General features: G+C 42.1%; 4 protein-coding genes and 1 long non-coding RNA gene across 9 annotated transcripts; 3 read left to right on the top strand and 2 right to left on the bottom strand.

Annotated features, from left to right (window-relative positions):
* Positions 1-6,648: 6,648 nt before the first annotated feature.
* On the bottom strand, positions 6,649-11,242 carry TATDN3 (TatD DNase domain containing 3). 2 transcript variants are annotated; one of them, XM_030235868.2, is made up of 10 exons: positions 11,174-11,242; positions 11,069-11,101; positions 10,915-10,988; positions 10,654-10,738; positions 9,866-9,928; positions 8,756-8,865; positions 8,315-8,370; positions 7,988-8,100; positions 7,148-7,225; positions 6,649-6,875 (listed from the first exon to the last, which is right to left on the bottom strand). In XM_030235868.2, the coding sequence occupies exons 1-10, from the start codon at positions 11,225-11,227 to the stop codon at positions 6,732-6,734; spliced, it is 810 nt and encodes a 269-aa protein (XP_030091728.1). In that variant the 5' UTR covers positions 11,228-11,242; the 3' UTR covers positions 6,649-6,731. The 2 variants fall into 2 exon arrangements, with proteins under 2 accessions (XP_030091728.1, XP_030091726.1); XM_030235866.2 differs by having other exon boundaries at positions 7,148-7,228.
* Positions 11,226-22,775, top strand: NSL1 (NSL1 component of MIS12 kinetochore complex). Its single transcript, XM_030235463.2, has 6 exons — positions 11,226-11,528; positions 11,737-11,821; positions 13,503-13,633; positions 15,998-16,052; positions 18,718-18,785; positions 19,358-22,775. The coding sequence occupies exons 1-6, from the start codon at positions 11,226-11,228 to the stop codon at positions 19,634-19,636; spliced, it is 921 nt and encodes a 306-aa protein (XP_030091323.2). The 3' UTR covers positions 19,637-22,775.
* Positions 22,776-24,257: 1,482 nt separating this feature from the next.
* BATF3 (basic leucine zipper ATF-like transcription factor 3) lies at positions 24,258-29,450 on the top strand. Of its 2 annotated transcripts, none has more exons than XM_009096416.4 (3): positions 24,258-24,378; positions 25,601-25,705; positions 28,148-29,450. In XM_009096416.4, the coding sequence occupies exons 1-3, from the start codon at positions 24,265-24,267 to the stop codon at positions 28,331-28,333; spliced, it is 405 nt and encodes a 134-aa protein (XP_009094664.2). In that variant the 5' UTR covers positions 24,258-24,264; the 3' UTR covers positions 28,334-29,450. The 2 variants fall into 2 exon arrangements, with proteins under 2 accessions (XP_009094664.2, XP_050829016.1); XM_050973059.1 differs by lacking the exon at positions 24,258-24,378 and adding an exon at positions 24,849-24,968.
* Positions 29,451-57,101: 27,651 nt separating this feature from the next.
* Positions 57,102-66,712, bottom strand: ATF3 (activating transcription factor 3). Of its 3 annotated transcripts, XM_030236493.2 has the most exons (5): positions 66,547-66,712; positions 64,802-64,977; positions 62,055-62,298; positions 61,033-61,140; positions 57,102-60,089 (listed from the first exon to the last, which is right to left on the bottom strand). In XM_030236493.2, the coding sequence occupies exons 3-5, from the start codon at positions 62,292-62,294 to the stop codon at positions 59,892-59,894; spliced, it is 546 nt and encodes a 181-aa protein (XP_030092353.1). In that variant the 5' UTR covers positions 62,295-62,298; positions 64,802-64,977; positions 66,547-66,712; the 3' UTR covers positions 57,102-59,891. The 3 variants fall into 3 exon arrangements, with proteins under 3 accessions (XP_030092353.1, XP_030092351.1, XP_050828905.1); XM_030236491.2 differs by lacking the exon at positions 64,802-64,977 and having other exon boundaries at positions 66,547-66,710; XM_050972948.1 differs by lacking the exon at positions 64,802-64,977 and having other exon boundaries at positions 62,055-62,215; positions 66,547-66,709.
* Positions 66,713-83,322: 16,610 nt separating this feature from the next.
* On the top strand, positions 83,323-133,527 carry LOC115484962 (uncharacterized). Its single transcript, XR_003945690.2, has 4 exons — positions 83,323-83,489; positions 119,254-124,592; positions 129,837-130,040; positions 130,578-133,527. It is a non-coding gene; the product is annotated as an uncharacterized LOC115484962 (long non-coding RNA).
* The last annotated feature ends 2,652 nt before the right edge of the window (positions 133,528-136,179 follow it).

Consider the following 136,179-nt stretch of genomic DNA (forward strand, 5'->3'; position numbering starts at 1 on the left):
TCTTGAAGAGCAGGACAGATTCCATGGCCTGTAATAAACCAGCTGAGCCATGGCAAACAAAGCCACAACACAAAACTGTATTATGGTACAACTTGAAAAGCAGACCATGAAAGTGACTGTCCAGGACAGAGGCCACCAGTCTCCTGTGCTGCTGACAGCTTCTAAATAACCTAATTACTCAGCCCTTTGAGGATAACATTAAAAGATAGATTCAAAGGAGGCTGGAGGGATGTTAGTCCAGGTAACTGCTAGTGAGCAAAGAAAGGCCCCATTGTTCATCATTTGGCTGAACTGAGCCTCATCTTTTAAGTGCTGAGAAACCTCTGAGAAACCTTTAAAAGGTCTCTGGCAGCTGGTCCCATGTCCTCTCCAGAGTTGTCAGAGCCAGGGAGCAGGTCTTGCTGAGCCACCCTTCCAGACCATTCCCACAAATCACTGCCTTTTCAGCCAAGCCCTTCATCACTGTGGGCTGTTGTGCTGGTTTGGGCTGGGGTTGAGTTAACTTTCCTCAAAGGGCCTGGTACAGGGCTGTGGTTTGGGTTTGCTTTCTGCACAGAACTGTAAGTAAATCAAATACCTTGACTCTGTGTGTGGATTGGCCTCTTGCACACCGGGTGAAATGAAGTGTTAGAAACCATTTTAGAACAACAACAGCAAGAAATGCCATCTTTGAACAAATGTCACACATGTGGATGGTCAATGGATGTGCTGCACTCACCAGGAGCACAGGAGAGATTATTTTGGACAGTGCTGACATCTGCTTGTGCACATTATACACCACGTTAGCCCACTGCACGTGCACCCACCATTGCTTCAACCCAGCACAGAAGTCCTGTGCAGTACAGAGCTGACTTCCCACCCTGACTTTTCCAGGCAGGAATAATGACCCCTAGAGAAATGGGAAGTTACCTGGTGATGTTGTGATTGGAACTCCCCACATGGTGCTCCATTTAACTTGTTCCCCCATTTGTTTGCTTCCCCACCCTTTGTTGTGTGTCCAGAAATGATCTGAGCACAAAAACAGTCTCTCTATATGGTTTTAACAATAAAGCCAGTGCCAAGCAGCACTTCAAAGCTGCCCTCCCCAGGCAGTGCACTTCACAAAGACAGACCTTCCTGCTAGATAACCCCTGGTCCATTTCACAAGTTCACCAGTGCTCATAGGCTGAGCAGACCTTGGAGGCTCCAAGCAACAGGTCCAATTCTACCCAGGAGATGCAGCATCCCATGCACACACATTTCTATGGAATTCATTTAACATGGTGACCCGTAGTCCACATCCACAACTCAGAGGTTTTTTACAATGGCCAACAAAATCTGGCAAAGAGACAAACATCTTGGAGGTACAAAGTCCCTAGAAGGTTTGTGGCAGTTTGTGGACAGGTAGATGACACTGTCTCCATTCCCTCTTGTGGCCACCAAGAGGAGTCACACACCCAGCTGCTGAGTCTGATGCCAGCAGCTATCCAAGCATGACTAATACCCAGACTAATCTTGCCTAAATGACAATCCAACTCAGGGTGGGCACCATGGAAGAGACATGGGAATTACAGGGAGATGACAGGGACACAGAAGAAAGCCAAGGTGATGTCACCATCAGAGTCCAGAGGGTACATGGAGGAGCTGGTTGTACCATGGGACCTGGAAATGCAGCCCTGGGATTACTGGGCTGTAATGGGAGCATCTAACAGGACATGGGTAGGAGATTGGGATCGCTGTGGTGAGGAGATCATAAATCCCTGGGGGAAAACAGCATTATTGGTTGTGCTGCTTGTGAAACAACTTCTGTCAGTGTTGCATCATGTACTTTAAGGTTTGATTGGGCACCAAAAAGGAACCCAGCACCCATTTGCACTCTCGGGTGACAAAGCACACAGTCCTGGCACAGCCAAAAGAGCAGAGGCAAAGTCCATATGGGAACACGAAACAAGTTAAACCCAGTGTCCACGCTCTGCCACAGAAATACAAAATATCTGTGGGCACCTCACCTGGACTGTGGCGCTGCCCATCTGCTCTGCTCCGAATGGGATGAACCCCACCCCACACGGGATGGAGTCAGGATGCCCTTGGGGGGCTGAGGAGGCAGGGACACGTCAGCTGCTATTCCCTGCAGCCAGGGCAGCCCAGGTGCAGTACATGCAGGCAGCCACGGGCACCTCGCAGCAGATGGAGAGGAGACAGGACCGCGGCCACGGGGAGGGCTCTGCTGCCGCTCAGCACCACGGGCTCGGTGAGAGCGACTGAACAGGGTGGGGAGCACAAAGAGCTCTCCCTGCACTGCAGGCAGGCTTTAACAGCCAGCCCAGGCACAGACCCAGCCCGTCTGCCCTGAGATATCTGGGGCAGCAGGGCCTCAGTCACACTGCCCATACTGTCACTTCTCCATGTCCCACCCACTGCACTTCCAGACCAGGGGCATGTGGCCCTGCTTCCCCACATGTCGCTGCTGCTTCCCGGTCGTTCAGGCAGCTGCACTCGCCCTTGTACGGGCAGCTGAAGGTTTGCTCAGCCTCAGCACAGCCAGGGCTCTGCTGTGGCAGGCTGGCCTCACGTGAGTCACTGCCCACGGACACCACACTGCCACCCCACCTGCCCTCAGAGCCAGGGTACAAGGCATATTACCTCACCCACACACTGCAGACAAAATCCATGTATACTGATTCTGCCACTTTGGGAGGACACCAGATACGCTCCTCCAGACTCCTTGTCCTCAGTGCCATGGCTCAGGTGTCCTCCAGTGCCTCACCATTTCTGCTTCCTCAGGGGAGCCCCACCCCTCTTTGCATCAGCAGACCTGAGCAGGGGAGTGGCTCTGATCTCCTGTGCTTGCACCAAGCAGCATCTCTCTGAGCACAGCACCAAGCATTTGGGGAGATGGGCTGAGATGGGCATTAGCCCCCGCCCCAGGGTTCAGCAGCACCTTGATCCTCACTATGGTTTCTCATTGTTTTGTCCTTCACAGCAGCTCAAAGGGGCTTAAAAATCCACCAGCTCCTGGAGGAGGCACTTGGCACTCACTGCATGCTGGGGCCACCACCCACTGCACTCAGGGTTTACATGCCCATGCCCCAAGAGATTCACACTGATAAAAAAGCCAACCCCAGCAGGGAAAATGAACAGATGGATAACCACCTGCTGAAGAGGAAAATGTTGAGACAACTGGGTAATATGGCAATTCATACCCTTTCTTTGATCTCAGCAGTGTCTTTGTACTGCATATAGAAAGCAAAGAGGAGAACAATAAAGCTTTAAGCTAAGCCAGTGACTTTCTCAAATTCACTTTCCTGCTCTGTAATGGGAACAGAGGATTGAACCCCAGCCTGCATTAATGAAAAAACAAACAAAAGCAGAACTTGATAAGTAATGAAAGTTGCACTTCCAGCCATTCATTTATTTGCTTTTGCCTCTTAAGAGCCTATCTATGCATTGCATAGGAGTCTGTTGGAAGCACCTCAGTAAAAGTCTTTAGTCCATTTGTCTAAACTCTTATCATGATAAACAGCAGGAAGAAGCAGCATTTCATCAGCCTGGCCTCATTACCATCTCCTCACTTGCTCCCATGTCATATTCTGGAAAAACTCAGAGCACTTTGGCCCAGAGTTCAGGAGATTCAGGCCCTGTTAATCCATGGCTAAAAACAAATTTCAGAAGAAAGGCCCTGGGAGGGTGATCCATCTGCAGCCCTCCAAAGACTATTTCAGTGAGCACAGATAGAGCCCTTCCTTGTTTTTTTATCACACCATGTACATCCTGCAAAATAAAATGACATGGGGAGTCTTGCAAACTGCAACCAGATCCACTGTTTGTAGCATCCCAAGGAAAGCTGATGGCTGAATATATGATGGAGATTGAGATGTACCACTTCCCACACTGCTGCAGACAATCTGTGCCATTCTCCTCTCTGAGACAGAGGTCACCTATACTGTGTGTGACCTCCAAAAGTGGTGGCATGGCTGAAAAGAAAACTTGGGTCACCAGTAACTTTCCCAAAACTAAATTTGCAGTGTCCTTCCTCCAATGCATCCTTGGCCATTTCAGTCTCCTGTGTTACGTAGGGGAAGGCATGGTTTATCCAGGCACCCTGAGAGGCTTGCAACAGGGTTCAGGACACACAATGATGTTGCTAAGGCCAATCTTTGTGAGGATGAAGGGCTTCACAGTGTGTAGCCATGCAGCTTCCCCAAAGCCATCCTGCCTTCCACAGCCTCTCCAGGCCAGGTGTTAGCATGGGAATGCAGGCAGAAATCCAAGCTCTCTGTTAACCCCCCCTTTTGAGGTAAAGTTACAGAATGACTGCTGAGGATCAGCGATGTTTTCCAGCTCAGAAACCACACTTCCTTCTCACTGCACAGCAGTACCCCCAGTCCTGAGTGAGCACCCTAAAGAGTTTCCTATGCAGCACAACAACTTTATTTCCAGTGCCTGCTGCCCACCCCCAGCACTGACTGCGGGCACTGGGGCACAACTTGCACAGGCAAACCAGCAGCACTGGGAAAAGGGTGCTGCTTCTGACCCTTGTTATGTCAGGGATGCCAAGGCACGGTGGGAGTGCCACTGAGTTTTCCTTTTCTGGGACTCCAGGTCACCTATTCCATGACTTAGCTCTGGCGCCGCAGGTCTAAGGAGAGCACAAAGCTGGTTTGTTTTGCCATGGCCCCCTGCCAGGCCTACCCTGCCCATGGCCGTTGCAATGCCAGCCCTCCCTGGCCCGAGGGAAACAACTTTGTGCCCCCTTCACCAGCCTCAGCCAAGTTCCTGCACCACCAAAAGCAGCTCCAGGCCTGCTGCTGCAGGGCCCAGGGACATGGGCTGTCCCAGAGCCCCATGGCCCCCGGGGGCTGCCCACCCTCGGCAGTGCCCTGCCCACACAGGAGCTCCAGGATGGGAGTGTGCTGGAGGTTTCTGCCACAGCAAAACACACTCAGGAATCATCCTACTGCAAGGCTAAGGCTGAACCAGAGCAATGCCACTCCCCTGCAGAGAGAGGGATTTTGAGGAGACTACTTAATATTCCCCCTTCTTGCAAAACCAGTGTTTTCATCCAGTGCTAAGGATTCCATAGAGAAAAATAATTAGGTCAAAACTTTGCAAAGAGTTGGATGCTGCCTGACTTCTTACCCAGAGCACCTCCTCACATAATTGCATTTCCAAGCAACACTGGGAGACTTCCCAACACATAGGCAGCAGGAAGCTCATGTAAGGCTGCCTGAACATGTCTATCACACGTTCAGCATCTCCAGTGACATGATCATTAGCTGAGTGACTCACGCTAATATTCTGACTATTGCACACCTGTTCCATAGCACCACCTGCAGGCAAACTCCGTCCTTCGCCCCGTTTGGTGGAAACCCTTCCTGCAGATCCAGGATAAGGAACGGCTCCAACTCCCCTGGATCAAACACTCAGCAGAGATCCAGGTGTTTGCTGCTCTAAATACACCTAGTGGTAGAGTCAAATTGTGCAAGTTTGGTTGTTTGCTGCAGGCTGAAAACTGTTTAGGAACACATGTTTAAACTTAATAAGCTTCTTCTAGTCAGAAGCCAGAACAGCTGTTCTGATAAAAGCAGCAAAAAAACCTCTTGACAACATGGTTTTAAGAAACTGAGGAAGATGAGGTGAAGGAAAACAAAATTTTAGGATAGGGCATGACTTACACTGCAAGCTTTGGCCCCTTGTCCCCTCTGAGGTGGTCATGATCTAAGTTAATGCTTGTGTATTTTCTTCATTGACCTGGTTTAACTCCCCATAGTGAGAGAAAAACTCCACTTCCTTAGTGGCCCTCAGAACAGTTGGGTGCCATATAAAACCCACCTCATTCAATTGTTGGTTTATAATCGACAAAGTTTTGATCAGTATTTCACAGGCCTACAACCACACAGGCGCAGTGAGGGAGCACCAGATTCAGCTTTTTGTTTACTGAACAACATAGCTGAATCCACAGAGACCACCTCTAAGATATCACAAAACTGAGCTTGTCTCCCTTTTACATCCTGTGTCTCCTGATCCTGAGCAGTCAGAAGAGTGAGTCCTTGAACTAAGACCAAACCCAGGCTTTTTGCTTTGAACACAATTAAGAAAATAAAGTATTTTAAAAATCCAAGAAAATCCATCTTAAAGCAGCCAAGATCTTAGCAACTATTACTTTATACATGGGAAAAGGAGAGAAACAGAAGGGCTGTAATTCTTTCCTTCCAACTGTATTTTGAAAAGACGTTGCTTCTGCAGCACTCAGAGTCCAGCCAGCACAGAATACAGAGAATGTCCATCCAGCTGGGGTTTTTAAGGACTCAGAAAGGGACGTGCAGTCTGCCAGTTGTAACAGGAGCTTTCTTATGATGACTGGGTCCACAACTTGTGACTTTCAGTCAGCAGAAACAAGGAGTGAAGGGGACATCAAACACTGTACAGTGGCCATCTCCCACACCAGGAGCAGCTGGCAAGCAGTCTGAGAAACTAAACTGACAATTTTATGGTGCTCTCCTTTACAAATTACTTGTTCAGAGACATGAGAGATGCAAAGGAACAACGTGTCTTAATCACATTCATGAGACTATTACAGTGCACATCAAAGGCCTTTGAGAAATTCTCTATTTTCATCCTATCCAGCTATATAACACTCCTTGCTTCTCAAGCTTCCAACTGTGAAACTCCATTTTAACACAAGATGTTGGTTTTATTAATTACACCACAAGTAATACTTTCTGCAACATCATATATTTCAGTTTCTGAATCTACAGCCGAATAAAGTGCTGAAGTTTAGGGAATACTTTTAGTGCATTTCGTGTAGTCACTTCTATAACTTCTCCAACTGGAATTCCTTTAATTTTGGCAATGTATTCAGCAGCAATGTAAATATTCTTGGGTTCATTTCTCACCTGAAAAACAAATAAAACCAACCAAATTACAGACCCCTGGAGATCACAAGTGTTTCAGATTCCCTACTTTCTGACACAACTTCAGTCACATTGCGGCACGTGTGGCAGAAAAATGACATGTATCCATTTCTCTTGGATTAAGTTCCCTTGGTAGCCATTTTCCTCTCTTAACCACACTTAAGACTACTTCACTATGCTGTGCCAGTAGCTGACCTCCACAAGGTGTGGGTTTGGATACAAATACACAGAAGTCCCTCCCTCCCATCACCTACCTGTTTTTCAGGCCCCAGTGCAGGAGAATCAGTTTCCAAGCACATATTTTCCAGTGGCAGCTGTTTCACAAGTTTCTGCTTCTTGAAGAAAATAAGACAGCCATTAAATGCTTTATGCACTTAAAAATGTGGGGAAAAAAACATGAAGGGAGAATATTCTCTACATTTAGAGGCAACACCAAAAGACTTTGGTGCCACTGTTTACATTTTGTCAATGATTTCTGAATGGAAGCAAGAATACCAGGAGCTGCTCAAGAAGTCCCTTCAAATTAGGGTTCTCCTGTTCCCTAAATATCCAAAGTACTATTATCTCAAAGCTGAATTCATTGTTATTTATTAAATCATGCAGCTATATTGCAGTTATAGATCTCCCAGTGCAATTCTAATTTGCTGTTTTCTGTGCATATATTTGTGTACCTTTTCCTCCTCTCTGCTTTACCTCTCAACCCCAGTTGTTTTCCTTCCTCCTAAGTACCTACCCTCATCCCCATTTATATCCACCCCTTATGCTCCCTCCACTTGAATCAAACTTTTTCCTCTCTTACATTTCCTGAGCTTATCACAGAAAGCAGTCCTATCACAAAAACTACTCCTTCTCTACAAGTCATGTCCCTGCTGTAGAACAGTACAGTGACAGAATCTTCTGAAGAAGAGTTCACTGGAAACCACAATAAAATGAGAAAAAAAACCCCCTTGTTTCTCAGGAATAGCTGAGCTGTTTTAGCCAGAATTCCCCCTCCAAAGTCCAGCTAAGGCAAAAGCCCCAGGCAGCAGTTCAGCCAAAGTAAAAATGTGCAATGCATGGAGAAGGAACAGACCCCAGCCAGAACAAAATGTTACCTGTTCACTCCTTACAATGGAAGGAGGAATGGAGAAGTAGTATCCAGCTCTCACCCCTTCCATGGCTACAGATGGCTTCCCATCAAAGGCATGGAGCAACACCTTGGTAGCACCTTGGAGAAACAAGGCAAACCACATCACCAGCAGGGTTACAGCAGGGCTGACATGTCAGCTTCCAAAGGGACCTTGGTCCCATACAGAATTAGCACAGAAACTCTGCACTATTGCACCTGAGTTAAACACACACAAACTGATGTGAGGACATGGCACAACTGGAGAAATCCTGTTGGCAAAAGCCATGGCAGAGGAAATGCATTAAGAGCATACCTTGTTCCTTCAAGAGATTAATGGTTGGTCTTCCAGCTGAGCGGGAATGAACATTTCTGCACAGCAAGGAGAGGCCAATAATTAGGAAATTTAGCCAAATACCCTTTTCTTGCAAATACAAACAAACTAACAGTATCTTGGTATGAAAATAATTAATTTATACTACAACTTTTATCAAGAAAAAAACCCAGGGATGTATATATTAATCCTTTCAGCTGTGGTGAAGATATAGGGACAACATAGCATGAACAGGGAACATAAGATGTCTGTACAGAAGTGCAAACATAAGGAAAATTCTACAATGAAATCTCAAACTGGAGACTGATAGGACACTTCCATCTAAGGAAGGTTCTGTGGGCACCTAATAATGTTATATCCTGGGAAGTATTTTGATGTTACTGACAGCTGGCAAATCCTCCTTCTGGTATAAACAAAACCTACAATGGCAAATCCAGTCTTCTTGCCAGCTCAATCTGCTTGATCAAAACCTGTCTTTGTCCTTCCTTCTGTTCATCGGTGCTGGCAAATCTGGGAGTGAAATCTAGTCCAACCTACAGCACAAGAAGAGAATGAAAAATTTTACAGACCTAACATTTAACAAAACCATAATTAGACATACAATGGCATACCATGCTTCAAAACTGCAAAGCATTTCAAAAGCAGCCTAACTCGAAAAAAGAATGCATTCTCAACTACAAGCTTTTCAACTATGAAAGCATTTGTGGGCAGACAGCTACTAATACTAAAAAGGATATTTAACATTTTAGTCTGTAACTGGTTTTATGGGGGTTTACATTCTATTGAATATTATGTCAGATTAAGTCTCAAATACGGATCTCCAGTATAAGCAAAATTTCTGACCTGAACCTATAGCTTTAGTCCAATCTCTAGCAAAAATTACCCATTAATACTTTTTTGATCTAAACACGTTCAGGCAAAATGTTATGTTTGTCAAAGCAGTCCCATTCACAGTTAGGTGAAGAGAAGTTATTCACACACAGTACAACTTGGCAAATTTAGCTACAAAGCTCTGCCAAAACCCACTTTTCCTGTAGCCAATGCAGAACCAGATGTAAGTCCCTCTGGTACTAACACACAAATCGAGGCAGACTCAATCCTAAAGCCTCAATTCGTTTATAAACAAATGTAAGACAGGAGACAACAGATGGATACAGACAGATGAAGGATTAAAAAAAAGAACTGTACAAGTCACTGTGGTGTACTGAAATCACAGCTTAGCCTAACTTGGTCAGAGAAAGCAGGAAGGACCTGCCTTGGGTATAACATGAGAAAGCATAAGTATGTAATCTTCCAACAACTCCAGCAGCATAAATTCCATCTATTTTCTAATAGCAATAACACAGGAAAAGAAGGAATCAAGCAAAGCTATAAAGGAAAGCACATTAAGAGAACTACCAATCAGACTTAGTGCTTGTTCAGGCTGATAGCAACTCTTATCACATACAGAAAAAAAAGCATTGACTCAGTTTTTGCAATTCCAGTGACAGCTGCTGTTGGAGAGATTTAAACAAGTTCTAGAATTCCACTCACTTCTCCAATCCCCACCAATTTGTCTTTGTAAAGTTCTATAAGAGGCAGCGCAGCGTCCAGATCCTGCAAGAATAAAAGATGCAACTCTCACTGCCCTGCTGGGTTATGAACCCAGCATTATGATTAAATTGGCATTTCCTTCACTGTTCTGAAACAGTACACTGTTCTGTACTTCACAACTTGACATTACTGTGAGCTGTGCAGATTTTAGAAGTCTGAAGGATTTATCTTCTTTACTTAATAACCATTTCATGGCATATATTCATTACACATTATTATTACATTCTATATCTATATCTATATGTTTCTCTCTCTATATATATATATGTATATCTTGAAACCTTATTCTAAATTCTCCTGAGCTAACTTTTCACAGTAGCAGCAGAAGTAATTAAAACAAGGCCTAAAAATAACTTGGTAACATTAAATAGCTGCAGACAGCTCCCTGAGATTCTAAGGATAAGGCCACAAACAGTTGTTTTCCAGTTCCCATGTTAACAAAGGAACATCTGCATATGTTGTTTGCTGTAAGCAAAGCATCATTGGGATTTCTAAAACCATTTCACTGCAGTAACACAGCCAGATGACTCCAGAGAACAATTCTGCTTTAAGGGCTAACAGGGACAAATGGATATGCTGAGAGAGCCTGGGATTTGGTCCACTGGGTCTCCTTGCATGACAGAAGGCAGAAAAACCACTGGGCAGACCTGAAGGTAAATCAGGCAGACAGAAGCATCCTGTCGTCTGTCCTGAAAAGTCCCAGTAATATTTCAGAGGCCGCGTTTTACCTTCAAAGTAACACTGCGCTGCTCCTCTGGAGAAATCTCTTGAACGGGGTGAACTCCCAGGCATGGCAAGACAAACCCTGGGAATCTGAGCACGAAACAGATAGAGAGAGTGTGAAAGACCACAGAGAACTTAAACTGAACGCCAAGAGCCCACAGAGAGCGCAGGTTTAAAGACAAGAAGGGCCTGACTGAGGAGGGCAGCGCATCCCCCGTCAAACCCCGGGACACGGGTGGGCGCCAGGATCCCCGCCGCCCTCGCACCTCTCGGACAGCTCCACGACGCTCCGGAACTCGCCCGCCTGCTCCGACACCACCACCAGCGCCGACACGGCCGCCTGCGGCACACAGAGACCCCCGGCCCGCTGAGACCGGCGGGGCCGTGGGCAGAGGGTCCCCTCAGGCCGCCCCGCCTCACCTGCTCCGCCGCCCGCACCACGGCCGCCACGTCCTGCAAGAGACACGCACCGCCTCAGCGCCGGGGCCGCGCCCGGCACTCCCCCGCCAGCCCGCCGCGCCTCACCGGCTGGAAGCAGGCCGCGGCCAGGTGGCAGTGACAGTCCACGGGCCCCGCCATGCCGCGCCCGGCGGGAAGGCACCGGGCGGTCGCGGGTTCCGCTTCCGGGTCGGCATTTTCCCCGCGTCCCGGGCGGGAAATGGAGGCGCCGCCGGAGCCGGAGCCGGCGGGCGCGGGGCCGGGGGAGGCGGGCGCGGGGCCGGCGGACCCGGGGCCGGCGGACGCGGCGCGGCGGGACCCGCGGGTGCGCTGCTGCTCGCGGCGCCGGCTGGGCGCCTTGCTGGAGCTGTGCGCGCCCTTCGTGCGGGCCCTGGCGCAGGGACAGCCCGGCGGGGCCGCCGCCGAGGCAGACGTGCTCTGGGTGAGCGGGGAGAGGGAACGACCCGTGGCGGCACAGGGCCCGGCGGGCCCCTTTGGCAGCGCTCGGCAGCCGGGCTGAGTGGGCGGCCTGCCCCGGGGTGACCCCCGGGCTGGGCAGGGCGGTGACGCGGGATGGGCTCTTCTTGCGGGAGGGATGGATGGATTCACGGATGGAGCGATGGATTCTCAGTCTGCTCCGTGCCTTGCAGAACTTCGAGACAGCGGTGCGGGAGAACGTCACCATTAACGGGCAGCCCTGGGAGGAGGCCTCGGATGACTCCCGGCTGCAGAGCGGTAGGCGTCGGTTTCCATTCGCTTCCCGCCGGCTGGGTTTGTTTTGGTTTGGTTTGTCCAGAGGTAGAAGGGGTCCGATTGAAAGGAGAGCTTCTGACTTGATTTATGGAAGTAAAAACTCATTCTTAGGATAACAGAGCACTGGAAAAGGCTGCCCAGAGCTTGTCTCCAGCACCGGAGGCTTCCAAAAACCCTCTAGACAAAAGTGCTCTGAGCAACCTGTTTTGAAATGGGCTTTGACACTGCTGTGACCAGGAGGCTCTGGAGGGCCCCTCCGGCCTGGGTGTTGGGGGCAGTGACCAGGATCTATCAAAATACCCTAGGAGACTCTCTGTTGCTGCTATTGAATATACAGATCAAGTGTGGAAAATTATTGCTATATAAGTATATGTAATAGAAGCAATGTATTTATAATTACTGTCTTTTGAATAGTAGTGGAGATTCTTGGTACTCTGGTGTCCAAAGAAAATTTCAGTGTGGTTCATTCAGTCACCTGTGTTGGCTTTAGGTGGTCTTTGCCTACCGTTTAATGCTTTTTGCAGTTACTTAGAGCTGAAAAATACATTGAGCTAACTATGGAGCTGTTGAGCCAAAAACATTGAACTGTTTTTTGGTCGGGTTGTTCTGTGCACACATGGGCTCTGAGCAGTGTGTTCTAGTTGAAGATGTACCTGCTCATTGCTGGGGGCTTGGACTAGATCACTTTTAAAGGCCCTTCCAACCCAGGCTATTCTCTGATTCTGTGAAGTGTCTGCAGTTGTAGTTCTAGAATGATACAACTCCAGCTCCTTTGACTACAGGGTCAAAAATTCACGGAACTCATGATGCAAAATGCAAAACTGAGACACTGTCATCTGCTCGCAGCTGCATAAAGCAGGTTTAAGGACTGTATTGTGCTTTTTAATTTGATATAGATTTACTTATGTGCCTATCGCTGATCCAGTTTGAGTCACCAAGAGATCTGTCAGTTTGTGCCTTCCATATTTATGTTGATCAGTGGTCAAGTCTTTCCTGTCTGTATTTAAATGGTTTCATGGTAATCTTATAACAAACAACCAAAACAAACTCACAGACTCCTAAAACCTTGGCTTTTCCTTTCTGAGTTTTGCAGTCACTTGATTCTGCACGGAGTGACCCAGAGAGGGTGCTCAAAATCCATTATTTACCACTAGATTGAAAACATTGCATGGCTTGCAAGTTATACTCAGCACATTAGTGGGAACAGTGAATTCAAATGTTAAACTACTTATTTTTGCACTGTGTGATGTAAAATCAGTTAGGCTTCCAATTACTGTTTGTACAGTTGGAGTTTGTTTAGTGTTTGTAAATCACACAGATAAAACCGTTTTTCTCCCTAAAAGATAGCTATTGCTTCATAAGAGTTTCTTCACAGATTCAGCATTCATAGGGAAATACATTTTTTATTTTTTTCCCCGGATGGTTCTCTGCCTCTCCCCACCCCAGATCATTTAATTCAGAATAACTGGCCAACATCAAGGTATGCTCCAATCTCTATACTCTCTTAGCAAGGAGATTCCAGACATACATTTATTTCTATGTTGATAATCGTGCATGATTTTTTTTTTTTTGAGATCTAAAACTTCTTTTTCTTGATAAGTTTGTCTCAAAAAAGAGGAGGCCTGAAAATTCCATAGTAACTATGTGTGTTTGTCACTTTCAGATTCCAATATTCAAATTCTGGAGGATGAATTTGATGAATTAATAGTAGAGACAGCAACTAGGCGTAAACAGTGGCCTAAAAAGATCCTGGTGCATGCTATCCAAACCATGAAAGCAGAGCAAGAGATGTTGGTGAGTAACCTAAGTCTTCCAGAAAACCTTTGCATTAAGAAATCAATCATCCAGTGTTGACCTTTAAGCTCCTTCCCATGGTTGCTTTTGATTCTTTATCATAAACTGAAATGGCTTTTTTTCATTAACTGGTTCTGCAGTAGCTAAGGGTTAAACTTAGTAAGTTTACTAAGGATTGCTACAGAGCATTGTGACTGTGTCTGACTTGGGTCTGTGGCACAAAGGAACTGGAGCAGATTGCCTCAGCCTGGTGACTCAAGATTTACAAAGCAGTAGGCACCTATTTATCTTCCCAGTTGCTGAAGTCCTTGCCCAAGGGCTGGACTGGTTGAGGTGCTAAATGTTACACTACATACAGATAGATAATATCACATGCAGTGTTCCACTTAAAAAATGTCAGTGGCTTCCTAAGCCCTTTTTTGGAGCTAGTAACTACATTGAATAATGACTTTCAGTAAAGCATAGGAAAAAGGGCAGTGTGAATCAAGGAATCAGCACAGTCAATTCTGTGGGATTTTTGACACACAGTGTGAAGTAATTACTGGCATTAAACAACCCAGTCGTGTCCTCAGCTGATGGATTTATTCCCTGAAGTTATGTTAGGCCTCCCTTTTGCTTACCTCCTGATTAATTAGGATTCCTTTGGCAAAAAACAAGAGGCTGAGGCAGAGTCAAACACTGGCACAAACTGCCCAGTAAAACTGTGCAGTCTTCAATCCTTGGAGAGATTAATGGAGATGCTCAGAAGTTGACTGGATGAGGTTCTGAGCAACCTGCCCTAGTTGCCCCAACTTTCAGGAGGGTGTTTAGAGGTCCTTTCCAACTTCAGCTACTCTATACTACTTCAGCAGACTGCGAATTTATTTTAGGAAGTTGTGTAAGAGCCTGCAATGTATTTCTGAGGACTAAAATTGACAAATGTTAACTCTCTAGGTTAGCCAGGCAGAGATGATTTACAGCAAGGAAAAGTGCACGTGTGCACTTTTGTCTTACACCTGAGATATTTTCTGATATATATTGCCTTTTGTGATCTCTCTGTTTTGTCAGTACATTAAATATTTAAAACAAACAAAATCAACTTAAATGAAATATGCTATTGAATAACACCAAGATTTAACAAGACCTTTTAATGTTTCTGCTACCTGAGTGCCACAGTGGATTAGTTATTTGGAATGCCTCTCATGCTATTCTTGCTGATCTCTTCAAAGTTTACACCACCACAGCTAGATGATTATTTTAATTAAAATTGTCTGCAAAAGTTTAGTTTGTCCCTGTAAGAATATGTAGAAATATATGTAAGAAATATGGAAAGCTTAGTTTATCTCTGTAAATGGTCCTTTTTTTTTTCTCTCTCAGCTATATCTGCAGAGGTACCAGTGGTTTCTTTGGTTTTGGTTGAGGATTTCTTGTGTTCTTTCATCATCATAACTAAATGAGTGATGCTTTCTGAGGCATTAAAGAGCAGCCATGAAGATGTGATTTATCTGGAGAGAACCAGTCATTTATTGTGGTGATTTCCTTGTAATTGCCAAAGCAGGAGATTGTCCTGTGGGTTTTCAGTCAATATGGTCTGTAGAGTTTGAGGCTAATGCAAGCCACGTTTGTTCTCCTGCTTGGAGGTGTTACTGCAAACTTGCTGAGTTGTGTGAACTGTGAAAAAATTTCTCCCAAAACTACAGCAAGGAATAATTAGCTTTCCCCTACTTGCTTTTGCTTGAAGAAGGTTGAGGGACAGCTCCTGAAGTGGCGAACACTAACTTGCAGATGATCTAACTTCTGTTCCCTTGGCCCTGCTTTGTTTCCTTCTTCCCTGTTAGCTGCTTCTAATTCCACCTTTAATGGAACTGAGTATGGGTTATATTCAGTTATTACTATTTTACTTCATGTCTCAGTTAAATAATGTAAGGTTACAAGACTCACAGTTTGTGAAGCAGAGTGTTCTTAGTTCTGTATAAGTAATTGCAGGGCTAGAGTTGTTTAAGTACTTCTCTTTTTCTTAGCTTTTTGTCTTAATGTACCTTTTGTTGGAGTTTATGGCTCTGTGAAAGCATGCTGGTTCTGTGAATGGATCTTGAGGAGCTAGAGCAGTTCTTTTTCCTCAGTCATGCAGCAGGTGGCAATGCTTCTTCCAAAATGCCTGGATGTCAGTTCTCATGCTTTAATAATTAGAATTCTGCAAACTAAAACAGATTTTTGGAGATGTCTTTGCAGTGAGTGTAACCATGTTAACCAGAATGCTGTTTTCAGTAACTAAGTATCTATAATCTATGCTTCTAATACATTCTTGATCTCAATAATTTCACCACAATCTCCATTGTTCTGACCAAGGGGGTATTTAACTTTTTTTTTTTTTTAAATATGCAGAAGCTCTACCAGCCTGTGGTAAAACCAGCAGACATAAGACCTCAGCCTTCTCAAGGTAAAGATTTTGTGGGGAGGGCAGCTGTACTGAGGAAACACTGCCTCACTTACTGGCTAACTGTAAATGTTTAAAAAGTTTTCTTTAAACTTTTAAACAGCCAGTTTAAAATTGGCTGTTTATAGATTAACTAAAAAGCTAGAAGTTTGTCATAAGGGAATGTATTGCTGCCTGAGTTTTACTATGTTCATTTCTCTCATTCTGATTGCTGCCTGCAGTTAGGTGCTGTTCTTGAAGGCAAAAAGCTCTGTGTGTGTGTGTTGGGGAGAAATTGTCACACAGCTACCCTCTAGAAGGCTTCCTTACTTCTTTCTTTCATCACTGGTGGAGGCCATGTGGGGAAGGGGATGGATCACTGGCATTGTACTTCTTCTGTTCTTGTGTTCATTTTATACAAGTACTAGAAATGCTTCAGCCTCTCTTCCTAATCAGTCATTTCCTTCAGGGAGTTGAAAGCTGTTGTGTAGGACTCAGTGGTGGCAGTGTTGACTCTCTTAACTTGCTAAGTAGGACACAGATTTCATCCTGCCTATGTCACTTGTGAGGGTTGATGAAGGAACAGAGCTGTAAACAAAGTTGTAAGTTTGCTGCGTGGTTTGGAAAAATGCCTTGTAGACTCCTTGGAACAAGGTGTTGGATTTTGCAGTGGATGATTGGGATGTCCTCTTTTGAGGTTGGCTTTAATAAAGTGAATAAAGTGAAGTTAACTTCACTTTAATAAAGTGAAGTTTTGTGTTGCCTGTTGTTAAATATTGAAAAATTACAGAATTCAGCAGTGCAGTTCTAATTTGAAAAGTGAGCACCCTCACCATGAATTACTGCACATGATGTAACAAGCAGTGGTGCTCAGAGTTTGAGGAGCTGAGCTGAATCTTCCAGTTCTCACCCTGCTGATCTGACTTCATTCTAAACATAATTTCCTCTTTGTAGATGTAAGACATAGCTTTTAGCAGTGCCAGCCTGTGCAGCAAAGCAGCCAGTAGGAGCAGTACAGTGGTCACTTTGTATCCGAGTTCCTTTTGGTTTCTAGTGTCCAAATCGAGGCTTTTCTCACGTCAGTCAACTACTTGCAAGTTAGTAGCAGCTTGCACTATGATATTGTGGTTTTGGGTTTGGTAACAGCAAAGTTGTAGCAAAGATACCATGGAGTTTATGGAGCATTTTGGTATTATGTAGTCTTTGGGAAGTTTATGTATCCCAGTTTAGCAAGTACAGTGGCCAGAAACCAAAAATGTTTAGATTACTCAATACCTTTCATTTCCTTGTTTCATTTCCCTATGTTTTGGAAAGCCTTGAACACTGAGGAATCTAATGCCATCTATGTCAAGCCAAACTCTTGCAGGCAAATTTCATTTAACTGTGTGTCAGTCTTTCTGTACAATAATTCAAATAATTATTTCTTCTTTCACTTAACTCCATCCTTACAATTTCATAAGGTCACCGGCCTCCTCGTCCCAATACTTTATTGTAAGAATGCTTCATTGTAGAGATATCCTTCTTTTAGAGAATGCCCTTCCATAGGGCTCTGAGAGGATTTTAAAGAGTTTGCTTCTGGACTGCTGGTTCTTCCAAACTGAATGATGGTGCATTTTAGTGTCCATGTAGGGATCATGTGTTCCTAAAGCAGCTCTGACCAGCACACTGGGTACATGGACAGTTCAACAAGCACCATTCCTTGATGGTTACCACGTTTCAGCAGGGAATCACTGTAACCCTGAGCTAGAATGCAGTGACTGACTTCTAAGTACCTTCAGCAGCACTAATAAGATTGACTTAAGAACAGAATGCTGTGTTGAACCCTGACAGGGTTTAGGGGTGTGTGCACCACCTGACACTGTGTCCTACTGCAGGCACTGGTGAAACCCTACAGAAAACTAATAGTAGTGAGGCTCTTTGCTTCCCAGAAGCATGCTTGTCTGCTCATTTTAAGTTTTGTGGATGGAGAACATGCAAAACAGTTTCATAATAGGCTAGAGTTTAACTCTTGAATACAGAATTAAAGTATTGGTGATCTTATCATATTGCTGTAACAGTCAAATATATGCTGGTGTTCTGCACCTGCTGCCTGCTTCAGTGTCCCTGAAAGCTGGGGTGTTTTTTTCTTATTAGCACAGCAGAATTAATATACTTCATGTTATTTATGCTTTGTTCTTTTTGGTGTTGATGCTTGATAAGTTAAGCCAGAAGAAAAAAAAAAAAAACAGCCTTTATTGTAAAAGCCAACTTGTTGGAGACATGGGAAGATTTATTTGCCCTCCTGAAAATGGGTTTTCCAAATCTCATGTTCCCCACAGTGGTTTCTATTCTCTGTGTTCTGTGTTGGTTTTTATCAAATATAATATGAGCTTAAAAGTTTTAAAAACAAATGTTTCTGTGTAATTATTTCTTTACAACTGTTTTCTTATTTCAAATACTGGCTTTGTGTTTTTTGGGTAAGAACTTTGGGGCTTTCTGTAGTTGGGACTGCTAGCCTCTACTGCAATATGAGTGATACAGAGTGAGACATACCATGCCAACTGTTGTTCTCAGTGTTACAGTGAAAGGGATGTGCTGCAGGTTTAGGCTCTATACGTGACTTTACTGGTTTTCTGTCCATTTTCTGATAGTGAGTAGTGGGGGAAAGAGTTCTGTTTCAGAAGTTGATTTGGGCTGTGTTTGTCTGTAGATGCTTACATCGCAGATCTGAAGCAGGCGACGGAGGTGGCATCCAAACAGATCAGCGAAGCAATGCAGGTGAGACCTTCATGTGCTCCAGGAGAAATGTGTTTTATCTTCTTGATCTGGTAATATGTCACAAAACAGGAGTTCTAACTCATCTTCCTTATAGTTTGGTAGAAAAAAGCCTGTGTATGTACCTAGGAAGCAGGTAAAGCATTGTGTTTGTAAAGCATTTCCCCTCATGTGGTAGTAAGGGAGATTACCCAGGAAATATTTCTACTGAGATTTTGGAACCTGCAGCATCTGAAAAACAGAAAGCTTTTGAAGATTTGCATGACTTCATGTGGAGTGTGACTTTTGTTACTTCAGTGCTTGCTTAGGCATCAGCTGTGGTGTTCCTGTGATATTGCCTGAGCTTAGTGATGTCATGAGGGAACACTTCAACTTGGCACATTCATGGTTTCTGAGTGCACACACCTCACTAGTGGGGTGGTAGCTCTGTGTTCACAACCCTCACCCACCATCCTGAGCATCATCTCTGCAGGCACTGAAGCTTTTGTGCCTGTCAAAATCTCATTAGCATATTGCATGCCTTATAACCATTGTTTTTCCCATGTAACTTCAGATGCTGGGGTTTGTTTTTGCAGTCTATTCCAGCACTCATAGAAAAAGCAGAAGGTTTTTCCCAAGCATTGACTTTGCAACCAGCCTTGGAACTCTGCAAGCTGCGGCAAGAAGTCTTTTCTGGTTTCAAGGTGAAGGAGGAAAACGATGTCCAAAATTCAGTACCACCAGGAGAAGTCACACCAACAGGAACTGTTTGCAGTAAAAATCCTTATGTTTTGCTGAAAAGAAGAAAAGCTGCAGGTTCCCCTGAGAGAAAGCGCTACCCACTGCGGCGGAGGAAGATCACTCTCAGTGCTTGAATTTCTCATTTTGTGTTTTCACATTGGAATCTCAGTTGTACTTTTGTTCCATGTGTTCCATCTTTTTTCTTAGAACTCATCTCCCCTCAGTACTATACATGGGAGCATCTTTAATTTAATTAGTCTTTGACCTCTTAAATGTTTCTATTTTTGCTGACATGCTGATGGTGTATGGTGCATGTACCAGTAGCATCCAATATCCAGCAAGTATATTTGCCATTTAACTCATTTTTTGCTCTTATATTGCAGTTTTTAGCTTGAGTCCTTGTGCTTCTCAGAGTTTGTGTGCATGCTTTATGTATGTGGGCAGTCTTTCAGGAAACCACTAACTGCTCATTTATATTCAGCATGTCTCTAAAGAGGTTGGAGAATGTCTAGTTCTCCTAATGCACCTTCATTAATTACTGAGGCATGTGGCTTTTATGTTAATTAATTAATTTACACTGCAGCATATTGAAATCACCAAATTTGATGCAATGTTGGAGTTTTAAGGAAGTCCATGCACACATGTGACATTAATCCTTGCTATTCTACCTTTCCTGAATGTAGGTCATTTAGGCTTATTTATAGTCATGTTTGTTGAAATTTGGATTTTTAGTAATTGTATGTATTTAATTGCAGTGTGCTCTTCTGAACACAAATTCAACCATCAACATCTTAGGGTCTGATATATCATTTAATGTAATCCAGTTATGCACCTGGGGTTTTCCTGAGCAATATGTCTGCCCAAGAAAGGATCTGGACTTGGGTTATGTTTGCATTTTGTTGTTTGACTAAGCTTTAAAGATCAGTAGAGGCTACCAGTTAATGGTATTCACTTGAGCTAGCTTACTTTTGTTTTCTTCACTCATGAGTGCCTAGAATATTGGAAATTAGTACTAAATTGAGTATTGTGCCTTAACCATTTATAACTTTTTCTAGTTTATGGTTGCATGTGCCTGCAGTAAATACTACTGTCTAGTATGTAACATATTTGTTACACAGTAAATAGAGGGGGGGTTTTAGAAGCTTTATTAATGACATGTTTGGTGCTAAGAAAACAGATTTTAGCATCATTTATTTTGTAAAAGTGAGCATCTGTACTGAGACTTTGTATATGTAATCATATGTAAATATTTTTCCTGACCTTGTATATAGAAATGTGTGTTTTTATATGAAGTAAATTAAATCAATTAAGGAAGATCAAAGCTTCAGATAATATTGTCAGTTCTAATCCTGGAATAGATGGTGGCTGAGCAGTGAGCGTACTTCAGAGGACATCTGTGTTAAATTCTGGCTTGAGTAACTGAAGTAGTTCCATTTACTGCCTTTGAACTCACAAGTGTTATTAATCTCGGGGCTGCAAAGCTTCTCGTGTGAGAGAGGACAGGATGTGAGGGACTGGAGCTGCAGGGCTGTGGAGCGTGTGGCTCAGACAGCTTCTCACACAGCCACTTGCTATTTTGAGTGCCCGCGCTCTGTGCGGCGTTGGAAATCCCTGCTGCAGCTTTCTTCACACAGATCCTGGGTGATGCTGGGCTAAGGTGAGCCCTGCAAGATTCTGCATGGCAACTATTACAGTATTTGGCCATTTCCTCTGTTAATAGGAAGATTCCCTGCTCTTTGCAAATGATAGGCAAGTACAGAATAGGTATCTCTTTGAAGAAATTCTGTCAGAAATAGCTGGGGTAGGACAAAAGCCATAAGAAATAAAAAGGGAAAGCACTGTGGTTTAAGACTTGATAAATAAATTCATAGATTCACATTACTTTGCATGTTTCTGTTTAGAGATCAGGGGATAGTTGGCCTGCACAGGATTTCAAGTAAGTGGAAATGGATGCCCTGAGTTAGAGCAGTTGGTCTTCTGTTCCATAGCCTGTGTTGCAACTGCAGCTGAGTGGAAGAAGAAAAATGCATCCAGAAATGCTGGCCAAGTAGACTGTGTAAGAAAAAAAGAAAGCAATCAAAATTCCAAGTGCAGTGTATAAACTAGGAATTTAAAAATGTGATGGCTACTTTTGGCCAAGCATCACTGGAAAGAGAACCTTCCTTTAAATGCAGGTTCTGTGATGAGTTGAACTTAACATGAATGTTCAGTAATTTTTCCAATGGTTATTAAAAATTCTACAGCCAGTGATACCTGCAACTAGCTGTTCTTCCCACTGGCAGAAATGTATAAAACACTTCATTTTTCCCCAGTCCAGTAGCCTTTTGTCCTTCAGTTAACTTTTCGTAGGAATTGGCAGTGTTGTGCAAGACATGTCTAATCAGGCTTCTACTGAAATGTCACAACAGCCAAGCTTCTTATTTTTAACTTGGGGCGAATTGGTATTGCATCAAGAAATGTCTGGTAGTTTTTCTTTATATAGCCTCTGAATTTTGTAAGACAGCTCAACAGTGATGGATGCTTGGGTTCATTTGCAAACTGAATGTTTGAATTTCTTGGCTTTTGGGGGTGAGACAGAACATCTCACTGTTAGTGTGTCCTGTCTGCAGTGTGCTTTTTGCTCATGAGGCTAGGCCATCCCCAACCAAGAAAAACTTGCAAATTGGAGCAGCATCCATGCGTGCTTTTGCGGTGTGTACTTTCTGAACAAAGGGGATTACGAACTCTAAAGGGGAAGCTCCTCTTCCAGAAATCTTCACATGGACCCTGACATCTGTTTGGAAGTCTGGGTGCTCTGAGACCCAGTTCTGACACGTGCCATTCTCCAGAAGAGCCATGCTGTGCTAAGCTGTGATCAGAAACTAGTCTGCATGTGTGTAGGCTGCTTCAGTGCACAAAAAAATCACTGATAAACTGCCATTATAAAATGTAAGCTAAGCTGACTAAGCTGCTTTCTGGGCTGGTTTTCTCTCCTGCACAGACACACTCTGCCTTTACTGCACTACCTGGAATTACTGTGTAGGCATTTCTACAGATGTACCAGAGATAGCTTTAATACGAAGTAGAAACTTGTTCCCACAAGCGAATTTTGACTTGTCATTTCCTTTGTCATTTGTTCTGAACAAGAACAGACTATTCAGGCTCAAGGGGACTGTCCCCTGGCTTGTCGCATGCTCGTGTTATCCTGGAAACCTTATTCTGCAGCTGCTGGGAATTACTCAGTGAAGTGGATATTTACTCAGGACTAATAAATTCTTGGTGAGCTGCTCATGATTTGATGCTGTTGGGTAGCTGGTGCAGGTGCCATTTGCAGCAGCATTGCTCCTGGAGCATGGAGTTCAAAGTCCCTCTGTGGAAGGGGACTTTCTTTCCCACAGATCACTCCAGAGGCTGTTGAGGTGTTTTATCCACATGGTTCATAGCAAGAAAACATCCCTGTTCCCTGAGCTTGTGAAAATACTTGCTTCTAGTCCTGTTTATTTCAACTGAGCTTAAGCTCCAAAGGCAGCAAGATCCCAGTGCTCTCTTTTTTAAGCAACTAAGTGTCTGTGCCCTCGTGTACTGCTTCCCTTTAAGTGCATGAGGTGTAGTCAATGCAAGCTTAGGCTGAAATCCTTAGATTTCAAAGGAGCAGTTGAGAGCAATTCTCCCTCTAATAGCTCTCTGTCTGGTGGCCAGGGCTCCTTTCCAGGAGGTGCTGGTTTGGATCCCCTCAGTTGGAGAATGGCACTGAACCTACACCTTACTGCTGCCTCCATGAGCAGTCCTTGGAGAACATCCTGTTCTTGGCACATTAGATGACAAAGGGAGACAGAAGCAAGACTGCTTTTGAAGAAACCAGGGAATGCCCTGTGAGATGCTTGGGAGACCCAGCACAGTCTGGGGCTGCAGGTTGGGTCAGGGTATATTGGCAAGAGTGTGCTTCCCAGCTGTGGTCACCAGCCACCTTCCCAGGGCTGTTAGCGTGGCAAGACTCACAGGGACTCAAGTCCTCCAGGGTTGGAGAAGCTCTTTGAAAAGGGCAAAATCAAATAAATTCATGGATAGCCTGGAGGGTTGAGACACAAGCTGCTTTGAGGTGGAACAGCTGGGGAGAAGCACTTCAAACGAAGGAAGTCAAGCTCAAGTCTTTTAGTCACAGTCCCAGAGCCTACCAGGAAACGTTGCAGAGCACAGGTTTGACTCTTGGACTCCAGGGAACATGGTTCCCGCACCTTTAGCATGAACTGTTAGCCAGATCTTCCTGGAAGGATAGTCTATATTTACTCAGTTTGTCAACTCTATAACCTCATCTAAACTGGATGACTCAATCTGCTGAGGAAACCAGAAAAATAGGGAAGTATCTGATTTATGGAGATACCTGGGGATTTGTGACCGACTGCCCTGCAATTTGGGGGCACGTACCCTCCTCTCATGGACATGTGTTCACCTCTGTGAGTTCAGCACAGCCAGGAGGGTACAAATCCTTTTGCAGAAGAGCACGGATGTTGAAGTAGCTGTCAGTACAAACACTCCCTATCAGAGCCCAAGGCCAAGGTAACTGCAATTAAAATGCAGGAAGGTGTTCGGAGAGGTAAAAGAAACAGCGTTCTATTAAAATACTCTGGACAGAATAATGGAAAAGAAAGATTTTTGTCTGCAGCAACTGTATTTCCAGCATTCTTTGTCTGGCTTTGCCTTTACAAGAAGTCTGTCGCATTTCCTTATTATTTAAAGGAACAGAGTAAGTAGCGAAAGTGAAAATCGCTTTATCCCAGCACGGATGCCGCGTCCTCACACCCACGATCCCGGGCTGAGCTGGCTGTCCCCCATGTGGAGCTGCCGCCGCTTCAGAGAGCCGATGTCGCAGGAGAGCGACGTGCAGGAGCGGCCGGAGGTGAGCGGCGGGAGACACACGGGGCGAGGCCGACTCCCGGAGCAGCCAGGAGAGGAAAGAAGCTGCGGGGAGTTTATTTCTGCAGGCGAAAGAGCGAGTCGGGCCGCCCGGGGGGGGCGTCGAACCCAGCCGGCCCCCGGGGCTGGGGCTCTCCGGGGGGATTTTCAGGCAGCTCCTGCCCGGCAGCGCCGTGACCCGGACTTTCCCCCGGCTCCCGGCGGCTGACGAGAGCCGGCTGTCCCGGGAGGCGGTCCCCGCGGGGAAGAAGCGCGGCCCGGAGCGGCCGGGTGGTCCCGGGTTCCCGGTGCAGGCGGGCGCCATGTGACGGCCATGTGGGCGGCGGCTCCGCCCGGGGCCGCTCCGGCACCTGGCGGTGGCACCCCCGGCCCGGGGCGGCGCGTCCCCTGCCCCGGCCCGCCCCGGCCCGCCCTGCCCTTGTAGTCCCTTCCCTCTGCTCCCCGGCAGTCGCACCCCGCGGGCCGGGGGAGCCCTGCGGGCGGCTCGGCGGCGCCGGGATGTCGTGCGCCGTCCCGGCGGCGGCGGGGGCCAGCGCACTGTCGCGGGGCGCGGCGGCCGAGGGCGGCCAGCAGGTAGGACCGGGCGGCGGTGGGCGCTGCGGGCGGGCACATGGGGCTGAGTCACGCCGGGCAGCGCCGCGGCGGGGGTGTCCGCTGCCCCTTCTTTTCCCGGGAGTCGGCCGCCGTGCTGGCTCTTCCCAGGTGGGAGCGCGGGCCAACCGCCGGCGGTGCGCGGAAAGCGCCGGGGCACGGCGCGGGCAGCGGCTTTTCCCCAGCCGCGGACAGCCCGGCGTGACTTCCCTCCGGGAAGGGAGCAGGGCTTTCCTCCCCGCTACTCGCATCTCCGCCCCGTCGGCCGCGCTGAAGCGAGGCAGGTGTAAAGTGCTGCCCGCCGGGCAGAGCGGGAGCGCCGGTCCCCGCTCGGGTACCCAGCTCCCCGCATCAGCAGCAATGCCCCCGCCCGCGGGGCTCTGCGGCATCCCCCGGGCAGCCTGCCGGCTTCCACCCCTCCGCTTCGTGTCCGCCTGTGCAGCGGGGCCGAGGGATGCGCTGCTCTTTGCAGGGACCATGCGGTCTCTGGGAGACCGAGGATCAGCGCTGTAAAATTGGAAGTGTTGGTTCTCAGAAAGTTACACACCCGACTTCGGGCATCTTCTGTGTGCACCTTGCAAACTAGCGAAGTGTTTCTGGCTGATGTCTTCCAGAGTCGTGAAGAAGATGACAGAAAAGTAAGAAGGAGAGAAAAGAATCGAGTTGCTGCACAGAGGAGCCGGAAGAAGCAAACTCAGAAAGCAGATAAACTTCACGAGGTGAATGGGTACTTGGTGCTTTGCAGGCATGGCTTGGGTACCAAGCACGGGACTTTACAATAAACAGGATTTTTTAAGCAGGCGTGGGCCTGTCTTCACATAATCCTGCTCAGAGAGCTGTGGGTGTGAGGCACAGAAGGTGTGCTGTGGGATGCCTGGTCCCGAATTCCTGACACTGATGCTGCTCTTGGACAGTGCAGCTCTGCCTTCAGTGACACTGCTAGCAAGTGAGAGACGTGGTCTAGCCCTTGCCTCATCCTCCCTCTTTTGCTCTTCCTGTGACCACCTAAAGAATGGGATCACAGGGCTCCTTTGGGCTAAATCAGAACCATATTCTTCTGTTATAGTGTTAAGCTTGTCACGTTTGCAGTGACAGTGGATGAATTCTTGCTGTCTTACAAGGTAGAAGGTGATGGAAGAGGAGGGGACCATGCAGTGGCAATGCTGGCTTAAATAAATTCTAGAACTGTGGTGACAGCACTGCCACTCAGCAATGGGGTTCCCTGACATACCCAGTTGAAAAGGCTTCTGAGAAACTTGGGGACCTGCAAGTGTGAAAGCTCAGCTTGGCTAGCTGGTTACACTTTTATGCTTTGAAAAGTAACAGTGAGTGTTCAAACAGATGAAATGAAAGTAATTGATTCTTCCAGAAGCTCTTAATAGCACAATGTGCTGTGCTTTCCTTGTGTCCCCAGTGCAAACACTGGAGGACAGGGATCCCTTTTCTCTGGTTTTGGATGCTACCTCACACCACAGTGCTCTTGTATCCAGGAGTCAGCTTTTGGGGTAAGTGTCAGTTTTGCAGCACACTGCCACTGTGGCTGAGTCAGTTGCTCAGCTCTGAAGGTTCATCACAGGCTTTTTTCTTTCTCACTGTGGAAGGATTTGCCAGCAGTTAGCAGAGACTAAGAGGGACAGTGTGGGGAGTTTTGGGCTTGGTTTTTCCCAGATCTCCTCTGAGTCAGCACCTGAGAAAGCCAGGTGCAGGGTAATTCTGAAAAGGGGTAAGCCCTGGCTTTTGTGGAATCACTTTTGGGCCCTGTGCCATCCTGCAGCCTCTCTGATGTTCCTCCTGAACTTGAGGATCTTCCTCGTGCTGGGAATCTTCATTTTGAGGCACACAGGTTTTGCCAGCTGTAGGCAGATCTGGTTGAATAGACATTCGTTCTTAGCAAGAACAACGTGACAGTTTCACCCCTGAAAATGAGACTGAGCAAAGGGACAGCAACATTTATTCCAAAACCCAGGACCATGGAGTTTGGGGCAACAAGAGATGAGCAGAATGACAGTGGGGGGGTCAGACAGCTTGGCTGGAGTTTGGTTCCATTGCTGTGTTAGGAGGACTGTGCCTGTTTTACTCTGTGAGAGGTGGCTCAAGGGTGTGAGGGGGGGCCAGGAGCCCAAAGTTCTGCAGCAAAGGGGAGCAGAGGCAGTACCAGGCTGCCCAGAAGAACATTGCATGAGAGGCTCTCCCTGCTGCCTTTTCAGGCACGTGTAGGCTTTGAAGCTTGCTCTGAAGCTTTCCCAGGGAGGTGAGATTGAGTGGGTGGATGTTGAGCCTTGAGCCAGCAGCGAGACATCCATCTGCAGGTTTTCAGTGGGCTGGCTCTCACCCTCTAGCTCTCTGCTCTTTGGGATGGGAAGGCTAATCAGCAGGGACACTTGAGACACGCAGTTATCAAAAAATGTGACACAGGAGTCTTGCATCCATCACATGCATGCTGCAGAGCAACTCAAAATTCCTCTGCAGTTAACAGCAGCTGATTTATTGCCAGAGAAGCCTTAGCTCAAAGGCAGCCAGGTCAGGGATAACCAAAGGCAGTGGTCTGGCCTTCTGGTGACAAAATGAGTCTGGCCTCGAGCTGGCATGATGCTTCCCTCCTACTGAGTTCTTGAGCTTCTGAGAAGGTGGCTACAAGCTCTGGCAGGCCTGGAGGAGAGCACTGGACATGCTGTGCTAGCCTGGATAAATGGCTTTTCCCTGCACTGCCCTGGGGCAGGGGCTGCCCTTCTCTCACCAGCAGTGCCAGGCACCGGGTTTTCCCAGCACCTCTCGGCAGTCTGTGCTTTCATTTTCTCTGATCTCACCGTGCAGAGTCCATTTTGGCCCTTCCCATCAGAGGCAGCCCAGGGTGGAAGAGGCCACCAGGGGACACAGCAATCCATGCCTGCAGCCCTGGGCTCCTGGGGGACTCTGAGGGCAAGTGGCTCCTCCTGGTCTTAGGGCCGTGAAAGGAATCCCAGTGTGGTCAGGGCACAGGTTGGAAGCACTTGCCCTGTTCCAGCACCCAGGCTGGGTCTGTCTTTCCTCTTAGCACTTTGTAAGTTGTAGTAAGAAACCACACTGCTTTTCTACTGTTATGTGAATGTACCAAAGGTGGAAGCACTGAAAGGAATGTTTTGACTGTAAGTTGTTGGATTTTTTCTTTTCCCTCCTTCCAGGAATATGAGTCTCTTGAGCAAGAAAATACCTCCCTAAAAAGAGAAATTGGAAAGCTAACAGATGAAATGAAACACTTGAGTGAAGTGTTGAAGGATCATGAAAAGATCTGTCCACTATTGCACTGCACCATGAACTTTGTGACCATACCAAGGCCTGATGCACTTGCCAGCTGCCTACCAAGATGAGTGCTCTCCTCAATCACCTCTCAATGTGATGTGTGAAAGTGCCATTAACAGGAGGTTTCAAGAACTGCCTGGTTCTTTCATTGAAGAGGGCTGGACTCTACCATGCAGTTACAGTCTTCTGAATCTCAGGAAAACACCAGTATGGAAAAAAAAGACAATTTGAACAGCAGCTTCTAACTTGGTAGACTCTTCAAGCCATGGTTTTGCCTTTGGAAATGTCAAAGTGCGGTGCAGCCCACTATGGAGCGATGGAGTGTAGACAGGGAAAAGTACCGACCTCAGCCTGGGATGCCTTTCTCCCACACATCCACTGCCAGTAGCCCTTTGTCACTTGTCACCCATGCATGTCATGATCTGGCTGATGGGTTTTATCTCTCTAAACAGTTTTGGTTAATAAAAGTGGTGTCTCATCTCTATAATGTTCTCCACCTTCTTCAGTAATTGTTGTCCTTGTAGCATCTCTGCTTTTCATTTGCTGGTCAATGCCAAAATCTAATGCTAATCTTCCTGTTAGTTCTATTGTTTGCTTATTGCCTCTTCATTGCTTCCTCTTTTGAAGTGTGTGTAACAAAAGAGTTTTCATAGTCTTTGATATTCCAAATCATCAGCCCTGCTAGCATTAGTCCTTGGAGTGTTTTATATCCTAAAATACGGCTTGGTCATTTTCTGATGGTGATTGTCTGTTCTGTGTGGAAGAAACAGAGTTTGATGGTTTTAAACATTGTTTTAAAAAACAGATTTTAAAATTTACTCTTTTAATGCACCCACTGGAAATGAACAAGTTTCTTCATCCTTCCTTCATCTTGCTTATTACCTCTGGAAGATTAGGTCTGTGGATTGAGTTTTTGCTAAGCATTTTGTTCTATGTCCACACTGAAGGTGTTTGATAATTGCTTGAAAGAAAACATTCTGTTTTCTTTTTTAGTTACAAAAAGGAAGCACGATTGCAATATTATTGAGAAATACACAGAAAAATGTGTTTACTTTCTCTGAAGATTCCTAATAGTGTCAACCTCTTGAAATGTGGATGCTGTAGCTTGGGAACCAGCAAAGAGTCTTTTTCTCACAGTATTTCACAGTTAAAGAGCACCTTTGGATAATAAAAATCTCCTCCCCATTGCCAACTCTCTCACTTCAGCATTTGGATTTTTTTTCAGGTAAACTCATGGGATTAATTTCTCCCCTCATCAGGATCACAGTATTTATCAGCAGAATATGATCTGAAATATCTGGATTTTAATTTTTTTTCCAACTTTTTTTTTTTATTTTTAGTTTCTTTAGGAGAATGGTGCATTGCTGATCACTGCCAAGACAGAATTTGGGAAACCATGTAGTCAGCTCTGCCTTCTAAAGGGCTCTCTTGTACCACTGTCTTAGGCTAGAAACTCCAGATGAGCTGTTGGCTTCTTTAAGTTATGTGTTAGGTTGTTCCCAAGAGAATTTCCAGAATTTGCATCTGCAGCCTAAATGCTGTCTTCAAAGTTCCTTATGGTCCCATAAGAACTTGGTCATCCCACAGAGAGAATCTGCTGCAGTCCCTCCCCAGGAAAACAAAAGTCTCAGTAGAGTTCAGGATTCGCATTTTGGGAAATGTCCTTGAAACTGTTCTGTGTGTCACCCTTAAGAATGGAAGTTATCCTATGAATATTCATCCACACATCTACATTCCCTCAGGCACTGGATGCTACTGTGTAATTTGGGCAGAGTAGAGATGTAATGGAGAAGGAGCAGCATGGTGGAAATGAACAACATTCACTCTGGGGAAGCCATGTCACAATTTAGGATGAAGGGAGGGAGGGAATGTTTCATATCTCTTAACTAGGGATGTGCAGCTGACTGGAAAGTATCTAATTGAGGTCAGGACTGTACAAAGCTGGTCTCACATATGGAGCCCTGTGGACCCTCAAAAATGGGAGGAAAGATCAACTAGTCCAAGACAGTGCCTCCCACAGAATCCTAAAGAGTTTTGTTCCACAGATGCTCTCTTCTAGAAGGAGAAATCTAGTTCCCTGTGTGAAATCCTCCTCCCTACACAAGTATTCTTCTAAACATCTCTCTAGAAACTGACTCCAGTTTATCACTTGGTGTCACATCCAAGTTCTGTGGTAGACTCCCCATCAGTAAGCACTGTTCTTGTTCTGCAGTTAAAGTTTTAATCCATGGTGTCTGCACTGGAGTTCATTGCTTTATTAATTGTATAATGTCTATGCAGAGTGTACTGGGGAAGACAGCAGAATTCTCAGCAATGTTGTGTGATGGAGACAACAGTCTAAGTCCAAGAATATGTTGCTGTTCCTTGGAAGGGCTGGGAGCCCTCTGGGAGCCCTCACTGTCCCCACGTTTTTCCCACAACCTCAGGGTACAGCTCCAACTCTTCCTGTGCATCATGTCCATTAGTAACAGTAGGGCATGGGTTGCTTCTTCCTCCATCTCTTGCATCACTTTTTTTCCCAGGAATATTTCCAAAGGGCCTTTTGCATCATTCTTCTATTTGATAGAGGCACTAAGGCACCGATCAGTATGTTGTGTGACTAATGTTCAAAGGCAGCTGGGAGCCTCAAGTAAAAGAAGTGAGCAAAATTAGTATCCCAAGCCACTTAAGTCCAGCATTCTGATATATTTATAGAATTAATGTGATAGCTGAATCAGGAGTTGACAAAGACCATGAGCTGTTAAAGCAGAGGCTTCTGTGTCCCTACACATGCAGCAATTGCGCTTCTTGCACGAGCTGTTCGTAAGGATATTGATTTACAGGAACCTTCAGAACAGAAAGTATGTCCTGGAGCCTGGGATAATTTTTACATGAATGGGGAACCAGAAAGGAGAACAGAAAGGAAAAAGCCCATTTGTTAAGGAAGCAACAGAAAATTCTTTTTCAGATCCAAACCTCTCCTTTTGCAGCAGTGCTGCACCATGAAAAAAAAAGGTTTCACATCTATATATGGCTAAAATCCCATTTGATGTACTGTAGCTTCAAAAAGCTTCAGTAAAAGGTTTGACTTGTTCCCCACAAAAATGTGGTCTGTATCACATCCACATGATTTTCAGATGCAGGTAAATAGGGAAGATCTTTTCTATATTCAGATCAGGGTTCATGTGAAGTGCACTGTGAACTGCAGTCTTATTTGTGGATGTGTCATGTAGATGAGGGCTGCTAACAAAGCTGGATTTTGCCTCTTAGATTCACAATGAAGGTTACAGTTTGTCTAGATTCAGTGATTCAGTGTGGATTTCTTTTTTTTTTTTTTTTTGCATTTTCTCAGAATCTAATGAAGAAGCAAAGTGCTTACTGCAAACTTACAGACAAAAGTATTTTAGGAGCAGACTGGGTCCAATTCAGCTATTTATCAATTTTTTTCTTTTGGGTTTAGTTGGGTCAGATTGAAAATTATTATATTTTAAAAAGTTAATTTTAGCCTTCAAAGCTAAAAAAAATCAACAGAAAGGCAAGGTCAAGCTTCCCATTACTGCTCATGTAACAGAGATCAATTGTTATACCTCAAGAGAGCTTATTAGAAAGTCTTGCTCCTTCCCACTGGTATTTTACATTCCTGCCTGTGAACATTTATAAGTGCTTTCATGTACTTATCCAGTCTCACTGAAAGTACATCTTAAAAATAAATAAATAAACCGGCCTGTTCAACAGACTTTGTGTTCTTTGCCCTGGTACCAGTTACTGTAATTTGGTGCTCCTTCTGCAATGCCTCCTGATCTCATCTGCATTTGGTACTTTCACTAGCCTTTGTAGTCTCATTATTTCAAATGCCATCTTTTTTTTTTCTTCTTCTTCTTCCTGTGTCCTTCTGTTTCTACATAGCTTGGTGAAACATGCCTTGATGGAATCAGTTTTAGAGGACCAAGGCTAATCTGTAGGGCCATATAGAAATTGCACTTCATTTGTATACCCTGCATGTGCTTAAAGGCTCAGATGTGAGCCTTGTTTTGTCACTCAAGTATTCAGGAAGGTGTCTGTGCAATCTTTTAAAAAAGTACTTAAAGGTGGCATAACCTTTACTGTAGCCTATCAAACCCATACTGTTTCCTGTCCATAGATGAATGCTTTGCTGCATGGCATTTGGGGTTTCCATCTGTGAATCAGTCTTGAAATTCTGTCTCAGTGAAAGTGATAGATAAAACAACCATTAAAAAAATCCCTTTTCTCTTCTTCCCATCAGTGCAGTGATATAATTCCTGTCACAGGAAGGAAGCATGGCTGATTAGCAGGAGAAGTGGGGGGTTTATCTTCTGTCACAAAGACTAAATGTTATTCTCTTTACAGGAGGGTAGGAATTTTCTGTTTGTAAACCCTGGGTTACTGTCAAGTGGTCATTGGAGAAACATCTTACATGTACATAGAGGACATGGTATGGGCACACATCCAAATGGGAGTGAAAGAATTTGGATTCATTCTTTGCAGAAATGTGGGATTTACATTGATTTCACTGGAGGTGGAAAGGGCCCTACAGCTACCTCAGAGGACATGCAGTCCTTTGCTTACCCACTTGGGTAATATATAACTCAAGAATAGCTACAGGCTCACTGGAAGTGAGTACTTCTTAATAAAGAAACTGTAGTAACAATCATCCCTGGGATTGCATACTCCATTTCTGGCATTCATTCAGGTATTTTTTCCCTACATAGCTCCTATGGAAAAAAAACTGTTATGGTAGAGTAGAAATCTTTTCTCACTGTAGAATTTTGAAATCATGACATCACGTGTATTGTGAAAATAGCTGGCATAGCTTTTGCAAATAACCTTTTTCCTGCTAATTATGAGTTTGGTCTGCTGTAAGGGAATCATTACTGTTCTCTTTAGAAGTGGAAAAACTCAACCACAAAGGTCTTGATGTAGAATATAAACATTGGTTTGTGGAGTCAGTGCTGAATGGCTACCATGCTCCAGTGTCACAGCTTATCTCCTCCTTAAGCAGCTTCTTCATGGAGCCAAAGAGAAAATGACATCTGTAAAACCTGTGTTTGCTTTAAATTTGCAGTGGGAGAGCTTTAATTGTATGTGTTTAGAAAGTTCTACAGCCTGCTGGTAGAGGGTAGAGCTGGCTACACCCATCTGGCTGCAGGCCAATGAAGCCTGCCCAGACCATTCCACTGGAACACAGCGTGGGTACATCTCCATCCAGGTGGAAAAGCTTTCTCCTTTAACTGTCACAGCAGGAGCTGATTGCCATGTTTTTATTATTCTTAATTATTAAAATATCAAAGCTCTTGACATTCTCAGCAAGGGTTGTAAGTAGTCTCTCTTGGAAAAAGCAGATTATTAAAATTTGTCTTCCCATTGTAAACTGAATCTTGAGAGTACTAATGTATTGTCTGTCTCAGGTAAATAATTGACAAGAAGGAATAAGCAGCAAGACACTGCTTCAATATTTGATGCAATGCCATATAAGATACAATTGCTTCAGCTGGAGAAGTCGTGCAAGAATTGAAAAATAGGACTAGCTATTGACAAAGTAGAATTAGCTGAAGGAAAATGGCAAAAGTTATTTTTGAAGAGCGAGCTATTAGGCTAAGAAATAGTTTATAAGTGGAGGTTCTCAAGGACTGAGCACAGACCTCTCTTGTTTAGTATCTTTGGTAAAGACTCTGGATACAAAGGGACCATTACTACAGAAGAAGACTGAAATATCCTGCAAAAGAGACTGCAGGACCTTGCAGAAGGGAATAGAAATGCCATTATTCATAGAATCATGGGACAGCCCATGTTGGAAGGAACCCTGAAAGATCATCTGCTCCAGCCTTCTGGGGACAAGGGAACCTAGATGAGATTATCTAGTGTCATGCCACAATGCCAAGTGTATAGTCACACACTTGAAGAACAATTCACAAGAATTTCTGTCACAAGGTGGAGACTCCTGAGTTGGAAATGCCAACAGAAGGAATGAGCAAAAAAGCACATTAGCAACTGATGCTGAGGCAGCAGTGCAGTGGAGCAAAAAGAATGAAAAACAGGCACTCATATCATAGTGATGAGGTTATTTCTTTATTTGTGTATCTGTGTTCTTAAAGAGAGAAATATCAATGTAATTATGTGAGACCCTGGCCAGACCTCATCTGAAATACTGCATACATTTCTGCTCAACCATGATAAAGAAAGCTGAACCAAAATGAGTACAGATACAGAGAAGGGCTACTGGGAGGGTTAGGGGAATAAAGAATATTTATTTTTTCAGAGACAAAGTCTGAGAAGTGGTGGGATCATTGTCTATGTAATAACATCAGAGTAAAGATCATGTAAGGGCTGTCATAGAGAAGTAGTAGTGCTAGTAGAGGAATACATAGGTCTAACCTGTTCTGGTTTTTGAGCTTTATATATGAAGAAGTTTCTACCTGTCAGAAGAAAGACATCAGAAAGTCCTCCAGCAGAAATTATGCACATGAGCAATTTTGTGGGTTGGCATGTGTGTGTGCAGCCCACTGAGTTATCCCACTTAGTTTTGGGATGAAGGTCATGTATTTCATGTGGGATGAGTTGAGTACACTGCTGATCCTAAATAATTCCTCTTTCCCCATGTCCTTATTCTCTTTGGACAAGGCTTGCAATTCAACTTTAAAAGAAAGCAGATCTTAAAACAAACAAAGCAATCCTGTAAGATTTCTTTATCCAGAAACTCATTTTCACAGGAGGTCAGATGTAAGGTTTTGTCAGAGGCAGAGTCTCATACCAAATTGAATTCTTTGATTAGATCCATATAAGGAAAGAGCAGAAAAAAAGGGAGTTTTCTAAATACCTACCATTGAACCATGATATGTTCCCAGAAAAAAGAAAAAAAAATAGAACACTGTTCACAGAGAAGAGAAACAAAATCTACCAGGAATTTGGGGAATTTCCCAAGCTGTTTAGCTGTTTACTTTAAAAGCTGAGTTACTCCATCTCTGCAAATAAGCATTTCACAGAAGATTGCAAGACATTTTTGTTTGTCTTACATCCAGTTCATTGATTAAATATATAAACAGGATGTCTTTAAGAGCAGAAAGTTTTAAAACAGGATTTGATACTAAGCAAGAGCTTTTTTAGTTCCCTTTTAGCTATTTGAGTTTCATCTTTGCTTATCAGAGCTGTTTTAGGGCACAGTAATTTCCAAGTGCACTACTGGGCGCGAGGTAAATAATCTCTAGAGAGGAATTTTTTTTTTCTTTAATTTCTTACAGTAAATGACAATAGTACATAAGCTAGAAATTTCCCTTGTAAATTCTGGGCATCCCATTTGTTTGCTAAGTTCCAGTATGGAACCCAGGACCTATTCTGTCAGTGCACTGAGAGGTTAAGCACCCTTGCTCATCCCTCTCTAGGGGTAGCTGATTCATCAGCTCTGTTTAAGGACTTGATTAATAGCCAAGAGCAATCAAATCTGAAAGAGTCCTTTTAATCATACAGGTGAGGAAATTACTGACCACAACTTAGGTATTGTCCTGTTTTCCAGGTGAAGAAATTGTTGAGGGAGCCTTCCTGTGTGTGAACCTTTGTCCTGCTGGTACTTCCACCCTGCTTCCGTCTGGAGTTTCAGATCAAAGTCACTGCAGTCAGCCCACGCAGAGCAGCTTGCAGCAAGAACAGGATCTTCCTGTGGACACAGCTCAAGTAGAGGAGCAGAAATGGGGATATGGGTGATTGAGGGCTGTAAAATAAAGGTACATCACCAGTGAGGCTTTTTATGAGAAATGCTGAATGGCACTCACATCCCAACACAACTGTATTTTTACCATCTTGTTAAGAGACTGTGTCATCAAATATTTTCACTCTAAATTATTAGAGTATCAGCTTTTTATATAATTTTTATTGATATTTAACAAAACTCCATATATTCCACTTAATTCATATGAAAAACAATTCTCACAGTTTCCACTGATTGGTTCTCCATCATTATTTTTCGGGGTTTTCTTCCGTACACCTCCAACTACAAATTCACAAAACAACATACATTTGTTGATAATTACTCTGATACCAACTTATAAATTTTATAATGTTCAGGAAAATTAATTTATTTTACTTTTTAAGTACGTAGTGTATATATTCAAAAGAAAAACCAGATTATGTGTTTTCAATTTCACTTTTATCTCAATATCTGCTATCAGATGCATATGCAGAGACTCTTAGCTGTCATTTTCCTGGTTTGCTCTTAAAAATTTGAGGTATATACTATCACAAATGGTAGCACAAGGATATTAAATTGTTGCATAAATAAATTAGTATTTGTTAATCATTAATAAGCAATATTTCTTAATAAAAATCTCATTGCACATCTGCTGCTTGTTTTATACTGAAATAGTGTTTTATATGAAACAGTAACATTTCAAGAGCAGTGATTCAGTTACTGAATGTAAATTAAAAATAGTAGTGAGTAAGAAAGCAAAAATCTATCCTAAGTAGATATGCAGAGTCTTTACTTTCTGTGCACAGGAACATTCCAATTTCCCTAACAATACTGACTTTTCTTTTCTTTTATGCTATGTATTTTCAACTCCTGTTTAATAAACAAATGTTCTTCATTTAAGCCCACTGTGCATTTCTGTTTGTCATTTATCAGGTTAGATATATCTCTTCCCAGCACCATCTGCCCATTTTGCCTAGCAATACAAGATCTTCAAGGCAGGAGGTTTGTTGCACTGAGTAGCAATTCAGGGAAATGCTCCTGTACTTTCCTGGTTTTTCCATGCCCTGATACACCTGAACAAAACTCCTCTGCTTTTACTCACGCTTTCTCATGCAATAAGGATGATTGTGGGAACATCACGCTGTATCATGTAACCTGGACAGGTTGGTTCTGTGTTTCATGGGCTGAGGCTTCCTAATAATTCACTGATGCCTTCCAAAGCCTCTTATCTTTTTATCAGCCATATGCCCTGCCTGTAACAGCTGATCCCGTCTATGAGTGTGCTTTGATTTATTTTTCCTTACTATCCCTTAAGAATACATAATGTCTGTTCATGCTTGGCTCAGGTTGAGATATTTCAGCTGTAAGGATTCATTGGGATTTTGTTTTTTCTGTACTGAAATATTTTCTTAGCTACCACAGAATCACATCCATATTATGCACAAATAGTGGAAATTTCCTCAAATTACCTCTGCTTTTACTTGGATCCTTTTCCTTGGGTTCAGCAAGACTCTCATCAGCCACATGGCACCCAAAAGGCAGGCCATGGAATATGGCATCTCATTTACAGAAACTACTACCTGTTAAAACATGTGTCCAGTCCTGCAGCACCTTGAAGAAACTCGGGACATCCATGAGGTACTGTCAGAACCTACTGCTCTGTTATAGCAGCAGAGCCTGGCTGGTTCTGCCTTAATGTGAGAAACAAAAGAAATGTAATTTTCTGCTTTGGGGTTCCTTTTTGTTGTTCAGAGGCTGGATTTCCTGCATTATATCTCTTCTCTCACAAATGATTTTATGGCATGCAATGTTTGCCAGCACAATATTAAACGGTCCCCAGACACCATTTAAACTCCCTCGTCATATTTTCTGCACCATACCTCACTTTGTAGTTACTGACTCCCACTGCCAATAATTCATGCCCTCCAGAAGGCCCTGTTTAGGTCTGAGTAATAAAATACTGAGAGATTAATATTCAGTTGATGACAGATCATTTAATGCAACTCTTGACAAAGCTCTCCAGCGTCTAGGAAATTGGCAGAACACGGCTGATGGCTGCTTTCTGATGTCATTCAATTAGCAACCCAGGGTTAGCTCTCTGGGGTTATTCTCTGGAGTTTAACAGAGCAGACTTCTTGTCAACCTTCAGTCCACTCAGGGAGTTGTGTGAGGCAAGTTTAATTAATGTATATTTAGCAGGAAAGTGGACTTTCTTCGGTTGCAAAGAAAGATTTGCATTACTGTTACAGCACTGCAGTTGGCAAATTTAAATATTTTAATTTAATTGTGTGCTGATATTCCCAGAGAGGGCGAAAGAGTTTGCAAGCACAGATCCATATTCAGGCTGTGAAGCTGCACATTGCAGTCTAGATTTTCTCAAAACCTTGGTGGAAATTGCAAACAGCTGTGTATGTTGTTAAGTGCTTGAGTGATTTGCCTTGCTCTTCTCAAAACCGTGGTCCTACCAACTTGACCAATAAAATGAAACATCACTCCTGCTTTTTTTCCCTATACCCCACCTTTGTGCCATCTTGGCAGTACAAGGAAGTTTTGAAATGGGTGTGGATGACAGCTAGTTTACAAACCGATTTCAGTAGGGGTGTTTATGTGGGTACATTCCAGCTGAGTAAGAGCACTGAGAAATAGCTTCTGGTAAGTGCAGCAGCCACAGCTTTGACTGCATGGATGTCACTCTGCTCCTCGGCCCATTGATTACCAGAACTGACAGAAAGGGACAAACCTTTGCTTAACCCACTTCAGTTCTCACTCAAATGTCTTGGTTCCTTTGAAAGGCCACTGAGGCTTTAAGGTAAGCATACCACAGTATGCTTACTTGTGGTTTACTACTGGTGCAGTCAAAGAGTGAGAAGTTTTGGTTTTAATCTTGTGAGAAACGCCAGGGTGAAACCTGCTCCTCTCCATCTCTCAGCTCAGTGGTATTTGCCATCAGGGAATGCCTTTCTGCCAGGGTTTCAACCAAGATGCTCTGCTCCTACTCAGAGTGGGGAGAGAGAAAGGGAAAGGGAAGAGACTTCAGCCATCCAGAGGAAAAAATGAACTTTGTCTCTGAAAACTACCTAGCCTAGAATTGCAATCCTTTGCATGAGAGAGTAGGTGCACATGCAATTTTCCAGGTGGCAATACTAGCTAAAGCAGGTTTTAACCTCTCTCTCCCACTCTTCTCCCATATTGCTGCTCTCCCTCTGTTGGCAGCACACTGTTTATGGGCTGTGCAATAAACTTGGTCATTGAACCGTAGATGGCTGAAAAGAAATCTTGTGAAAAAAGAGCCTCTTTTGAGCAACAGTTGCCTGATTCTGTTTGGAATGACTTGGCAAGCAACAGACATGGCACAGCTGGAAAGGGGGAGATGGCTATGGCAGAGAGACAGAAGTAAAGGCTGGGGAATGCCTTGAATTAGGAGGTCGTGCTTGCTACTGAACACATTGTGTTATGAACCCCTTCACCCTCATTTGGCATCCAGCATTTGTGTACATAAACTGGACAGATCATCTGTCATTTGATAGCTGCACAAATATCTCAGCTGGCTTGTTAACGAGCTTCAGGAATAGCTGAACTCTTGGGTGCTGATGGGCAGCCGAGGTGCTGTCACTGATCTCCTGAACTGCCCACTTTGACACAGAGCACTGAACACCCTGAGCTGGAAGGGACCCATCAGGACCATCCAGTCCAACCCCTGGCCCTGCACAGGACACCCCAAGAGTCACACCCTGTGCTTGAGAACACTGTCCAGAGGTTTCTTGAGCTCTGTCAGGCTTGCTGCTGTGAACACTTTCCTGGGGAGCATGTTCCAGTGCCAGCCACCCTCTGGGTGAAGAGCCTTGTCCTGATACCCAACCTAAACAAGTTTTCTTGAGTCCTGTCACTGGTCAGGAGAGTGAAGAGATTGATGCCTGCCCCTCCACTTGCCCTCATGAGCATGTTGAAGACCACAATGAACTCTCCCCTCAGTCTCCTCTTCTCCAGGCTCAACCAGCTGGTTACTCAGAGCTATGTTCTTCATGGTCTGTGTTCCTCTGGAGCCTTTTAAATTCAAATGTAATAACCTGCAAAAATTCCTTTCCTTCTCCACTTTCCTTTGGGAATAAGCAAGTCGGAGATTTGGAAGTTTTCCTGTGGCTAGAATGATGACTTCTTTATTTCATATATGGAGATATTTTTTATGGTCGTGTCTTCTTGGGTAAGCTGTGAAGCTTTGGATGTCAAACGCAGCTTTATTTTCAAAGAAATTTGTGCCTTCAAGAGAAAGCATGAAGTGATAAACCCTTTTCACCTCTATAATAATACTTGCTATAGAATTACAATTGCAATACTCAGACTTCACAATTGTTCATGGTATTTCAAAACCCTAAAGTAGCCTTTGCAGTAGTGTGAATGCAATATGCACACTGCATATGAATCCCATGAATTAGGCAGGATAGGCAGCCCATCCATATGCCACTCTGCAGAAAGGTTTGCCAGCACCAATAAAATGGAATAAGCTCTTTTGGAACTCAGAGCTTCTTGCAGTTTCCTCACACAGTTTTTATTACAGAAGAAGTTGCATAATGCACAGTGGAAAAATCATGTCTTACACAGCATCTGATGTACAGAACAGTGTACCCAAGCAATGAGTCAGGGCTTCCAGGTGAGACATGAGTCTGTGTCATGCAGGAATATGTTCCACACTATTCCCTTGGGAGCTGCAAACATTAACAATTTTCTCAGGTGACGTTTAGCTCCCCAAAAAGGCACTCAGAATACTAAGTGTTTTTACAGAATCATGTGTACTTTCCCTTACATATCCCATATTTCACGTCTCTCTGATTTTTTTCAGGGACTTTCATGTACAAAATAAAATCATTTGTCTAGTATAAATTCCTTTAGGACTTGGCCTCTATAATATTGTGCAAGGGACTGCAGCAATCACATGGAAAGCAGTGCCTAGGAATCCTTCCAGAGTTAACACCAAGTTTGCTGCCTTGGGGGGCAGTGCTTTAGCCCCTGAGTGCTATTCTTGCTGTCTAGGTGTGATCAGTGTAGCCCAGGATTTATGTGTCTCTCTGAGGGAACTCCAAGCATTGACTGAAAAGCAGTGAATGAAATGTTTGCTACAGATTGTACAAGTAGATGTACGAGTAAAATACTAAAAGCATTAAGCTGTTAAAAAGTGAAATTGCACTTGATATGAAGTACATTCTGCTTCCAAATGAGAGAGAATTATTTGGGGTAACTTTTTTCCATTTAACCATTGTGTTAGTGAGTATAATGCTTGCTTTTCAAAAGCAGATACATATTCCTTTGGTCATAATTTCAAAGACAAAGTAGCTTAAGTTGTGGGAGGCCACTCCCATCAGGATGACTTTGGAGATGTTTGCTGCTCCCTTCTTGCCAGAAGTTTCCAGTTCTATAGCAGAATCAGCAGACCAGATTATTGTTTAGTAATGACCAAACTATTCCTTGAGCTGCCTCCCAATCTTTGTACTAAAGTGACTGTACAAGGCATGATGTGATTTGTTACACACACTCTCTTCTGAGTTGCTCATAAGATCACGGTGCATGCTTGCTCTCCGAGTGCACCTGTAAACCCAAGCTCAAGTGAGTGTGGCACGATGCAGTGTACAATAAATGAAAAACCTCTGGGTGGGAAGCAATGCAGAGGAATTGACAGGATGGGGTCGTTAGCCTTGCCGAGAAGCAGAACTAATAATAAAGGGGTTTTTTTCTTATTCAGGGCTACATTGGAACAGTGCTGGAGCACAAAGTGCACAACTGTGCAGTGCTTTCAGTTTTGTGGCTTTGGCAAGATTGATGTGCAGCAATCCCTGTGCTGTTAGAGTCGGAGTTTCCTCTGTTGGCCATCCCACTAGGGGGATCTGAGCTGGTGCTTCTGTGTGTGCTCTGAGGACACACATTAAAGGTGTTGGCTCAGGCTTAGCAATTACTCCGTAATTCTGGCTCACAGCTTTGTTCAGCGTGTGCCCGCAGCACTGGCTGTGCAGCTGTCATTGGAGGTGCTCAGTACCTCACGAGCTGTTCTGGTATCTCACCCATGCGGTGGAATAGGCTCCATGGACATTGAGTGTTTTGCTGGCTGTCACCACCCTCTTCACGTTCCACTCTCGTTAAGGCAGCTTGCCGGGCAACACCTGAAAGCCTTCAGAAAATCCCAGTGACCCAGTGATCGTTAATCACAATTACACAGTCTATAAATTGCCCTCAGGGACTCTCCATCCAAATAGCTAGCAGGCTCAGAATTTTCATTTACTGGATCCGGGCTCGCTGAGACCAGGGGAAGTCCCCGTGTGTGACATGCCTGGAAGTCCCTGGCTGGGAGGCGCAGCCCGAGTCCGTGCGCTCCCTCACGGCTCCTGAGGGTGTTCCCCGGGCAGGACCAGCTCAGCAGCCTGGGGACACCCGCCCAGAGCCCCTGGCAGGCGCAGCGGGGTGACCGGGCCGTGGTGGCCCGGGCGGGAGGCGACAGCAGCTCCTCCACGCCCGCTCTCCCCTCGGGCTGACGGAGGGGCCGCAGCCCCTTCCCCGCTCTGGGGCTGTGCGGGGCCGCTCGGGGCCCGTGGTGCGCCCGTGCCCGCGGTGTCCCCGAGCCGTGCCCGCGGTGTCCCCCAACCGTGCCCTCAATGTCCCCAAGCTGCCCCCTCAGTGTCCCTAAGCCCTGCCAGAGGTATCCCCAAGCCGTGCCCGCGATGTCCCCAGGCCATGCCCTCAGTGTCCCCAAGCCGTGCCCGCGGTGTCCTCAAGCGGTGCCCTCAGTGTCCCCAAGCCCTGCCCTCAGTGTCCCCAAGCCCTGCCCTCGGTGTCCCCAAACTGTGCACTCAGTGTCCCGAAGCTGTGCACTCAGTATCCCCAAGCTGTGCCCTCGATGCCCCCGAGCCATGCACTCAGTGTCCCCAAGCCGCGTCCGAGGTGTCCCGAAGCCGTGCCCGCGGTATCCCCAAGCTGTGCCCTCAGTGTCCCCGAGCTGTGCCCTCAATGTCCACAAGCTGTGCCCTCAGTGTCCCCAAGCTGTGCCCTCAGTGCCCCCAAGCCGTGCCCGCGGTATCCCCAAGCTATGCCCTCAGTGTCCCCGAGCCATGCACTCAGTGTCCCCAAGCCGTGCCCGCAGTGTCCCCTGGCGGCGGCGCACCCGCCGGGCCCCGCGGCAGCAGAAAGGGAAAGGCGTTCGGTGCACGGAGGGAGTTTCGGGGCCACGGTGAAGAGCTCGACACCGATCCCGGCTGCATCCAAAGCAGTGAGGGCAGCGCGGCAGGGAAGGGATTCTGTCCCTCTGTCTGCTCCCCCGGACCCCTCCCGCAGTGCTGCACCCAGCTCCGCATTTCCCAGCGCGGGCAGGACACGGAGCTGTTGGAGCGGCTCCAGCGGAGGCCACCAAGTGGATTAGAGGGATGGAGATCTCTCTTAGGAGGAAAGGCTGAGAGAATTTGGATTGTTCAGCCTGGAAAAAAAGCCAAACAAACGGCTTCGGGGTAACCTGATTGCAGCTTCTGGTACCTGACGGAAAGCTACAAAAATGATGGAAAGGGACTCTTTACAAGAGCATGCCGTGGCAGGACAAGGCAGAATGGATTCAAACTAAAACAAGGGGGAATGGCTTCAAACTAAAAGAAAGTAGGTTTAGATTAGATGTTAGGGTGAAGTTCTTTGCTGTGAGGGTGGTAAGGTACTGGAACAGGTTGCCCAGAGAAGCTGTGACGCCCCATCCCTGGAAGTGTTCAAGGCCAGGTTGGATGTGGCAACCTGGTCTAGTGGAAGGTCCCTGTCCAGGGCAGGAGGTTGGAACTAGAGGATCTTTAAGGTCCCCTCCAGACAAAGCCACTCCATGATTCTATGATCCAAATGCCCCTTCCTTCTTCCATTCTACAATGTCAGACTCAAAGAGAGGGAAAGCTTTGGCCAACCCCTGGCCCACCCCTACTTAGAGGCAGAGTGTATCCCTGCCAGTGAGGGAGGCTGGCACATCCCTGAGCTGCTGTAAGGAAACCTGCTGTGGGATTTGGGCCAAAGTAATCGAGTTTTTATTATTGGATAAAAATAGAAAATGTATAAGCCGCCTTCCAGCCCAGCCAGTTGAGTCTGACTTTTGGGAATGTGTTGAGCTTTAATGATCTGCTTCTGATGATTCTGCCCAGCCTGCTACAAGCAGCCAAAACCAGCACTGTTACGAGGGAATAATCCTCATTCCAATAGAAATTCCAGGAGCCTTGGTGTGGGTAGACAGAGTATCTGCTTAATGTTGGCTTACCATTAAAGAGCCAAACTCCTCACAGCGTACTGCATGCAATGCTGTTTCAAATTAACTAAAACACTAGAATCACATCCAGATGATGCAAAACAGACTTATATTTTAGTGCCAGAAATATGTAAAGGTCCTGCACAAGCCCTGCATAATAATTGCATCTTTTTGGCGCCAGCACTTGTACTTGTCATTTGCTGACACAGTGCTGAGTTCATCTGAGAAGCAGAACGCTTCAACGATTCAAATAATCGTGCTTGTTGTTGGGAGGATGGGAGGGGAAACGGAAAGGCTACTTACACTTGGATATTAAGTGTTAATGTGCTGTCCTATCTTTAGTCAGTGGGGGAGAAGGAATGGGGCTGCTGTGAGTAAAGTGCACTTGAAAGCTTGTTTCACTTCTCCTTGGTGCTGCCCACTATGCAAGCAGTGAGTATCTGGTTACTGTCCTTGAGCTGTTCACACAAGCTGATCTGCCAATGGTTTGATTGAGAAACACATGCTGGAAATGCCACATTTCTTAGAAGGAGACTGTGACAGAAACCCTACGTTTGGGTTCGATCGTATTTCTCATTATCCTTACTAGAAATGAACCAGCCCTCAGCTCTGTGACTCAGGGTTGTGCTGCTCATTGCATGCTCCCAGCTTGTGTTGAAGCAGTGGAAGTGCTATGCACACATGTGAGTTAAAAGGTCTCTGTATGAACCAGGCATTTCTGGGTTTGGGTGACCAAATTATGCACAAGAACCAAGCCACCTGTTAGAGGATCAGTGGAAGACTAGACTGCACAAACTGAATTTTGCCTTTTGTTGTATCTCTTGAAATCAGGCATCAGTGTCATTTATGAAATCTTACTAGGAGCAAAAGCCTTCATCCCTCATGTTGCCTATGAAAAGAAGTGATTCCACATTATGTTCTGTCCCTCTAATTGTCCACAGTCCCTAACACTTCCTTTCCCTATCTTCATTTCTATGGATGGTGACTGTTTTCCTTAAAAAAGTCAAAGGGGATGCAAGAAACTGTCTTCTTCCCCAGACTGCATATTCTGATCCATGATTTATCAGAAGTGAGGGTATTTCAGGGAAGTGTCTCAGAATCATCTTTCTGGGAATGGTAGTTTCTGAGGGGGGGGCCTGAAATACTTTTTCTCTTTCAATATTTTCTCTTATATTTCTGTGTGTAGATTATGTTACTGTTAATGTCTGTTCCTATTTAAAAAACAGATGAATATATTTTCCTCTGCCTTAAATAGTCTCCCAGCTTCTTGGCACAATTTCCCATCTTTACCAGCTCAGGATTGTAGGATATAAACCCCAGAGCCAAACTTCAGTTTCTTGAATCTTTCAATCTAATAAGTATTTCTGGCATTTCTCTGCAGGGGATGTTTGCCATCATTTGTCTTGGTTTTTATTCTGGTAAAATAATGTTCTCTGTTTTGCTGTATTAGGTAAATGGAAATTCACAATGGTAGAATCAAAGAGAATCCTCTTGACTCTCTTTATGAAGAAAGGTCTACCTCTGAGCTTTTTATGGAAAACAAATCCAGATTTTCAGGGACTGGGACAATGAGGAACTTCCTACTCTAGAAGTTCTGGTTCAAGACCATCTAAGGAACCTGATGGTGCACAAGTCCATGGGAGCTGATGAGATGCATCTGCACATCCTGAAGGAAGTGGTTAAGCACTGTCCATCATACTTGAGAAATCGTGGCAGTCCAAACAAGTTCCCACTGGCTGGAAAAGGGGAAACATAACCCAAATTTTAAAAAGGGAAGATCCAGAGAGCTACCTGCTGCCTGACCTCCTTGCCTGACAAAATCATGGAGCAGATCCTCCTGGAAGCTGTGCTAAAGCACATGGAAAATAAGGTGATTTGCCACAGCCAGCATGGCTTCACTCAGGGCAATCATGACTTCACTTGTGCCTGACAAGCCTGGGACCCTCTGCTATGCGACAGGCTGAGAGGCTGGGGCTGTTCAGCCTGGAGAAGAGAAGGCTCTCACATTCCAGTACCTAAAGGGGGCCACAAGACAGCTGGAGAGGGATGTTGTGCTGGAGCAGGTAGTGATAGGACCAGCAGCAATGGCTTTAACCTCAAGTACCCTGTTCAGTAAAGCTCAGTGAGGTGGGGATCGGTCTCTTCTGCTGTACCTGCACCAAGGGAACAAGAGGCAATGGCCTTAAACTTAAAACCAAGGATATTCTGTGTGAATACTAGGAAAAACACTTCACTGTTTGGGTGGTCAGGCCTTGGAATATGTTGTCCAGGGAGGTGGTAGAGTCACCATCCATGGAGGTGTTCATGAGGTGCCTGGATCTGGCACTGGCTGATGTGCTTTAGTGGTTTCAGTGGTGCTGCTGGGCAGACTGGATGATCTGGAAGGTATCTTCCAACCTTCATGATTCTATGAAAGCAGATGGCCTCAGATCAGTTATTAGGAAGAAATTCTTTACTGTGAGGGTGATGAGGCGCTGGAACAGGTTGCCCACTTCCATCCCTGGAAGTGCTCAAGGCCAGGCTGACTGGGGCTCTGAGCAACCTGGTCTAGGGGGAAGTGCCCCTGCCCAGGGCATGGGGGTTGGAACTAGATAATCTTTAGGGTCCCTTCCAATCCAAACCATTATTTGATTCTATGAACTGTTTACTGATCAAAATTTATTATTTGAGCTCTCTGATTCTGTGTAACTATCTAAAAACTTACAGTCAAGAGAAAGGTTCAGATACATACTAGCAGGAAAATACCATCATCTTCTTGGGGATGAAAAACCACAAAACCACAGATGCCCCAATTAAAGCTCAAGACTGATCAGAATTTTTGTGAAAGGCTGAAGAGCATAACTTTGCTTTGGTTTGTTTTTTAACAGGTTGATGAAAGATGAGGTAGTAGGAAGCTTTCTGTCTTTTCCCAGGCTTAAGAAGCTGAGCTGGAGCTCAATGGGCTGGTTGCTCCTGGTGAAGCCTTGCCTTACAGGGGTTTGCTCACCCGTGTCCAGTGGGAACAGTCATGTGGCAGTTAGACTTCACTGAAAACTAAAACTGGTATTGGAAAACAATAGCAATAGGTTTTTAGTGCCAGAAGTTTGAAACAGACTCTTTTGCTAATGACTTTTTTTTTAAACTAGTCCTTTTTTTCCTTATTTAAAAACAAAACAGTTTTCACTCTTAGTTATGAAGTGTTCTACTGAATGAGAATGTGTGGAGTTCTATAGATCTCCCAACAAGCTTCTTGTGCTGGGCTTCCTGTCCATGTAAAATGGGAGAACTACCTTGACTGAACTCATTGGTCCTCACTCATAAATTGGGAATTGAAACAACTCTCTGTACCGTGTCTGTTTTTTAATAGACTGGATTTTAGCTCTTAGGAGAATGACCATGATTTTGTATTTGTCTGCTGTTTGGTGGCATAAGAAAGCAACAAATTTATGTGTGGTTTCTAAGTAGTGTTTAGCACAATGAAGAGAGAGACAAGCTTAACAATTACTTATATCATGGTGTAAGTTTCTCATTGTGTGTAAATTATTCCTAAAACAGGAACATGTGACAAAATGCTATAACTGCAGCTAATTCAGCCCTCAGCAAGCATGCAAGCAAGTGTACTGGAGATGCTTAAGGGGAAGAAGTGAGGGAAGATGCCCTGTATATTTGGGGAGAACAATTAAATATTAAACTCTTCAGTTAGTTATCCATGTCACCACAGGTTGGACATCAGGTGCTTTTGAAATAATTGCTGGTAATCATGAACTCAGTCTTCCTGCAGAACCTGTGGAGCACGTGCTCAGAGCAGCACCCCTGGAAATGTGACTGAGTTTGAAGGAGCTGGTTACACACTAGGCTGAGCTGGGAGTCCTGGGAGCTGCAGGAAGGAGAATTGGTTGATAGATGAGTGGATGGTTTGTGTTTTGAGTAGGGAGGAAGGGGGCCCAGAGTAGGAGGGTAGGCTACCACAAAGTTAGGGCTGAAAAAGAGCCAGAGAGGGAAAACTGTAGTTTCCTAATTTCTCTCATCCTTTACTGTAACACTTCCAAGTTCTGCTTATCCAGAAAGACAGAATGCAAAAGAAATGTTTTATTTCCCTCTTGGCCTTCATCTTTCTCTGCCAGAACACTTTTTGTGGCATTGTTGTGATGAGACAGATTTTTTTTCAGCTTCAAACTGTAGTTTACCTGCTGAGGAGGGTGTATATATATATAAATATATAATAGAGAGTTTGAGAGGAAAAACTTCCAGCCCAGTGTCACAACACTTGCTATTGAGGTTGCTATTGCCATGGATATCATTGCTCTCTGTCATCAGGCAGATAAATAATGTATTAATTTTATAACCTGTACGTGTTAAATTTGTGCAGTTCACTCTGCTCAGCACCTATCTGTGAACAGTTTGTTGTCTTGGGTTGATTCTCATCTTACATACTCTGAAGAATAACCACTGAAGTCGATGATTTGTGTTTCTTGGACACCAGCATTGTAGTTTGTACCACTATTTAGTCACTGCTAAATGTGACCCATGCAGTTTTTGGAGATGCATATTCCTACCCTGCTTCTGAATTTAGCTCGCTGCACTCTTACTAAGTAGAAGTCTGGAAGGGACAAAAAGAGACCTCCCTCTGAAATTTAATCCAGATCACACATGTGGTGTGGTACGGAGCAAGAACCACAGAGACCTCTGCCAGCCCTAGATCTTATAAAATCTAAACACACCAATAATCACTGAGGTTATTTTTAAATGTTTGACATGACTCTCCAAAGCACATACACATTTAACATCTGTATCTCTTTAAAGAGTTATTTATTCTAATATATCACAGCTCTGGCAGTAATTTTGTGTTAATTGCTCAGAACAGGCTGAACTTCAGAGGGTTATAAATTTCGGTATGACATGTGCTGTGGGTTTGTTTTAGTTTTGCTTTTTTTTCCCCCCAAATTTACATATACTGAATAGCCAACTAACCTGACATCATTGGGAGCTCAGGATGGTTGGTGTCTGTCCATTTCACTCCACAAGTGTGGATTTATGGCCATGAGTCATGGAAGTAGAATTACCTTTTCATGAGGTTAGCGTGATCTGTCTTTCCATATAAGATGCTTCTATGGTAATGTTGATCATGTTACTAGGGTGATGTAAAAACATTAACCAAGTGTTTTACACAGAATTCATTTTAAAGGAAACTGGGCATTAACTTCTGTTCCCTTACTAATGCATATGCTTATCCATACTTAGAAATACACTTTAGTGCTCGAATTTTGGTCCGAGCACTAAAGTACCTTAGTGGCACTTAAATCCCCAAAAGGATTTAAGCCATAATTGCAACTCCCTGCTGCCTAACCCCAAATTTCTGTTCTGCTTCTGCCCATGCACAAACATGAGGATTCATCACTTGCATTTTCATTCTGTGTGGTTGCACGCACCCGCAGCTCTAGGAATGTGCTCTGAGTGGGAATCTGCCTGCCTGTCTGACCATCAGGATCTAACTTGGCTTTTATTTCAACCACACACACATTTCATGAAGCCATGGAATGGTTTGGATTGGAAGGGACATTTGAGACCACCTAGTTCCAGTTCCCCTGCCATGGGCAGGGATACCTTCCACCATACCAGGTTGCTGAAGGACTCGGCCAGCCTGGCCATGAACACTTCCTGGGAGGGGCATGGAGCTGTGCCATGGGAGCTGTGTGTTTATTTAGAGGGCTTGCTTAAAAAATTCACACTCCAACAATTTTTCCACTCTGACTACATGGATGGCACGTGCTAGTCAGAGGGCTGTGGGTGTCAAAACCTCTCTTTAAAACCCAAGGTTCTTTATCAGCTCTGGCAGGGTTTTTTTTTGCAGGATGTCTTGTCCAGCCCCGGCATTCATATCCTTCTTTCATTTGCGTGCACAGGAGTAGTACATTAATGCTTTACTACTTAAGGAGCAGTCTGGAATGCCAGACATAACTGGATAGCCTCTCAGCAGCTACAACGCTGATTAAATGTCTGTGAGCAGCAGAACTAGAGGCTTGGCAAAGAGAAGAGGATCCTACAGTGTGCTCAGTGTCTGTGAATATTTAGAGTGAAGGGGTCAGTTGTGAAAGAATTTAATTTTAACAATTTTTTCTGCTTTAGCTTGTGGCAGGTAGGTTTTCAGAAGGAATCAATTTCCCATATTTGCATTGCTGTTTCTGACCAAGTAGTTTCCAGAATGACCTTTCCTGTGCTTTAGGAAATTGTTAAACAACAATTGTGAATGCTGGTGGGGGACTGTGCAAGCAATTTGGATAATGAAACTATGAAATGCATCTTAAATTACCTTGAAAAAAACACCAATCTCTAAATGGCTTTAAAGGATGGCACTATATTTTTTGGGAAGAGAGAGGTTCTCCATCGATGTTCTGTGTCCTTCTTCTCTGGTGCACTTATTGCTGTCCATGGACATTGTACTAGGTTTGTGTGGCCAGGTTTTGGTAGCATTTCCTCCTTTTGAATAAGTGTTTGTGCAATTTAATATCTGCTTTAGCTTCCTGTAGAACAGTTTCCCTTCTCTTTAAGGGAAATACTTTGCCGTGTGCTGTAAACCAGTTTTGTAACATTCTGCTCGTTTGAGTATCGACTCCTAGAAAGACAGGAAATGTCAGTGCAAGAGGGTAGGAGGGGGAAAATGCTGTGAAGAAACTCAGATAAAAGTAACAACAGAAAAACAGAGTGCTTCTTGGTGCTTTTTGATAGGTGCAGAGAAGGATGGTATTACTTCAAAGGTGGGTAAATTTTTAAAAATAAATCTCTCCTTCCTTTTGTTACTAATTTTAAGGATTTTTTTTTTAACCCAGTATTGGTAAACCCTTCAGATATTAGAATTAGAGCAGATAACTGGTTTCTCTAACCACCTTTTCCTCTGTCCACAGACAGTTCTACTGCTACAGGGAAATGTGGTGGCCAAGCTCAGACATTCAAACAAAGACACCTGACACACACCCATGCACAAACAAACAAAGCAGAACCTTTGATTCTAAACATGAAACATGAACAGTCTAATACATAAATTTATTTTCTTTTCTATTGGTTTCTGAAATTAGTACACACAAGTAATTTCTCTAGGTCTTTTTCTACAGTCATGAGGAATGAGGATGTCACGCCATCAGATGTGGGGCTTGGAGAATGGGTGACAGACCCATGGGGGTTAGCAGCAAATGTGGGAGTTACAAGCCCTGTGTGATCCAGTTTCCATGGTTGTAGTGGACTAAAATAAGAGGGGAAGTTCTCACCAGAAGCAGAGGACAGCGCTTCCAAGGCAGGTGAGAAAGGATCCCTGGTTTTAGCCAACAAAAGCTAGCAGCACTCCATTCAGCAGAGAGATTATTGTACATTTACTTGTTCCCAGCTAATTCCTGTTCTCATCTCTCCTCTCAACCAAGCAATTGTCAATGGATGGAGAGTTTGGACTGTGGCAGTGGTTTGGATAGCAGCATCCAAGGCACAGAAAAGTGTCTTCTGGGTGTCCCGGAGAACTCTGACTGAACTCTTTCAGTTCTACACCTGGGCAATTCTGGGTGTAAAATAAATCCTTTGGAGGCAGGAAAACTGGCCAAATGTACATTTTCCACTTAGGTTACAAAACAGCCTGTAACTGTTGTGTAACCTGGGTGACTGATATTCTATTTGTGTTATACAGAGGATTCTTTTATCTTTTAATGCATATTTGATTCACAGATTGTTTACACTCGGGGTGTCGATATTGCTGGCAAAGATAGAAAGTGTAAAACACATTAAGAATAAAAAACTCCCCACCCAAGTTCCCAAACTCAAACAAACAAGTGAACAAAATAGAGTAATAAAAGAAAACAAAACAACAAACAAGCACCATCCCCCACCCCCACCAAAAAGACCCTAAAACACTGTGAGTTTTCCTGGGGTTGAGAGGAAACCATTAATTACTGGTGTTTTGGATGGTTTCACTTGGCTGTAAGTGATAATCACACAGCATATTGCTCTTTTATTTTACTCTTCTGTTCAGGAGCTTTCTAGTGACTTAGCACAATTTGTGAATCTTCATAAGGCTTGCTCAAAAGACTCAGCCTTCAAAAGTAAGGGATTTTATTTTCCTTGGGATGAAGAAAGGGTAGAAAGAATGGTATTGGTTGTTTTCCTTGTCTTTCAGATGGAGGAATTGAGGCATGGGGTAGTTTGTATATTTAAGTCACACAGCTTGGCAGGAATTAAAATCTGATAATTAGATGTGTAATGACTCTTTAATGCCACAGAAAATCTTGGAGTAGCTGACAGACTCTAAAAGCTCCAAATATTATTGAGGATGATGAAGACCCCATTGCAGGGGACATCCAGGAGATGACACTTAGGTCAGCAGCCTGTCAGAGGGAAGCTGGAGAAATAGAGCAGCTAAAGGAACTGAAAAAAACACTGAATCACCCTTCAGATGTATTGGTAATAATTAACCTGTTAGAAAGTGTAGCATTCACATTCTCTGAAAAAATCCCTTCACCCAGGATTTTTCTCCTGGGAAGCTGAGAAGCCTCAGAGAATAAGGAAAACAATTATTTTCTCATTTGCTTCTCCTCTGTTTTGCTCATGTGGAATGTGTTTGGAGATTGTTTACCCACAGGTGATTTGTTTCAGTGGGTTCTGTGTGAGTTGTTTTGACTCTGGAGAGAGTCAGGAGTTTTCATTATCAGCTTTTTAGCATTCTGTAAGTATCCTTTCCCTATTCTTTAGTATAGTTTAGTTTAGTATTCTTTAAAGTGATATAATATCATAAAGAAATAAATTAGCCTTCTGAGAAGATGGAGTCAGATTCATCATTCCTCCCTACCATCAGGATCCCTGCAAATACAATAAGAAAGTCTAGTGAGAACTGATGATCAGGGTACAAGGGAACATTCAGAGGGCTGAGAAGCTGAAGAAATGGAGAGAATTCCCCAGCCAGAACCCTCTCCAGGACAGGACAAAGTGAAGAACACAAGCAGAGGATCTTTCTGACACTGAAGTGACAGTAGGTTGAGTTTTTGAGAAGAATCAGCACTAACCAAGTGAGTTTTCAGTAAAAGGCTCAAACAAAATGGAAGAAAAAAATTGCTCAAATACTAAAAATAATGCATAACACTCACTGTCAGTCTGGCTTAATCTTTGTTGTTGTCTGAGGACTGGAGTGTGGCAAATTTGCCGCCAAACTTTATGAAAGGTTCCAGGAGAATCCAAGGAACTATAGGTCTGTAATCTGAACAGACAAGTTAATGGGGATTAAGATAAAGGAGCTATCAATTAATAGGTACCTAGAGAAATACTTGAAGAGAGTCAGAATGGATTTTATAACATTTAATTCAGGCTTACAGGCACATCTGGAGTTCTTGGAAAGAGTTGGCAGATAGGTGGACATCTCTAAAAAGGTTTCAGTACATTCACTCAACAAATAATTACTTCAAGAAATGGAATAGTTATGAATAGAAAAAAATGTATGTATGTATGTGATTAAAAGGTAGAAAAGGGAGTAAAACTAAGCTATGAACTCTCCCATGAGGGACAGCTCATCCAGTGATGTTCCAGAGGAAACTTTACTGGGACTTGAGAGCTCAACACTCTCATGAATGATCTGGTAGGAGTGTGAGTAAAGTAGCAAGAAGGTTGATGATGGTGCAACTTTACTCAGGACAGACAGGAGAAAGGCAGTTTCAGAAGATTGGAAGGAAGACTTTATATTTACATTTTGGAAAAGAAAATGGCAGATAAAATTCAATGTAAGTAAACATGAGGTAGTGTATATGGGAAAAATCAGTCCTAGCATCATCTACAAAGAGTTGGGCTTGAGTTTATCACTGCTACTCAGGAAGGAGGTCTTGGGACTATGATAGATTGTTGCATTGTGTGGGACTTGATGTTTGCTGGGCAGTCATCAAAACTGCAATCCTATTTTTTGGAGTTCTTAGGAAAGGGACAGAGAACATCAAGATCCTTCTGTATCAGTCCATGGCTTGACCACAACTTGAAAACTGCATGTAGTTACAGTTCTTTTATGTTAAAGGGTGAGGAAATGCTTAGGGAAAGGGTTTCTTTTGTCTTAGGAAAAGTCACGATTGTCCCAGAAAAATCTGGGTAAGAGGAATAATCAAGGATGTAAAATGGCTGCCAAAAAAAAAAAAAAAAAGGCTGCTTAGGCTAGGACAAGCAGAGTTACTGGGAACAGGGTCAAACAAGAAGTTTTCTTCTTCTAAGTGGTGATAGCCCAATGGAACTTGCTGCCAGAAATTACTGCAGATGCTGGTACTGTGGATGAGAAAGTGGTCAAAACATTAGACAAAAGATCTGTGGAAGGGTGCTACCTAAAGAATTCATGGAAAGCTTGTGTGACTCACCAGCTGAAAATAGTTGGTGTGGGAAAGCACCCAGGGGAAGCATACTCGCCCTGTTCTTATTCTTCCTTGGACAGCTGCTTTTGATCAGAGCTGTAGGAAGAGAGCTGGGCTGGGTGGGCCCTTGGAGGGAGCTGCTGGGGCTGCCCAGCAGGAATGCAGGCAGCTACGTGCTGTGCTAACCTGGGCAGCAGGACGAGAGCCCAGCTGGCTCCGGCTGAGCCCCCTCAGAGGGCAGCAGCAGCCCCAGCCCCGCTGCACAGAGAGCTCATCCAGGGCTGGCACCCAGCAGCCTGAGCTGGGATTCCTGCTGTCATCGCTGGGCGTGCCCAGCCCTGGGCTAGCTGATATAAAATATTGCTGTTCCTCACTGCTATTTGCTGCCTGGGCATTCCCACCAAGAGGGCATGGGCATGCACCAATTATTTTGGTGGAGTCTACAAATATAAAGATGCTAAATTCCCAAAGGAGGAGAAGTATTCCAGCTTTAACTCTCTCTGTTTGTTTCCATTTTCTATTTATTCGTTTCATAGATCTAATGATTTTTTTCTGAGTGTTAGCTCTAGTACACTTACATTGGGGTCTGAAAATCATTAGCTTGGGGTTTTTTTTGTTAATGGATCACTGTCAACAATAGTAAATATTTGCAGCCAGAACTGATGCTGCATTAAGAATAGATTCCAGTGCATTCTCGTTTTAACTGTGATGGCTTTGAAGATCTAACAGCACTGAAAATTAGCAAATAACTATTTTTATCCCTAGAGTCAGCAGTTCTGACTCAGAGTGTCCATTAAGGAAATTAATTTTAAACAACAGGATTCTTAAAAATTATTGTTACTCATTATCTTAACTACACTTAAAAAGGAATGCATCTATTATAGAAATGAAAAAATTCTATTGGTATAATTACAAACTAATGAAGACCGTTAGAAAGTAATGATGTTAATTAATATCATCGCACGTTTAATCCCGGGATGATTCTCAAGGTCTCCAGCTGGGGGCACTGGGCAAACACTGAAATCCTGGCAATGGCCAGCGTGAGTGAGGCTCGCACCTAGACCCCAACTGCGCTGGAGGGGAGGAGGAAGGGAAGCCAAAACCACCAAGGAAAATGGATGTGAGGTACACCTTTCACGCTGGATTTGAGAATTTCCTAAGATGAAATCGATTTTATTTTCAAAACTCTTTTGTTAGTGACAAACAGTTGTACGCTTTTCATTACTCGTAAATCATCCAGATTCTTTAGCAAAGCTCTCCCTTTAATCAATAACTTCAAATTCTAATGGACCCAGACAGAAAAATTATTGTAAATTTAAATTTGTTGACATTCAGTTTCATTAAACATTTCCAGCCTTGTATAAATTATTGTCTCTACCTACCTTTAATATTGCTATTTATTCATTTATATCAGGGAATGAGCTAGAGAAGAAATATAAGATGCCAGTGTGAAGCCCAGCATGCTTCGAGGTCTACATGGGCCTGGAAAGAGAGATTTAGCATCTAGAACAAGACCTGGGGAGAAGGTGTGGCATATAATTGCTCAAGGAATACCAGCTATGCTATTAGGAATATGTCAGAGACCAGTGGTGCTTTCATGCCTTCAACACATACCATTTAAACAAAAAATTACAAAACACTAGTTCAGGAAATCATAGCCCTTGTTTTGTTGGTAAGGTTCTCCAAAGCAGGCCAGGCAGATGATTTTTAAGTGAGCCAATTTAGTGTTGAACTGGGTACTCAGAAGCAGAGTTTGATAGCAGCTACAGGAGAACGCACGAAAGGGTGAATATACTTATGGGGACTGCACAACCGTAAATGGATGGACCAATCAGGAAAGCAAACATTCAGCATTGCCAAGCTCAGAGTAGCCTAGATCTTCCTTCCAGATGATATTTTTAACTGGATTTTGCAATAGAGCAATGGATTTCCTGATCCCTGGAGCTCCTGGCCTTCTATCTGGCCTCTGTGTTACAAGTTATGACTGCTTGCAATGGATTGAAGCCAAAAGCTTGTGTCCACATCACCGGCTGTCAAAACACAGGGACTTGTGTCTGGGTGTGTAGATACTCAGTTTTGGAAAAGCAGGAGAGAACATTTTGTTCATCTTTCCTCATGTTTCTCCCTGACACACCAATACATAGACACAGAGAAAAAACCAAAGCCCTCACCATGCCACACTTCCTTAGTATCTTCCATGAAATTATAGAAAGCAATCTAGAAATATTAAGGCTTCAGAGTAGCAAAAGCATTAAACTCATTAAGGGATCAGAAAGCTGAAATAATATCAGCTGGTTGGTTGCAAGGTTAGGAAAGGTTTAGGAGTTCTGTTTTCTAGTCCTTTAATCTAAGCTCTAGGCCATGAATAAATTAGCCTGGAATTCACAATCAACCTTGCAATAACAAAATTTTGTTTATACCTTGACAAGCGGTGAACAGTACCAGTTTCACTTTATAAGATGCTCATTGTTGCAAACCTGTAAAGAGTGTTTGCTTTTTAATATCTCAATGTTGTTTCAAGAGCACGAAGTTGCTCTTGGACCTTGACATGTAGAATGAATTAAATGACACGTGAATAAATATATATTAATTCTTTTTTATTAAAGTATCAAAACAAACTTGAGAATAGAAAACAAACTGCTTTTTAATGCATTTTAAGGGTTCTCCTGAATAAAGTATACTTTGAGAAAACTCATGCAACATACTGTGTGGCTGTTTAAAGACTCTTTTCCTGGGCACATCAAGTGACCCTGAGTACCATCATTTCCAGAGCAGCGTGCAGGAGCACGCACACACACACACATACAGAAGGAATACAGAGCAGCTATGACTGCACATGTAAAGAAATAAAAATAAATTCTCTTCTGACGATGGCAGTGGTACCATATTAACATTTGGCATGCCGAGTAAATAAGATCAAGCAACAAAAGCATGACGCCTGCGTCACCGGTGATATGGTTAAAAGCAACCATACAAATTCCCTAAGGGAGACATGAATTCCCTAATGACACACGAATTCTGTCATTACAGTCTCTGTGGTAACACTTTATAACCAATTATGAGACAAACAGCCCTGTCTGCTGGTATTTGAGAGGCAAAAAGCAAAGCCAAGGTGCACGATACCGGGGCGATGCCTTGGTTTTGTATTTCCACATTACAGAAGTCAAATAATGAACATTGTTTGACAAGTTTATTGTACACACTCCATGTAGATCTGTTGTTCTGGTAAACAGCTGGCCCAATTACACGTAGGACTTGCCCTTTTAACCAGAGAAGTGGCCACAGAGGCTCCAAACTCTGCTTACAGAACATGGAAAAACTCTCACTGAAGTCAATAGAACCTCCTTCCAATATACAGAAAGATCATGGATTCTTAAGACAGAATTGGACCTAGAACATCATCTTTGTAATACATTCACTTTTCAGATACATGAAGTGCATACCCTTAACACGTGATATAGGACATTACAATATATCCAGATCTTAGGAAATGGTACTAAGTAGTTCTGTTGCAGAATATAACAATCATATGAGGACCAGGTACAATATGTGATGGACTCATGCCAGACTTGCAGGGTAAGAAGCTCATGGCTGAGGTATCTTCAAGTTTAGCCTTTAGAACAAACACAAAATTTCAACACTGCAGAACTGGTGTAAAATATTATGCACTGTAAGCTCCACTGGTATTCTGCTTTGTTTAAATTGTGACATTGAACCGTCAGACACCACTGATGGAGGTACAGAATCTTGCAAGGTACATTATCTGCACCCAATCATTCAAGACACTCGGTGCCTCATCTTCAAAAAAGATGAAGGATAAGTGTTTTTAATAGTGGTGTCTCAAGTACAACTAGTGAAGGTTAGGAATATATAATATTAAACACCAAGAGATAAAAGTAAAAAGACAGCGCAACACTTGTGTTTTCAGTTTTATCTTGCTCGCAGTATTTATTAGCTCTACTCATTATGATATTAGTGATAAATAAGGATAATACTTTCTTTTACAAAAAAAAAAAATTGTAAGGGTATATTTTATAGAAATAAACAATCTGAGAATTTCACAGAAACATCAGAATTTCAGCACTCATAGCTCCAACTGTTTTGTCCAGCAGCTCTTCTACCAGTTCAAAAACATCCAAGGTTAGTATTTAATAAAAAAACAATTATTCACTACATCAAAACTCTTGCCTCCTTTAGATTCTAAATAGCACTTTTGATCAACTGTAGTTGACATTCAAATGGTAAAACAAAAGTAGCTACAATCATAATTTTTCCCTCTGAGTCACCTGGCAGAAGGAAGTAATCCTGACCAGGATGGAAAAAGCTTTGCCAAGCTCCTAAGCCTGTAAGAGCTATCTGCATGAGCAGACCCACTGACATCCATGGAACCTCTTCTGTGACTGAGGGGTAATAGCATGAATTAAGGTTTGTAGGATTAGATCCTAGACAAACTTTTTTTAAAAAAATTTTTTTCAAGGTTCAGGAGTCTGGGATTCATTCCTGCAGTTCTTTACTTGAGCAAAACCTCTATCAATACCCCATGCACAGTTAGTTTCTTCTTTCCAATTCAGTGGGCTCAAGTCACTAAGTCAGTAAGTGATGGTAAAGCTGCTCTTCAGCAGTTCAAGGAAATATTGTAGTCCCCAGGGGATAGTATCTGGGGTGATAGCTCATAAAATACAAGCTAGGCTACCTAGATGTTTTGCAAGGAACTTTTCTTTGTCACACTTACTAGACCCTTCAAATTCAGTCACTGAGATGAGTCACAGAAAAAAACCCACATGAGTGCTGTGAAAAAAAATGACAAAGCTTGCTTGGAACTACAGGGTTGGTTTTGTTGTTTTTTTTTTTTTTTTTTTGTGTGTGTGTGTGTGTGTGTGTTTTAGGTTAGAATGCAACATGACACATCAGTACATTCTGCCAGAAGCCATCCTCCCAGAAATTCAAAAACACTCAGTCTTCTTTCCCTACCAGCAACAAGGAAGAGTAGTGTCCATCCAGCAGAGCTGTCTGTACCCCGTGCATCGCTGGAAGTCATAGTGCTCTAGCACAAACCTCGTGAGTGCAGATACTGTATGCTAGCAGAGCTAAAACTTCAGAAGCTGTTGTCTGTAGCTCCTAGGAACAGCAAGTATGACAGGTGCAAACCCTACATTGGAGGCAGAAGGCTCTTCAGTTTGATTGAGACCAGATCTTCCAAGGGCAAGGATCGCTGTCAAGCCAAAATTATTCTTTCCACTCATGAAAGCAACCTGCCCTTCCTAAAGGCTCTCGACTAATAGAATCCTACACATTATGTCAGACTCCCCCACGGATCCTGGTAGCTGTTAAAAACACTTTAAATGTTTCCACCTTTGCCGTATCGCTTAACCTTGTAATGTGCCTTCTTTGATCTGTTGAATAAAAAGATTTCTTTCATCCTCAGGTGTCCTTCCGTTCTGGGCACGGACTATGCACGTGGGCCTGTGCAGATTGAGCATGTATATCAAATGCTGCTTCTCGTTCTTCAGCTCCTCGATCTGGGCTTTCAGCTCCGCGTTGATCGTCTCCAGCTTCTCCGACTCCTAGCACAAAGGACACACACAGTTTTACACTCAGGAGTTCAAGTAGTAAGTCACTGGGGTTTTTTCTTATAGTTGTTGTGTTTTAGGGGTGGGAAAGCGTATGGCTGGCAGAGAAAGGAATCACATGTATTTAATATGCTGTAATGATTAAACTGTGCATTCCCCAGTCAGTCATGGACCGAAAACCAGATTGAGAGTCACCCCCTTTGGCCTCTAGAGAACATAATGGAAGTTGAAAAGCAAAATTCAAACTTGTATTCACTTATGGTGACAGATACTAAAAGAATTATTGCCGTCTTCTGCAAAATTATTCTGAGCTTTTTGGGTCAAAATTTCACCCAAAATTATCTACACTGCTTCTTAACTCCCTGGAACATCGGCTCACATATCTATAAACCCACGTTAAGCTAGCAAAGTGCAAACACAGCTATTTTTCCCTGCCCCTAGATATAGGAATATACAGGCCTGTATACCTGGATACAGGCCCGGTGCTACTGAAATACAGTTTTATACCACAGCACAGGGGGGGAAGCTGTGCCTGGGCTCCTAGGGCAGAGAATTCAAGCTTCCACACACTCTGTTCATAAAGAAGTCAGAAATTACTTGTGGGTGCTTGTGGGCTCTCCACAGTGAATATTTTATGAAACGTGATTTTATTTCTTTTTGTGTGCAGCGTGCACATTCAAATTGATGTTATCCCATAGACAAGATTGGTCATTGAAACAGCAATCGCTTTCACTTCTGCCATGCTTCCACTTTATGACAGTTTCAACCAGGTTTGGATTTAATATATGGCATGTTTATTTTTAATAACTAATGTTTTTAAATGTTTACAGAGTTTTGGGGGACATCTTTCTGATTTCCTACTCTGACAGTACCCTATGCTGTCTGTTTGGATCCTGGCAGGATGACAGATTAAGAACAATTCCAGCCAGTCACTTACTTTTTGCAAACATTCTGTTTTTTCCTTCTTTTTGTTTCGGCACTTTGCCGCAGCAATTTTGTTCCTTTCCCTTCTTCTCTTTTTTCTTTCATCCTCTTCAGGAGAAAACTGTCACACAAAAACAGATACACACAATTCATAAGATGTTGTAAACAGGAGAACCATTTTGATAACTTCTGGATTTTTAAAATCAACATGGAGAGTGCTGTCAGTGCTCACATCATGAGTTACACACAAATGTGATTCTGACCTTGTCTGCCACACAGCAGAAGGGCAGGAACTTCATTAGAATTGGCAATAAAAACCTGACTGGAGCAGGGTTGTATGTAATCTATATGATGGCTCATTGTAAATCAGTGGTGCTCAAAAAACTTACTGAACGTCTCCCCAGGCTCCCACACCTCTGTCTCTCCTCCATTTCCCAGGGAGGAAAAGGAGGAGGGGCACAGGGAGCAGAATGGAGGATGTGTCATGAGTGAGGCAGCGAGGAGTGAGTGCATTAAAGGCAGCCCCAAAAAGGGCACACTGTCACACTTCCTTCTGTTTCCTGAGGAAGCTCAGACCAAGGTGTAACTCTTTCCTTAACCAAAGCCATTTCTCCACTTTCAAAGAGCAATGTTTTTCATGGATAGTGTCATCTTTAAGCAAAAACGTAGTGTGAACATAGCAGGTCCATCCCTTAACACCTACAGGTTCTGCTGGACTGTCCTCAGGGAGACAGAACTTCAGCAGTGACTTATTCCAAGTTCAGCCACCCACCACTGGGCAGGGAAACCAGATTAGCACTTGCTCTAAGCACTGTAAAACATTGTCTGTAGTTCATAATTGAAAATCAAATATCCAACCATGAGAATTACCAGAGGGTTTGCCCGAAGCACTCAACAGAAAGCCAAGCAGCTGGCTTAGGAGGAAACAAGTATGGTACAGAGGGCTGTCTATAGCTAATACAATTAGTGGTCTTGTGGTAAAACTCTGTTAGAGAATTAATCATCCACACCAAAACTCTGTTTGAAGAGCCCTACCTCTGTTTTCAGCATTGATGTTCCAACTGGCCTTTCAGAAACAGTCACTGTGTCCAAAGCGGAAGACATCCTGTGGAACTGACGCTTGTTCTGAATGGCAAACCTCAGTTCCTCCTTCACCAGGGGGGTTAAATTTGTGAAATCATCAAACCCCAGTGACCCTGCAGGGGACAAAGTGGGAACAATTGCGGAGGCGCTGACTTCTAATGCAGATACCTGGCCTGAGTGTTGGACCATCATTTTGCTGAAAGATAAAAAGAGATAATATTGATAGTCTTTCAACAACTTCAGACAGGCAAATAATATCTCTTAGAGGTAAATTTCATACTGTGAATGATACTGTAGTTACATTGCTTCAGTCCCCATTCCTAGCCTACCCCAATCTCTCAAAAGAGGCAAGCAATTAAGAATTTGGAACTCAAAAAACCTTCAACTTTATCTTAAGTCAAAGTTAGTATTTAAAAGTAATAGTATCAGCACGTGGCACAATTTCTAGGTCTTTCTGAAACTTAATTTCTTAAAAATTGTGTGCAAGTATGTATAAGGTTAAGTTTTAAACTGGTAGCGTGTGGCAAATGAGAATTGAATGAATAGGAAGAGAAAGGAAATAAGAACAAAAATCAGAAAGCAATTAGTAGTATTATTATTTAAAACATGGAAGGAGAGTAAGAGTATCTTCATTTTCAGAGCTACACCACCACAAATCCCAGTTTCAAATGGACAGAGCAAACCTTGTTCTTAGCTACACTTAGCTCAATGAGTTTTACTAGAAGCTGAAACTTGCTAACCACAACAGGATCTGTCACAAAGTTATCACACTCAATTTTACACACAGTTGTAAATTGGGCTATAAACTCCTAAAAAATAGTTAACAATAAGAGCTGACACAAAGGCAAAAGTCTCTAAATGATCTGTGGCTCCACAGCACAGGCTGAGTTGGAGGGATTGACTCATGAAAAATGTGAAGCCATTTTTTTCATTCCTTTGCTCTTGTAAAATTCGAAACTGTCCTTATGTGCCCTCTACGAGAGGCTTGAAATTCTTAAATATTTATGGCTGGATCTTCTGCTGACATAAAACAGTGTGATTGAAGAGTCTTTAGGGGAATTATGTAAATGTAAACCCGTAGAGAAACCACATTTCTAGTAGATTTCTGAAGAAAACAAACCTATCCAACAGCGCTCTCTACTTTTCTCTTTTTAGTCATTCTTATTATTTATTTTTAGCCAGTTTTGAAGGGAGAGAGGCCCCATGTGCTCTGTGAAAACTGGTGGCCCCACTGAAGGAGAAAGAGGCAAAACCCAGCAGTCAGTCATCCAAACACAGTGGGTTTGCTGATGCACACATCCCTGCAAGTCACAGCCCATCTCTCACCCAGCAGAGGTGAGATAAGAGGTCTGGAAGAAAACTGAGCACCTTTTGCGTATGATCCAAGGGATGAAAGGTGCAAATCCACAGGATAGCAGATTGTAATATTTCCCTGGTTCCCAAAGTGACTTGTGTTAAATTGGATTTTACTATGTTGGTTTTCCAGCTATCGTTGGTACATAGATTATTGTTGTTGTTGTTGTTTTGGGGTTTTTTTTTAAAGCGGTATGGATAACTACAGTATGTAATTATCTACTCTGGATTAGAACCACAGTAATTACAGGAGAGTCAATTGTAATTAACTTAGTGCAGGTAGGCAAACAGCTGCCTCGGGGTAGCAGTGTGGGTAAGCTAAATTTCCACTGGGTCAACCCAGAACTGCACAGTTCCCTGTATGTTACTTCTGGAACCCAGCAAGAAATGTTTGGGGTCATGTGCCTTGAGAAGAAGATAGAATTTGCTCAGAGATATCTAAAAATACACTGTAAATCCACACTGGTGCAATTGAGAATAGAACCTGGTTCATTGCTGTGAGGCAAACGTAAAAATCAGAGGAGTGTGAATTGTCTGCTGCTGGAAAATATCAGGTCCAACTGCAGTCTTCCTCACTTCTTCCTCACCCAGTCACCACAGAAGAGCTGAACATTTCCCAGAGTCTCCAGGTGAAATCCTGACCCCAGTGAAATCAAAAGGACTTTTTCTGTTGACCTCAATGGGGCCAGGATTTCACCCGTAGTTATTCAAGATGGGGAAATTTTTTGGAACAATTTGTTATTCAGAAAGACCTTGGGAAATTTATGTAATTCTCTTCAGAAAGCCCCTGCTCATGAGTCACATTTAAAGTACTGATACAGTTTAATCCTATAATCTCAGAAAGCTAGCAGTTACTCTTTTCCAGCAAGTCAGAAATGGCCCTATTAATTTCCAGCTGAAGTCCTCCCAGTATTATTTATCACTTACCAACGTTTAACCATTCAACTAATTTAAACAGGCTAATTCCAGATGACACTGAACCCCTCACTGCCAGCAGAAATTTCTGTTATTTTCACTGACTCAGTGTCCTTGAATGCTGATGATGGCTTCGTTCAACAAAGTTAATTCTGTATAATTCAATCCAACCAGGATTCTTAAAGTAACAGTAAAACTGTTTTTCCAGCCTCCAAGATAATTAGTTAGGCTAATAATTTTCAAGCTCTGCTGGTTTATTCAACTATTGTTCGGTTTAAGTGAACTTTTAATTAAGGTCAGCAGCAGCACCAGAGGAAACCAAGAATGTGCCTGAGAAATTGTGTTAATTGTGGATTTCTAGTAGTTAGTGCTAAGTGTACCACAAACACCACCAAAACCCTACTGTAATGGCTTCAGGTCCTCTCACCCACCTGTCACTAGTGTGTAAAAGAGGAGTGGTCAGGTGCCCAGAGCAGGAGAAAGTGCCCTTGACCGTAGGAACTTGCTGCTCTCCTGCCCAGACAGCTCACTGCCCTCCCAATCATCCTGAAATGCAACTCCAGTTGCTCCAACAACGTAGATGTTTGGCAGGTTCTGAAGAACAAATCTGTTTTCAGAAATGTTTTACAAATAGGAAAATTAGATTTTACTATTAAAAAAAAAAAAAAAGCAACAAGTTGCCCTTTCTTGTATAATTTGTCCCTCTGTCCAAAGCCACGCAGAGCACTATCTCCTTTCCTCTGGGTTGGGGAAGGCTGGGGAAACAGTAGGAATAAGAGTATCAAGCCTTAAAGCGTGATTCCATCGTGGCCTCTCTGATACAATCTCTGTTTACTGTGTTAGACCACGCACATGTCCTGCAGTTACTGCCGCTGGAGGTGCTGAACACTTCTCAGCCCTGCCCCGCTCCCGGCACAGCTTGTTCCCGGGCTCAGTTAATGCTTCATTGCTTTAGCCTTACTTCTGGAATTCTCAACAGTTTTACCCTCCCAATTCAGGTAGGTTCAAACAGCTCTATTCATTCGTTCTCCCCCTGCTTTTTGTTTGTTTTTTTTTTAAGATGATTCTTTTCATCTACAATGAACTTTTACATCTCCTCTGCCAAGATTTTAAAATCCAAACAGGCTTCCTAGCTGTGCTCTTCCATTATTTAAAGATATGCTTGTTTAATTTTAATATTGAAAGTGACTACTTTCAGGTTTTTTCTTGCTTAACAGCAGACGGCTGACTGTGTTTCTTGGTTTTATTTCTTCATACGAATTCCTTTTCCTCTGGTGCTGATGCAATAAACCTTGATAACCACTGAGGTTAATCTTAAACAGCATTAAGAGCAATTACAGTTCACAACCTCTGTGCACGCTAGTTGACCTTAAGCTTTCTGACATCCCACATCGCTCCCGAAGCATTTTCTGCTGCCTTTCAGTTTCTCAAATGCTGTTACTAAGAGGAAAATCGATTTCCAACAGGAAACCCGTTCTCTGAAAGAAGTTGTCCGTTGTGTCACGCCTGATTTGCTTAGGCAACAGTTCAGCAACTGGTCTACTGCACGCCAAGGAGGGGACACCGGGACAGAAAGGAGAGCGGATATCCCTGGCTGTCACGAGAAGTTCCCGGTCGGTTTACGGGAATATCAGAGATAACTCTACTCGCGGCAGTGCGGGTTTGTCATCGCCCGGGCTGTCTCGCTGCGGTTCCCCTGTGCCTGTCCCCGCGGTGCCGCAGCCGGCTGCCCCCAGCGCCGGGCGCGGCCGCTCCGCCCGGGCATCCCGCGGCTCCCGGGCTGGCGGGGCCGCGTCCCCGCCGCGGCCGCCACCGCGCGGTGCCGAGCGGCGCTGCCGGCCCGGGGACAGCCGGTGCCGGGCGAGCTCCCCGGCGCTCACATCTGGCGGCAGCCCGGACTGGGGTTCCCCCAGATGTGAGCGCCGGCACGGGGCCGGGCGGCCGAGGGGCTCCGGCGGAGCTCGGCGGGGCCGGAGACTCTCCCGGAGCTCACGGCCGGCGGCGGCACCGCCGCGCCAGACTTCTCCCGGGGCGGCGAAACTTTTGCCGGCGGCGCGGCGCGGGTCCTCCGGCGGGCATCCAACCATCCCTCCGCGGCGGGACAACCTCCCGGAGCTCAGCCCCTCGTCCCGCCGGCTCGGGCAGTCCCGGCCGCCCCTCTCCTGTTTCCACCTACCTTCCTCCCGCCGCCGCCGCTCTCCCGGCAGGAGGGAAGGGGCTCCGCAGCCCCGGCGCTCTGCGATCCGCGGTGCTCAGCCGCCTCCCGCGGGAGAGCAGCTCCCTCGGCTCCCCGCTCCTCTGCCGCTCGCCCGGGTTGCATCACCCCCCTTTTATAGCCGAGCGGGCAGCGCTGGTATTTACTCTGGCGGCGAGTCCCTGGCTGATGTCATGCTATTAATAGCCTCTCCGAAAGAGAGGGAGGAGGGAAGCGGGCCGTGGCGGTGATGCAAGGCTTCCCCGCCGGCACCGCACAGCACGGCACGGCACCGCACGGCACGGAACGACACCACCGCGCCGAGCCGAGCCCAGCCGGACCGGGCCGAGCAGCATCCCTCGGCACCCCCCACAGACCCCTTCGCCTTCCCTCTTCACCACTCTCCCCTTTATTTATTTATTTATTTATTTATTTATTTATTTATTTTTGTTAAGACTCCGAGAGTTTCGTTCTCGGGCCATTTTGCTTCTGACAATAAATCAAAGTCCCTCTAGCGACAAAAAAAACAAAAACCAAACCAAAACAAAACAAAAAAAAAAAAAAAAGAAGAGAGAGAGAGGAAAAAAAAGGGGGCAGTTGTGTATTTTTCGAAAGGACTGAAAAGTGCGATCTTTCTCTAGAGGAAAAAAAGTTGTTCATGCCTCCCCCGTTTCTACCATTCTCCCTCCTCCTCCCCCCCGCTACTTTAGATGACAGCTAAAAGCTCATTTCACATAAAGGACAAAGCTTCGTTTTTAACTCTGAGGAGGAAAGACCCGTTTAATTAAATTATAGAAAGCTAAAAATAGCACTGTTTTGGGTTTTTGTTTGTTTTGTTAGGGTATTTTTAAAAACTTTTCTTAAAACACAGCAGCATGCGATTTCCTTATGATCTCATGAATAAACAGGGGATTCCTACAGCAGAGAGGGAAATACGGTCGTGGCTGTGGTAAAGGGGTTTTTGTTTAGTTCTTGTTTTTCCCTCTGGCTTGTTAACAGATAGAAATTATCTTCTAACAGCCTTCAAAGTGCTAGAAAATATGACGTTAAAAATCCAAAAAACAAAACACCAAAAAAACCATTTAGCTGGGGAAGACACAGAAAGCTTACAAAGACAGATGCATGGGATTATTCAGTAGGATAATAAGTCATATATAATACATGCAAACTTGTTACTAAGCCAGTCTTCAAGTGTCTGTACTTGACTTGGAAAGACCAGGACATTTCATGCCTGAGTATATTGTATATAAAATATACAATATAAAATGTATACCTTCCTATATAAAATGTATATCCCAATCAAGTGCTCCAAATGGTTGATTAATTTTATAATGTTCAATATGCCAGTTTTGATAATACGTATTAAGTCTTGAGTGGTATATTCTGAGGTATTTTAATTACTTGGAGCATTTGGTCAAGAATACAGATTAGTAGTAGAATAGTACTTTACAGAATTAGTAGAATAGAGAATAGTAATTTGAAAGTTCCTCTGTATCTCCCTTCTGTGTGCATGTGGTTGTATGTATGTATATGTGTGTGTATAGATAGACAGATAGATTATATAGATATAGATGTAGATATAGATGACATAGATATAGATGTAGATATAGATATAACATCGGCCACACAGTCTGGAGTAGTAAACTTAGGCTTTTTTTAATGTCCAAGTGCAAGTAACTTTGCAAAGTTAACACTCCTATTTCCCATTTAGGTGCCTGCTCTTGAAAGAAAAGTACTGATGTGGTGGGAGAGGAAGGAGTCTGGAGCAGTGACGTGGGTTTCCCTCCTGTGGAAGGTGCAGTCCCACCCTGTTCTCTGCAAACAAAGAAGTGCATTTTGTGAGGGCAGCAGCAAACTCCTCTGACCTACCTGGCAGCTCTCTATTTACAGCTCCTGTGAGCTGCAAGCTTTTTTTCTTTTTCACTCACCTATAGATAAATCATTCTTAGCTCTATCACAACATAGTTATTGCTGTCTTTTTATTAATCTAGCTAAATCAATATCAAGTGTAATGCCAGGCAAAAACTTTGCTCTTGAAGGCTCTAGAGCAAGCTTTTAATTTCACCTTGGTACAGCCTAAGAAATTGTTTTGACTTCAGAGGCACAATTTCATAATTCATGCTGTGCTCAAGGACAGCTGGCACCGTTTTTCTCAAGCCTAGAAGGAAAAAAAAAAATCTTCTCAAGCAGAAGCCAAATGTGGAAAATTTCTTCCCAAAAGATAGTTGGTTGGAAAATTTTAAGCACTGTGTAAATGTGTTAGCAACATCGGTTTTAGTGGCCAATAACAGGTGCCTGCTGCAATTATGACAGAAATTTAGCAACTGTCTGTCCTTATTTATTTAGGTAGCTGTATCAGAAGAGGGAATGTATTTAGAGTGTTTTCAGCTAAACAGAGCAGTGTTGCAGAATAATGGAAAAAAAAGCAGCTCTCTCCTTCCCTGTGGGTAGAAGTACCTTGGAAATTCAAGTGTTGTTATCCAGTCGTGGATGGTCACTGACATCTACTTGTTTGCTACACAATGCTGGTCCCATTACTGCCCATGAGCTGCAGCCAGCACTAAAATCTGACAGCAAAGCAGTTGTGTTCATTCTTGAACTTCTCCTGAAGTGAGGCAGCTCCTCCCTGCAAAGCAAACAGAGAAACTGTTCCCGTGCGCATTTGAGATTAGGCCACTGAAACATGTCCTGGCTTGAAACTCTTCAGTGAAAAAAGAAAATGAAACCATAGTGAAAAATAAACCTGGCTTCACTGTGTCATATAGGTTTTATCCAGATCCCTTTTAAAACCAAAGTTAAGTTAATCTCATTTGGATCACGCCCCAGTTAAAAAAAATTAAATTAAAAATTAAGACTATCAGGAAGTTAAAGTAACACCCAGCACAGCCACCAGATGCTCTGATGTTCTTGCCAGTTTAATTTTCCATCTCATAAATTTTTTTCATTTGCCTCCCCCTGAATGTTTACCAGTCCTTTTCCAATCCATCTATCTTTCCTCACAAACTGCAGGGACAGATCCCCTGCAACAGCATTTTTTTGACAGAGGTAACATCCACGTTCTGAAGTTCTGTTTGCTTCAAGCCAGGTACACAGCTCATCACTCAGACTGATGGGCACTGGGTTCTTTTCCCCCTGCAGAGAAATCAGGCTGAATACCACCCCATGGTGTGGTCCTTGCAGCCCTCCTGCAGTCTCCAGTGTGGAGAAAAGAATTCTTTCCTTCACTTCTTTCTCACCAAGTCCTGCCTCCACGTCCCTTGACACTACTTCCCACACTGTGGATATTTGATTAAAATGAAAATATGGCTGTCTCATTTTTACCATCATACAGAGGAACACACCCCCAGTCTCACAGCAGAAACTTCCTCCTGTCCTAACATTTATGCTACTGCAGGACACCAGTCAGAGCAAAACAAATAAAATCTCCATGTCCCATCCAGATCCTGTGTTGGTTTCTGGTCACACAGTTCCATTAAACCTGTTCAGTCTGATGAAAATATAATGAGGTGTAAATAAATCAAATGTGTAGTGATAACATGAGTAAAACCTGCCTCTCTGTGTTTTGTGGTTTGAATTGTTTAAAGTTTTGAAATTACTGTAACCCTGACAAGACAAATCTTTCCCTGCACAGCACACATAAGAGAAACAGGTTTCCATAATTCAGAGTTATCATGTGGTAAAATCTGCACAGAATCAGGTTTTCTAACTCTGCCTGAAATATTCCTCTCTATTTCTGCCATGGGAACTAACCTTCATCACAACTTTTGCTATGTGGTACATTCGGGTCTGAATCTATGTGGCAGGATTCCCCTGTTCACCAAAACATGCTCTAATTTTGAGATCATTTTCCCATCTGACTGGACTAACACCAGGGGTGAAACTCAGGACTAGTTTTTCCAGCATGTGGGTTGGTGCTGCTGGAACTATGGGAGCAGTCAGCAGCAGAAGTAACAGCAGCCACCTCCTCCCAGCCCAGAATTTTTCAGCAGCTGTCTGGGGCTACTTCCAAGGCTTTCTACAAAAAGTGAATGAAAAACCCCCACGCCTACAGTAGCAAGGACAAAATTCACTCTGGAAGGGTTGGATTTTTATGGACCTAAAACGTCCAAAAATGGGAGTTAAAAATCACAGGGTTAGAGAACTGACTCTCACTGAGGCTCTACGGCAAACCCTGCCACTCTCTTACATTTAATACCTCACAAGCAGAGGAGCAGATGACTATATGTTTTGTGGAGGGAAATAGGTGTTCTGTTTTAACAGCTTTTGTTCTTTAACACTGAAGATAAAATTATTTTGCTCCTTGTTTTTCTCCCCACAATTTACCTTTCTTTCCTTACTGCCTTCTCCATCATAATCCCTCTAAATCCATTTACTCTTCATTTATTCTCTCCTTTAAAAAATCCTATTCCCTGGTCTCTGTTGCTTTGTGTCCATAAGTTACATTTCCCATTTCTTTAAAACAGCAGCTTCTCCTTTTATTTTGCCACTTCCCTGTTTCCACTCTTCTCACTTCTCTCTTTTCCCTCCCTGGATCCCTGGATTTCATCATTCCCCTTTTTTCTGTTCCTTTTTTCCTAGAAATCTTTTTTTTTCCCATTGATCCTTCTGGTTCTGCCTGGAAGCTTCCTAAATTTAAATGAGTAATTTTTAATTTCTCTTTTGCTTTCTGTCATTTTCATTTTTGCTTCTCCCTTAATGAGATGAAGGCACTGATAACAAAATTACCACCGGGTGCAGCATGTACATTTCAGGACCAGGTTCTGGGGCACGACATTACTACAAATTTTAGTGCAACTTTACTAAATTAAAGTTCCAGAAGGTTGTCAGTCATTGTTATAGGCAGTGTTTCAGAAGGTGCAAGCTCTACAAACATCCATTCTCCCTAAGTCAGAGACAGCTCTGACACTGGCCCAGCCAAGCATACCTTTAGCTCCCTTTTGCTGAAAGTTTTCAAGGCTTTTTTTTATTAGATGGACTTTGTGCACCAGCTGAGAAGCTGGCCAAGCACAATAACCTGCAATTAAAACTTGTTCTCTTTGGATACATCCAGGCAATAAACAACAAGAAAAATGGATCCCACATATGGAAGAAACACATCTTCAACCAGACTGAACATAGCAAACTCCCTGGCTTCACTGAACAAGCAAAAGAATGGGTTGGGTATATTAACTGCCCTCCATTTCATGGCAAGAAAACTGCTTGTTCACAGATCCTGCCCTCCATCTCCCTCTCCACCCCAAAAAAGCATCCCAGATTTTGTTTGATATCAGTTACAGGCTCATTCTGAACTTCATCAATGTCTTCACACGTAAAAAAATGATCACTGATGAAAGCACTAAGACCTGATCCAACTGTTAATTACGTCAATGGAAAGATTCCCATTGACTCCAATGAGAGATAAATTTAGCCCCCAGGGACTATGAAAAATCAGCATTCAGTCACACTGGTTCTCAGCATACAAAACTCTCCTCCTGAAGTAACCTGGAAGAAAGGCTAGGAATTATTTCCTGTAGGTGTATGCTTCCCTTGGGTGGACTCATGTAATTATGGTTTGTGTCCTTGCTGTCTTCCAGGTGCACACCAAGGATGAGAGGGAGTAAGAGAGAGAATATATCTATTTTTACTGTGCTAAGTTCCAAGCATTTTGGACACATTATGGAATTAATCATGCTGCTGCACACAAATACAAACACACTCACACGTACCCTCTATAAAATCCAGCTCTTCCTATTGATTGTCCTTGGAACTGTGCACATATATAAAGAATACTCTGGAATTTAATATCATTTATGACACTTTAAACAGCTCTTCTCCTCTATCTGGTAAATATGTAAATTACAATTTGTCATAATAATTACAAATGAACATTTTAAATTATTAAACATTGATTCCTACATAAATACCATTTCAAATAAAAACACTGTATGGCACAGATTGCAACCTACAGAAGACAGAAACAAGGCTGCCACTGCAGCTTTCACTGTGCTTATCATTTGTCCTCTCACCTACTTCACATGTGCCTTGCCATGAAAGGAGCACATGAATGATCATAACGTTCATTCAGCCTCTTATCTTCCTTGGTTTATTTTTTTGGCTTTGACTGCACAGGAACTTGCCCAGAAAATGAGAACAAAGTGTAAATAAAATTAAACCAATAGAACTGCACCCAGCTTTTAAATGAGACTGCCCTGATTGCAGTCCCAAAAGCACCCCCTGAACCCAAGCCCTGACTGCTCTGTGGGTACGTGAGGCTGCTGCTGAGGCACCCCAGCAACAGGGAGAGAATGCAGGGTGCCCCGACACCCACCTGGGCTTCCCAAGGAATGCCAGTCCTGTGGGGAATGCTACCCATGGAGGGATAGGCTCCACCTTCTCTGCAGTGACTCTCAGAAGCAGAAGAGTGACAGAGAGAGAAAAGAAGACTGTGGGATGCCCCTGGCCCAGGGCATGTCCTCACCACAGGGCTGAAAAGTCAGGCACCATCTGGTTCCCTCTCTAATCGGCTCGAAACTTCAGCACAGGACACCTTGAGAGAGACATGCAGAGTAAGAGTCCCCAGACAGCTCAGATGATCAGAGTGTGCTGAGATCATCTCTCCTGAGAAAGGGGAGGCACAAGTTTGACCCCACAGCGCCAGATGTGAGAAACTCACTCAGGTCTGTCTCTCCAGATGCAGCATTCTTGCTGATGGGGTTTTATGAAAAGCCAAGCCCAAGTTTAGAAGGGAAGTCTGGGGCCATGAATGTCCTGAGTCACAGCAGTGCTCCACTGCACCTTGCAGGTTAGATGGTTACGTGGGGAAGAAATGGGAATTTATTTTCACCCTGCACAGCCTCCTTCTGTGGAGCTGGGCTTTACTCCTGCACTGGAAATAACATCAGGATAGCTGGGAAATGAGAGGGCTCCCTATTCACCATCTTTGTGAAGATAACCTGATGATCTTCCTTTTGTTCTGTCTCCCAGTCTGCTGAAATGGATAATATTAAAGCTTTAGGGTAAAGCAGCTGAGATTCCCAAATGGATATAATGGAAGAGGCTGCTGTATTTTATTTTAATTTCTAATTTTGATTAGCACTCTTATAGGCCTTTTTTTTTTTGCTGTCTTGCTGCATTATTATCTGCTCTTACTACTGAATGTAGTACTTAGCAGCCCCAGTAAAGATTCTTGGTGTATTTTTATTACATATACAAGAGTTTTATTATATATACAAGAGTTTTATACTGAGCTCTAAAAATGATGACAATATTTCAACTGCCAAACAGAAGCCCAGATTCAACACAGCAATTAAATACATGGCTAAATATTCTCTCTCCAAAAGCACTGCCTAACTTAAGACTTGCTGTTAACAAAGACCTTATATAAATAGCCTCTATAAATATTATTTCTTATTTCTGTGGAACTATACTTATTCTAACACATTTGGTATGAGACCACCTGGCAAGGTCTAATATTGTGGTCTCTTGTTAGAGAGACATTTTCTTAAATGTATGGGCTGATTAATTAATTAATTGCAGATTTTTGAAGAAGAATAATTATTATTATTTTTCTAAAAGGACAAATGTTTAAAATTTTAGTAGATCCTGATTTTTTTTCTTACAATGGGAAAGTGTAGTTCAGTACTATTTAAATTTATTAGGGTTTTTTCCCCTCATAAATTCAAAGCTGATCAAAGGAAAACATGCTCTACCATCCCATTTTGAAGAGATGTTCTGAAGGGGAAGGTAGTTTCCTTGTAAGTGAAGAAATATTTCTTGCCCTTGCATAAGCCAAGATCTTCTACATTGTATCAGAAAAAAATGTCAGATAAATCATCAGCTTCATGGCTGGAACAGAAAGTACAGATAGGACAGACTACCCAAAACAAGCCACAAATTCCCCACAGATACAAAATGGCATAACTAATTTAATTTCATCACCCAAATATTTGACCTGGGATAGTCTAGCTTAATATTTTTTGTTGATGATTTGGTTTGTGATTAAAGAATCTGTATGATGTGGAGAGAACATGATAATCTAGCAGGCAACACTTCAGTTCACCAGGTCATTTTTACAGGTGATTTGTGCTTTGTACAAAGTGGATGTTTAGGCTCCAAAATCTTCTCCAAAATTTCCTTAGTGGTCTGTGCAATCTCTTGAACTCAGGCTGTAAATCAGCCATGTGCTATGCAGCAAGTGCTTGCAGGAAAAAAAGGGCGCGCACGGCAAGGGGAGGGGCACAGGGGGGCGGGCAGAACAGGGGCAGGAACGGGACGCAAAGGGCGGGGGGGGGGGGGACAAGGAGGAAAGGGCACAGAAGAGAAGAGAAGAGAAGAGAAGAGAAGAGAAGAGAAGGAGAAGAGAAGAGAAGAGAAGAGAGAGAAGAGAGAGAAAGAGAAGAGAAAGAGAAGAGAAGAGAAGAGAAGAGAAGAAGAGAAGAGAAGAGGAAGAGAAGAGAAGAGAAGAGAAGAGAAGAGAAGAGAAGAGAAGAGAAGAGAAGAGAAGGAGAAGAGAAGAGAAGGAGAAGAGAAGAGAGAGGAGAAGGAGATGGAGAGGAGAGGAGAGGAGAGGAGAGGAGAGGAGGAGAGAGAGAGAGGAGAGGAGAGGAGTAGAAGTATAATGGAGAGATAGGAGAAGATAGGAGAGAGAATGGAGATAGATGAGAGAAGTGAGATAGATATGATATGATAGATAGAGAGGATAGAGAGAGATAGAGGATAGAGATGATAGTATAGGAGAGTATGATTAGATGATATGTTGATAGGATATGATATAGTTAATTATAGGATATTATATTATATTAGTATATTATATTATATTATATTATTATTATATTAGTATTATATGATATTATATTATATTATATTATATTATATTACATAACATAACATAGCATAACATAACATAACATAACATAACATATATAATATATTATAGCTATGTTTTATTATGTTATAAATAATGTAATGTAATATATAAATTCATTTTCCATAAATGTTCCATATACTTGAAATATTTACGCCGATGTCTAAGCATTTGTAGGTTTTGTAAGCTTCATCACCAACTTGAACATATGTTCAAAGAGCAGCCCTTTTCTTGATCTAGAATTGCTGTTGTGCATATTTTTACAAATAAATAAGGGCTGTAAAAGCAGCATTCCTGGCCACAGCCCTGTCCCAGAACACAGATGCAGCTTCTCCCCCTTCATGGGTGCTCCTTCCAGCGGGTATTGGTAGGACAGAGTTCTAATGGATCTTCTCTCTAAACTCATCCATGTGTTACAGAGGGACATCAGCATCCTTTGCTTTCCTGACAAAATCCATTCCTTGAGTCTTAGTTGTGCATGTGCCTGCCCTAGAGGGACTCAGCAAACCCAGGGAGTTGTGATCACCCTTCTCCTATGATCTACCCTAGCCAAGAGCCATCTGTGTCTCTCCCAGTGTCTGCTGCATACCTCCCAGAGCTCCACTGGGGCTTGGTGCGTGAAATTCAGCAGACACGGGAGATGAGATGAAATGAGATGAGATAATCATCACCAACTTTTATCATCATGATGACTGTTAGCACCATGATTGCCCATCAGCAGAGTCATCACCTATTTTTCAGATCCCTTTGGTCAGTATTAGAGTCTTTGCCCTCAGCTCCCAGCTCCAACTCATTTTGTCCCCAATTCCCTTTTCACTTCCTTATGCAAATTCCCAGACTCCAGCCCAGCTGCAGTTCACCTGCAGCCATGAAGAGTTGAGCTTTGAGTCCAAGTTCTCCAAGACCTTTGGCCTAACATCCACATACATTATGTGATAAGACATCTCAATATCCTGCAAGGCAGGAGAGATAAGCATTTTCTCGAGGCTATCCTTCCTTCTACTGGATTGTTTTAGATTTTACATGTGAACCTTATTCTCTTTATGATCTGTGAGGCCACATTTCCATCGATGTAAGCATGAAATCAGTGGCAGGGTTAGAGCAAGCCCTAATTATATGACAGTTTAATAGGGAAACAGATCATGTCAAGTGGGAGGTCACCAGCATATTTTTGGAGCACACCTCAAAGTTCACCCAGTCCACATCCTTTCCTTATACTAGAATATTTATAGTTTGTTTGTTTTACATTGGAAATATTCCTTCTGTGAGCTCCTCCTAAGAGACTCCCCCTCCTCCTTTTCAAACTCTCCTGTGATGGATTAGAATGGGAGCTTTAGAATGGACCAGCTGCAGTAACCCAAGGTCCCAAGCAAATCCAAGGTCCATTACACAAAACCCTTCTCCAGGGCTATCAAACACCCTGGCACCATTCAAAAGTTCCATTTCTGCATGGGTGCTCAAATACACCTGCCACCCAGTTAGGAGCCTTCCTCAGGACCATGTCCAGTGGGTTCCTGCTATTAAATCTTTCCCTAGGTCCTCCCAAGTGTGTGTTTCCTGGTGGTGCCTATCCTATGCTGGGGAAGTGAGCAAGTTCATGGTGTTGTCATGCCTCTCAAAGACCAGGTGCCTTTTCAGGCACCTGCTTTAAAGGATTGAGAACAGGGCTATGTTTCTGCTCCTAAAAAAACTTGTGTAAAATCTTGGAGCAGCCCTGGGAGCAAGAAGGGTCTCCTCCTCCTGAACCAACAGCTCTCTCTCTATTTTCTGTATGGCCTCAGCAAGGAACATGGAGGGTGCTCCTGTCCTCATTTTGAGCCTGATAGCTCAGGTAACCTCCCAGATCAATGGAAGTAAGAGATTTAACCATTGGAATTGTACCTGGCTTTTACATATCCCGACTGGATGCTTAAAGGAAGCAGCACCACCTCAATCCTTCCTTCTTGCAAGCACTTACAAGAGAGGAGTGATGCCTTGCTAAACTAAAAGAAGTGGCCAAGGCACAGGCAGGGATCTCAGGTTTGTGTCTCTCAAGAAGACAGGGATGCCTCCCTACAACATGAGGGAAAAGTGGCTCCCCACCTCCTTCTGGGGAGGCTGAGCTGCTCCCTGAACACCTTGCTGGCTGATTTAGGAGGCATTTGAAGGGGCTGAAGTCTGACAGCAGAGAATCAAGTAATGTAAGACAGAGGATGTAGAGACAGGTATTGCTGTGACTGGATTTTGGGTGGCTGAGGTTTTATGGGAACTCTATTGGCCCCTGAGCCTCTCCAGCTGGTTTCCACTCTACAGCTGAGAACAGCAATTATTAACAAGATGTGAGAAACCAATTTGTTTTCTACTGTGATGATCCGAGTGCACCATGACCAGGGACAATTCTCTTTTATAAAGAGGTGGGGAAATGTTCAGAGAGCAGAAAGTCTCCATACTTTCCCAACCATCTATTTTGAACTTGTAATGTGACAGTGCTACCATGTGAACATTTTCATGAGTGATTTAGCAAAGCTCAGTACCACTTGTAAACAAAATGCATATTTCCATACCAAAATAAAATGCTGTTCAGAGTTTTTCTGAAAACATTAAACTCATGTTGACAGAAGAATGAAATATACACATTAAAAAAAAGTTAATCTCTTCTTAGAAACATGTCATCTTATTCTGAAATAATCATATTCATCTCAGCTGATACTCATAGCGTTAGATAATCAATTTCTCTTTCCCACTAGAAAAGACAGCCACTCAGGCAGGTAATCAAAGTGTTGGAGGGTTTAATTTTGTTGAGTAAAAATTTGTTTTATAAGCTGCTTTGCCTATCAAATGACATAAATCCATTGACATAAATACCACTGCAATTTTATTACATGAATGAGTGGTTACTGGCTTGGGTTTTTTCTTTACTCTAAACAAGTGAAAGAATTTGGAAATCCTGACCTGAAAGGGTTTCACACATGCTTGATTTTAATTGTGCATGTAATCACAGTGAGTTCGGTACCACTCATATGCTTAAATTTAAGTGTGTGCATAGGTGTCAGCAGGATGGGGCTTTAAAATAGCACAAAATCAAATGTCTGGTTTTTCAGTGTTAAAATTTATGCCTCAATAAATTCATTTTTCCAAGAGAAGTTGTTCTGTGAAACAAATTATAAAAATAAATCTGTATAGAACATCAATTTTAAAGGAGATGTATGTTAATATATTTAACATTTCTAAGTATAACTATTGCAATATATAATATTTCTGAACAGTACTGAGTCACACAAGGGACCTGACAAGTGACATCATAGAATAAACCCTTGCGGAGAGCATTACTGAGCGCCAGGTAAGGATGGGATGGAATTATTTTCATTGCTCTTGGCATGGGTATGTCCTTCCAACTGTTTGCTGCAGCTGCTTTGGAGTAACATATTATCATTTATCACCAAAATAGTTGTTGTCATTACAGAAACATTGGGCCTTGTTACTATATATATATATATATACACACACACTCTGAAAACTCACAAAAAATGACTATCAGCTAATTTTCCTATATTTTAGAAAATAAGCCAAGTCTTGATAGACCAGTTTACTTTTACATGCTTTCTACAACCATAACGACTTTCTGTACTGAATAATTGCCTGTGAAAGTTTTGTTTTGGGAGCTCAGCTTGAACAACAAGCTAACAACAAAAGCCAACCAACCAGTAAGGGTAAGCAGTACTTGCAAGATGTTATCAGTTCCTTCCAGTAAATCCCCCCTGGTGCCTATTTCACTCTGCTATTTTAAGTTAATTTGCAAAGCTTTGACAAGGAACAAAGGTTAAATACTTGGAATTTGCACAGGTTGTACGTTCACTGCAGAATGCGAAACAAATGTTACAAATAAATGGTAGTTCCCCCAAGAAGAAAAAATGTGGGGCATGGATACAGCTGCTCTGAACATCATTTAAAGAAGACAATTCTTCTAGAGCCAAGTGGGAAAGGAAGAGGTAGAATTGCAGAGTATTGCAGAGGTGTTGCTTTTAAGGCTGCTTTATTAGGAGACTCCAGGTAGGTATGGAGCTGAGCAGAACTGTGTTACAAACATCTCCTGCTGTGTTACTCTAAGGAATAACACCTGAAGTACAGGAACCTGCTCTGGTAATATTGGAATACATTTTAGCCACCTGAGCTGAGGGCTGAGCTTTGGTAGTTAGGGATATTGGTAATTAAAAAACAGATGTAAATCCAGTGGCACCGCATGCTACAGAGGTGGATGTTTGTAGTTATAAAACTGCAGTCCTGGATGAGCTTATAGCAAATCAGATTAAATTTAAGACTGCTAAATTTTGCTGTGAGAATTTACTTCTGTTGATAGGGTATGGCTTGTTCTGTTTATGTTTTGTTTGGGTTCTGCTGGCCGATTTTATCAACACTGTTAAATACATTCATGCTGGTCATGGCAGTAGCAGCTGGAATGCCATCTCCACCAAGCCATCCCTCAGCAAGTAAGAGGTGGTTGAACTGAAGGAAACAGATTTAGAGTTTGCCCATTGTCACGCAGCATGAAAACCATAGCAGAGAAAACAGAAAAACTTCAAGTCCTGACTCTCCTGGCAAATGGGGACTGTTGTAAGTACAAGGTAATGTGGCAAACCTTTCCTCCTCCAGCTTTTCTCAGCCATGAAAAAATTTTTTCCCCATTTCTGGTCCTCATCCAGCTCTGAGAGTCAGTGATGATAATCAGAGCATGCCAAGCATCTGACCTCAGCAGATTTTCTTGTGAAATAAAGAACGCAGTGTGACGTGCAATTTTCTTCTGAATTCTTCAGATATGTCTCCTGGAATACATTCCTTCTGCTAACAGTTCTGCTATCAGCACGGTTTTCTGCATTTGCCCCTCTCCCCTGCTCGTATTGCTGTGGTATTTTATAAGGAAGTTGTTAATGGGTTATTTTCCACTCTAGCACTCTAGGTTTGAGTTGGTATTTCAAAATTCACTTTCCACCTTCACAGCTAATCCTTGTGGGACGGATTGAACCAGCAATGTCCTGGGTGCTCTGCACATTACTGAATTAGGCCTCAACAGAAGGATATGCAGCCAAAGTTGACAAACTTATAAGTACAAAGTGACCCAGTTTCAATCAAGAATCTACTTGTATGCAAACAAACAAACCAAGTAAAAAAAAAATAACCTATTTCTCAAATTACTTTTAAAAATTCTGAGAAGTCAGTAATTTCTAAAAACTTCAGGAAACACTTGAAACAAGTCTTGACCACTAGGATTTTATTTTTAATTTTTTCATATAGCTAACACATTCTGTAGTTACCGTTTCTGGTATTCATCCAGAATATATTCATTGTAATTCTTCTCTGTATTTTTTATCACTAACCTGCACAGATACTTTAATTACAGAGAAAAGATATCTCATTGTGGTAACAGCACTCAATTTTGCCTTGGTTGGCAAAATTGGTTTTCTTCTTTTGTGCTATTCTCATACTCATGGTTCAAAGCACTTGTGAGATGATCTCATTTTTTGGTTGTTGCTGTTTCATTTTGATCTTGTTTTCCTGGCTGAGAGGATGTGTGTCACTTGTGTTTTGAAATGAACTCTGGTAAATACAGCCGCTTCTTGAAAAGATCACTGCTCCCCTTTGAGCACGACCGTGCCATAAATATGCAAGTGGGAAGAAAACTATGAAGAACTTGTTGTGTGAACTGCCCACGGGCTCTCTCTTCTCCTTGTTACAGCCCTGCTTCTGGATCCTTCCCCGCGGGGCACACGACACCTCCCAGCCCTGCGGGACACCGAGTGCCAAAGCAGGGTAATTGTGCTAGAAGACTTTTTAATTCCCCAACTTAGTTCAGCTGTTATCAGCAGCTGGTTACTTCAGCTGGCTGATATGCCTCGTGTCCTGTAAACATTCGGTCTAGTGCTGTGCATTACTCATAGTTGGAAAATCACTTTGACTCCTGTAGCATAATTATGTTAATGTCAAATGAGTCACAGGGAAACAGAAAACTTTTATCAGAGCTGCACCTCAGTGCCAGTTTCTGAATGCTCCTGTTGGCATGACAGAAGTAGGTTAGGGGATTTAGGGGGAAAAAACAATTTTCATCTAAAGAGTGACATGAAACTATGATAATAATTACTCACAAGGAAGCTTAAGTGACAGTCAAACTTAGGTTCACTGAAACATAAAATTGGTAAGAGAATAGCCTGCTTGATTATTTATATGAGCAAGAATGAAAAATACTGACTTTTTAAACAATTACTTTTTCAAGAAAACTTCGGATCTCTTTCACACACAAACAGCTTCTCACATTCATTATTTAGAGTCAATAGCAGTAAGTGATTTATTTAAATTGACATCCTAATTAGATTGCATTTCAGAGACAACCTCTTCTGATATTTTATTATTTTTACCTCTTTCTTGGTTTAGTTAATGCCAGTGATGAGCTAGGAAAAAAAAACAACCAAAAAAAACCACTCTTTCAGCTCATGTTTGGATCATAATGCAAAAAGCCAGAAGCCCTTCAACAAGCTAAAAGTTCTTATAACACATCTCATCCCAGCTTAAAGCAGACAAATGGCCAACAAGAGCAGAATTCGTTCCAGAGTTTAAAGACAAGGGGACAAGCATCTGTGACACACTGCCTATCTCAGGGCTAAGCTGCAGCACTTCTTTTTTTCTGGAACCTGCAAGTTCCTCTGGTATTTGCTTACCAGGAGCTTACATGCTCAAACATATATCAATATTCACACGTGCCATCCTGATGAATAGGATATACCACCTGAATGTAAAGGGAAACTTTTTTTTCCCCAGATGGCTGAGACATCATTCTCAGAACACAAGAGTTTAAGCATTCTGGCAGATTCCCCTGTGCTATTCAATAAAAAGGCTCAAAAGTAAGCAAAAGGCAAAAGCTGAATTGAAAATCATAACCATATAATTTTAGTAAGGAAAAAAAAATCACCTAGGGCAACAGAATAAAAATCTCTTATTGACAGGCAACTGCATTTCCATTAATGTTCTATTTGAGAGGGAGACAAGACTTACATTTCTCTGGGAGCTCCATCCCTCTGGGCATTTCCCCTTCATCTGGTGACTTCTCATGCCTTTTCTGAGTTCCCCCACTTATCCTAGAAACTGTTAATAAATTAAATCTCACATGTCCTAAAATAAACCAACTGTTGTTACTAAATTAAGTGGGAATATAAGGTCATGCCATAGATGACTAAGTACCCCCCAGATTTCCCTACGAGCCATGATCTAAATATGATGGTACAGCATCATCTCGACCTTCTAATGAGTGAGGGGCTTTATTTCAGAGCACACCCCCGACCCAAAGATAACCTACTATGGACAACACCTGTAGTTTGAAGCCCTCGGCTCCTGGCCGAGTTAAAAGTGTGTTTTATTGTGCAAAACAGTTCATGCCTAACACATCACCAGAAAGCCTTCACGTGTAGTATTTGGTTCTCTCGCGTTTCGCGTGGGAACGCATAGAAAATACACCAAGGCGTTCTTTCTCTGTAAACTAGCATCGCTTTACTAGCGATGCGCCTTTGTGGTTTGTCCCACGGAGGCGGCCAGAGGCTGTCCGTGCGCTGCTGCTGCCGCTGCCCCGGGACAGGACCCGGCGTCCCTTCTCCCCGTGCCCGCAACGCTCCGGGGGAAGCGCAGCGACAGAGGCGGGAGCGGTGATGGAGAGAACCGCACCGGGAGCATCCCCCGGGGCCGCCCGGGAGAGCCGGGACGGGCACACCCCGGCCAAGGGGCGCCGGGCACGGCCCGAGGGTGCCTTTCCGCGGTGCGGGAGAGCCCGGGCGGTGCGGGGCGTGCGGGTCCCGGCGCGGCCGCCCCGCGCCCCCCCCGCGCCGCAGCTGCGCCCGTCCGTCAGCGCCGCCCCCCGGGCGGGGCCGCCCCGCGCTGCCCCTTTAAGGCAGCGCAGCCCCGCGCGCATTCCAGCGGCCGCGTCACCGTTCCGGGAAGCGGGTGGCGTCACCCCGCCATCCCTCCCTGCCTCCCTCCCTCCCTCCCTCTCTCGGTCGCTCCGTGCCGCTGTCCGTGCCGCGGCGGCGGGGCGGGCCCGGGAACAAAGGCGCGATAAAAATAGAAGGTGAGCGAGCGCGGGGAGTGCCGTGCCCGCCGGGCGGGGCGGGGCCGCGCTCGCGTCGGCCGTGACGTCACGGCGCGGGCGCGCGCCTGCGCCGCCCCGCGCGACTATTTATAGGCGCCGCCGGCGGGAAGCCGGGCGCGGTGACGTCATGCGGCGCCGGGCGTGCGGCGTCACGTCACGTGCGGGGCTCGGCGTCCCCCTCAGGATGGCGGCGGTGAGGGCAGGAGCCTCAACCCTGCCTCGGGGTGCGCCCGCCTCGGGGCACGGCCGCCGGCAGCGCCCCGGCACTGATGGGCCTTGAAACAGCGAGGGCGTTCTTTGCGTCGTGCCCGGGATTCGCCTTCCTTTGGCACGAGCAAGGCAGCCGCTGCCGGAGCTCCCTTCGCGGGGTGCTCAGTGAAAGGATAACTGTGTGCAAGGGCGGGCTGCTCCTGTCCGTGCCCGGCTCTCCCTGTACGCTAAAGCTATGCCTTCCCCCGGGGGATAGTTCCTGCACCCGCTGGAACACGACATTCCCCGCAATTAATTATTACATAAGTGCCGTGTCAAGGATGCCATTGATATTACGGTGGCTCTCTCAACTACGGCAATGACAGCAGCAGCTTCTATCTAGAATGTTAAAAGGATGCTGGCTCATTTCTGGTCCACTGGCCAAGTCGGCCTCTCAAGAGCAGCCCGAGGATGTTCAGAGCCTTTGTGGTAATGGTCTCTGAAAGGCTGAAGCCTGGGATTGTTTACAGTCCCCTGCTGGAGCTGGCCTCGTCTTTTTTCTAAAAATCCGATAATGTGAAAGGGCCACATGTGTAAGCTTTTAATAGCAGTATTTGGTAGACAAGGCTTACATACCATTTACTGTAACTCTTTGTATTTCACTACTGGGTGTTAAAAAGCTGCTGGGTCCTTTTTGATACTTTCTGAATGGGGGTGGGAGGGTCGTGGTTTGTGGGTGGTTGGTTGGTTTGGATGGGGTTTTTCTGTGAATTGTTCATAAAAGTCAGTGACTGTCTGTCTGACTCCCAAAGCTGTTGCTTTCTAGATAGACCAGACAGTAAATAGGTCTCTAATTTGAAATGGCATCTTCCCAGGCTGTTCATGTTCAAAGAAAATGTGTTGGACCATGTGAAACAAGGAACTATATCATCAACAAGTAACCTTTGGTACACTAGCCACTGTGAGCAAGTGAAAGATCTAGAAAAAGTTCATTGAGAGTTGCACAATAAGCACCAAATAAAACACCAAATAAAGTATCAAATAAAGGTCCTTGCAGAGGAGCTGTAAAGTTGGTTGAAATTTCCAGAAGGCAAAACTGAGTGTGCCAAGTTCTGTCCCCATAGGGCTGATGTGTCTGCGACAGCGTGCTCTCACCCCTAAGTCTGGGGTGGTTTTTTTATTGGAAAGATAAGTGTTGAACTAAAGACAGACTAAGGTAATCTGAACTAAATCTAAACCAGGGATATTTTCATTCCTGAACTTTAACAAACAATTAATTTGGGATTGTTCTCAAATGGTTTTCAGTAGGCTTAGCCAAAGTCTCAGCTGGAAAATTGAAGGAAGTAGAAGTTCAACCCTTTTTGTGTGCCAGTGCACTGTTCAACGTTAGCAGTCTTTCTTTTTCATCCTTTCTTTGTGACACAGTGTCATCTGTTTGTGAAAGTTGAATGTGGCATTTGGAGGGCTTTCTTGTGCAGAGCAGTGATGTCTGATGCAGTGCAAACCTGAGCAGAATTGTGCTGTCCCAGAGCATTCCAAGGGAGGATGGTGTGGTTGTTAGAGTGGCTGTGTCTTTTATTAGATTGAGTCATACAGAGGAAGAAAGAAGTGGGCAAGCTTTCAGGAGCACGAGCCTTTCTCCTTCAGCTGCCTTAAAAAAGAAGTTCTGGAAAATGGTATCAGTAATTTTGTGCTGTTCTTAAAATAGTGTTCTCCATCAAAACCCTTAATTACTCATTAGCTTCTAGAAATGTAATAGCTGCTAGTTTTCCACGAAGGTGTTCCTGGTTACATGCTGCTAGGGACACACCTGTCAAACAGAACTGTGTTTGGAGCCATAAATGTGTAGTTGCACAGATAACTGCTTGAAGTGCAGCAGAACAGCCCTGGGATGTGCTGTCTGGAGATTACACTGCATCTCCTCTGAAGAGGGAATTTGCAATGCTTACTTCACTGTTTAGTCACCTGGATGACTATAAGCTGACAATAAAACAGGCTTCTGAATGAGCCACCAGAATAAAATTTCAAAACTTACTGTAACCTGCAGAGAAAATCTGTACTGAGTGTACATCTCTGCAGTAGTGTACTAGCCAATGCTAGAACCTCTCTGCAAAATAGTTAAATAATCTTCTTAACCTAGGAAAAAAAAAAGTCCTGTGTTTTGAAGTGAAGCTTTCCTGGAATTTTCCATGTGCCCTTCATGGCTTTGAGGTGGTGCCTCCTATCAGAAACAACCTTCCAGGAAGTCTGTGAGCACTGAGCAGTATCAGTCTGTGTGTGAGTCTTGCATAATAAATGCCCTCGACTGCAGAGCTGTGGATTCTACTCATTCTCATCCCAGAATGGGAGGCATTTGCTCACTGTACTGAGTGTCCTGATGGAAGTTATTGGGATGAACCCAAGCAGCTACCAGGCATGGGATGGCTCCCACATGCTGAAGGGCAGAAATGGCCTGTTGGCAGCTGCAGAATGTTTTCACAAAGCAGTCCAAGTGGACTAATAGAGCACCTCTAAAACATAAGCTCAGAGCTTAACTTTTTTAACCCAGGTGGACACCTAAAAACTGTGGTTTCAGCAGAAACATGAATTTGGCACCTAATTTTGTCTTCCTGTCAGCCCTTTGCCTTCTTGCAGGCAATAATTAACAACTGTTCAGGTTCCACGATGGCCCCTCTTCACTTCTAATTGTCAGTTACGCTTTTATCTGAAAACATATAGCTTTTCAGCATAATCAAGGCATTCTAATTCTTATGAGACTTGTGAAGGTCCACATACATTTAACAGATCTATTGATCTTATTTTAAAGAGGCACCGTATTTTTCTATGCCTGGAAACTATTTTTTAGAGCAGACTAGAAGAAGTTTCTGGTGGAAACTGGATTCCCTGACTCAACAGGACTCTTTGTTTTCAGGGAATTGAAATAAAGAGGATCTCTTTTGAGTTTCCTTTAATTATAAGCCTGAGGGCAGAGGGAAAGGGGGAGTGATTTCTGTTTCCCAGTATGATGTTTGTGATTTTGTTCTGGCTGGAGGAGTTGCTGTTTTGTGGCTGAATTATGATTGTACCTTTCCTGTGGCTGTAGAGGAGATTTGGCAGTGTTGCACTCCTGTTTTGTGGGAGTTCTCAAAAAAATTAATTGGGAGTTTCTTCTGTGACTTGAACACGCTACTCCTTCAGAATCCCAAGGATTTCCTTGTGGTATGATCCAGGGCTGAATGTCAAGTCAGTTCTTGCAGTCTGGCTTTTTCGTTCTGGAGGAAACGTGATGCATTTGAAATGTATTTGAGATCCCATTTTCTCATTAGGTGGTTACGTTATGCAAGGTGGGGAATGGCAGTTACCCTTAGAGCTATTTATTACACTCCTGCCTCTGGAGCTAATGAGGGAAGATGGGAGTCAAGAAGGGACATGACAGAAGTTTTTAGAAGTAGAAGTGGGGATAATCTGGATGGTGAAGGTATATGAGAACATTGATGTTTAAAAAAATATTTTAAAAAGTGTGTGCAGTTGTGCTGTTACTTATGAACAGTCCTGGGTCAGGCATAGGCACTAAGTCAGTATCCTGTCACTTTCTTCATGGGAGTCTCCTGTGTTTCTAGCAGTACCAAAGTAAAGAATTCATGGCTTTTTGAGAAATAAAGGAATTACTTTATCTCATTCCTTGGATGATAACTTCCTTTTTCTGAGGGAAGCAGAATTGTCAGTGATGATGATGACTTCTCTTTTCAGGTAGAAAAGAAGGGTAAAGATGTGAGCAAGAAATTTAGGATATGTGCAGTCTGCCACGGGGTGCTTTGTGTAAGCTGTTTAATGCTTTCTGACAAAGACAAGGAGGTGTATCATGCCCACCAGGGCAACGTGGTGAGCATAATGTTAAGGCTGTTAATCATGTAAGTACCTGAGAGAATTGGAAAATGCACATTAGAGGTGTCACCTGTTTCTTTTGAACACTGACTGCTTTCTGCAGAACAGCCACTGCAGCATCTTAATGAACTGAAACAAGGTCGCTTTTCACGGATTCTACTGTGGTTTAATAGTCTCACAAATGTATTTGTTCTGTTTGTGGCATTTGTTGCATGATTGAAAATTTGGATATCTTAGCAAAAAAGGTGCCTTTTTATTTCTCTCTTAAATCTTGGTAAGAGTTTAAAGCATTCAACTCTTAAGATTTTTCTGATGGCTTACTGTGAATTAATCAGTTTAATTCATGTAATAAGGCCATCATAGCTTTTTATGTAATATGAAACTATTTCAAAAGTCTGTGAATTTCTAAATGACATTTTGTCACTTGACCTAGCCCATGTTCAAGGTCAGTGCAGGATTGTTACCTGGTAATGTTTGTCATGACAGGATGAATTACAGAATATATGAACTTTTTGTTGTTGCCACTGCTGCGTACCAGCAGTGCAACTTGAAAACTTACATTAAATATGGCTTTCAAAATTCAGAAATATGTTAAGCCCTCTGTTCTCCCTTCTAATCCTTCCTGTCCTCACCCACCTCACTCTCCACCCATAGATCAAAGTTTCCAAGAGGGTAAAGTCAAAATGTTTCATGTAAATCTCCTTGATGCAGCTCAGGCTCTTTGAAACTTTTGTTCTCTTCTGTTTGTTTCTTCCAAAACTTCTTGTTGCTTCCTCTGTATCCACTGGGTCTTTTTTATTTTTTTTTCCTCTTTTCTCTGGAGTGTTACTTTCCTTTATCTAGGACTGTCAGTAGACTGGAACTCTGGTGTTCAGCTGTTATTTAAAAAACGTGGATAACTTTATTAAGTTCACAAAGAAACATCTGTGGTACACTGTAGGTCACAATGAGAAATACATTTTGCAAAGCAGGCACAGTTGTGTAAAGAAGTTTAAAACAAGCAAAACCTCATTGTTTTCCCCAAAGGCTCCCGTTTTTGTAACTGTTTAGGTTAGTAAATTCTTTGGAATTTGTCTTTTGCCTTGGAATTCCTAATTAAATGTGAGATGTTGAAAACGATCTCAGTAGATCATGACTACCATTTTGAAACTTCCATACACAATGGGGCACTGTGCACTGTGGAACATTTCTCTAGTGAACACAATGCTTAGCAGAAATCCTAAATCTGTTGCTCATTCAGTTGAAAGCACAGCAGAGGCAAAACCATTGCATGAACACATGTCATGGCAATAAACTTAAATGTTATCAGAAGTTGCCCTATGAGAATTTAATCTTTAATTTTGTTGACTTTTCTACATGCTTAGATCTTAAAATATTTTTTTAATTGAATGGTTCTGAGATGGTATCTTCTTTTTGCCCTACATTTAGAAGCAATGAAGGTAAGGAAAAGTTGTTTTGCTATGGGGCATGACCCTGTCCCTGTGGAGCTCAGTGACATTTCTTGCTAACTGAAGTGATGCACGACTGGGTGGGGAGGTTTTTGGGTGGCACAGTTTGCTCCTTCTTGGTTTCCTTTCTTCACACAGATTGATTGTTATGTCTGAGTTGTTGTAAAAACAGAGTGTTCAAAGGCTTTCTAATGAGCTTCTGTCCAATTTGGTGTACTTTCTGGAACTGAGAGATTTCCTGCAAAAGCTTGGTTCCTCCCCCATCCAAGTAACATCACTAAATTACTTTTGAAAAAGCATTTCGATGCTGCCACATGCCTAATTACAAGTTGAATTTTTTAGGCTTTTAAATTTGATTTGTGCTCCAAAAATGAAATTATTTTTAAGGATTGAGTTGCATACTGCTTGAATGTTGCTCAAAACTCTACAAAAAACTTCCTGTGATTTAATTTTCATATAATCTATAGTTTTATTAGCATTTTAGAAAGATTAATTGCAATAACTTGTCATGGTAGCTTATGTCCTAAAGGCCCTTTGTAATCTGGAAAAAAACTGATTTTTTTTTTAACTTTTCTAGTACACTAAACAGATGACTTAAAACTAACCCTGATTTTGCTTTAACTTCTCTGATTCAGATTGCTTTTAATAGCTGTGGTTACAGTGTAGTACTCTTCCTACCTCCTGGGTAGTCTGCAATCTTTGTAAGGGCTTGAAAATGCAGATGAAGAAAGCCAGGTTTTATTATTTTGCTTCTTGAGAACTGCTGCAGAGTTTTGTTGTTGCATGATTGCTGTCGTGTTTAAATGCTAAGTCATTTTGCACTGAGAAGAAACAGTTTTCAGCTGTTGAGAGTAAGAGTGCATCTGTAATAAGGGTTATTATGATTAATTTTTATGCTTGTTGTCAGTTCTCTGAAAAATATAATTTCAAATCTAAAAAGGCACAGGCTTATTTACTTAATGATCCCTTAGCATATATTCCTGTGTCGCCGAGATCAGTGATAAAAGGATGAGGTAAGAATTGATTATTCAAGGTAAGATTTTGAAGTTCATTGAGAGTTTTAGCACTAGGAGATGATTTTCTTCACCAAATAAAGTAGAAATTATCACTTATTTCAGAATGAATTCGGGTGAGGCTGAATTTGCTGAAAAGGTCTGTTTTCACTTGTCTTGGAATATGAGGATTGTCTGTTGACATATGTATTTAAACCAAACTGGTGTGAATACAAACCAGATGTTTCTTGGGAACATTTTTATAGTACATTTGAACCATAAAACGAGGTGACACATTTTTTTAATCAGTATTCCTGATTGTGCATTGAGGAAATGTGTGTTCTAGGTGTTATTTTGCTATTTCTAAGGGGACAAGATTTTGCAATCTTGTACAGCATAAGTGCTGCAATGAAAATCTAGATACAGAATAGAAGGACTCTCTGTATAAAAGAAAAGAAATCATGTTTGATTTAGATCTTTAACACAAATAAGGACTCTTTTAAAATTATTTTCAGCAATCTTTTTAAAGGCTTGGTTAAATCTTGATTTCCATATCCATTGTCACTGAGCACACAAGAGGCTGTCAGCAAGTAGCTGGTGATGTGTAACAGTGATTCTAGGACTGAAAAACACATAAGTGTTGTGGAAGTGTTCCACACTTGCATTGATTCAGGAGTACCTTCATGTTATAAAACTTTCACTGTCCCATTAATTTCTTCCTGCAAACCCTCCAAGTGGAGATAACCTGTGTCCCCAGTCTTAGTCTCTTCTCCCCCTGTGAACATTCTACACAAGGCCAGGACAGAGGTGGGACATAATGGTATTGGAATGTGTTAAATGCCATAAGTGTAGATTTATATAATTTCTAATAACAGCAGCAAGGAATGTTATTTGCAGTTGTTTTCACTTTTTTATTTCACATACATATATACAGGCACAGACACTCACACACACACAGGGTCAGTGTTTCTCACAGATGAGCTTGGCAGTTTCTGGCTAATTGCATTCTCTAGCATTTTGTAACTAATATTTTATTATGGTGATATTCTTAATAAGACCTACAATTTGGACAGTTCATTCCTGTAAACTGTCCCTTTAATGTGTTGTATCATTAACTCTGGAATCATTCAGTCGCAGGAGTTTTGGTGTTTATAGGATTGGGAGGATGACTCGCATGGTCTTTGCCTGGTTTTGCTAAATACTTAGATTCATCAAAGAGCATTTATCTCAGAACTGAAGTAAATAGAAGGAGAGAAGTCACAAGGAGGAAGAAATAGTTTATACCCCTTCTTCAGGTCTCCTTTTGTTTTCATTGTATGAAACAATATACAGAGAACATGTTGAAAGCCACCTGTACTCTTTTTGGGTACCTTCAGATAGCTTTTCTCAAAAGCTTTGTGGTCTATGAAGAGCCCTTGTTACATCTGACGCTGGAAATCCAATCTGTCCTTTTCTGAAGTATGCTGTGGATGCCTGTTCCATCTTATTGTGCACATGGAGAGATCCCAGAGTTATAAATAAGTTCATGGTAGCCATATGTCATGGCAGTGTGTCTAGTTTGGGCCTTTGAGGCACAGTTGGAATATACAGACAGTATAAAAGCTTGTGTTACATTGTATAAATGTAAACATTTTTGAAACTGGCAAGTGCTGGTTCTTTGCCTCCATCATTTTCTAAACATGTACATTGGTCTCACCTTATTCCATTTAGCTAAATTTGGTAAGAATATAAACTGACCATAAAAATGTAATTACAGCTTTAACTAGAGATATAGTAGTTCAAACTGCAGTTGGCATTTATGTGCTTGTATAGCTTTGTCAGTGCAGTTCAGCTGCACAGAGGGTGTGTTCATTTAGCAAAGGGTTCAGGATGCTTTTTGTTTAGGTTTGTTCATACATTTTTTTCCCTTTATTTGGTGGTGTTAACCCTTTGCAGAAAGTCAAGAGTGTGTTAAACAGTGTCAGTTTGTTGGGTGAAAAGACCATAGGTGTTAGCAGATGCACTGACAGGTCTCTAACAGTGACAAAGGTTTCTAGCAGTGTTTGCAAAGCCTGGCTCTATAAACTCTGACCTACATATAGCTGAAACAGCTGCCAGATTTACTGGCAATTAACTCTGTTTGTGAGTGCTCACAAGTCTGGGTATCTGGCTGTTCGCAGACGATGTGTCAGTTTGGGAACTTCAGTCATACTCATTTAGCACGCACCCAAGGGTTTGATATCAATTGTTTTGGGGTTGGGTTGTTTTTTCATTGTGGCTTGTTTGATCCAAATGCTATTGAAAGCAGCACAAATCTCTCCATTGACTTGGGTTAGTTGGTCACTGTATGACATAACAAGCCTGTGTTGATTAATTCCCTGCTGTTCCTACTATGAGCCCACACATAATAATGGAGAACCATTAGTGGCTATTGTCGCTATTAGTCAGTTCCCAGTAACCTCATTTTATTTTCAGGCTGAACCTCCCAATCCTACACACTGTTATAAATAAACCCTTTAAACAAGACCTCCTTGTCACATTATTAGAATAGTAGACGCAACGCTTGCTAAACTTAGAACTTTCTCCAAGTCATGGTCACAGGTTCATGTGACCTGTTACAAAAGTTGCTGATTTCATTGGTTTGTCAACATGACTTTCGACTTGCAGCCTGCTGAAGGCTGCTGCAGCCTGTGACGGGGAGGGCACAAAGGGCGGGGCCCTTATTGCGTAAAGGTTTGTAACTGTGACTCTGTTTTTGCAGAAAGTAACACTCATTTGGCTTCTCCTGCCTCCTCCTGCTTATCAGGAAATACCCTGCAGCACCGCTGTAAAAGATCACTGCCTGTTCAAAATCTACTAGAAACACCTTCAAAACCTACTAGAAACAGTGAACTGTAGCAAAGCAAAGCAGTAACCTGTAGCGTTCCTTTCTTTGTGACACCTGGGGGAAGTACCCATGCGACAGTGTTACTTCTTATTTTAGGAGCGAAATGTCTGTCACTTCTTGTACATAAATGTCATATAACATTGGACAAAGTTGAAAACATCTAACAAATATTTTCTGGACAGTATTGTCTTATTGAGGAAATAAAGTGTCAGCTTGTCATGCGTTTTTAGGTTACCTTATTAATACATTACCTAAATTACCTTAAAATTTATGAATGACATGCACAATATAAAAATCATTGCAAAGCACTGTCACTTTGAGGGTTGGTGCAGGTTTGGTAATGTTTGTACCTCCTCAATAGTCTGTAATTCTCAGGATAGATGAAGTATGTTTTGAAAGTCATATGAAGAAGAATTATGAACATGATCAGAGTATCATTTTTTTTCCTTTTTAGAGTTTCTTGCTCTGTGAGGTGTCTTCTGCCTTTTCTTACATTTCACTATGTGCATCCCTCAGTAATTTCACATGATGGAATAGAAAACAGGTCAGAATAGTATACAGATAAAAGTCAGTATAAGGAATCATTATATCTCTTAGGGAAGATGAGCTACATTTTCTGTTGCAGAATTACTTACTATCTCTTTGATTAATGTTGCTGTTGTCTTTAAGCCTAGGAAAAGATATGTATTAAAGTAGATTGCAGAGAGATTGTAGAGTGCATTTTTGTTCTGCACAGTAATGTCACTTTAATTCTTTATAAGAGGCAATTAGATAACAAAGCACGTCTTAGAATATTGTATTGATGTCTCTACTCACAGATTAAGTTTCTAGAAGGAAAATTTTCTGATGGATCTTCTTTCACCTCAAGTATCAGTGTTTTTCTTGCTTAAAGTCTCATTTCCTACCTGAGGAAAAAAAGAAATAGCTAATAACCATAAGAGAAGGGAAAATGTTTTGGGTTTTTTTGTTTGTTTTTATTAACATGGAAGCATAATCCTGTACCGATTCTACATTTAGGAGTGGTTTTTTGTCTGCTTTGTCCCTTGATACCTGCACATGAGGCAATAGAGCAAAAAGATTTTGTCTTCCTCCTTGTTCCTCCTCCTTTTTTCAGAGCCACTACAGCATCTCTGCATTCCTGGCCCCTGGACATGGCCTGAGCACAGGAGTCATTTGAGCAGTCAGAATGCTTTTATGTGCAGACAGCCTGGAATGGCTTTATGGCCAGCTCTCCTGGAATAATTTATAAGGACTGCATCAGGGGCAACACTGGGGAATTTGGAGGGCTGCCCTGAGTTGTGCTGATGGTTGTAGGTGACCCTGACCCTCACTGAGGGAGGCACAGGCCGCTTCCCTTATGTTGTTCTACCACTGCTGGCATGGAAGAGCAGTGGATCTGAGTTGGTGTGGCCAGTCTGTAGGTGTTGAGAGAAATCACACAGTAAGGAAAACCACTGTGACTCCAGAGCATGGTACTGGGGGTTTTTCCTGCTGTGTAACTCATGTCCTCCTGTTAGCCCAAAGAGTCACCACAATGCAAAGTGGTGGTGAGGTAATGTGTCTGTACAAGTAATCCACTCATTTTGTGTGGCAGGGTGGACTCAGGTGCACATTTCCTGGTTCTTTTTATGACAGTGGATTTTGCTGCTGTCTTAGTTATTATTAGTGGATTCTTAGAATGATTAGAGGATTGCTTATTCTGGAGAGGTGCTAGGAATTGTGAATATCTGAAACTCTAATAGCATATGAGTGCTGTAAGCAGGAATTGGTGGTGTGAGCAACTGATGAGTTGTGTAAATTGATCTTTACCTGTCCTTTAATTTTCCAGTGCCATATCAAGCTATGCTGTTGGGGTTTTTTTTAATGCATAGATAGGACTTAAATTAATGTCAATATTTAACTTGCAGCTTGAGCTAGGATTACAATAAAATCAAATCTAATACTGAATTTCAAAGCAGCCTGAAGGAGATTGTGTATCTTGGATCAAATAGCAATGGTTGATTTGAAATTCCAGTCTCATCCATGTATGGGCCTTTTGAAGAATGAAAGTATTAATTCCTTAATAAAGGCAAAACTTAGGGAAGTGAGGGTTCTGATCATCCAAGCATGTTGAAGACTAAGAGGAAGTGTAGTTGTACATTTGATTTGTTAATCTTGTGTAAGGATTCAAATGGTATTTTTGTTGTAAAGTACTGTTGTTGCAAAGCTTTCAACTCCATTGAGCTTCTGACTGCCCAAAATAGACCATTTTGCCAGTCATCTCTGAGCTCTGTGCTGCCCCACCTAGATCTCTGCAAGTATCCCAGGAAATTATTCCAAAGCTAGAACAGGCATGTCTAGATTATATTGCAGCCAGTGTTATGACTGCATTAATAATTACTGTGAGTTAACATAATTCTTTCCTTTATGAGGACAGCTCTTGGAGAAACTTCTGTTCCTCTTTGATTTTATTGTTTCTGTTGGTGTAGGATAAAAGCCATTCAGGCTAAAGGAGTATAAAAGCTTTTTCTTATGAAAAAGAATGGTGTGCCAGTATGAACACATCTTGCATGAAACCAGAAAGTAAGTCAGTTGCAATCTACACTTTTAAAATTCTAAACTATGATGTACACAAGGGGTTATAAAGTAACTTTAGAAGGACCTTGTGATGCATGCATCTTGTGTAATTCTGAACATTCTAATTACAGAATTATTTTTGCACATGCCCAGATTTAGTCATGTGTGGATCAACCAGAGATAGCTCTGCAGATGTTTTTCGGTAGGGAAGTGACATACCAAGCAGTACAGGATGTAAAACAGAAGTGGGCCATATTGAATTAATCTTTAGTGTTTTGCTTAGTTTCTTAAGGGATTTAGTTACACTCTTAAATTCACTCATTCTGTACAGGTAAGAATTTGAACATCACTATTTATAGTAGAAAAAAGAGGCTTGTTAGAACTCTAAGTGACTGAAGTTTTCTAGTCTAGGTATCATTTAATCTAAATGATTATCTATTAATGGCTGAAAAACAGTCAAGTGCACACAGCAGTTTGGCTTTGTGAGAATGCTCTTCTGAGAGCTAATGGAGTGCAGAATTTCCCATGTGAAAGTGGTCTCTCCCCTTCATTGCTGAGTGTCTACATCCATGGCCATCCTCAAGAATTTTATTTTACCTCTTGGCTCCATGCACTGGGAGGTCCTGTTGGCATAAGTATAACTATGCCCTGGGAAAATAGGATTTATGGATTCTTTTTGTTCCCTGTGCTGGATGTACAGTGCCACTTCTTTTATTGCTCTGAATGCTGAACAGACATTTTCTTCAAATATTAATCCTGCCCAGATAAATCTTCCATCTAGAGTTCTGCATTTCTCCTTTTATTTACTGTTCAAATGACCATCTCTTTTAGCTGACAATGTTAGTTTTTCACATGAAAGCAGGCAGTTCTGTTCCACTGATGATATAAGTTCAGGATTTAAATATTTTTCTTAACACAATGTGTTATACATTATTCATAATTATAAAGTGTAGCTACTGAGTCAAATACATCTCAGAATATATACAGAACTGCTCAGGGTAACCATCCAGTAATGCACCTTGTATGCCTATGCTAATCTAAAACCTTATGTCTTCTGCCAGGTTTTCTACAAACTAATGTCAAAATCACTGGATTTTGCTTGACAAGTTATTTGTTTTTTTGAAAAACCACTGTATTGATATCCATTCTTTGCCAGGCTGGTGGTCTAGATGGGTACCAATCATACAGTTTAGTAATAAGTAATTTATTTTATGCATATGTATGAATACATATAAAAATATCTTTTTTTTTCTATAACTTACTGCTATTCCAATGGATTTGATATTTCCTATTGGTTGTAAATTAAATTAATTTAACAGTTTAATATTTTCTATATGACTTCCTAATCAAAAGTTCTATCATGAAGAAAAAGAAGTTATTAAAAACTACCTGGCAGAGATCATGGATTTATTTCCTTGTAGTGGGTGTTGCCCCATATTGTCACATGCAAATGAAACATTTTTTTATAAATGATTGATTTATAGAATGGCAGAGCATATTACAGAGGCAGCAGCCATTTACAGTAAATATTTAATTTTTGGTCTTGTATTCTAGTAAGGCTTTTTGGAAAGAGATCAAGTATTGGGATTTTGAGTGACTCACTGTGGTAGGTAATTCTTAATCTCTGAAGAATATACGTTCTACAGTCCTTGGAAAGTACACTGTTGATTGTATAGGAATTGCTTAATGCATTCCCCAACTCTTGATTAGTAAATAATGCTCTACCTGAGTCAATGTTGCTTATGGAGAAATTCCATGCTAAGTATGGTGTACCACAGACTGAAATGTAAATGAGAGCTTGTTTTGTTTTTCACAAATCTGTGATCTGGAATGACAGCATAGAATGGAGTTATGCTGTGCCAGAAGCTCTTGGTAAAATCCAGAACCCTCACAAAATACATTTACATTTCATGATTTGTTATGCACTCTGTATGTGAGCAGTACTCATCCGTGCTTGTAAATCTTTTAGGAAGATGTCACTGTAATTGCTGATGTGGATGTCTGGGAAGTGTGTACTAACTGACATACACAAACATGCAGACTATGTATTTCTGATCTCAAAATAATACAGTTAATGAAATTGCATGATGTTGTGGCAAAACTTGCATCAATGTGATTATTCAGGGTTGTGAATTATTTTGGTGGGTTTTGGCATTAAACTTGAAGTTTCACGAAGCAGAAAGTCTGCTTTTGGAATGAGATATGTGTAAACTTGTCCACAGTATTTCCTCTCACTACCAATCACCCTTGTGGAAAAATGTTCTTTCTATGAATTGATCAGGTCTTGTTACCCTCAGTAACTCAGGCTGCAGCACAGTACTTCACCATATAAGATGCAATATGGGAATTTTAAATCAGGCCTTGCTCTGTTAATAGCATATGAAGTTGCTACTGGTCTTGACAGAACTGTTTTCAGGTTTTCATAGGTCAATGTACTAAATAGGTTTTTATACCCTGCTTTACTTAATTGCATAACACATTAAATATATTTTTGCTTTCTCTGGGCTATTCCTCCTCCTCTAATGCTGTGTATCTGAAAGTAGGCTGTAGAAACCTCTGCTAAACTTCTCCTAGAGTGACTTTCTTCATGGTAGTCACATATTTAGTTGCTTACTTCATTAGGCTTACTTGCTTAAATGCTCTGCTCTGTCAGTCCTTAACAATTTAATCCTTTACAACACTGAAGTATTGCATCACCCATATAAGATTTTAAAAGCCAGTGGCCAGGCTGGGTAAGTCTAGGAGCCCAGTTTCTGTATTGATCTGATGAGAACTGTGAGTTAATGGAAGTTGTCTCAGACAAGTTAATTTTTCCTCCTTGTTTCATTTCTGGTTTGAGCATTTGAGAGTTTGGAATTTTCTGAAAGGAACTGGAAATGGGTTGTTCTCTGATAAACATGAAGAAGGCAGGACCAAAGTCTGTAAATAAGAGTTCTGAACAGAATCAAATTCAAAAATATTATTGGACTACTTTTTGAGGTTTGTGTTACAGTTGTGAGATTAAATTCACTCTATCAAATGAGAAATAAATTATAGTCTCTTTCATGTGATAATCTGTAATCCATATATAAGCATAGATCATGTCCTTCTCTGAGCTGAAATCCAGTGGGTTTTTTGTCACACTTTTTGTTTCCTGCACTGATTATATATTGAGAAGGGTATCATTACACAGGCTTTCCAAAGGATTTCTTTTTTGCAATGAACTTGCTGCCAGGCTTCTGACAAAATTCAGTAAACATATTTAGCTATATTTATTAATTCAACAGAATGAAATCAATGATACTCTCTGAGCAAAGTAAGGTCTAACATTCAAGGCAGGAGCATTTCTGACTGCAGTGTCTTAATATTTTAATGAAGCCACACTGTTTATTCCAAAACTCCAAGGAATATCCTCAGTATAATATATAAAATTTTGAATTTTTCAACTGAGTGTCTTTATATATGACAGATCTAGTTTCTGTTAAGTTGATTTAATTTCATGTATTTTAGCTCCTTGGAGCATTTCGGGATGGTCAAGCAAAGAAAGTGAGAAGCCACCACGTAAACAGAAAGACAGGGACTTGTGATTTGGGGGTAAGGAATAATGAAAGACAAGAGAAGTAACAGTTGGAGAAATGGATGAAATGAGGATTGGTGAAATGAGGATTCTGGTAGGATTTTTTGGATGTCAGAAAATGTGATATTTGAAATGTAAAATGTTTTCTTAGAATGAAAGGAATTCTTGTCATCTTGTTGCGAAGCAGATGAGCTGCTTCATTTAATTTTGTTTTCCAGCCAAACAAGCAAGAGCCTGAGGGCAGTATGGAGGTACACAGTTATTTCATTTACAAAAGTGCAGCTATTATGTCTTTTTCTTTCAAGGCCTCCTTGTGCAGGAAGTTTTTGCATTTAAATATAAACTTTGACTAAACAACATTCAATAAAAACTTGGATTAGAAGCATCCACTGACCCTGTCTGTGCTTTAGGAATTGGTGTTAGAAATTCAGTGTTTGGGGAAGGTGCAGTGGAAAGCTGTGATACAGAGGTGTCTTGGAAAGAAGCCATTTGTGGTGAGCAAAGATTCTTTTCAAGGTTGTTAACCTCTGTATCCCTGAATTGTGTTTACATAACTGCCTAAAGGATTTCTGCCATTTCAGGTGGAATATGTTTCCCAACCAAAACACTTGTGTGACACAGCTGTTACCATTTGCCCATGGATGCTGCTCACCTTTCAGTTAGAGCTGAAGTAACCTCTGGCTAACTTCTAAGATAGCTGCACTGCTTCAAATTCTTCATACTCATGTGTTTCAATATCAATTAGGCTTTTAGGCTTACTAACGTTATGATTACTGCATTTTGTCAAGACACAGGGCTGTCACCCAGGAAATCTGATCTGTTGGCTTGCAGTGTTGCCTAAGGCATGTTAGCCTGACAACTGCATTGCTAGAATTTGGAACATTTGTTGTAATCAACTGTTGTTGCTAAAATGTTAAATTCTGTAGTGTAAATGCACAGGAAGGCTATGAAAGATGCATAGTTTTCTATTAGAAAAAACTAAATTTCAGTATTTAAAAAAATTTGTACATTTTATGTGCAGCTAAAAATACATAATCATATCTTGTCTTTTTTCATTTTCTCTTGGAAGTGCTCATGTATTTTCCTCCTCTCATAGGAATCTTAATTTTTTCATTGAATGGCATGTTCACTTTTGAAAAGTTTTTCAGCAGTGCTTTCTTTTTTGTTCATTCATAGTACTTGTATCTTACCAAAATTTGTTTCTCCTGTCCAGAGAACAGGAGTGCATGAACTAAAATAGCCCATTACAGTTCAAATCTTTCCAATGTTCATGTTCCTCACTGAAGAGCCTCAACATGATAAAATATTTTGAGGTTAGTGAAGGCTGATTTTTTGATGATAAATACCAAGTCCAGATTTGTACAGTGAATCTGCCTCTTACAAAAATCTGTGTCAGCTCACTTTGCCAGTTTTTGCTGTTATCACAACCCAGGTGTATGAGACTAGGGACTGATTTTTATCATGCAAAATCTTATGGAGTGTGTCATATGAATTAGGGTAGTATTTTGGTTCTGCAAATTGTGTTTGTGGCTGGAGGGACTTGAGAGAGCAATGATAGATGTTCCCTGCTGAACACAAGAGGAGATAAAACTAAGTGCCCAAGCCAACAGCATAATAAAAAAGGAGGCACTTCAGTTTCCTAAAGCTCAAATTACCTTTCAAGAGCAAATTCCAAACTCTGAACCACTGGAGTTTTTGTAGAGAGAAACTGACATTTTGTACTGCCCATGGATGAACCCACAACTTGGAGCATTGGCCACACCTACCTATCTTGTATTTTACCTGAATCTGCCTATCTTGGATGTGTCTTTTTCATGTGGAAAAAGATGTTAATCTTAATTTTGATACTCTCTGCAGGCTGCCAGTCCTTTCACAGCCATACTGGTGGTGGACAGCTCTTGGGCTTGCCAGGGGCATGGCCATGGGTGGTGTTTGTAGGAGCTGTAACATCTGTGGGACAAGAAGGGGTTCACCACCTTGCTTGAGGCAGTAGTGAGGTGGTTGCATTATGTCCAGATGTGCTGTGCATGGTGCTTTTCCATATCCCTGATCAAATCAATGTGATTTAGCCAGAATAATTTTTAAACTGCATGAGTAAGAACCTTTCTGCAGTCGGGGTCTTTAAGTTCTCTTCAAATAGGGAGTTATTTTGCCCTTTGCTAGGCCTTTTTATTTTAATGGCTGCTGAGGTTAATGGGTCTTGTGTTCAGATTTTAATGCTGCTTTCATAAGGCTGCAGAAAATAGCTTAGACACACAACCCTTATCCTTGTAAACCTGAGGAAGTACAGGATCTGTGGATTTATAGGCCATTTGCAGTATGTAAAAGATCTTCACTCAGAAGCACTAAAATGTTAATATTTTCAATATTTGCATGTAAGAGGTGCACAATTTCCAACTTTTGCTCCTCCCAACCTTGTTATGATGTGCTGTTGAGCTGAAAATAAGAGCTGATATTCCCTTTTGGGCTCAGTTCCAGCAGTGCTTAGGTCCTTGGGAACAGACACATCTTTCTCCTGCTGCTTGCCTGCAGTTGTTTCCCAGCTCTTTAAATCACAGCACTGAGATGCCAGCAATCCAGATACCAGAGGTTCTGCTTCATTTCTCCCAGGCAGAAATGTCATTTAGCACTTACCTACCTATTCTTTGACTGGAACCTTTTAAGACACCTTAATTTGATGTATTTGGGATTTCTGTAAAAGATTTCATATGCTGTAAATGAATATGTATCATCTCAGAAACGAGGGTCACATGTTTAATTGCAAATGACTTGGGTTTACTGCATTCTGGTGTCATTTTGTGATGTCCTCACCCAAGAAACAGCACATGATTATTTGTAAGCTTGCCATCCCTGGGAGGGAATTTGATAAGGCTTTCAGGATCTGTGTTGTAAGGCCAGTAATTGCTGTGATCCAATAAGGGAGAGCTCTGTGGTGGCATCACTCGAGAGAGTCAGCGTGGTGTGACTGCTGCTGCTTCTCGGATCCTGCTGCCTAATGAAAGATTAATGATGAGATGATGCTCTGTAACAAACATCCAGGTCACAGGTTTGATTTGAACCAATCAATACAGTTCATTCTCCTAAAGGTAGCTAATGATAGCATGCTTATGAGAAATGAAATGGTCTGCAATCTAAGACAGCCTGCTCCTTCTCACTGTGTCAGCTTTAAAGAAACAGCATTCCTTTTATAACATCATCTAAACCTAGGGAAGAAAGGAGAGTTTAAATTCTGGGGGAAAATGTTAAGAAAACTTTTATTAAAAAATGGAACTCAAGAAGGGAATCCTTTATATTAGAAATAAATTAGAATTAAAACTCAATGAAACCTAAGTTGGAAAAGAAAAATGTCTCATATTCTCAAAGTTAATAGTATCTGAAAGAGAAAAGAGTTTGATTTGACCTTGGTGTTTAAAGATGTACATTTATGTGTGTGTTCTTAATCCTTGGAGTGGCTCTCTTGCCTGTGAAAGGCAGGGGGTCAAGTCCCCTCTATGACACATTGACCCATCTGAGGAGAAAAGGAAAGAAACTGGAATATATCATTCTACTTCTTCAAGGCCAGATAAATACAGATGTAACCTACTGAGTACTTTTTAAAAGATTATAGCAGCTGTATTAATTCCAGAAGGCAAGTTTAAGACACAGAGGAGGGCCTGTATTCAAGTAATTCCCTCAAAGATAATCCTATGAGAGGCTGAACAGTCTTAGAATTAGAAGGCAGAATGAGGAAGCTCAAAAAGTTTTTCAAGATTTCAAGATTCAAAAAGATTTTCAAGATTTTTTCTTGAACCTTTTTCTAAGCCCTTTGAAGGAGTCTTTGCATTCTTGCTTTTGTCTAAGTAATAAAGTACTGGCAGTAAGATACTCTAAAATATGAATAAGGGAGTTGACTTTTGAGCTCTTGGTTATGATACTTCAGCTTTCCAAGATGCAGAGTGGGAACTCCCTACCTGTCTATTAAAAAAAAAAACCAAACCAAACCCCAAAAAACTCCCAACTCAAGCTTAAATTCTCTAATGAAATATTCTGATTTTCATAGCAAAGTAGAATTGCTGTCCTTTAGGTATGAACAGAACCATACTGACCTGGCTTCAGTTACTTCTTAGGTACAAAACAATATTCTAAAAAATCATGGTAATTTATTTCCTAGATGAAAATAGTATTTGCTTAGTACTTAGGATACTTGCCTATGTGGTACTTTCATTCTAGATTGGTATCATCAGCTTTGTAAGTGTTAGCATTATTATAATTAACAATGTTACATTACTAATACATGGAACAAATTGAAATTGTCACCAAAAATATCAATTTGTCATCAAAATATCAGTACTAGAAAATAATTAAATGTAAACAGAATTTTTATGCTAACATCATTTCCCAGGAGCACAGATGCACTGAAACACTCCCTTGCAGTGACTAAGCAGTGTTTGGTGAGTAAGACACTTCTAAGACCTGAAGAGCAGTTCTAATAGCAATTTCAGAATTGCATTTTGCCACTCTTACACAGTTGTAAGAAAGATATATCTTGATATTAGATGGCATTTCCTAATGTTTATCTTTCTAGTTTTCATCACACAGCAGGAGTGAGCACAAATTAGTCACCCCTAACTGCAATCTGAGCATCTGTGCCTCAGTCACTGGAGCTAGATCTGTTTTATTTGATTTCTTTCCCTCTGTATTGATTACATTTTCTTTCCAGACTGCACTGTGATCAATTGCCATTGTGTTTCTTGGATTAACTTGGATTTCTCATCTTTTCTAGTCCCATTTCCTTTTTTCTATTCCAGTAAGTGCTTTAAAGTTTTAAATGTTTAAATAGAGCCTCTTTCCCATAAACCCTGGAATTTGCCAGGATCCCTTCTTACAAGAGGAGCACGGTCTAATGGTGAACAAGCTGAGAGATGGACACTGCTGTGTTTTTATCCCAGTTGGTTTTCTTTTGTGGCTTTAGGCAGGTCTTTCAAATACCTGCCAGGAGAGCTGTGAGGATTAATTGAGCAGACAAAATGCTGTGTAATGCTTAATATTGTCTGCTTTCGACAATCTGTGTACATTTAGTGCCAGTCTTGAAAACAAAGTCTGTGAAGCTAGAGGCTGAAATTGTTGGGTTTGGGGTTTTTTGAGTCATCTTGCCTGTAGAATGACAATAGGATTCTTGACTCCAGCCATACCAAATTCATAGCTGCAAATACTTCAGGGAAACAACTATCATTTCTGTTTTCCTTGGTAACTGGTATCTTTTCTAAAATTTCCTGTCAGTTTTAGAGAAAAATATAAGTTTGTCTGTCTTTGTGAGATTCATGTTGGAATGAAATTCAAACTTGTTGCTATCCATAGTTCTGGAACAGAAGATGAAAAAAAAAACAGTATCCAGAAGAAAAATATGCCAAAACTGATGTCTAGAGAAACAAAGTAGTATGTAATGCTGTTCATTTGAAATTGTAATCATTTCCACATAAAGGATATTGTAAAAGAAATATTCAAAGAATTGAATTTTGTCAGCTTGTTAATAGTCAGATCTGACTTCTTTTTCATAAGTTGATTTATCTACATCCTTAGTGTTTATCTTATTTTATTACTGTGTCAAACTTCTCTGTAACTGCACTGTGTTTATTTCATTTTTCTTGAATATGAGTGGCAAGGTCTTGCATTGTTTCATTCTGATTAGCACTTTGTATCCTGACACTGCCTTTCCTGGCAATATCTCACCCAGAATATCCCACTGTTCTTTGTGATTGCTCACAGTGATTGCTCACAGTCATCCTCTGATGCACTAAATACGCCCTCTTCTTTCTCCTCATTTGTAATTTCCAGCTTGCAACAGGAATTCTTACTCCTATGGATGATCATGCACTTCATCTAATTTCTTTCTGTTTCTGTTATTTCAGAGTTCTCTACTCCCCCTTGGTGTGGAATACAGTCTTTCTTTGTACTGAGAGCTTATCACAAAGCTGGTTTCTCTGCCAAGATCACAAGGGAAAATATTAAATATGTCTCATGGCAGCTACTTGAGGAATTATCCTTACAGTTTCTCTCCAGCCTGGTATTGGAATTGTTTGAATGGCTTTCTCTTTAACCACAGTGTAGAAATATAAGTGCATATTTTCCAAATTTTCCTGTTAACTATATGCATGGATCTTTGATATTATAAATCATACTGAAGCATAAAAATTGATTGCCCTTCAGTAATCAGAGAAGTCTCTGAGAGGTTCTAGATGTTCTTCAGGTATTTGCAAAACAGCTCCACTCAGTCCACTGTGCCAGCACAAAGATTTCCAAGCCAAGCATCACATTTAAGAAAGCATCTCTGCATTGTTACTTGCTTGCAGTCTGCCCCCTGTGTAACCAGGGCTGTGATTTGGAGCTGCCAGGGCTGGCATGTGTTTTTAAGCACCTTTCAGTAGCTGAACAAGCCAGTGTTAGAACTGAAGTTCAGGTTATGGCATCCATATGCACTCTGAGCTTTATCTAGTCAGGTCTGGAGTACTGCCAAGGATGAAGCATATGCAACCTCTTTGGACAACCTGCTCACCAGCTTGGCTGGTGAACCATGCTCATTCTGAGCTCAGGCTTGCCTGAGAATCATTATAATCATACTGGTGTGTTGTTGCTTGGGCCTGATGTACTTAAGCTAGCATGCACATTGTTATTTTAGGGATCTGTGCCCCTGTGTCCTGATTCATATGTAAAACAGGCAGCCCTCCCAGAAATTTGACCAAGTTATTGGCTGTGGACTGACAGTGGGCCTTTTAGTAACTGGATATTTAAGTCTGAGCACATCTTCAGTTCATACTTCCCAAGGCAACCTCCTGCTTCTACTTGGCACGTGATTTGGGAAATATAAATCAAATCATTTGGCAAACTGTTTTTCTGATGTCATTCACAAATGAAGCAGATGTTTAAATGGTCCTGTTTACCTTAATTGTAGTATAAAAGGTGAAGAAGGAACCCCTTTAAAACTAGGCCCTGAATATTTTGTTCTTGAGTTTCAGTTGAAGCTGAAACTTTTGGAAAATTTGTCTCTGATGTCAATGGGAATGAGATGGGGCATGTTTATAGAATAAAGGCATTATGCTGGCTGTTAGTGGTACAATGTGTATGAATAAAAAGGGTTTATCTCACTAAACGTTCAGAGATTTGCCTGAAATCACTTTCAATATCCTTTCTTGTTCTCTATACAGTAAACTATGTAATTAGGGAACATGTTATACAGCAAACTCAGTTTAAAAAATTGATTTTTAAAGCATAAAAGAGGCAGTGACTGAAGTGCTGCCAGGCTCTATCGAATACTCACATGTATTATATTGTAAACATAATATGGTTATACTGTATGTTGTCATAATAATTGGCAATGGTACTGGAGGCAGTCATTGAGTGCTTTGTTCATGTGGTAATAGATGACAAGGGCTACAACATTTGTTGGCAGCAAAGTTGTTTTCCTATCTCTTTCTCTTCGTAAATTGGTTTCAGAATAGTTTCGCGGGTTTTTTTTCAAACTGACTGTCTTAGGATCCAGATGGCTTTATCTCTTTTTAATGAGATTTGGAATATTTTCCTTACAAGTGGTGTTCACTCAGTGCTGCCACAAAGGCTGCATTCTTCATTTTTCTTAAAGCATGGCACTGTGATGTGAGAGGGAAGGCTCAGCAGTGACCCACAGCATAGAGGGATGGATTGAGACCCAGTGGGATCCAGGGCTGAAACGTAGCCTGAGTCAGGAAAGAACCTAAAATACTAGTCTGGAGGCCAGCAAATAGGTTTAGGTTTGAGGGTAGGAACAGCCTAGTTAGTCTGTGTAGGCTTGATTCCATGCTCCTAACTCATGCTAGCCATGTTACTGGTGTCCAGCAGGCTGCCCTGGGATGGGATGTATTCTTTGTCAGTAACTAGGAGAACTGCCCTATCCACTTGCAAAGGTTCTGAAGGGGCACTCAGAATAGAGAACAATTGGGAAATGTTTTCCCTGCAGAAACTCCCAGAGGGTTTTTTTTTTCCTGTTAATTGCTGGACTTTCACAGGACATTACCCTCTTCAAATTATTTCTTTTAAGATCCAGACCACACGTAAGACAGGGCTCTGCAGGATCCTTAAAGACAATTTGAGGTGTCTTCAGGCATTCACAGTAGGCATTCATTTCAGTTGTAAGGGAGTGAATTTCACCTAACACAGCATTTTACCTTCCAAAATCAGGGTGTAAGCCTCAACTTAGCTTTAGATTCTTGTTAAATCTGCACCAACACACAACCTGTGCATCACCATGCTTTTACCTCGATGTATATCTTTCACTTTTCACCAGTTTGAGTCAACTCTTCCTGACTTTAGTTACACATGATGTAGAGATGTGCTTCTACCCTTTTCAGGCTCCCATGCCTTCCATTGTACTGTTTAGGTCCCTGTCCTGCTGTCCCTGTGTCATCATTTTGTCTCATTTCACACTGTGCACCACTCACTGTCTCAAAGCCCATTTCTGTCTTGTTTCAATTCTCAGTGTCTTTGGTCTTCCAGCTGCAGAATGTTCCACTTCCTTGTATCTCTACTTCTGCCCTCAGGACAAGAGTTGCAAAAGAATCAGTTCTACAAGGATGTCTCATTCCTACAAAGCAGACATAACTTGATTGTGTCTTGTACTGATGTGTGGGATTTGGCTTTCTCTGTTGTCTACACAGGCGTTCTGGATCTGTAAAGCTGCTGCCAAAAACCTGAACCTAAGGCAGGGATTGTCTAAAGCTCTCACCCAATCCATAGGAATATCTCAACAATTTCCATTTAGAACGCACACAAATTAACACTGTCACGTTTTCTCAACATTGTAAAGATTTTATTTAGTGGGGTCTGATGAAATTGTAGCATTTTTTTCTTACTGATATGTAGCAACATGTGCATGTGTAAATTCTATTGCACAGTGGATTCTCATGTCAGGCATAGTCATTGCAAACTGCAGTTGTCCCAAGTGCATTTCTCATCAACATTCTGATTGTTTGTTGTGTGACTAATCTGTATTTTAAAACAATATTTACTCATAAAGAATTATTGATTAGGACATGCTAGCAGGTCCTCTCCCTACATCAGTGCTCTGCACAGTAAAAGACATGCATTGGCTGCATGGAATCAGCAGAGAATCAGAACAGGAGAGTTTTCACAGTACACAAGGGAGCTGAAAATTGTTTTTCAAAACCACAATGAACTTTTCTTGGTGTACTTTATACCTTGTGAGGGGAAATCTTCATGCAACAGTGCTTAGTACTGTAATTTGGACTGACTTAGTTCGTACTTTAACCAAGAAAAAAGTCCTGATATCTGCACAATTTTCTTTTACTCTTTTTCAATCTGCTGCTTTAGCAGTCAAGCTTTACAAACCATGAAAAATCTTACAGGTAGGGCTGTACTTACCCACACCTCTTAGTCTGGGGGAAATGGCAGACTCTGATAGAGAGGTTTCTGTACTGGAGTAACCAGAAGTTGAGTGTGTTTATATCCTCTACACTGGAAAATTCAGAAGAGGGTAGTTTTGCCATTCCTGGGATTCTAAGGTGATATGCTTGAAAGCACATAACAACCTAGCCATAGGAAAATTGCCTCTCCAGGTGTTTTCCAGCTTTAGCAAACCTTGTAGCAAAGAAGGAAAGGAGAGCACAGACACAGCTTTTCCTTGATGAGTCATCTTATTTATTACAATTCTCCCATTTGCTAAAATTATTTGCAAAGAGGCTGGAAGCTGTTGTTTTCTTCAAAGTGGCATTGTTTATTAGAAAACTGAAAGATCATGTATTGCCTCGTGCATGTACATCTTCCATGAGAGATCATGTAAGCTGCTGCTTCTTGCACATTGATAAATTCACACCTGTCTCGTTCTGGAGGCTGCCCAAAGAAGGGGGCAGAGTTTGTGAGCATGACCTGGGTGCTGCAGCACCTTGGAGTCATGGCAAACTCTGTCCTTTCTAGTACCCTTCCCTTTACAGGAGTGCTGTGGAAAATGTTGGCTGTCATCCTTTAAACAGCACAATGTTTGCATTTCCCTTGATCATCCTCTCAGGGCAAAGTTCAGTAGGTTGAGGAAGTGTTGTTTAAGTGCAATTGATCTAAAAATATATCAAAAGGAAGGCTACTGTATATGAACAGATTGTGGAGAGGCTTTACATGGGCTTCTTGATATCTGTAAATACATAAACCAAGGAAGCAGCAGCCTATGACATGGTTATTTCTGGAAAAGCAGAAAGTCTGACTGTAACTGTTATACCATGCACAGAGCCAAGCAGTTGCTCCTGAAGAAATTGTGTGTGGAATTAAAAGCCCCAAAATTAGAACCATTTCCATAGGGTTGTGAACACTCTGCTCCAGATCTTGCTGCTGCACACAGATGGCAAATCACATATTAATGTCAACGGGATCAGGCTTAGGATTTCCTCTTCCCTCCCTTTTAACAAAACCCTTACCTTTCCTGGGAATATCTGTTCTGAAAGCAGCCTGGGGATCTGATAATCTTTAGTGAATTGTAGCAGATCTCAACATAGAGTATTCCAAAATCAGTGAAGTGCTTGTGTCAGCTCAGTTCTTCAGACAAAGAGATAAAAATATATTTACAGTATCTGCATGGGTCAAAAAAGGTGGAAGAAACTACTAGGTCAGTTAGTTTGCTCTCTGTGTCACAGGTCATTATTACCAAGTTACCTCTGTACAGATTATTTTATGTTCAACTGTGGTGCTAAGCAGGCAAATACTCGCTGACCTACAACACTCCAAAACCTATCTAGCCTTGAACTGAAGAGGCCATTGAGATTTCCCATGGTAATTTCAGCTATAAATAACTTGTTGTTTAATAACTTGCCATGTTTCTACATGAACTTCGTGTTTACACTAAGCAAGCATTAGGAACCAGCCTTTTCTGTTCTATTAAGTCAAGCTAGTTAATAATTTTAACACATGAGTCTTTTCTTCAAACATGTCACTGTAAGAGGTTTTCCTCTTCAAATAATTTTTTTCTGATTTTTTTTTATGTTTCAATTCTATTTTGAAAGCATTCTTTCTAAACTGTGCAACCTGCTGTGGTGATTCACAGCACCTTTCAGCAGTGAAAAAGCTGGTATTGCTTTTTGTCTATACATACAAGGAATGGATTAAGACTGGTTTATAGTTTGGATTTTTTAGCTACAATGTCAGCTGTTTGTCACCTGTAATACTTTTCAGACCATGTGTTTTCAGGGAGAAGGCTTGGCTAGTAGTGGAGCTTTTATTTCTATTCCCCTTGCAGTTTGCTGTATAAAGACATGTTTAATTAGAAATGGCTTCGTTTATGAAGTGCTTCAAATTGTTCTGCATTAATGTCTTCATCTTTCATCCTCACAGTCTTATTGATCTCACAAACCTTGTTATCATGGATGCATATATTTATTTTCTTCTCATGAAAGCCCTAAAGTTTATGTTACAAGTCTCCATTCATTATTACTTTGTTAGATCTTTCAGTTTTCAGTTCATTTAATACATTTCACTGATGGTGTTGTGCCAGTGTTCATAATGAGAATGTCATACACTATTAAGTCAAGTGCTCTCCACAGATATATTGTAAATATACAATTACTTTCATCATCCAAATACTTGTCTCATCAAACAATGCAAAGACTTGTTTTACAAGATCTGTTTGCCACAAAACTGCGTTCACTGGGATGATATTAATTATATTCCATCACTTCCGTTCTTCATTCAATTTGTAACAGCTTTATTACCTGGATGGAAGGTCAGACTCTGTCCATTAGCTCTGAGTCATCCTGCTGGCCTCTGTTGTTATTGGCACAACATTAGCACTTTTTCAGTCAAATGGGATTTCCCTGGAATGCCTTAATTTAGTAAAATAAACATGATTAGCTCTCAAGTCTTCTCTGTCTTAGTTCTTAGGTGTGAGGTGGATGAATTGGCTGACTTTAAAATGTTGATTTCTGATGCTTGTTGTATAACATCCTGCTTGGTTACCAAGGGACTGGAAAGTAGTTAAACTTCATCATGTGACATAAGAACAGCTGTACAAATATGGAATAAAAATATTTCTAAATATGTCTGTCTCTCCTGCATCACTAATAAAAATTTTATCATTTCCATCTGGCAAAGGGTTTCTATAGCTGCTAGGGTACTGTAGTCTTGATAAGTTTGAGAGTTTTTTAATTCTTCATGTTACATTGGTGATGTCAGCTGTGGACTTTCTGCTGATGTTTATAACTTACTGATATTTTTCCTGTAGTAACTTCTAACTCAGAGGGATTATTACTGTTTATCTTCATTAATATATAGTGCTTTTTTATTATGAACTTCTACTTGCACTTGAATTATGAAAGAAAACAGCATTTTTAGGCAAAATTATCCTTCCCTTGACTGTGGAATTACAAATTCATGACCATGCTAAGATTTCTGGAAAAAACTTCTCACTTCTGACTTTCAATTCAATTTCAACCATAATTTTAATTACTGTGATAGGATTCTGAACTTGCAGGTTACTGACAACTGCAGCACATGTATCACACTCTTGTCTTTATGCAACAGTGTCTCCCTCATCTTATCTACTCCTTATACATTGTTAGTGTGGTTTGTTGGGTTTTTTAGCACTTAAATCACATTTTAGCATTTAAATCACATTTTACATCGTTGTGCAGTGTTCACTAATAATAATAATGGCATCATTCTTTTGCATTGGTGGCAATTTCATGATCTCTGGTTCATTACCTCTTCCAATTTCAGTATGTAAAGGACTGCAAAAGTCCTGTTTTAACACTCTGCCATGCTAGTTCAAGTTTGTCCCACATATCTGGAGGATGTGTCAGCATTTTGTTCCACACCAGTGTATATTTTTCCTCTTTTAGAGTAGCATGTTGTAAATTAAAAGGGATGATATAAAGGGTGTTGAGGGAGCTATAGCATCCAGCTAGTTTGTAAGTGATGCTAAAGGCTGCTCCCAGGAGTAAAGCACACTGCATGTTTTACAGTGAGAATTCAAATTCAGCATTCTGAAACAATTGCTGTTCAGAGGTGATAAAGCAAAAATGTGCCTTGGGCATGCCTCCTTACTTTAGTATTTTAAATCAAATGCTTTCCCAGGGCAGGGCCCTTAGCACAGTTCTCCCCTCTGACTTCCTCTTTCCTTCCTGAAATATAATCACTGTAGGTTCTCCTGTCTCCTGTACTCCCAGGAAAAACTGTTTCCTTAATGCACATACATTGCAATTAAACCTCTTAAACATCATTTTAGTAATAATTATTTTAGGAATATTCCTGATTAAACCTGCCAATTAGCACAGGCTAGGAGGAAACTAGAAGTAAATAATGCCTCCTTTCAGTATGTTTTCCTATCCAGAATAATAATAGATAATGAGCAGAGGGAAAGACAGTTGGCAAAATGGAACTGTACCTCTTCTCTCATGGGCTTTCAGTCTGGTTTCTAACTAAGGGAGGGGAGTAACAGAAACCAAGCAGAATTAGGATGTACAAGAGCTTTCAAATGCAGGCTTTTCTTTTTCTAATTTCTATATATTTTATACTTTGTTAAAGTGATCATCTTACACATACCTAATCTCGTGTTCTCCAGTGATAGAGACAAAAAACTTAGTGATGCCTGAGTGTCACACGTTTGGCCTGTGACCTTGGTGTCATTTGTCCAGATCATGTTGCTCAGGAAATCTTTAGGGTCTCGTCAGTACATGAGGACACTTCCTTCCTTCTGAATGATGATAAACCAGTGATAAACCAGTACAGTCCTACTGTAGGAGCAGTGTTAAGTTGGAGATGATAAATGAGGAAAGAGTCCTAAGAGTCACAGTGGTTGAGCCACAGAGTCTTTCTGAATCCAGGCTTGTTTGGATGTTTTGAAAGAGAAAATGAAATGGTCACATGGTTGTTGATTACATAGTGACTGAATTGTTTGAAACTGGTGTGCTTTGGGAGTCTGCAGCTGGGAAATCCCCAGCATGTGACTGGTACAGCTGTGTTTGATAGCGTGGTTAAACTGCACTGCAGGCCTGAGTGTTTCACCACATTGCATCTTCTACCTGCCTGTTGCAGCATTCCAGTAACTGCCAAACATTCCTTCTCTTGCAGAATTTGCATCAGGGTTTGAACATCTGAGCTGCTTGAACTGTGCTAATCTTGTGTTGATAAAACAGTGGGGAAACAGAGTCCCAAGTGAGGCAAAGGCAGATTTCTCATTAAGGGTGAACACATTCTGTCATCTGCATTTGTGCCACACTGCCAGAAGTTATAAATCAGCTGTTAGGAAAAGGGGAACTTCTGGACTTCTGCTTTTCTTCAAGCTATTTTAGTGCTCATCCATGCCAATCTTGTTCCTGTGTTTCATCCTCCTGTGGCATCTTGTCAGCAGTGGATGTGGTGTGTTGTTTGGGATGGGAGCTCTTTGTTACTTATGGTACAGTGCCAAGAATAAAGAGACAAAATTCCTTAAGGGGTTCAGAAGACTTTTTAAAATACAAATCAAATATCTACTATTGGTTCCCTGCCACCACATTCCCATGGGAAAAGGGAGATGCTGCACTGTGGCTTTGAAGTGATCCCTCAGAGGCCTGCAAGACAGGCTTCTAGCTACTTCCTTGGAAATTTGGATCATTAATCACTGCAAACCATCCCTGTGGTGACTTCACCTGATAAGTAGTCTGCCTTTTCCACGCTTCTGCCACTCCCTGGAGGTTTCCTAACACTCCGTGGGCTCCACTGTCTCTCCCAGAGGGGAACTCATAGCACAACCTGGCAGCAACCAGCAAGGAACCACCTCTTCTGGAGCTTGGGGCATCATTATGTGATCCCTGACCAGAGGAAGCTACTAAGAAATAACTGATCTGATTTAGGAGAGAAAAAAAATCAAAAAATCAGTGAAGGACCAGGTAACAAAGTCTTACATACTCAGAAAAATGCACAATTTTTCCACAGTTGGCAGAATATCTGCAGGATAGTGTCCCTTGAAAATATGTTTAGCCTTTGCTTCTCAGATTTATCACATATTTCTTTCACATGTGTGATGTCCAGGCAGAATCCAGTGGGGCTCTGATATTTCTGCTCTATTTCAACTCTGCCAGTTTGGGGTTTGGAGGATGATGCCACTGCAATCTTTTTGCCAAAGCTTTGCATAACATTTAAAATACATTTTCCTCTTGGCGTGTATCACCTCGTGTTTCTAGAGACCAGATAAGGGCCTTTCCTCTGCTATTAATGAATTATTTCAAAATGCCTAATAGAATGAGATATTGCCAGTAGCTTCCTGAAAGGATTTTGCTGGTGTTTGATTTTTTGCCTGAGATTTTTCATATGTGGTGGCAAAAACATTTGTGGTGCAATACTGTAGCACGTTAACTTTGCCTTCTCCAATTCTCAGTATGAGTTGTGTTTGTTGATAAAGTTCAATCTTGGTGCTCAGGGTTGCTTGTTACCAGCTTTACACTGTAAGGGGCAGAAAGGAAAGTTGTGCACATGCAGTTGTGCATGTGTTGTTACTTTTAAAATATAGAACAAGATTTTCTGCAGATTGGTATATTATGTATATGATATTGTTTATTTTTATAATATTTTTCCAAAAACTTGTCACTTTGAGAGGCCTTTAGGTATTCTCTGCCTTCACTTCTTTCATGAAAAAGAGCAACCTCTGCTTTAGTGGATCTGGTATAGTAGTCAAAGGGTAGCAAGAGATGACAGAAACATTTGAGAAATGCAGAGCATGGAGTAAGGATTAGCACAATAGCAAAAAAAAAAAATCATGAGATGAGCTATTATTATTCCCCCAATTTGTTGGTTCCTGGTTTCCATATGTTATTAATATTCCTCTGTATTTTGTTTGAGGAAGTAGTCAGATGAAAGGTCACAACTGTTTTATGAAAGTGGGTGAATCATTTACTGAGTCACTGTGTACAGGCAGTGAATGCTCCATGTATTTGTGACTGTGCATTCCTCTATTAGTTTGCCATCTGTTCTGTTCTGTGGAAACCTAAATTACTAGAGATGAAGAGGGCTGCAAATCACTTACACAGAAATGGTGTTGCAATATAACTTGATGGACTTGGACAGGAAATTGCATAGTTCATTTAAATCCCATGCTCAGTGAAAATTTATGCTGCATCCTCCCATGAATGTTTGAGATAAAAGTGAAATGAGCAGGTATTTACTAGGCAGAAGTAGGATGCTCAATCATACCCAGTGGTTTGGTCATGAGGTAGAAAATGTGCTCGCTTCAGACTTTTGTGACCATATGCAAGGGCTGTAGCTTGAACATGTTGCCTCCTCAGATTCACACTAAAAACCCCAGTTAGGGTTGGGGTCAGGGTCTCTGTGACAGATCATGTGACCCAGAACAGCAGTTTTGCTCTTGCTTTCCCATCACTGGCACTGGAGATGGGGAAATTCCCACAGCTGAGGTCAGACAAAGACAGAGAGGGAAAAATCACATTGCAAACAAAAATTCAGAGAAAAATAATCACCAGAGATTATAATCAGGATGATGGAAGGGTCTGGGTTAGTCTTGTTTGTTTTTTCTCTAAGATTGTCCAGGGGCAAAGTTGACACATTTTTAAATGCCACATCTGCTCAGTCATTTGGCAAACACTCCCACTTCTGTTACCACCAAATTGTATAACGTGGTGGGATGGAGGCAGCCTCACGTGCTTCGCCACAGCCTGGTGGGTCACTTGACAGGATGAGGAACATAACATGATCATCAGGGTATCTTGACTTTCTTTCTTTTTTCCCCCTCCAACAGAGACAATGTCGCTCGTGGGAAGGTGCTGTGCAGGCAGTTCTGGGAAGTGACACGCTGTCCCCTGAGCAGGCACCGCACAACGTGGTCACACCGCGCTGATCCCGCGCGTGCCGCGACACCGCGCTTCCCTCGTCCTCCTGGGACAGCAGCCTCATTCCCACGGGCAAAATTAACCTTTAGGGCTGAAAAAGTACATCAGGCCAGCTCAGGAGTTTGGCCTTTGTTACTACACCTTCTTGCCAAGACTGGCAAAACTTTAAAACTGGAGAATTCCCTATAATTTGAGCCAGAGCAGACAAGAATCCCTCTTATCAATACTGGTGGAAATGTGGCCCATCTGCTAGAGGTACTACCTTTTACTTGAGGCAGCAACTATAATTCTCACAAATCACGTGGTACAAACCTTTAAAACTGCCTGATATGGCTGCAGGTGCAGCTGTGATATGGGCAGGGGGCTGCAGGGGCATTAAGCAATGCATGGCTGAGTACTGCTGCAAGGAGTGAAGTAATGGGAGAAACAGTCCTGCTAGAAATGCAGGTGAATCTGCTGTAAACTACTTGGAATCCCCATGCAAATTTAGGATCCTATGTAGGAAAGTCCTGCTGACCTTCTGTATAGGACTCAAGCAATTGAAAGCTAAGCAATTCCATTGATACATTTCTGGAGTGAGGCCTGAGTTTCTTCTAAATGACAAGTTTAATTGCAGCTCCTCTGCTCTGACCTTTAGTTGGCTTTCTGTAGGCATCCAGGCTTGCAAGTTTTACAAAGGGACTTCGAGTTTGGTTTTCTCTTACTACACCTACAAGTGGAATGCCAGTCTGATGCACTCAGAAATGAAAATAAACACTGAGCAGAGCAAGCAGAAGCACTGTGGCACATGAGGGTTCAGTATAACTTCACTTGTCTAATGCCATCCTGAAGATTAATTTTGTTTTTAAACAGAAATAAGTCTAAATAAATGCATTTTTCAGTCTTTCAGGTGATAAAGGATTAATTTATATGGTACTGAGAACATTTTGTAAGTTTTACAGTGCACATCTTTGGAATTACCTTACAACCATGTATTGAATATTGCTTCATTTTAACAGCCACTGCGTTTTCTGCTGCTAAATGATGGCTTTAAAACCTGATTGGAAATATGAACTGACAAAACTATGAAGAGAGAGAATGTCTCTGTAAAATACCTGTAGCTATTTACCTTTAAATGTGCAGGTATTATGCAATGTAGGATCAGAGATGTTTTATCCCCTCTTGATAGGCATGGAGCTTATATCTTTTTGAGAGCAAAATGTACAGCAAGCAAAGGGGAAAACTAGAACTGCTGATTCTCCCTAAGTCTTTTTTATTTTTACAATTATTTGTGTAAAATCTCCTTTTCTATGACCATTTTAAGCTGTTTCATGTGTGACTTGACTGTATGCAAGGGGAAGAAGAAGCTGGGCTAAAGAGATGTCATTGTGTGTGCCTAAATATTCCATTATTAACTAGTGAGGTGCTTTCCTGAAATCAGGAGGTTTTACTGATGCCCTTTATTTCTTGTAATTGTATGTTAAAGAAATGGTACTGTGTTGTAAAAGATACTTAAGCAAGTCATCAGTTCTGGGAAAAATTAGCAGAGGCTATTTGAATATTTGAACAAATTGTACTGATGGGCAATATTAAGTCATCTTGCTGGGGGAGCATGTTTACAGAAGGAGCTGGGTTTGGGAGCTTAGAAAAACCACAGAGTGAGTAGGAAGCTTATCTTGGGTAAGAGTAAAGAAGAGCTGAGCAAGAGCTCCCAGAGCAGCATCCTGCTTTACCCGCTGGGGGCACGTCCAGCTATCTGATTTGTTTGATTCTCGCACAGCTGGGGAAGATCTGACCCTGTAAAAGTCTTGAAAGTAGAGCTGATAAATAAAATGTGAGGGGGGAAAAAAACAAGCAAAGAGTAAAGTCAGTTGTTGTTTGTGCCTTCTCTGTGTGGGAGGTTTCTTACCCTTCAGCTGGATGCAAGTAGTCAAGGAGGCTGAGTACCTGGAGCTGGCACAGCTGAGAGGCTGAAACTGTGGTGTGGAGCACAGCCTGGAAGCAGTGTCAGACACCTCCTGAGAGCAGTCTGGCACTGAGGAAAGTCGCTGTGCTTTCAGCAGCTGAGCCACTACAGAGGAGTCCCACTCCTTCCCATTCCTCTGCTGTGGCAAAGGCTGATCCAGCAACCTTTGCCCCTGTGCTGTGAGAGATGGGCTGAAAAGCCCAGTGAGTAAGGTGGAAGTGGAATGCTTTGAAATTAAACATTAATAACAGTTACTAAAACTAACAGTTAAAACTAATGATTATTTGGGGACTTAATTAAAGCAGCACTATTTTGGAGTTCAATTCTATACCAGTATCTTTTAACTGGAAAAACCACCTGAGTTTTGGTGAGGCACTCAGGTTAAAATGTTAACAGCTGAGTAGTTTGACTGGTGCCAAAGTCAAATGTGTTTCCTCAGTGATTAATGATCAGGCTCAGCCTCCACGAGACTGTGGTTTCACAAGCCCTTCTTTGTCACTGTAGTGTCCTCTGCATGTCACTCATTCCTGCCTGCTGCCACCATCACCTACATATTCACTTGTGCCAGTGTAACAGCTGGTGGGACTGCACAGTGAGTTAGATGGGGAAGCTAATTAATTCTTTCTGGAAACCTTTTCTGGGGGAAGGAGAAGGGGTAGGAGATGTTAATTTTCCTCACTACAGTTCAGCATGTGCCTTAGAGTGCCTATGGATCCCCATTCAGATTTCTTTTTTCTGTAGGAGACTGAACAGAAATCATCTTGCTTCTAAATTCTGGAAGAGCAGGCTGTGCTGGAATGGAATGGATGTGACTTTATTCACTGGTAGAGAAGGAAAAAAGCCCCTAACCAGCCTGAATTTTTCTGTATGGTACTGTTGATCTTCGGTGCAGTCATCTCATGTCCTTTCCTCCCCTGTTCCCTGGGCACTGCTGCCACAGGAGAGGGTGCCAGTGGCCTGTGATGCTGTACAGATGTGTGTCCCTTCCAGGCACTGGTCTCAGATCTGCCCTTTTTTGTGCTGTAAATCAGCCCTCCTGGACTGTCTTCTTTACTGCACTCCTTGCCTGGGTATCTCACAACTTTCCCTGAACTTTAGTTCCCTCTGGTACAGAGGTTCCTCATCTTCCTTTTCCCAGCGGTAGTATAGTCAGATTTTGCTCTTTATCCAGTGCTTTCTACTAAGAGTTCTCACAACTAAGTGTGCACCTCCTCATTTCTTACACAGAAAAATAGCTCTAGGTGATGGTAGCAGTGGAATACAATCACAGCCTGCTCTCCATCAGGGTGTGCAATAGTTAAATAGCTGTCCTGGCTTCAGGCCACTGCGCAAGTAATCTGCATTTTAACCATTTCTTTTGGCAGCTTGATTTGCTCATTTTTGTGTTTATATATCATGTTTCTGTGGTATGTGAATCTAACCAAGTCCTGCTGTATGCCTGCAGGCATCTCACACTGCATACCTGAGACCCCGCTCACCCGTGTCGCTTCTGTTGTTCCAGTCCCAGGTTCTCCCTGTGCTGTTGCTGCCCGAGCACCCAGCGCTGTCCCTGGGCAATGCAGATGGATCCCTGCCCAACCCCTGTGGTGCTGTGAGCCTCCCTTCACCTGGATCTCGGGAAACAGGCTCATCTCGGAGTCAGAGAGCAAGAGCAAGCTGCGTGTTCAGTGACGTGATTCAGAAACCTAAATGGGATCAGGGTTGTGCTGTGTGACACAATGAGAAGCTAATGATGTTCAAGAATAAGGAACAGTAATTATGCCCTGCTGTTGTAATTTTATTATAAAAACTCATTGATGCCTTCCGTTCTGTGTATGAGCTGTTAACTGGTCAATTGCCAGAAGCCTTTCTCCAGATTTTATTCAGTTCTCAGAGTGTTTTCCCATCCTGGGCTGAGAAGAAGACCAAGAGGGAGCATTTTAGGGTCTGTGCCACGCAGCAGGGTCAGGAGCCTCCAGGACTCCTCTGCAAGGCTGACAAAGCAGCAAATCCAGCCCTCACAGCCAAGTGCCTGTGCTTTGTGTGCGTGTCCCAGTAAACCAGGGGTGTGCCGTGTTCTCTGCTCCGCACTCGCCTTCGGGAGCTTTCCCTGGAGCGGGTTCCCCGAGCGGGGTGCAGCGCGGTGTCCCTGCCCAGCTCGGCTGTGCTCTGCCGCCTTCTCGCGGTCACCCAGCGCTCGCAGCCTCCGCTCCCTCCGCGCTGCTCCCGCCTTAGCGCCGTCCCTCAAGGGCCGTGCAAGGCCCTGGAAATGTTGCTAAAAGTAACAAAAGCGTTTAGGAAGAAAGCGAAGAGGAGAGCCGCGAAGATGCTCAGAGGGCTGGAGCGCCTTTCCCGTGCAGACCGGCTGAGAGGATGCGGCTGTTCAGCCTGGAAAAGGGAAGGCTCCCGGGAAATCTCATTGTGCTTAGAGGGAGCCGATACAATCAGGGAGAGCAACTTTTTACTCGGGCAAGGATGAACAATTTTATACTGACACAGGAGGGACTTAGAATAGATATTAGGATGAAATTCTTTAGTGAGGCACTGGCACAGGTGGCCCAGAGAAGCTGTGGGTGCTCCATCCCTGGAAGTGTTCAAAGCCAGCTTGGATGGGGCTCCGAGCAGCCTGGGATAGTGGGTGGCATCCCTGCCTGGGACAGGGGATTTGGCACTTGATGACCTGTAAGGTCCCGTCCCAAACCATTTTATGATTCTCTGATAAGTTCTTAACAGAGGAACTTCATAACAAAGCTGATTTGAACTGGGACTTGGCTAAAATAATTCAGTTTCAAGGTTTTTTGTGATAAACAAATACTGGGACTTTGCTAAAATAATTCAGTTTCAGGGGGTTTTGTGATAAACAAGTACTGGGACTTTGCTAAAATAATTCCATTCCAGGTTTAGCTGGCTGTCTCAGCAATCATTTTGTTGTTCCTTGGAGTCAAATGAAGGAAAATTTGTTGGAAAAATACAAAACATTAGGTCAAGAGGTCTGAGTTACTACTCTGTTTCAACTGTAAAGTGTTGATGAAACTTTGGATGTAGCTTTTTTCCTGCAATTTTCTGTATGGAGAACAGAGGGACAATAACAGCTACTTTATCACAGTGTTTGATTGAAACAAAGTCCTCAGTGCAAAGATTATGTGGTGTAAAAACCAATAGGACATTTCCCAGTGGGACCCAATAGGACCCAAGTTCTTTCAGAGAATTCTGTCTCAGGAGTTTTATTTTTTAAATACTTTTACAAAATCAAGGTGACCTCATGCCGAATTAAAGTTTCTCGCTAAATTCTTACTGGGAAGCAGAAGAAAACTAAGGAAAAATATTTACTTTTCATGTAAGCATATAAGAATAGGTTTTTCGATTTGTTTATACCTAACTGATTAAATAATTGATTATTAATCAGTTGTTGATTTGACCTTTAAATTAAAAAAAATATTTTGCAATACCTAGATAGTAATAATAACTTTATTACTGTCTGGTATCCATCCACCTGTAGTGATGTACAGGTGAAAATTCTACCGTGTACCCTCTTGATAATTAATAACTCTTCTAATGGAAGAAAATACACATGCTTTTTTCTGCACTCCTCCAAAGGAGTAAGGAGAGAAATAAAGACATTCATAAATATTGTTTCCAGCCATGCCACTTTTTTCTGAACAGAGCAGTAGTCTGAGGGACTTTATATCTCCAGAGTACAGCAGTTAGGGAAGACTTGATGATTTTCATGAGTAAAGACAGAGGAAGAGGTGTCTCTGGTTTTGTCTCTCTTTTCAGAGGCACTGTTCAGCACTCAGCAGATGGACAGCTTTAGTTCATTTGAGTGTCACGACTGGGCAGCAAAATTAGCACTGATTAAAGCTGATTTGAGGGCTGGCAGATTTCTGTCAATGGGCTGCAGCTCAGTGTGTTGCTGTAAAATCATCCGTGATGGATTTGCTGTGGAGGACATGGCAGGAAATGGGACTGCTCAGACAAGGCACATCCTTCTGTGCCCCTAGCAAAGAGCTGCTTGCAGGGCTGGCTTGCTTGGCCTGGGACAGCCCCCTGACATCCAGGGTCTGAGCCACTGAAGAGTTGCTTTGAATTCTGTCACCATCATATTTTCTGAAAAATCCCCTTGCCCAGGATGTCTCTCCTGGGAAACTGAGAAGCCTCAGAGAAAAAGGAAAACCATATTATCTCATTTGCTTCTCCTGTGTTTTGCTGCTTTGGAATGTGGTTGGAGATTGTTTATCCAACATGTGAATTTTTTTTACTTAATGACTGATCACCATCCAGCTGTGTCAAGGCTCTGGAGAGAGTCACAAGTTTTTCTTTATTATCTTTCAGCCTTCTGTAAGTATCCTTTCTCTATTTATTATAGCATAGTATAGCATTCTTTAATACAATATCCTATCATAAAATAATAAATTAGCCTTCTGTGAACATGGAGTCAGATTCATCATTCCTGCCTTCATCCAGGGGACCCTGAATATACCACAGACTTCAATACACTCTTCTTCAATACACTTCAGGGTGGTGCCCCACCCTTAAGAGTAAGGAGGCACCCAAGATTCATAAATGCTCATGGGCAAAAGGAATGACAAAAGCCAGAGGGTCTGCAAACAACCAGAAAACTTTATTAGTGAATTGCACACTTGGCAGGGAAATTGGTGTGTTGGTCCCTGACCTATTGTATAAGCATGTGGTGTGGGTCTGGGATAAAGGGCTGGGGTGAAAAGGAAGGCAGGAAGGAAGAGATTAATTAAAGAGAAAAAAGGAGACAGAAAGAGATCACCAGTCCTGGTTTCAGCATCGGCTCCTCTCTGCTATTAATTACTAATAATTATTTGGTATCTCAGTTTTTTTCATAAGCAGTATATCCTGCTAATTTTGGCTCATATTATCTGGTGTTACCCCATGGATTGATGTGCTTTTCTCTTTAAAAGCTCTTTAAACACATCCCTTAACTGTATTCCTAACTCCTCATCCTGCATTATTGTCAGTGAAGTCAGCAATTGCCTGCCTTTAATTCTTCTCTAAATATGGAAGACCTAACCCATTTCCTGCTCTTTTCATATAGATCTTTCAAGTTTGTAAGGGTCAAGCCTTTTACAAAATAATTACTCAACATGTAGCATGAGTAGCATGTAGCAGTTGATTTTTCCAAATAAATTACTTTTAAATTAATATTGTGAATATTTACTTTAAAAATGTAACCCTGTGTTTCCCTTCTTTTTCTTCATCTTGTCTTCAGATTTTTGAGTTTGCCCTTTTATTGTGGTTTAGACTTCCAAATAAGCTATATTTTTATGGACAAGAAATAGTTTAGATATGGCAGGAAAGACATGGAATTTTTAATAACAAATACTAGTAGATACTAGTAGACATTAGATACTACTAATGTCTACTAGTAAAGTTAATAATTTGTTTCTCCTTGGTCTTACATGAAGATCAAACCACTTAATACTAGGATTTACAACTGATTCTCTGGAATTTTTATCAGTATTAACTGGGAGCTCTATTTACTATGCAGTTAAAAATAATAGAGTTGAGGTTAAAGAAAATATTTGAATAGAAGATAGTAGATGTGAAAAAAACATGTCTGAATGGCAAAGCACTGGAATGAGATCCTGGGTTGGCACAGAACATTGTGGCTTCAGGGAAGTTAATAGACCTGTCCCAATTCACATGTAGAGTTCAGAAGCAAAACAATGGAAATTAAGCTTTAGGGGGAAAAAAAGGGAGAACCTTTTACTCTGAGGCTTGACTTCATTGTTTTGGGGGTGGGAACCCAGTGAGGAAGTCTGTAGGTTGCATGAAAAATGCACAGCAGAGATTAAAGTAGCGCTTCAGCCACTGGAATATTTTTTTTTTCTCTTTCTGTATGTCTGGTAGGTGGCTCATAAATGTTTTCTTATGCACCACGCAGGGTCCCGGGCGGGCTCAGCAGGTGGCAGAGTTTGTCTCCAGCTCTGTTCCGAAGCGCACACGGATGCAGCAGCCGCTGGATGTCCCCCTTGCTCCGCTTTCCTGCACAAGGAGCAGCCTGCCGGAGGGACCCTCCTGCAGCTGGCAGGGACAGAGGGACAGTGTGCGGGCCAGCTGCTCGCTGCTGCCCAGCTGCCTGCCATGGTGTGACACAGCTCTCAGCACAAGAGATGGAGAGGTATCAGCAAGACTGACAGATGAGAAATGCGGTTTTCTTCCATTACAAGAGCACTTTTTTCTCCCCACCCCATTCTTCTCAGCTGTGCTCTGTGCCACTCTACTAAACCTGCTGCCCATAACTGAAGACTATTTGAAAACACAAGTTAGAATTTATAATGCCTTTCTCAACAGTTCCCATCTGTAAGTTCTCTGTTAGGCAGGATAGAAGAGAGGCACCAGGTAAATGTTCTTTTTTCATGCCAGGGGGTTCTGGCCCAGATCAGTAGAGCTGGGAGCACCTTTATATCAACGAGAACTAGATTTCCCCTTTCTGGAAGTGTCTGCACTCTCTGCTTTCTCTGTTCTGAAACAGAATTGAGAGAGACTTCAGAACTTCCAGTGAAATCCTGCTCTGAAGAAGTGGGCATTAGGACAGAATTTTGGTTACTTCTGTGAGTCAAGGGTACAGGACCAGGTTCTTTGTGTTGCTCAGCTGCTGTGTTGGAAAGGCAATGGAAATGATCAGCCCTTGTTTGTTAGGGGCATCAGAAATACCTGAATGCAGCAGAACTCTTCAGAAACTCTGTGGAGGCTGAGAACCTCAAGGTGTCTGACTTGTGTGGGACCAAAGAGTTCTGCACTGCTGCCCAGCACAGAGCTCTCAGGGATGGGAGCTCAGGGGAGAACAGAATGGTGCCTCAGGCAGTGCCTTCAGCAGGACCCATCAAGGTGAGTGCAAGGAATTTGTGTTCCAGTGATCTAGCTGGGCTAAAATGGGAATTTGGGGTTAGGCTGGAATGTAATAGAGAGCTCAGAATTTCAGGGCAATGTGATGACTAGATCATTTTTTGCATTCCTCAAATCTCCACACTATTTTCAGAATGTTTCATCTGTATATTGTGAAATAGTATGTTTCCTTATATTCATATTATATCTTCAATTCTTTCAGTTAGAAAACAACTTAGATTACAAATTCTGAATACTAAAAGTCCGATATATTTCAGGATTTTGCTGGATTTTTTTTCCTGTGTATTTTTTCCTCAGTATAAATGAAAGGAGTTACATAAATTTTGACTTTTGTGGTCGGCCAATATTTGATCTCCTCTAGTTTATTTATGTCAGAAATGTTTATACAAAGTGATGTATCTTTGTGTACATTCTTTGTAATCAAAGTAGGATTAAACTGAGGTCCTGTTTTCCTGAATGTAGCAGGAAAAAAGACAATAGGAAACAGCTCTTTTGGCAGTAGCCCAAACCTCTCTCTTCAATCAGGGCTGCACTCAGAAAATCCTTGCTCTCTTTCTCTTTTTGGGGCTATTTCAGGATCATTCCACAAACTGCTTCACTGGTTTGGGGGGTTTTCTTACCTACATTTGTAACATTCCTGACTGGGCCACACAATTTTGCTAAAATTACATACACACACTTCTGTGTTTGCATCCACATGGCTCAGATGATTTTATTTGATTGTCTTTATTTGCTTGGCTGGTGCTTGGGAGGCAAATACCTATTTGTCTGCATCTTCAGCTATATTTCAAACACATTTTCTTCTCTAGGACTACAAACTGGTTTCATTTCACTCCATTTTCTGCTGGGTTTTTCAGAGGCCATTCAGGAAAACAGGCAGGAAGAGACATTTTGGTCTCTCTTATCTCAGACAGTGAAATTTAAGGAATATCAGAAGTGTTGTTGAACAGTCTAAACTAATCATTAAACAGGGGAGGTGCTTATTACCATGTTCTTAAAGTCTGGGGCAGACAATTCTGCATTTTGCTATGCTTAATATTTAAAAGCCTTTAGTCCTTCTGGATTTTAGCTTTCCAGGGTTGTATTGAGAAAGATGTTTGCCTAATCCTGACTCTGCATAAAAACAATAATCAGAAGTAGTTATTCTGTGCAAGAGCCAAAATGCATGGTTGTTATCTTAGACTGGCAGTGAAACCCCTGGAGATCTTTTAATTATGTAAATTAGCATGAAATTAGAAAATTATATTTACTTTGAATGGGGGGGGGGGATGTTTGGTTTTTTTCCCCTGCAAAACCCAAAACCCAGAATAAGTGTTATCAAAACATATGGTTTGTTTCTATAGCTTTTAGCTAGATTTAGCAATCAATTGCTTCAGGTTCATAAGTAGTTATCTCATCTGTATCTTGCAGCAATATTTGTCAAAACTCCCAGTAGTGTGGATGTCTTAATATTCTTCAAAAGGAGAAATGAAGGAAAGGGATAATAATGTACCCAGATGTACAGTGAAGTACAGAGCTCTGAAGTTCCAAAGTTGTTTTGGTTTTTTTTTTAAACCAAAAGCAAGGTCCATTTAAGTCTAGAATTATGGAAGAAAAGTGGATATGTAATTGTGTTCATAATCAGAGAGGTGCTTTTATTGGTGCTTTAAATAATGTAAAATCTGTAGGGTTTTGAGCAGCATAGAAAACATGAAAGTTGATAATGTGTAGGAGGTTACTGTGGTCTAAGGAAAAGAAGGGGGACTGGATTCCAAAATAGTGAAATTCAGCATAGCTCAGTTGGAGCTCTGTGTTTCTATTGATGTACACTAGCTGAAAATTGGTTTATGATTTCGAGTTGCATAGAAACAAAGCAAACAAACAAAAAAGTTCTGCTATGAAAGCATCCATCTAGGAAAACATTTGGGGGAGAAAAATACAGTGAAAACAGCACTCTTTCTAAATTAAATTTACTATTGCCTTTAATAAACTGGTAGGGAGTTCCTGATAAATGGGGACTGAAATGTGAAGCAAACTGTCAATGCTCTTTTATTTGCCTTGATGGTATATTTACAAGAATACACTTCTTAATTTTTTTTTCATTACTTCTAAAGAAAAAATAAATGCTTCATAGCCATCTGGAGGAGCATTTGCTATGATTGTTTCCAAAGGGGCAGCTTAAGAGTTTCATAAATATCAAAGTTAATAGGCTCCTAGAAACAAGGGAAATTGCCTGTAGGTGATTTCTACTCATACAGAAACAGCTCCTCTCTGAACTGCAGTCTTCTCTAAACTTTCTCTCCAGGCCTGTTGCCCATTACTGTGCTGTCCTGTTCCTGCTTCCTTTAGCTGTTTTGAATCAGCACTGGGTAGAGCAATGCTTGTATGAAATGTACTTGAGGGTGAAACACAATCTCACAAATTACAGAAAATCTACAATGTTAAGTGTAGCTCGTGGCTATAGGCAGATCAGAAGCAGTCTAATGAGAACACACTGCTTTTTGGAAATGAAACAGCTCTGCCACATTGTCATAAAGCCATAGTTAGGGCTGGGTTTGAAGAAGAGAAAATCTTTCACAAAGTGGCTTCCAGAAGGAAGTCTGAGAAATAATTCTTTTTTCATGTATTGATTTGCTGTTTGGTATGCAGTAGGAGATGATTCTCCTTTATTTTTGCCCCTCCTGATGTTAAGGCACTTAATTGATAACTTTTACTAGAAATATAAAATCATTGTTTTCTGCATGAACAGGATAATATATAGATGCCTCATAATGGTCATACTTGGAATAAGAGCTCTTGCCTCTCCTTAAAGGTGCAGGAAAACCTCATCATCATTACCCAGCTCACAGAATCATGCTTAGGAAAGGATGTGCACTATGACAAGATGTGCTAGAACATGGGCTCTTCCTGTTGGGCTTTCATCAGGCTTTGAGTCCTCGTGGGCTCTCTGCTGGCAGAGCCTTAAAGCAGCCTCAAGGCAGCAGAGCTGGTTCTGCAGAGGGCAGCAGGAGGCTGAACCAAGACTGAGCAGTGCTGGTTATTGCATGGGAAGAGAATGGTGGCAGCTCCTGGGGCTGTCCCCATGAGAGTTGAGCTGGTTCCAGCCAGGAAGGGCTGGTGAGTTGTGATTTAGTTCACAAATTGCATCCACACTTGGGATGCCCATTGGATACAAATGAGGAGGGCCTTGCTCTATTCTTCTTTACTCTTCCATGTTCTGGTAATTTCATTTTATGTGTGGACAGCTGTTCATCATGTTAGATATTTGTATTTCACAGTCCTCACGTTTCCTAAATTCTTTGTTGGTGAAGAAGAATCATTCATAAAGTTGTGGCAAGTTCCAGAAGTGTGGTATCAGAGGTTTTACATAGGACCTTTTATACAGACCTTTATTTTTGAAAGCTAACTCAGGAAGTACATTGTTGCTCTTAGCACCCCTGGGGGACTGGCTAGAAAATAAATGTAGGCTTCCCTAGCAAAGATTATATTGTAGTCTTGATTAAAGAGTGAGCTCTCAATTCCTTCAGCTGCTGTTTTTTAGCAAATCCATCCCTGATTCTCTCTTGCAGGGTGCAGAGTACAATAAGGAAAAACATTTTTCCTCCTTCAGGCAGCAAGTAAGCCTCTCCCTCCCTCCTTCTGTCCATCCAGCTGCAGCTGAACAAAACGCATCACAGGAACTGAAGGGGAGAAATATAACCCAAGATCTATTTCTTCTACTCACTGTATACAATATAAAATAATACTTACTTCCCAACAGCTCACCCTATAGCATGTGTTTCTTCTTCCCCCACTTCACTAGTCTGCATTAATTCCTGCTGGTTCTGGCAGGAGCCAGCCACACACTGAGGCTCTGGACTTCTCTTACTCTGCTGTGTCTGTCAACATCAACATTTCCATTACCTCTCTCTCCCTTGATTGTGGGGGTCCTTTTCTCCTCTCACTCTCTTTTTATCACTCATTTCTCCCTCATCCTCATGTCACTCTTTTTTTTGTTTTCTTGATTCTCCAAGAGCTTTTCAGTTTGCCCCACACTGACAGAATGGAGTCCTACTGTGTATTTTGTTCTGCCTGATTGGGGAAGCTGAAACTTAGCAACCCTTGGACTTCTCCAAACTGTGTAATTGAATTGTCTAGAGTGTTAATCATCATTGGATTGTTCTGACATTCTTGATGCAAAAATATGTACCTTAAAATAATTAAAGTAATTACAGAATTTGCTTTTAGCATGAATATATTTCTTCTTAGTGATGCTGAAATGATTTACTACTCCCAATATTTATATATTGTTTTGACAGATATGCAGTGGGCTGTGAGTAATTTTAAGGTGGTACAGTTTACTCCATGCTGCTTAAAAGCAAGGATTTCCCCCCTCCCCTTTTACCCCATCACATTTTATTATTAATGGACACATTTGAATTGTCAGCTTTCCCAAAACCTTGGTGTATTGGCTGCAATGATCAGAATAATTGCTTAACCATGTCATCACTAACTAGGAGTACTGAACATGCTCTTACTTTATCTTTTCCCTAGCAGTTCTTCTGGTTTGTTTTTTTTTTTTATTTATCCTGTTAGTTTAAATATAAGAAATGCAAGCCAAAACAGCCAGTAATGTGGACATGGAGGCTGCCAGCAGCTGTGTGGGCTAAGAGTAAACTTTTGGCTTTGTCAGCTGGCAGGTTAATGGTGATTGCCATGAATATTAAATGACATAACCAAAACAAAACTCCCAGAGAGACACTTGTGCACAAATCTTACAGCAACACAAGCAGCTCAGACAGCGTGCTCTCTGTAGGCTCTCTTAGAAGAAAACAGTGCTGAGATGTATTAGGATGATTTTTATCAACCAGAAAGCCAATCTGTGATGCAGTGGTTGAAAGTTAGAGGCCTTAGTGTTTTTCAGCTTGAGGCAAAATTCTGTTTTCTGAAGTAGATAAATAACAGGTAAATTATCTGTGCTGTTCTCCCTTGGATTTAGTACATTGTTATATTTTTGGGGGTTTGTGCTGTCTGAAAATGTGTAAACAAATGTGTACCAGCCTTACTGTTAAAGTTCATACCAGCTCTCTGGTGTGCAAGTACAGTCCCACTTTTCCCTCTTTTTTTTATTTTTATTTGGGTTTTTGTTTTGGTTTGGGTTTTTCTCTTAAAAAAACAAAAAAAGCCCCAAAGAAATAAGAAACCACGTTGCAGGCACAGAATAATGAACTACATTTGAGTTTGTTTCTGTTTTGTGATTTGTCCCAGACAGGGTAAGAACTTGCTATTCACAGAGTTCCTCCTTTGGCTCCTGTGGTGTAAAGGTACCTGTTCCTCCAGCTACATGGAAAAAACCTGTAAAATAATTAAAATTCAAGAAGCCTGGATTTATATGAAATAACACCAATGGAGATCTGGGATGATTCCATCCAAAGCACTGCAGTCATGCTGTTTCTGAAAGGATATCTAAAGGTGAGACATTTTCCAGGGCCTAGACAGTAATCTTGGTTACATTTTCAAGTGGGGATCAAATCCTTGCACATACCTTCCTTGACTTTCATGGTCATTTAAATTTATACCAACTGAATATGTGGTTCAGTGATTTCCATACTGCAAAAGGAATGATCTGCAATAACAGAGTAGGTTCCTTCAGATAACTGCATGTTGGCATGATCCATTTTGTGGTGTTATTCTGAGTATAAAAAGATAAAGTAAATCTAAACTATTTTTAGGTGCAGTGAGTCAGTCTAAATGAGTTGATGGAAAAAGATAAAAATGAAAGGACAGTCCAGTTAGAGGAAGTTATGGAGAGTAATGCTTTTATATAAACATTCTACAGAATTCATTTCTTTCCAAACTCTGTCTATAAATCAAGTGCTTTCCAGTAGTTCATGGAGACCTCTCAGGTCTAGCTGTCTACTTTTAATTCAATTTCATTAAAAGCAGAATTCATATATATATATATTTAAAGTAGATTTTAAAAAGTATTTTTGTAAATAATTAATGCAGGTATTCCAGTGATTATTATGTGACTACCAGCAGTGTGCACAAGGAAAAATACAAGTGGCCAGCAGATTCCCAGCTGTGAAGAAAATACATTCAGTAAAATGATTTTTCAGCTAGTACCAAGAAAAACCCTGATTTATTTCTGTTGTTCTTAAATCAAACAGCCTAGTGGGAGAGATTTTTTTAAGGGTAACATAAACCAGATACATTTAAAAGATCCAGACTTTGTGTTTTCACAGTACCATGAGGAATTTACACACACTGCCTCCAACAGGCCTTGCAATAAAATGAGCTGCAGTATTGTAAAATAATGGTTTGTAACTATTTTCCTTTGTATTAAAGCTCCCCATAAATAGATATTGTTTGGATCAACATGGGGCAAACCTCACTCACTTCAGCTGAAAGATGAAGCACCACAAAGTGATACCTCTTTGGAGTGAGGAAAGTAAAGTTAGAGTTCCATAAAGTAGCATTCTCGATGCTATAGCCATCTTGGGGTGCCACCAGCCCAAATGTCAGGCCAACATTACCTTCCTCAAGAGGCTGGAAGTCACAGCAGGGATAAAAGTCACAAGGAATTCAAGGAAAACACCAGCTTGTTTAACAGCTAGGAAGCCCTTAAGGATGGCAAAGCTGCAGTGAAGCTGAGAGCTGCAGTCTCATTTCTGTGTCCCAGGTCACCTCTTCACTGGCTAAACTCCAGCCTTCTTTCTTAAACTGCAGTGGGCATCATTTAAAGACAAAATGGGAAAAATTGTAAGTTATGGTCTGAACAGCAGCAGTGTGATTTTCCATGAATCCAGGCACCTGCAAGGTATCAAAGCCAAAGGCATTGTATTTTTGGAAAATGAGACTGAGGTTGTCAAGTAAGGAGCCAGCAGCATGAGCTGTTTAATTCCTGCTGATTTCCCCAGAACTGTATCCAAGAGGATGTCACACTTTTCTGTTCTCAAGTTCAACCTTATCTCTGAGAGCATCAGCAAGTTTCACCTCTTCTGAAAGAGCACTCTCCTGGGATTTATTTATAATCTCCTGCTGCTTCTTGTAAGTCAAGTTTCACTCCCCTTCCTTTGCTCTGCCTCACATCATTATATCGCACTGGTAGGCTGCTGCTTCACATATGAACCTTTCAGCAGCCTGTTGTCTTCCAGCTGCAAGACATGCTAAGCTCAAAGGAGACCATTCAGAGGAATGGGAAGCAATTTAGGGACAATAATAATATTTAATGTGTAGAATCACAGAGTCTAAGCACATACCAAACATCCCTGCTAAGCTCATGTTCCTAAAATCCTTTCAAGTTCACTAAAATTGATAGGTTGGTCTTTACACACATTAATACTGAGAGTTTTTCAGCTATCCCTACAAGCACATTTCTGCCTATCATTTTTGTTGCGTCAGAGTGTTATTTGTGACCTGGTCAGTTTAAGAAATACATGAATACATGTTTTAAAAGACTGTAAGATTGCTGCTGCATTTGTCTAAATTGCTGGATCTGTCTGCTGTGTATATCAGGTGCACATGTACCTTTGTCTTTGTGCAACATGAAAATACTTCAGAAATGCCTTGGAAGTCCCACTGCTCTATTCTTAAAAAGTCTTGCATCTATTTTAAAGTTACAGAGTATGGTGAAAAAATAAATAAGGAAAAATCCTTGAAATGCCTGAGACACTTCCAAGACATGTTACCTAAGAATGTGATCTCAATTTAAACACATAATCCCTTTGATTATCTCTTTTGCCTTAGGTATACTTAGGTGTGCTGCACAGTTCAGAATGTACACTTTGGTTTTTTGTGGAATGAAATTTATTCTTGTTAGTAAAGTTTTTAGGAGTTTTGCTCAAACTTAAAAATTAACAAAGGGATAAATGTAATTAATAATTTTGAGTTTACCTGGACTTTTATCTGCAGTGTAAAATAAAGCTATGGAGGCACAGCCCCCAACAAGGCAAATAACCTTCCTAGGATACTCTTGATCTGGCATGGCTATTTTGAACCAGTTATCAGTTTAATCTATAAGTTACCCTGCAGGCAGTGACTTGCTTGGTAACTAGCTCTGTGTATCCAACACAAATGATTGTGGAATCCCTGCAAAGCAGCACAGAACAAGGCACGAGGAAGTTTTCAGTCACCATCTAATTCTGTCTGCCCAAACTGCCTGAAACAAGTGCCACCTTTAAGGATTATTTTTTCCATTCAATGCTTTTGTTGTCTACAAAAGAAAGGTGAAAGCTCTAAGTTTCAGCTCTACCTTCAGATATTCCTGCTAGCTTAGGCCTGGCTTGATTCAGTTCATGTGTTTGACACTTTGTACACCACTGTCTCTTTAAAGCCCCAGGAGAAGTGGATTAAAATTTTCACAGTGCAAGGGTTTAGATTCAAGTCTTTTTCAAGGCTTTATCTGCTGCCTTTGCACAGTATGGGAAAACTTTCAGCAAAATCTGGAAGGTAAAATATAGACCCTGGGACAGTGATTTCCTTTTTCAGAGAGGTTTCTTTAAGTAGAGGGAAAATGAGGTCATATTTTGATTTCTCTTGGCTGGCTTATCTCCAAGATGGCCTACACCCAGTTTCTTCTAAACTTTTCACTTCTCAGGAGATAATATCTCATGTCAGAATGATAAAGACTCGTGTCAAGAAGTACTGCAGAACATGGTAAGCTGAACATTCATCAACAGTACAAAATTTCTGATGGCAAGAGCTACAAATAACTTACAGGAAACATTAAAAGAAATTGTTTATTCAAGAGTACTTCCTGTGGCTCTGCAGTTCATCCAGGTGCACAAGCTCTATTTTTCACAGAACATTCATCTCTGTTTCTCTTAGTTTGGATTTCTCATCAACAGATTACCCAAGCCAAGATTTAAGTGTAAGTTTTGTAAACAAGTAAATTAGGATTCACACTTTCTACTGAACAGAAGGAAAAAAGCTAAACCAAAAGGTGTCATGTAAAGCCCAACAGATGGATAAGGGTGCAGTTTCCATTGTTATCACTGGCCATATTTGACAAAAGCAAAAATAGGAAGCACTGCTATCAGACCTGCTCTGCCAGATCTACCTTGCCAGTATCAATTGTTCCAGTAGCACACTAAGATAAATTCTCTTTTCCCACCTATTTTCTTTTCTGGGTTTGGGTTATTTTGGACATGCCAAGGTCAAAATCATGCCTATTAGAGTACTTCTAGCAGTGATTCCCACCTATCATACACCCAGGTCTTTGACACTCTGACTGACTACAGAGGGGAAAAAAATCACCTTTTGATACAGCACTGAGTTTTCTACCAAAGAAGCCAGACTGTACATTATAATTGCCTGAACTGGCACTCAGAGAAGGAGCTCTGAGCAAAGTGCTACAAATCTGAAAGTTTAGTGATTTTTTGTTTGTTTCAAAGCATTCACAGACAAGTACTAGTTTGCTTGAAAACTGCCATTCTGTATACCATATAAATAACTTTCAGGTTATAGATGCATGTGCACTTTTATGAATATTACTTATGAGACACAGATTTGTCAAATGTAAATTGCATGGTTTGTATATTTTTTCCTGTATGGAGAGGAAAACATTAGGCAAAGGAATAAAGGGATGATGGTAACAAAGTGTGTGATTGTCATCACTTACGTCAGTTCTGGGATTTCAAGATATCCAGTGTTCATCGGAAAATATGCAAATACTAATCAGAGCTGCTCAGCACATCTTCCTGATGTGCAGCTGAATCCTTCTGAATGGCAGCTTTTTCACTCACAGTAGTAGGCAGATGGGGTTTTTTTTACTTTTTTTCCTTTCAGTTCAACCAGATTAGCTGAAAAATTAGCACTGGGCTTCCTATGTGGATCTTCCACATCTCTTCCATTTTCTTTTGAGCAAATGCAAATTGCATTGAGCCCATTCCAGATAAATATATTCATCTATAAGGGACAGAATACATATGTGAAAGTCATCTAAACCATTTTGTCTTGTTCTACAAGTTCTTGGGAGTCTCACAAGGAAAAACTACAGCAATTTAATACTTTTCCAAGCTATTATTAGTTGAATGTATTGCCTCATAGTGGTTTTAGAGCAACAGTAAAAGGAGGTGATTTACAAACTGTTTTGAGTCTTCCTCCATTCCAGAGCACAATCCTTAAACAGATAAGCATCCTCTTTTAATTTTTACTGAGACATGGAAGTCTGGCAGGTCTGACAAGTGCAGTCTGAACTGTGATCCTACATTGATTCCTACACTGATGTTGTGATGAATTCACAGTCAGTGGTACCAGCAGACCACAAAGTTAGCAGCCTATGCTGCAGTTTTCAAAGGATCACAAGGCCTTTTCTGCAGAAGAAAACTAATACAAAACCTGATTTAAGTCAATGAAAGACTCATATTTTGGTAAAGGGTTACAAAAAAAAGAGTGGTGTCCATATACGTATTATGGATAGAAAAGAAATAACTTTATGTCTTACACTAAATTCCTGGAAAAATCTCAGCTGCTCAATCTGCAGGATTCAGAGCCTCTGCATTCCAGCAGGTGGTCTTGTTTAGATTAGGATGCAATAACTAATAACACATTCTTAGGAGGATTTCTCTTCACTGCACTCTGTACAACTGCAAAAAAGTAAAGAGAATACTTGGATTTGCATTTCATAAACCCTTTACTGAATTTTTGTTGCTTACGCTTGCAGTCCTAATGCTTCAGTTAGTAAAGTAGGGATGATAGAATTTATCCTGTCACAAATGCGTTAGGGTCAAAGTGAGGGACTATTGAAAAGAGTGCCAGCTGGGAAACACCAACTCAGATTATGCATCATCTAGGTAAGTGAGCCCATCTGATAATTCTTAACATTCTGAAGAGTAAACTATTATTAAATACTAAAGGAAGGCAATTCTTGGCGCAGCAATTCATTAAAACCTTAGACTTCAATTAGCAAGATGGATGTTGAAGGCACACAGCAAAAATAATGACATTTGCAATGCTATCTGGAAGCAGCAAGCAAATTGAAAAGAAATTCTAGACTCTCCAAAGGAGGTGTGGAGTAGGAGGGCTACAACATGGCTTTGCACAGCTTGCTTGTTTTGAGTGCAATTTATAGATCATGAGGGCACCTGTTTTACTGGAATAATACAGAGGTCAGGGAAATGCAGCTGCCTGAACAAAGCAGCCATAGCTGACAGCTGGCTTTTAAGCAAAATCAATTTCAGGCCACTGACAAATAAAACAACCTTAGACATAAAGTAGTGTTGTTGAATTAACACTAAAGGAAATACTGTGGTAATCTGAATGCATTTTGAAACAGCAGTCAGTGAAAACGTGTCAAGGATGTGTCCACTTAAAGCCTTATTGTTGTAACACTTCTATTGAGTGGAAACCTCAAGTGAAATAGCCTAGGAAGTGACTAAATGTGAAACCTTCAGTTTCCAAATGGAAATAAAACCAAAAAGGAAATGTTTTGCTTTCTAAAGTGTACTCAGTTGTGATAACCTTGTCTTTCCTAACAGAAAGGAAGGATTAAAGCATCTCCCTCACAGACAAGGGTGAGAGCAGCTTGAATTTGTGAGGATCTTGCAATACAAGAGGGGGTTTTATATCACCATTTCCTGTTGCAACAGGAGCACTTCCTCATTGAAAA

The sequence above is a fragment of the Serinus canaria genome, chromosome 3 (assembly GCF_022539315.1).
Source record: "Serinus canaria isolate serCan28SL12 chromosome 3, serCan2020, whole genome shotgun sequence".
NCBI classification, from domain to species: domain Eukaryota; kingdom Metazoa; phylum Chordata; class Aves; order Passeriformes; family Fringillidae; genus Serinus; species Serinus canaria.

Coding starts and splice junctions, on each gene's coding strand:
- TATDN3 (XM_030235866.2), bottom strand. CDS start 11,227: ATGGCGGGGCCCGTGGACTGTCACTGCCACCTGGCCGCGGCCTGCTTC. Junction 11,102..11,173: donor CCGCGGCCTGCTTCCAGCCG/GTGAGGCGCGGC, acceptor TGTCTCTTGCAG/GACGTGGCGGCCGTGGTGCG. Junction 10,989..11,068: donor TGGTGCGGGCGGCGGAGCAG/GTGAGGCGGGGC, acceptor TGTGTGCCGCAG/GCGGCCGTGTCGGCGCTGGT.
- BATF3 (XM_009096416.4), top strand. CDS start 24,265: ATGCCGCGTCCTCACACCCACGATCCCGGGCTGAGCTGGCTGTCCCCC. Junction 24,379..25,600: donor ACGTGCAGGAGCGGCCGGAG/GTGAGCGGCGGG, acceptor GATGTCTTCCAG/AGTCGTGAAGAAGATGACAG. Junction 25,706..28,147: donor AAGCAGATAAACTTCACGAG/GTGAATGGGTAC, acceptor CCCTCCTTCCAG/GAATATGAGTCTCTTGAGCA.
- ATF3 (XM_030236493.2), bottom strand. CDS start 62,294: ATGATGGTCCAACACTCAGGCCAGGTATCTGCATTAGAAGTCAGCGCC. Junction 61,141..62,054: donor CATCAATGCTGAAAACAGAG/GTAGGGCTCTTC, acceptor TTTGTGTGACAG/TTTTCTCCTGAAGAGGATGA. Junction 60,090..61,032: donor AAACAGAATGTTTGCAAAAA/GTAAGTGACTGG, acceptor CCTTTGTGCTAG/GAGTCGGAGAAGCTGGAGAC.
- NSL1 (XM_030235463.2), top strand. CDS start 11,226: ATGCCGCGCCCGGCGGGAAGGCACCGGGCGGTCGCGGGTTCCGCTTCC. Junction 11,822..13,502: donor TGACTCCCGGCTGCAGAGCG/GTAGGCGTCGGT, acceptor TGTCACTTTCAG/ATTCCAATATTCAAATTCTG. Junction 16,053..18,717: donor AAGACCTCAGCCTTCTCAAG/GTAAAGATTTTG, acceptor GTTTGTCTGTAG/ATGCTTACATCGCAGATCTG.